Source organism: Onychomys torridus, chromosome 6 (genome assembly GCF_903995425.1).
Source record: "Onychomys torridus chromosome 6, mOncTor1.1, whole genome shotgun sequence".
Taxonomy (NCBI): Eukaryota; Metazoa; Chordata; class Mammalia; order Rodentia; family Cricetidae; genus Onychomys; species Onychomys torridus.
Genome location: NC_050448.1, coordinates 2972325 through 3116503, shown reverse-complemented (window position 1 = coordinate 3116503; position 144179 = coordinate 2972325).

Below are 144179 nucleotides of genomic sequence, written 5' to 3'. Positions count from 1 at the left end.
TGGAGTTCGGACATTTTATACAGATGCCAACAAACAAGGAAAGGCAGGTTACAAATGAGAAAATTTAAAGTGTTTCAAAGTCCTTATAATTCAGTTCAAAAATCGGAATTGTATGCTATTCTGTTGGTATTAATGGATTTTTCAGAACCTCTCTACATAGTTACTGACTCTCAGTATGCTGAAAGAGTGATATTACATATTGAGACTGCAGAATTTATCCCTGATGCTTCAGAATTAACTTCACTATTTATTCAATTACAAGATACAATCAGGGAAAGGAGTCATCCTTTATATATAACTCACATCGATCCCATACTTGTCTGCCAGGCCTTCTAGCACAAGGTAATGATGAGATTGATAAATTATTGATAGAAAATGTGCTGGAGGCCTCAGAATTTCATAAGAAACATCATGTCAATAGTAAGGTTTAAAAAAGGATTTTTCCATAACCTGGCAACAAGCCAAGGAAATTGTAAAGAAATGTCCTACTTGTTCCTTCTACTATCAGACACTATTCCCAGCAGGATGTAACCCAAAGGGTACTCAGAGGAATGAAATCTGGCAGATGGATGTGTTTCACTTTGCGGAATTTGGAAAATTCAAATATGTACACCATACTATCTATACTTATTCAGGATTTCAATGGGCGACTGCTTTGAGTTCTGAAAAAGCTGATTCTGTAATTACTCATTTGCTAGAAGTTATGGCCATCATGGGTATACCTGCACAAATTAAAAGTAACAATGCTCCAGCATATGTCTCTATTTAAATGAAACAGTTTTTTGCTTATTATAATATAAAGCATATACAGGTATAACACATAATCCTACAGGCCAAGCAGTTATAGAAAGATCCAACAGAACTCTAAAGGACATGATAAATAAACAGAAAGGGGTAACAAAAATCCCCCAGAAATAGACTGCACAATGCTCTATTAACTTTGAATTTTCTCAATGCTAATGAGAAAGGAACAACAGCTGCAGAGAGACATTGGTTAATAGAAAAAAACTGCACAATTAAATCAGCCTATATACTTCAAGGATGTGCTGACCTCAGAATGGAAACCAGGGTATGTGTTACGTTGGGGATGAGGTTTTGCTTTTGTTTCTGCAGGAGAAGATAAGCTGTGGGTACCATCAAAATTGATAAAGGTTTGATTTGAACAAGGGAGACCTCTTAATTAGAGGAGGTGATAGTTCATCAATCAACATGACCATCCAGTTTAAACTCACTTATACCATTAATACATGCCTTTTCATTTAATCAGATGTAACTTGCCAAAAGGGAACCTCCCCCAAAATTAGTCTTGGGGAAGGGTTTTTGTTTTTGTCTTTTAGGAGAATGAAGGCTAATGAATCTGAAGAACACTGGACAAATGAGACAACTGAAGAGAAAGGACAAATAATCTGTCCCAGGAAAAAGAGTAAAATGGCCTATTGGTATATCATCTACAATATTTCACAAATCTCCCTAAATGTTTCTGCTCTTCTCTAAAAAATTAATACTATTGGTCTTCTTATAGTCCCAGTTCAATTAAAATTTAAAGCTGACTTTGGAGTTGGAGAATGGCTCTCTTCTCCTTTAAACTCAAGCATGTTGTTAAAAGGAAAATGAAAACTCCCTGTATCATACCAGAAGAAAGAGCCATCTTCTGACATGGGACAAGAGAAAAACCAAATTTATTAAGGGACCATTCTATTACTGATCTCAATTCTTTGATTCTATTCTGATTCTTTAAACTTTTCTTAAATTATGAATTTTATATCAAAATTTACAAGATATATATATATATATATGGTCATATAGAGTACTAATTAATTCTAGAGAAAAGGCTTCAATTTGCTGCCTATACATGTCTTTGTGTTCGAGTCTCTTTTCAGTTTTCTGCAGGAAATCACGGCCAGGCCTAACATCAACTGAAATCTCCAGGAAGAAGATGGGGCCCCACAATGACAATTCCACCTGGAAAATAATATCACTAAGCTGACAAACATCATCTACAGATCAGCTTTGGACTACAAAGTGCTTAGAGCAATTCTGAGATGGCTAGCTGAGATGATCCAGTTTCAAAGACTACTTGAATAATGACTTGAGATAAACCCTGAACTTTGGCATTATGGATAACAAAGAAAATAGTTACCTTTTCTAGAATTTGACAATTAGCTCCAAATTTTTCTTTTCAGAATAAAGATAACTTTGCCCATACCCAGTGGGAAGCAATTTTAAGAATACGATGCCCACATTCCCAATGGGGTGTTGTGGGGTGGGTGGTTTTTTGGTCTTTTTATGGGTTTTGGGTCTGGGATAGTTTTCATTGTTCAGGATGGTTGGTTACAAGTTGTTGTTAAGGGTTAGGAAAAGGGCTAGGCAAAAGGTGCTTGTTTAAAAAAAAAGAAAAGAAAAAGAAAAAGAAAATTACTAGTTTTAAATACCTTACATTGGATGGATTGTTTTATATTGTATACAAATTATTATTATTGAGATTGAGAGTTAGAATATGCCATACACATATTTCTAATCTTGCTCAAGATATTGTGCTTATACCATTCATTTAACAATGTAATGCAATTTGCTAATCCTTGAATGTTAGTATTACCAACTATTAGGATATATAGAAATGAAAGTTAGTGGTTATACATTACAATTGAACTTGTAGTCATATTAGGTGTGTTTTCAAGATCGAACAGATATATTTTAGATAGACAGGTCATCTTCAAACCCTTCAGAGATCTACACAATATGCCATTTAAAATATTTTAATAACTTTTTTGCTATGACTATGAGACATGTCAGCTCCTGGCAGTACCAATCTACTTCAGAGAAAATATGGACATTGAAGAAACTGCATATGGAGTTAACTTTCATTGTGACAAAAGTTAGCCACTGGACAACAAAGTATCCTCAAATCAACTGCTGACAAACAGGACAGACAGGACATGAAACAAAGGACTACCGATTCTTGCCAAAACAAGTGTGATTGTGGCTTTAACAAAAGGCATCTTCTGAAGCCAGGACAATATGGCACCATCCCTGAAGTGAGTGGCCTTTGCAATCTGTAAAAGGTACCGTGCCCTTTTCTTTGAAGGCATGTGAACAGGCAGTGGGCTGATGGCTTTTGATGTGCAGTGGAACAGCAGATGAAACAGTTATTCTTGAAGAATAACTAAGCTCACCTCTCTCAGTAGTAGGCTGGCATTTAATAGAGGGATGTGGAGAAGAACAGGATGCCAAGAGAAGCCACATATACACAGCCAAGAAAAATGGACAGCTGAATTGAAAAAACCACCAATAATTCCCAGAATTTAAAAACCTGAATCCTGACATGACACTAATGGAATTCAGGTGTTTCTGGTATATCGACTGCTCTCACCAAATGTGAAGTCAAACTGTTGACCTTGTATACATCCTAGTTCACAAAAGAGTCTGTCAGATATGCTAAGCCTATAGGCTGAAGATGATGTCCCAACACTGTGGAGAAAGTGATTGTCCAGGCAGCTGGCTGTTTCTGTCAACTCACACTTTTTTTTGGAAGCTGCTTGCATGCACTTCCTGTTTTTATTTTTTATTAGGTAGTATTATTTCCTTTTTGGGTCTCTGAGGGAGTTGAAGATCAGTTAGTTATAGTTATAATTATCTTTGTTAAGGATTTCAGAAAAACTCACTAAGAGCTGTAAGTGTATAAATTTGAAAGACGTTATGACAGTTATGTTAGCAATGTAAGTTAGGATAGAAAGTGAATAAGGTACATTTTGTACTTACCAAAATAGGATAGATAATGGAATTATTTTCTCTGAATTTGTCAAATGCAAATGGACTAGACATTGTTTAAGTATTTATTGTTTTTATATATGGTATATATAGTTATTGTTCTTTTGTATATAGTTTTTCTTATTAGTTATAACTTTTTTCCTTTTATTCTTTTTATTAAAATAGAAAAGGGGAAATATACTGATATTGTATTTTTTTAATGTGGTTTTATTTGTATGTTAATAAAGTTGCCTTGAGGTCAGAGCAAGCCAGAACAGAAGCTGGGTGGTAGTGGTGCACGCCTTTAATCCCAGCACTTGGGAGGCAGAGCTAGGTAGATCTCTGTGTGTTCAAGGACACAGTCAGCAGGGCAGACACACACCTTTAATCTCAATACCAACCATAGAAGACCTTGAGGTCTGTACAAACAGGCAGTGAGGAGGAGGTCATGTGGCTGGGTTTACAACCAATGAGAAAACAGAACAGAAAGTCTCTAAAAAAGACAGGACACACAGAAGTAGCTCTCTTGTGGAGAGGAAGGACAGCAGAAGCAGTGAAGGGGAAGGTTGTCTGCTCTTGCTCTGACCTTGTGGTTTTTAACTCTGCAACTGGCTCTGTGTTTCTTATTTAACAAGACTGTTACATCTACATGGGAGTCTATGTCTCAGGAAGCAGCTGAAGTCACAGAGGCCTGGGTAAATTTGGGGTAGGTAGAGAATCTTGTTGATTGCAGGGTCCAAAGCGGGGTGTTGGTGGGTAGGCCTGTTCACAGGAGTCTTCCTTGCCGGCCTGCTACTGGGGAAGTGATGGGTGGTCATGGAAGGCCACAGATTGTTCCCCAGCTCCTATGTCCTAGAGGCAAGACTTTCTGAGTGGGAGAAGAGTCACTCACCTCTTGGTCCAATCAGAGTTGGTACATTCTATGTCTCAGGGAGCTGCCCTGATAATTATTCTTATTGTATATAGTTTTAGTATTTTAGAGTTAAAACCATTCATTTTTATTTAGACAAAAAGGGATAAAGTTGTGGGATGTTTGTACACTGTGTGAAGATGTATTTGCTGTGATTGGTGTAATAAAAAGCTGAATAAATAGCCAATAGCAGGATGTATAGGAGGGGTTTCCAGAGAAAGAAGGGAAGATGGGGAATCTAGGTATACAGAAAACATTAGAAGACATGGAGAGGAAACAGGAGGTATAAGATAGAAGAGAGGTAATGCCACATGATAGAACAAATTTTAATATAAATGGGTTAATTTAAGTTATAAGAGCTAGTTAGGAACAAGCTTCAACTATAGGCTGAGCTTTCATAATTAATAAGAAGTTTCCATGTCCTTATTTGAGAACTGGTTGGTGGAACAGATAAAATCTTGTCACATATCCCCAAAAGACTAGATGGCAATAAATAATCAAATTTGGGGCTGAAATTAATAAAATTTAAACCAACAAGAGAATCAATAAAATGAAGAGTTGATTCTTTGATGAATTAACTGTATTAAAAACTAAAAAAAAAGAGAAACATCATCCAAAGCAATAAAATTAGATATGAAAAGGGGAACATTACAACAGACCTTAAGGAAATTCATACAATTTTAAGGATATACATTAAAAATCTTTAAGACATGAATGGAAAACCCAAAAGAAATGAATGAATTTTATATATATATATTACTCTCCCAAGTTAAATCAAGATTAAGTAATCCATTTAAACAGTCCCATAACACCTTTTGAAATAGAAGCAGTAAGTAAAAGTCTCCCAACCCCCTTCTACAAAAAGGCCTATTGACAGATGGATTCAGAACAGAATTCCAACATACCTTCAAAGAAGGATTAACATCAGTACTATTCAAATTATTCTACCAAATAGAAACTGAAGGGACAGTTTCCAATTATTTTATGAAGCAACTATTATCCTAATAGCAAAACCACACTAAGACCTAGTAGAAAAATTATGGAGCAATATCCCTTATGAACATGCATGAGCCATTTTCAATAAAATGAACTTGCAAATTGAATCTAAGAACATAAAAAGATTACATTTTTTTCATTTTTCTTTATTAAGAAATTTTCTACTCACTCCACATAATATCTACAGATTTCCCCTCCTTCCTCCTTCAACCCCTATCCCTCCTTCTCAATCCACCCCACATCCCTGCATCCCCCAAATCAAAGTCTCCCATGGGAAGTCAGCAGAGCCTGGCACACTGAGCCTAGGCAGGTCCAAGCCCCTTCCCACTGCACCAAGGTGGTGCAAGGCATTATACCACAGTCACCAGATTCCAGAAGCTTGCAACAATTGAGAAGCCAAAGTGGAAGGGGGAATCCTAAAGAGAACTCAACCCTCCACAAAAAAATATAGGCAACAAAGGAACATTGAGAGTCGGAAAAATAGTCTTCTTGAGGTGGAGTATACCACTCAGTTACCCAGTACCAATGGTCAGCTCTGAAAGCATGAATACAAATAACAATGTAAATAGTAAAGAGGTGATATTTAGGAATATATATATATATATATATATATATATATATATATATATATATATATATATATATATATATATATACGTATATGTATATAATGATAGTCAATCAAAAAAAGCCCATTAATTTGAAAGAGGAGGTTATGGAAGTGCTCAGAGGGAGGGAAGGAAAGGGTGTGATATTGTAATTATATTATAATCTCAAAAATAAATTAGGAAAAATAAAAGATTATTCACCATGACCAACATGGCTTCATTCCAGTGGTGTATAAATATTTAAATTTATATGTAAATCAATAAATATAATCTATTTTGCAAGGCTATTTTTAAAGGTATTGTTTCTTTGAATTCTTTCTCAGTCTGTTTATAATTTGGATAAATGTGGAGGTGGTAAAAGTTGGGAGGAGATGGGAGAAGGGAAACTGTGATCAGCATCTCAGAACATTAGCATTTTTTTCAATGAAAATAGAAAAGAAAAAATACTGTGCTAAATAAAATAAGCTAGACAGAAAAGACAAATATATGATACAATTTCCATTAGACTTAAAACAGTCAAATTCATGGAAACAAAACAGAATTAGTATCAAGGGGCTGTGAAGAAGAGGGAATGGCAAGTCATTTGATAGAGGCAGAGCTTCCTTTTTGGGGGTGTGTCGGGGGGGTGTCAAACAGTGTTTCTCTGTGTAGCTCTGGCTGTCCTGAAACTACTCTGTAGACTAGGCTGGTCTCAAATACATAGAGATCCACCTGCCTCTGTCTCCCTGGGGTCTGCGATTAAAAACATGCATCACCACCACAAAGCAAGGCAGTGTTTCTATGCAGCTTGTTTGATACACAGAGTTCTGGAGATGGATAGTGATGATAGTTACATAATGCCTGTGTACACTGTATATAATGGTAAATTTTGTTTTATGCATCTTATAATAAAAATGATTTTAAAAAGAAATAGCAGACTAAAAGAGAACAACTATACCATTGTCTCATTTGATGTAGAAAAGGCCTTTGAAAAATTTAATACCCCTTCATGATAAAAGGCCTGGAGAGCCTAATGATACAAAGGACATACTTCAGCATAATTAAAGCAATTACAGCAAGCCCACAGTCAACATTAGCCTAAACAGAAAGAAACACAAACCATTTCCACTAATAGCTGGATGGATGCCCTCCCACAAGGATGCCCACTTTCTGCATACCTAGGCAAAATAGTGCTTCAGGTTTTAAGGAGGGCAATAATACAACCACAAGAGATCAAGGGGATATAAATAGAAAAAAAGAAGTCAAAGTATATTTTCAGATGATAGGATTTTTTACATAAAAGAATCAAAGATAACACCAAAAATTTCTACAGCTAGTAAACACTTTCAGCAAAGTAGCAGCATACAAAATTAACACATACTCACAAAAGTAGCCTTCCCATATATATAAATCACAAACATACTGAGAAAAAAGCAGGGAAACAGTTTATTTACAGAGCTATAATAATAAAAACAGCATTGAATTGGCATAAAAGCAGGCATGTCAATCAATTAAATTGAACTGAAGATTCATCCAGTGGTAAGTCCACACACCTATGGACTCCTGATTTTTCAGAAGCCAAAAACACACATTCAAGAAAAGATAGCATCTTCATAAAATGATGCTGGTCAAATTGGATGGCTGTATGTAGAAGACTATAAATAGATCTGTATTTATTACTCTGTACAAATTTAACTCCAAAGTGATCAAGAATTCAGTATAAGACTATATACCCTAATCTGATAGCAGAAAAAGAGAATTGTCTTAAACTCATTGACACAAGAAAAATTTTCTGAAAAGGACATTGAGAGCACAGAAACTAATATCATCAGGCAAAGCAGCAACATACATAATGGGAAAGCATCCTCACCAATTATCATATGATGAGGGTTATTATCTAAAAAACAAAAACCCCAAACATTAAGACAAAAATAAGCCAACTTAGAAATGTAGTACAGAAATAAGCAGAGCACTCTCAAAAGGTGAAATACAAATCACTGCAAAACACCCAAAGAAATATTTAAGATCCTTAGCCATTGGGGAAATGCAAATTTAAATTGCTTTTATATTTCACCTTACCTTGGTCAGAACAACCACAATTATTAAAACAAATGGCAGGTCATGTTGGTGAGGATCCAGCGAGAGGGGAACACTCATTTATTTTGGTGGGAGTGCAAACTAATCCAGTCACTATGCACATCAGTGTGGCAGTTATTCAGGAAGCTGGGAACCAATCTATTTGAATACCAGCTATACCCACTGTTGGGCACACACCTAATGGATTCTATGTCCTACCACAGAGGAACTCATTTGTGTTCATTGCTGCTCTACTCCTGACAGCCAGAAATTGGAAACAGCTAGATGTCCATCAATTGATGAATGGTTAATGGAAATATGGAACATTTTCTGAATGGAATATTATTCAGCTCTTAAAAAATGCAAACTATGAAATTCACATGTAAATGGATAGAACCAGGAAAAAATCATTCTGAGAGGTAACTTAGATCCACAAGGACAAATATTTTATATTTTCTATTATATGTGGATATTAGCATTCACACTTCTGATATGAGTGCTAAAATCCAAATAAACACAGAGGTTAGTTACCTAGTAAGGGACTGAGGGTGAAGGCAGAGGTTTCTGGGAAAGGGGAAGTAGAATACAGTATTATGGAGAGACAAAGGGAAAAATTAGAATAAGAAGTGATATTGGAGAGAAAAGTACAGAAGGACAACTAACACTAAAAGGGATTTGCAAAACCATGTGGAAACCTGCAACAATAGAAGCTTCCTAAAACATATTCATATGAGAAAGGATTCTAAATGGAGTCAACAAATATTAGATGAGACAATTCCCACAATAGATATTTAAGTCACCAAGGAAAACCTACAGTACCAGGAATGGGTTACATCATAGGCTATTTCAAGGCTACTTGTTATTCTCCCCATCCTGGCTGTGGGGCCCTGTTGCTGAAGTTGACAGGTAATGTCTTCCAACATGGAGACACTGAATTGGTGCCTAACTCAAAGCTCCACTCTTACTGATTAGTGTACTCTGAACACTACTGGAAGAGAAAGATGATAGTCAATATTAAATTATCCTGCTACTAACCTATAACAGTGCACTACATATAAGATATACTGGTATAATACTGGCACAAGTGTTATGGAAGTAACCAGACGTTTTATTGGCTTATAGGCTCACTCCATGGGATGAAACCCATACCTGACATTGTCAAAGTGGCTAAGAACCTGAGACTAAAATAAGTCATGGACTCTAGAGGTAAATATATTATAATCCCTCTGTTAAAGTACCATAGTAATAAAATGACATATTGCTAGACCCATAGATCAGAGAATTGCACAGTTCTCATGAGAGAAGTTTCTTTTTGCAGTAGATGAGAATTAACACAGACACCTACAACTGGACCATGTGAAGACAGTGTGAGACTCTGGTACATTCACCCATAAATGGGATGTCTTCACCAAATACCTCCAATTAGGGATCAAAGGATTATGTAGAGATGGGATAAAAAGTCTTTAAAAACCAGAGGAAATGAATGACTCCAAAGAGACAGTTTTTTTTTTTTCCAGATACAACAGAACTGATGCACTATGATCTCACACAGACTGTGGTAGTACTCATGAGACCTGGATAGGGTCAAATCAGATGGGGTCCCAGCACTGACAGGTGAACATAAGCATGGGAACCCATCCCTCACCAAGAAGATATTTGCAGTTGACACCTGATGCCAAAGTGAAAATTATTTTTTTCCAGTGGAGTGTCATTAGGCATATCAACCACACTTCAGAGCAGGCTCCATGCTCTCAAGTAGTCAGCCAATACAAAATTCTCGATGTCTTTGTTTGTTTGTTTTTGTTAGAATTTTTGTTTTGTTTTTGCATTTTTTGTCTTATTGACATTTTGTTTGTTTTTATTTCTTGTATTTTTCTTGGGGTCTTTGTTTTTCTTTTTGGTTTCTTATTTTTGTTTGTTTCTGAGACAGAAAAAAAATGAGTGAATAGAGAGGTATTAATAACTACTACTAAATGCATTTCAAGTCAATTCCACTTATTCACACCATTAATCACACATGTGGCATGTGTATACATTTACAAAAATTTTCATCTGCTTATCCAAAGAACTATTTACAAGAATGTTTTTGTAGCATTAGTAAGACTATTTTAGAACCAATTTGAAATTTCTGCAACCAAAGAAAAGGTCCATAAATTGTGCTCTTCTCATACTGGGTTCCTGCACAGCTAGTGAAATGACTGACCTAGAAGTTTAACAGTTACAGTGTGAGTCTTTTCCACAGATTTTGAAAGTAAGAAACATATATATTGTATTTATAAATATAGTGTTGAAACATGATCCAAGAATGGATTCCTATGAGGAGAACTCAAAATGTTTACTAGAAATCTCTTTGAAAACAAGACCAGAGTCTTGTGACCTCAGTTTATTCAGAAGCACAGAATTGTTATCATAATGTACTTTTGTGATCCTCCCAGATGTAGTGGATAGGAGTGAGTTTACTTCAGATTATTCATTACAACTGGCTAATGTTATTTGTTTATATGCCTCTATGGAAAAAGTACGTTTTTGCTATTTGCTGGTTTTCCTTGCAATAATATAGCTTGAAATCTTGAGAACTTTAGTCATGCACTTTTTGATCCCTGAGGATATAAATTGTCTGATTCTCTGAGTAAAACTGGCTATTGCATGAAACTTCACTCTGCCTCATTCATAGGCTTTTCTCTCTGGTTCTACTGTCAATTACAGCAGTAAATACATACTTATCTGTACATAGGTGTTTATAATTCCTATAAATATATACATACCTGGGGATAAGTACTTGTGTGCATGTTTGCTTATATTTTAAATTCTTCAGTGGAAAAAATGTAGGAAATAACTATTTCTATAGATGGATCAGGAGAAATGTGCTTAGAAATGAATGTGCAAAAAATTTAAACTATGTATGTTATTGTAACAGTATTGAGTTATAACTAAAATAAATTGCCAAAATGATATAATAAAATATTATGATAGGTTCTGGCATTTTTACTAAGTCATTTCTTTTCTTTTAATATAGATGAAATGATTCATAGTTGTAGAATACAATCCATTACATATTTTCTAAATTAAAAATTTGGAGAACATTTTCAAAAGATAGCTACAAATACAATGAAACAATCCCAATCACCAGAGCCATTTCCCCATATTACTCATGGATTTATTCCAGGAAGAAATATCATACGTACTTTAGATTGTGTATTTTATTCATATATTTTCTTGATACTTTAAGCCACTATCAACAATAGTGGCTTACTTTTAAGCTGTACTAGTGACGAAATATTTTGACAAATGGATGATATTCTAAGATAAGGGAAAATAAACTTTCCATTTTTTACAGAGACAAAAAAAAGCAGGACTTCTATGCATAGTTTCTCTCAGAACTATGTAGACAGTTCCAGGAAAGCCAGAAAATTAAATATCTAGTGAGAAGGCAAAGTCTTGTCACACTCCTAACCATAGTAACCACAGCCAGCACTGAATAACTAGGCTTATTATGGGGTCATTTCAATTTACAACCAGAAGGAAATTAAACTCAACCCAAAGAGACATCTGCCTGCTCTAAAGAAGCTTGAAGATCAACTAAGATTTCCCAAAGGAATGGTCGTAATGCTCATAATTTCTTTAATACTACTTCTTTGGGGAAATTTTGGTACTAACATTTCAATTAAACTTTAATATCCCTGCATTAAACTGTATTGAAATGATCTTGAACATTTTATCTCCTTCCTTGGTATAAAATTGGCTTATTTACATTTTTCTACTCATACCTAATATTTAGCTGTAATCCACAAAGGAGGAGATATAAATGTTTCCATAATAACATATTTCTCAAATACAAGATTTTAACTCCTTTCAAGTACTCTATTTAATTCCTAAGATTATTTTTCTCAAGAACAAAACTATTTTAAAGCCCTAAATATTTCACTATCATGACTCATGGGATAGCCTGCCCCCTAAGCTAAATATATGGAGAAGTTTATGATGTTATATAAAGGAATAAAATTGATCCAGAAATGAGACCAGCAGGATGCAGACTCCTAGAGGTAAGCTCTAACTTGTATGTGGGCTGGTGGAGAGAAACAGTCTTCATTTAGATGATAAGCTTGGCCTGTGCTTCAGTCTCATCCACTTTTTGTCTTCCTGGGTTGTAATGCTTTTTTTTTTTTTTTAGGGTCAGATGAAGCTGAATTCAGTTCCATGAGGAGACCTCTCCTGATCAATTTTTGTCTTTGACATAAAGTAGTTTGATTCAAGGAGAGAAAATGACACTGTACACAAGATCAAGCTAGATTTTAAGCTCCACTGCTGTTTCACACAGAGCTAAATACATTGCTAAGTGTGAGGCAAAAATAAAAATTTGGCTCTTTTTGGGTTGGTTATGCTTTATACCTATGCAAACTTCCCTGGGAGGTGTGAGTGAACTGAACCAGCATTGGGTGTTTCTGTTAAAAACAGCCTCCATGTCATTCTGATACTGATGTCACTCAATCCATAAAAATGAGTCTGTGCACTTCTCCTAAGGATGATGCTATTATTGCTCTTGTATGAAAAAGAATAAGTGGACCAGCCACCACTGCTTAAATGTTTGTAATTTACCTACATGCAGAGTTTTAAAAGTCTCACTGTCATCTCAAAGCTATAATTCAATATGTCATTTAATTCTCAAACATTACAAAATGTGGTATGCTTTTTTGTATAATGTCTTGTTAATAACTTGGTTGTTACATGGCTTAATCTCTTTTCAAGAATTATATTTACATAATTCTGAAGATTATTATTATTATTATTGTAGCATAAAACTTGGGCCAAACATCCACCTGCTTCTAGGTTCAACGCATTGATTTTTCTGAGACACAGAGACAAAATAAAAAGAGAGAGATGGGGTGGAGGGAATTGGGAGTGGGGAAGAGGGAACGTAAGAAACAGAGCAGAATTATATTAACTATACACCAGGAAAATGTGTGATATTTTACCAGTAAAAAGGATTTCTGGAGATTTCAAAAGATGTTATCCTATCCTCACTCAGGAAAGTTAATAAAGGAGTTAAAATAAACAAAGTATGGTTATTAAGAGAATTTGGGGATTAGACGTACTTTTTATTTAAAACAACTCAAAAAGCTGAGTTAAATCAAAAATTGTAGTAAAATCAAAGTAGAACTATTAAGACACTGGTAATTCAGAAAACTGAAGTTCCAAGTTTTTTAGCAGCAGAAGGAGCAAGCTTCATTAAAAGCAATTAACATCTTTTTGTAATTTCTATTAGCATTTTTGCTAGTTCTTATCTGTGCAGACACAATATGACATAGCAGAACCAAGCAGAGTGAAGCTGCTGGCTAATATAAGAAAACAATGATTTCCACAGTTCCTCAGAAGAAAAAAGACTGCATATCAAAATTCACCAGGGAAATTGATAATTATTTAATTGGATTCTATGACAACTGAAAGGTTCTGCCACATAAGTAAAGAAAATGTCTGAAAAGAAGATGTTTAACCCTGGGGCTAGAAATGTAGACCAGTGGTAAAGTGCTTGCCTGGTATGTTTGAGTATATCTTGGGTTTCAATATCAACACTAAATAAAAAAACCAAAAATAAAAAAAGAAATGGAGTGATGTGAGAGAGAGCAAGAGCAAAAGAGTGAGAGGGATAGAGAGAGAGCACGACAAATCTGGTGGAACACTGACTATTTCAACAGTCTTCCCTCTGTAACTGGTAGAATTAGCAGAAAACACCCATCAGTCTGTGCATCATTTAAGTAGTGAAAACATTATCATGAAAGTAACAAAATTATAATTAAAGAGTATAAAATAAACATCAGAGACACATGTTATTCTCAAGTACTGATAGAAAATTCACTACAAACTGGGAAAAAACAAAATTAGTGAATATTAAAGAAAAAATGGAACAAATGTCAGGCATGGAGGAGCACACCTTTAGTTCTAGCACTTGGGAGGCAGAGGTAGGCAGATCTACATGGTCTAAGTTCCAGTGTAGCCATAGCTAGAGAAACCCTGTCTCAAAGAAATAAACCTAAACCAAAACAAAAAAGGAAAAAAATATGTTTTGTGGTCACAATGGGATTAATTGGGAAATAAATATCAAAATAGAACAATTTAGATAAAAGTAGAATTACTTTAATGTGGTCAAAGAAGGAATTCAAACTGTAAACTAAAAATATTCAGAAATGATTGATTATTCTAACTCATAGAATTCAATGCTTAGTAGAGAGAGAATATAGCTTTATACAAGTTTTAAGAGAAATAAAGACCTAATTGATAAGGTGGAGCGATGGCTCAGCAGTTCAATTCCAAACACCTACCTGGTGGCACACACATATCTATAACTCCAGTTTCCGGGGATCTGACCTCTTCTGGCCTTCATAGGCACCAAGAATGCACATAATACAGAGACATGAATACAAGCAAATGGTTTTAAAAATAATAAAATAAAAAACTATTAAAAAGAAAAAGGATGTCTGGCAAAAGAATAGGTAGGCTGTCCACCAGCAGAATTCTCCCACTCCCTCAGTTCAGTTTCCAAAGACCCAGTCAGCCACCACCCCTTCCCTCCCCACCCACCCATCTCACTGATGTCTTCCCACACCAGCCAGAAGAATAGGTAAGCTGCCTGCATGCAGAAATCTCCCTCTCCATTATTTCAATTCCCAAAGACCCAATCAACCACCACCTCTTCCCTCCTCACCCATGAGACATGCTGCTATGTTCTTGTTGCCAACTCTTGTGGATATATCCTGCTCAGGTGCAGGCCACAGCAGCCAGAAGAACAGGTGGGCAAACTCAGGTTGAGACTCACTGCTGGACCAGATGCTACGCTGCCCACTTATGCACCTCCAGTACTCTCGCGGTGACCACCCCCAACACTGTCCCACATCATTCCCCTCCTACTTATCATCTTATCCCAGCCCCCAACTTGGAAAGAGACCCCCTGCTTAAACAAAGGCCACATCAGCCACCAGAAATCCAGATAGCCTGCTCACTTGTGGACCTCTGCATATCTCTGTGCCTCACACCCCCAGTTCCCAATCTCTTCCTCATTGCCTTGTCAGAGACCCCAACTCAATCAGGAATTCCCTACTGGTCTAGAGGCCATATTGGCCATTAGAACTCCAGGTAGGCCAACAGCCCTCAGGCCTCCACAACTATCTTGATGCTCCTAAATATACACTATTGCCAACACTCCCTCTCCTCATCCTCACCATGTTCCAGCCCCCAACTCAGGTGTAGACCCCTGCTCAACCACAAGCAGCACATGCCAGAGGACCAGAAATTAAGGAATGAAATGACCATCTAACAAAGACAAACTCAGAAATCAGCACATAGACCTGTAATCACCCCAAACCCAAATGCCTAGACACTAGTTTAGGAACATAATCTCCAGGGTAATATATAACCAGCTATCCTACTACAGCAAGCCCTTAATATTTCAACACAAAATGCAGCACAAGAAAATGACCTTAAAACCAACTTTGTGAAGATGATAGAGGCTTTAGAAGAATTAAGTAAATAAACACCTTAAAGAAATAGAGGAAAAGACAAACAAAAAATTGGAGGAAATGAATAAACCCTACAAAGACAGCAAAGAAACCCAAGGGGAAAAAACAGTTGAAAGAAATGAATAAAACTGTTCAAGTCCTGAAAATGGAAATAGAAGCAATAAAGAAAAGAGAAAGGGTATTCTGAAAATGTAAATTCTAGGTAAGCAGACAGAATCTATAGACACAAGTGTCAACAACAGACACAAGAGATGGAAGAGAGAATCTTAGGCTTGGAGATACAATAGAAGAAATAACATATTGGTCAAAGAAAATATTAAATTTAAAAAATTCCTGACACAAAACATTCTGGAAATTTGGGCTATTATGAAAAGACCTAAAAGTAGAAGAAATGGGAAGAGAAGAGTGACAGGTCAAAGGCCCAGAAAATATTTTCACCAAGATCATAGAAGAAAATTTTCTTAACTTGAAAAAGGAGATGCCTAAAAAGGTACAAGAAGCATATAGAACACCAATGGAATGCACCAGAAAAATAAGTCCTCTTGCCACATATAATAATAATAATAATAATAATAATAATAATAATAATAATAATAAACTAAACATACAAAACAAAGAAATAATATTAAAAGCTGCAAGGGAAAAGGAGCAAGTGGCACATAAAGGTAGACCTATTAGAATTATGCCTGACTTCACAATGGAGACTCTTAAAAGCCAGAAGTTTCTGAAGAGATGTATTGCAGACTATGAGTCCACAGATGCCAGCCCAGACTACCATCTTCAACAAAAATTTCAATCACCTCAAATGGAGAAAATAGGATATTCCATGATAAATCAAATTTAAACAATATCTATCTATAAACCCAGCCTTGCAGAAGAAATGAGAAAGAAAACTGCAACACAAGGAGGTTAGTTATACCCATGAAATAAATAACTTCACATAAGCAAAACCAAAACAAAGAAAATACACACACACATACACATAAAAGTAACAACAACAACAAAATAACAGTTATTAACAATTTTTGGTCATTGATGTCTCTCAGTGTCAATGGATTCAATCACCTGCTTAAAAAAAAAAAAAAAAAAAAACAGACTAACAGAATGGATGCATAAACAGAATCCATCTTTTCTGCTGCATTCAAAAAACACACCTCAATGTCAAACAGAGTCACTATCTCAAAGTGAAGGTCTGGCAAAAGATTTTCTAAGCAAATGGACCTAAGAAACAAGTTGGTGTAGCCATTCTAGTATATGACAAAATAAACTTAAAACCAAAATTAATCAAAAGAGACAGGGAGGGACATTTTGTACTCATCAACAGAAAGATCAGCCAAGATAACATTTCAATTCTTTTTTTAAAATTGTTTTTTCTTTTTTTTTTTTAAGATTGATTTATTTATTATGTATAGAGAAGAGGGCGCCAGATCTCATTACAGATGGTTGTGAGCCACCATGTGGGTGCTGGGAATTGAACTCAGGACCTCTGGAAAAGCAATCGGTGCTCTTAACCTCTGAACCATCTCTCCAGCCCAACATTTCAATTCTTAATATCTATGCCCTGAATGCAAGGGCACCCATGCTTGTAAAAGAAACATTACCAAAGCTTAAATCACACATTTATCCTATCACATTGCTAGTATGAGACTTCACTACCCCACTGTCACTAACAAACAAGTCATCTAGACAAAAACTAAGCAGAAAAGAATGGACCTAACATATCTATAGGACATTTCACCCAAACACAAAATATACCTTCTTTTCAGCTCCTCACAGAACTTATTCTCCAAAATTAACCACATTCTTGGTCACAAAGAAAATCTCAACACATGTAAGAAAATTGAAATAACCCCCTTCATCCTATCAGAGTACCATGGAGTAAAGCTGGATTTGAACAATAACAAAAACAAGGGAAGTCTTACAAACTCATAGAAACTGAACAACTGTCTACTGAATTAAAATTGTGTCAAGGCAGAAATAAAGAAAAAATTCAAGCCTACTCAGAATTCAATGAAAATGAATGCACAACACACCCAAATTTATGGGACACAATGAAAGTGGTGCTAAGAAGGAAGCTCATAGCAGTAAATTCATGCCTACATAATGAAATCAAAGATATCTCATATTAACAATTTAGCAGCATACCTGAAAATTCTAAAATAAAAGGAAGCAAGCACACTCAAGAGGAGTAGATGGCAGGAAATAATCAAACTGAAGGTTGAAATCAATAGATTAGAAACAAAGAGAACAATACAAAGAGTCGGTATTAAGAGCACCCTCTGCTCTTCCAAAGGTCCTGAGTTCAATTCCCAGCAACCACATGGTGGCTCACAGCCATCTGTAATGAGATCTGGCGCCCCTTCTGTATACATAATAAATAAATAAATCTTTAACAAAGAGTCAATGAAACAAAAGAATTGGTTCTTTGATAAAATCAACAAGATAGACAAACCCTTTTCTAAATTAACTAAAAGGCAAAGGAAGAAGAACCAAATTAACAAAATCAGAAATGAAAAAAGAGGACATAACAGCAGACACTGAGGATATCCAAAGAATCATTAGTTAATAGTTAAAAAATATGTACTCCACAGAAATATAAAATCTAAAAGAAATAGATAATTTTCTTGATAGCTACCAGTTCCCAAAGTTAAATCAAATCAGATCAATGGTTCAAATAATACTCTAACACCTAAGGAAATAGACACAGTCATTAAAATCTGTCAACCAAAACAAACAAACAAACAAAAACCAAAAAACCAAAACCCCCAAACAAAACAAAACAACAGGATGGGGATTTAGCTCAGTGGTAGATTGCTTGCCTAGTAAGCGCAAGGCCCTGGGTTCAATCCTCAGCTCAAAAACAAACAAACAAACAAAAAACCCAAAACAACAACAACAAAATCCCAGGGCCAGACAGTTGTAGCACAGAATTTTCCCACACTTGGAAAACACAGTTAACACCAATACTTCTCAAATTACTACACAAAATAGAAACAGAAGGAACACTGCCAAATTCATTCTATGAGGCTACAGTCACCCTGATGTCCAAGTCACACAAAAGTTCAACAAAGAAAAAGCATTACACACCACTTCTCCTCATGACCATAGATGCAAAAATATTGGATTAAATACTTGCAAACCAAATCCCACAAAATAAAAAAAGATGATTCACCATTATCAAGTAAACTTCATCCCAGAGATGCAGGGGTGGTGCAACATATGAAAACCAATCAATGTAATCTACATTGAATGTTTTTAGCAAACTGAAAGAAGAAAGAAAACACATCTTATTAGGTGCTGACACAGCTTTTGAAAAAATCCAACATCTCTTCATGATAAAAGTCTTGGAGAGATTAGGGATAAAAAAGGCTTGCCTAAACATAATAAAGATAATTTACAGCAAGCTGATAACCAACATCAAAATAAATGGAAAGAAACTCAATGCCATTCCACTAAAATAAGGAACACAACATGGCTGTGCTCTCTCTTCATATTTATCCAATATAGTCCTTGAAATGCTACCTGGAGCAATAAGACAACTGAAGGACACAAAGGGGAACGATTTGTAAAGCAAGAGGTAAAAGCATTGGCATCATCCCAAAACAAATCTACAGATTCAACACAATCCCCAAGAAAATTCCAACACCATTCTTTACAGAACTTAGAAGGGCAATACTGAACTTAATATGGAAAAAAAAAAAAAAAAAAAAACAGAATAACTAAAATAATCCTTGATTTCAAGCCATACTACAGACCATAGTAATAAAAACCTCATCATATTGGCATAGAAAAAGGCACTTGGATCAGTGGAATCAAACTGAAGACTAAGATACACCACACACTTGTGGACACTTGATTTTTTATGAAGTCAGGAAAACACAACGGAAAATGAAAGCACATTCAAATAATCATGCTGGTCTCACTGGATGTCTGCATGTATAAGAACAGAAATAGATCCACATGTATTACCCTGCATAAAACCCAACTCAGGTGGATCAAAGACCTCAACATAAAACCAGATACAGTGGACTTTATAGAAGATGAACTGGCAACAGCCTTTAACACATTGGTACAGGAGACAATTTCCTGAACAGAACACAAATAGCACACACATTAAGATCGACAATTAATAACTGGGACCTCCTGAAACTGAGAAGCTTCTGTTAGGCAAAGGACACTGATAATAGGATAAAACAGCCACAGCAGCCTATAGAATTGGAAAGATCTTTGTGGGGCATTTGCCCACCAACCCCACAGCTCCCCAGAGTTTTCTTGAGTGTGAGCAGCAGGAAATATTAGATAGAAGGATTTATATTGCAAATATAAACAGATAGAAAATAAAGGAGAGCCTTGAGAGGGCCTGGAACCTTTTCCAGCAGGCCCTGACTGTCTCTGCCCTAGGGTATTTATAGAGATGCCAAGGGGTGGCCTATGGCCCTAATCATCCTCTATGCCGACCTGCTGGGTAAAGCCACAAGGAACCCGAAAACGGGCTCCCACAGGTCCCCCTTTCTTAATATATAAAAAATAACTCATTATTAATAGCTTACAGCAATCTCCATAGCTGTTACACCTCCCAGTATAGGAGTAGAGGATGATATAGATAGCATTTCTTTCTTGAATTAGGTCCAAGGTGACTACAGCAGTCTTTAGCTGCATTAAGCCTTTTCTAAACCCAAAACTTAATGCAATCGCAAACTTAAAGAATCCCTTAACTTCATCATTACCATTAACATAAATATTGCTATACATAGTCACAATTCTCCCAATCTTACAACTCAACACAAACTCTTAATAGAACATTTGACTTAGCATATATGGTGCTATATATAGTTAACAATTTTCTCAGTCTTACAACTTTAACTGTTAATAGAATATTTGAATTTCTTGCTAACAGAACATAGGAAAAATTTTATTAACTTCACAAAACCAGAGCGCATTAATACCAATAGGTTAAACATAATTTCTGCAAACTTAATTCAACTTTAATTCACTCATAATTCCTCCTTTTCTTTATAATTTTTAAACAAAATCTCAAACCTGATTATAAAAAAACAAAACTTATACAATTCCTACAAACCCATATTGAAAAGCAATATTCTCAATCCAACCTTTAACTTTGAAAACTTTTAGCAAAATATCCAAAAGCAGTTTCTTTTTTTTTTTCTTTCTTTCTTTTTTTTTTTTGGTTTTTAGAGACAGGATTTCTCTGTAGCTTTGGGGCCTGTCCTGGACTAGCTCTGTAGACCAGGCTGGTCTCAAACTCACAGAGATACACCTGCCTCTGCCTCCCGAGTGCTGGGATTATAGGCGTGCACCATCACTGCCCAGCCAAAAGCAGTTTCTTAATAAAATTTTTTACACTTCAAAAGTAGTCTCTTACTATACCCCATATGCATTTCTTACTAAGAAAACACAACATTAGTCCACTCAAACAACAAGAAAATATTTTTTAAATTAAATAGACTAAGGAGTATTAATTCTTCCTTTTCTTTATAACCTTTTAAGCAAAAATCTCAAGACTAGTTAGAAAACTCAAACTTTTCCATTTAAACAGTTCCATTTGTAACACAAAACCAGTTCTATAAAGTAATTCAATTTTACATAAACAGTTCCATAAAACAATTCATGAATCACCGTTAATGAAGCACATATACAGACACAAAATTGCATCTTTAGTCTGGATAGAAACAATAAATTTCTTCATTTAAACAGTTCCATTTTCAACACAAATTCCAGAAAACAGTTCCCAGGTTATTACTGTAAGTAAATTTAAAATTATCCCATTGCAATGAAATCACTATTGTTCATTTCATTTTTAAGTCCACAAATTCAAATGATAAACTCTGGTACTTGCCTTCCAAATATGAAGAAATCCATAACCAAAATCTTTTTGTAGTTTTATCTCATTATTTTAAGTTCAAAAAGTTAATAAAAAAAAAAAAAGAGTAAATTCTGGTATCACGCTTTCACTTCCAAATATGAAGAGATATTTTACAACCAAAACTTTTTGCAGTTAACAATTTTAGTTCAAACAAGCATCTCTGCAACTTTTGCTCTCACAGAGATCTTTTTTAGTGACAGTAGTACTCTAAACCGCACTGTTTTTGAAGTTAGCTCAGGTTTTTCTGTGTTGTGTTGATTTTCCATGGATCTCAGCTGCAAATGCCTTGTTGTGCTGGTTCTGGCGTCCACCATTCTTAGCTTCTTAGCAGCTTCTGGAGCTTTTGAAACCATTCAGACTGCCTGCTTTGCAGTCTACTAGGACACTACCCTCGGTGTCTCAGGTTCTTTTACCATATACATTAAGCATAGATTCACAATCAACATTTACACCTTTCACAAACTCACATATAACATGTGCTTAAGCATAAACTCACACTCAACATTTATACATTTTTACAAACTCACATATAACATATTAACATCTACTTATACTCTTTAAGGAAACTATAGAACTACTTTAGCAAATTTATTTCTTATTACTTCTTACATACTTCTTATATTCATTCCATCTTATTTCTTATTTAAACTTACATTTACAACTAGCATCTTTACTTCTTACAAGCTTATTACTACATGTCTTAAGACTACCTTAGATACTTCTTGCAAGCTTATATTCTTAAAGGAACTCTATAGGTATATTTTACCAACTTATATAGGGCTACCAATAGCATATATTTAACTTAGCAAACACCTAAAGATTTCTAAACACAGATCTAACAACAGAAGAATTTCTACAAACTCACATATCTTATTTATCTTTTTCTACTTACTCTTAATTATCACGATCTCTATCTATCTAACTAGACAGGAAGTACATACATCATTCTAAAGTTTAGAGTTTATAGTCAGCTTTGCTATACAACACTGGGATTTAGTGAGTGTTGTCATTATAGAATTATGATACTAGTTGCTAGGGAACTGTAACATTCTCAGAATGAAGCCACACCTCAAAGTTGCCAGTTCTCTCAGCTGTTTCAAACCGGCAGAGAAGCACTGTCAGCGGTAAACAGTTTTTAACTAGAGACTGTCCCTTCACCCACATTCATAATAGCTCCCCTAAGTGCTTCAATTCAGACAAACATTTCTACTACAGCAGTACTTTTGGTTTGTTCTACTGAAAAACTTCACTTCACCCTGAGGGTGAAATTACCATATTTAGCTGCTGTAAAGCTCTTCGCAAAATACTCCACAGCATAGATGATATAAAGTATTTTTCTAAAGGAGCTAGTAAAGCCAAAAGCGGCACAGCTCTGAACTCTATTTCCTCACTGTTTGCATCAACCAGTGACAATGCCTCAGAAACACATATGAGCCACTTTCATTCTGGGTCCTTTATAAGAACGTCATTGGAGCTGACCTTCCTTAGTTCCATGCTTCTTACCAGATGCTCCGCTAACCACCGAGCTTCAGTCTCCTCTTGTGAAAAAAACACAAACATGTCCTCAACCCCATATTAACACAGAATCGGGACCCTTCCATAGTCCCAAGCAGGGATCTTTCCATTTCACTTGAGCAAAAGTTGTTTGGATGCGACTGTGCCAAAATCTAACTGCGGCAGACTGCTCATGAACATACATATTCAAAAAGTTCAGAACAAAAAGAGCATGATTTATTTTTTGAAGTTGTATTTTAAGACTGCTATGAACCCTTTCTATAATGTAATACCTTGTCCCTGAAAATTATAAAGAATACCTGTTTTATGTATGATTTCCCATTGGGTACAAAATTGTTGAAATGCCTTACTACTATATCCAGAACGATTATCAGTTTTAATAACTTTTGGTATCCCCATATATGAAAAACACTTCAAGCAGTGCACAATTACATGTTTTGTAGCTTCCCCAGGTTGCGCACTAGCCATTAAAAATCCAGAATAAGTGTCAATGGTCACATGTACATATTTTAACTTGCCAAATTCTGCAATATGAGTAACATCCATCTGCCATAGATAATTAGGAAGAAGACCAATAGGGTTTACCCCTAAGTGAGGGACAGGAAAATATTTTGGACATATCCCACATCATTTAACTATTTGACAAGCTGCTTCATTGGTAAGATTGAATTGCTTTCTTAAGCTTTTACTATTTTGATGATGAAGAGCATGTGACTGTTGAGTCATTTTTATTGGGATAATTCTGCTATCTTTGTTAACTTATCAGCCATTGCATTACCCTCATATAAAGGACCAGGAAGATTGGAGTGAGCTCTAATACGGCCCAGAAAGCATGGCAGCTTTCTTTTGAGGAATAGCACCTTGAATTTGTTGCAACATTTTGACTTGATTGTTGTTAGTTCCAATATTTTCACCAAAACTGTTACTATTCAAAGGAGTCAGAACATAGATGTTCTTTCATGAAACATATCCTTCATTAGCTTGCTTTGAGAAAAAGCATTTTCATGATTTAGTATTTTCACTTCATTAGCTTTAACTCTTCATATTATTATTAGCAGCTGTGATATTTGGCATTGATTTCTTATAAGGAACTTTCAGGTTAAGCAACTCTTTTGTAAGACAGATAGATTTTCTGGTTTGTTTCCCATCTATAAAGTAGTCATTTCTTTTTGAATGCCTGTTTCCTTGTCTCCTTATTAGATTTCCAAAGTAATCATTCCTTGCTGGCTGTTTGTTCAAAAGACAAAGAACTTTATTTTCCTATAAGCTTCTTCATATCTAAAACAATGTTTAGTGTATAAACTGCTGTCCCTTGTTTTAAGGATTTTAAAGTGGCTTGTTTGCTCTTAAAGTTTAGTTCTGATCTGAGTTCTCAAGAGGCAAGATTAAGCTTTCTAGCATTGCTTTGAGAAGAAACTTCATTCTGAGCTGAAAAGTTTTTGGACAGTATCTTCATCTTTAGCTGAAATACTACATTTCCCAGAATGAATTTCTCATATCAGTCCTTTGTTGCAAGCTAGCTTTCAAAGGACTTCATTTCCATACTTCTTTTTGGGTCTGGGAGTCAATTTACAGTTTTCTTTTACCAGACTTGCTTACAAATTCTTGCCCAGGAGGTTTGAACAAAGTTTTTGCTTTTGCAATAGGAGATTTGAACAAGCATTTTACATTTTCAGCCATGGCACATTTCTATTCTCTTCCTCAGCTAACTTTAACAGTATCTCTCCTTCATTTGACACTGGCCCCTGAATTAGAACTGCACATGCCTCATTAGCACTCATTGAAGTTGGCATTCCTAATAGCAACTTTCCTGGGGCCTTGTGTTTGCCTTAGCCAGTCAGTGAAAAACGTTTACAACAGAGCTTTTCCATAGTTCCTTCAGAGATATTTTCTCCCACTGATTTTATGATTTTATTCTCATTTTGCTTGTTCCTTCCCCCCTAGATGCAGAGCTTCAGATATCTCAGGCTACTCTCTGCTGCCTTTGGAGGTAGGGCCTTTTTTTTTCTCGCCCCTCCCCTTGCCCCATCTGCCTCACACTCTTAGCAGCTTTCACAGGTCATGCATTTTCTGGGGAGGATTATGTCCCTTCTCTGTTTCTTCAGAGTCTTTCTCCCAGACAGTTCCTAGTTTGGTCTCAATTTATCCCTTCTACCCCAGAAACAGTTTCTGACACTACAGTGGCTGCTTTCCCTGCTACTGAAGATGGGGGCTTTTTGTCCATTTGTTTTTGGGGTTCTGTGTGGTTTGTGTGCAGACTGAAAATCTAACAACGGAGATTTTTGACATTTCTAAATTCCCATTAGGACAGGTGTTTTGCCTCACCAGGCCTTCACCTGGCCCATTCCCCCAGTGGGTTGCATTTGCTTGTCTGGGTGCTCAAGGACAGAGCTTATGCCAGAGGCAACCACCCCTCAGGGCTTCACTCCCTCATCTCATCTGAGTTAGTGGAAACAAAGCTTTTCTCAAAGAGATGCTTTCTCTGACTGAAAAGAAAGCTTTACTCCTGGATAGTTCTGTTCTGCCCTGGCTGGGCTCTTTCCCCAGACAGTGTTCTAACTCAGCAGCACAACTGCTTCAGACACAGTTCAGCTTCACTGCTTTCCCAGAAAGGTCTTTTCTCTGGTAGGAAAGCTTTTCTCATATCTTTTTGCAGCTGTGGACCTATCAACCTGGGACTTGTAGGAAAGCAGACAATTGTGCCATTCCCACAGGCTTTAGCTTTGTTTGTTCATTAGCAATCTTCCCGTGGGTCCTGCACCTTCCTGACTCAGCTGTGCACTCTAGGAAGTGTGCAACTGCAGGAACCCTAGTACCCTGAAAAGCACTCCAACTCAGAGATGCCAGCCAATCACATCTGGGTTTTTGCTCAGAAGTGAGGATACAATGCTAACAGAGTTTGTATCACTTCAGGGGATCTTTCCATTAGGAAGATTAGGAGCACCATTTCCTTCTGAAATGCTCACTCAGAAACAAAACCCTTGATGCCTCAGCTCGGCTGTAACTGAAAAGCTTGGCTTTTTTGCTTTTCTCAGGTAAAGTTTTCTGCCCTTTGGGCTCTGTATCTTTTCACCCAGCGTTTCCCTCAGCGACTTTGACTAGCTTGAAGAGACAGAGCTTAGTAGAGGTTTTTTAGGAACTTGTCCCTGCCTCCTGCATTGCAGGGAGGATTTTTAAAGCTTGAAAGAGAACTTAGAGAGGTTTTTCTAACTTAAGTTTGTTGTTTTCCCTTAGTAATAATCAGAGGTGGTCCCCATACTAATATCTTCAGGTGATTCTAATTTGTCCTTTTGAGAAAGTTAAAGGCTTTGTTTTTAAGTTTTTTAAGAGAGAAAGATTAAGGCTAAAAAGAGATTTTTTCCCAAAAAATTTTCCAAGAGAAGCTTTATAGTTTGAGAAAGATCCCCCCCCACCCCCCCGCAAGAAAGAGAAAGACAAACTTTTCCCAAAACTTCAGAACTTTAAACTTTTTGGCTTCTTACACACCCATTTTTGCCTCAGGGAGAAATCACTTTCTCCTGCCGCTTGCACTTAGCATTTCAGCTGTCCACAGGTCAAAAGCTTTCATAGGAAACTTTTTCTTCTCCATAAGCTCAAAGAAGAGCTTTTTTTACTACCTGTGAAGCCCAAAGAAAGATTTTTCCCCCAGTTTGCGTTCATAGCCCCCAAAGTTAGAAAGTTGAGGAGTTTTTCAGTCTAGTTGCCTTATACTTATTTTTCACAAATAGAAACTGAGAAAGGGACAAAAGATAGAAAATTTTGACAAAAGAGAATGTTGCACTACAGCATCAGACATCCTTCCAGTCTGTTTTCCTTTTCTGTCGAGGATAAAACCCCTGCCTCATACACACACACACACACACTCACACACACACACACACACACACACACATATGTGTGTGTGTACATATTATATATATAATACATAACACTGGCATGCCATTTTCCACTGGCACGGCTGACTCACACTTTTGCCAAAAACTCTGTAAGAAAACTATTATTTTCCTTTTTCTTTAGTCCCTATTACTTTGTCTTTAGTCCCTGTTCATTTGTCTTTAGTCCCTTTTTTTCTTTAGTCCCTTTTTTTTTCTTTAGTTCCCCTTTTATTTGTCTTTAGTCCCTGTTCATGGTGCCGTTCTGTGGGGCATTCACCCACTAACCCCACAGTTCCCCAGAGTTTTCTTGAGTGTGAGCAGCAGGAAATATTAGATAGAAGGGTTTAGATTGTGGAGATAAAAAGATAGAAAATACAGGATAGCCTTGAGAAGGCCTGGAAACTTTTCCAACAGACCCTGACTGTCTCTGCCCCAGGGTATTTATAGAGACACCAAGAGGGTGGAGCAAAAGACCTCCTCCACCAGCACAGCCAAGTGCAGACCATCTCACACACCTGTACTCAGGCCCATGGCCCTAATCATCCTCTAGGCGGACCTGCTGGATAAAGCCACAAGGAACCCAAAAACAGGCTCCTACAGATCTTCACCAACCCCACATCTGACAGAGGGATAATTTCCAAAATATTTAAAGAACTCAGGAAACTTGACATAAACAAACTAATTAATCCAATTAAAAATGAGATACAGATCTAAACAAATAATTGTCAATAGAGGGATTTTAAATGACTGAGAAACACTTAAATATTCAATGCCCTTAGCCATCAGGGAATGGCAAATCGAAACAACTTTGAGATTCCATCTTACACCTGTCAGAATGGCTAATATCAAAAACACAAGTGACAACTCATGCTGGTGAGGATGTGGAGCAAGGGGAACAATCTTTCAGTGCTAGACAGAGTGCAAAATTGTACAGCCAATATGGAAATCGATATGGCTATTCCTCAGAAAATTGAGAACTGATCCACCTTAAGACTCAGTTGTACTGCTCCTGGGCAAACACACATGTTGGGAATCTGGTTGATCTGTCTCTTGCAGTAAAAGGAAACTGTAAGGAACAAATACAAGAGTGACTAAAGGTTTATATACAATTTCTGAGAAATCTCAAGTAATCTTGAAAAAATATTATACTAATTTTGTAAAACGTATTCTAGGTATAAAACTGAGAATAATTTTATGAGGGTACTAATATATGAAGATATTTAGAATATTAAGGAATGCCTTGGGTCACAAACACACATACAGATGTAAATGTACTTAACAGAATATAGCAAAATAAGCTCTACTATGCATGTAAGAAATAAACCAATTAAGTTTATCCAGGGAAAGCAAACTTGGCTTACAATTTGAAGATCAATTTCTGCTTTTCCATTAAACATAATAGAATATAAGATGATCTCAATTAATATGAAAAGCATAGGTAAATAGGACATTTTTTTCAAGGTTAAGACTTTAACCAGGCCACTTATATAAAAATGATTGCATTTTCCATTACAAAACATTCACAGACACCTGTCACAAGTACTGAACCTCTTTGAGACATTTAAAATTATCTTGCTGATCTGAAATTCTCACAGAATCCCTCTGATGTTATTTCAGTATTGTACTGAAGGAAGTACCCAGTTACCTAAGATAGCACCTGTGTTGTAAAGCATAAACACAGTGATAACAGCAATAATATATCATTCACAGGCAAAAATACCATACAAGTAAAATCTCTCTCATACACACACACACACACACACACACACACACACACACACACAATCTTGGTCACTAGATTTAAGCACAACTTTTAAGAACAGTTTTATTTCTATAGATAATAAAAATTAGGAAATAATTCAACACTCATTCATGATTTTCATAGACACCAAATGGCATAGAATAAACTGGCTTGTTTTCTAGTCCAAAACATCTCTGAGGAAAATTAGAATCTGAATAGAAGTTTCTGCCATGTCAATAGTTGAGAAGCTCAATAGTATAAAGATATATCAAATCTCTGAACCATCTTGAAGCTAAACCCTTTCCTCACACTTAAAATTCAATGGACATTAATTGAGAGAAAAAAGTGGTTTTTTTCTTTAGAAAATTGATATGTAAATGCAAAAAATAAGAATTTTAGGATTAGTAGAATTAGAAAGTTTTCCTAAAAGATAGCAACATGTTATATCATAAAGCAACTCTATTAGCACAAGAAGAGACAAAAACTATGAGAGATCAGATAGAGGCTTAGTGAAGATATTGAGTTATAACAAAGTTATCACATAATTCAGTTAAAGAAAAGGTTCTTTAGAATAAATATGTCAAGCAATTAAGTAACAAGAAAAGAGCAAAGTTCTCTTCATTCCTGCTTTCCACATGTAGACAGAAGTCAATTCCTGAGTGACCTATTTCTAACTTAAAACACAAAGTGATAAACCTGGTAGGTGAGACAACCTTAGCTATTCTCTTAAAAGGAAAACAAGTTTTCAATACATCTATTATTAATTCTTTGATGATTTAAAACAATGTATTTTCATCACATACATCATGCCCGAATTCCTCAAAGATCCACCCAGTTTTGTGTCCTCATTGTTTTTTAAGACCATCCAGTCCAATTAGTCTTGTCTGTATAGTTGTGGTATGTAGCAATTCACTGAAGTATGTTCTAGCTACCAGGAACCACACCCTTAACTAAAACTAACTCTTTCTGGGTCTTGTTTATTTCCTTTAGCAGGGAAAATTTCAGTTCCATTATTTTCCTGAAAATTTCATGATTTTCCTTTTTAATAGTGAAATGAAATTCTATTGACTATTAGGTGCAGAAAATTTATTATCTCATCATCTGTTGATGGACATCTAGGTTTGTTCCACTGTCATGTCTTTGTGAATATGCATTAGTAAACATGGATGTGCAAATATATCTGTAGCAGGAATTAGTCTTTCATGTATTCATCCAAGGGTAATAAATATAAGTAATATATACATATATGTATAAATATATTGGATTTAAATATAGAAACATTACAGAATTATCTGAGTCCCAAACTAAAATATGTATTTGTCTATTGACTATATTATGTGTGTATATGTTTCCTGGGAATGCCATAGCAAAGTATCTCAAATAGAGTGGCTAAACCCATTATAGCTATTGTCTTATAGTTATGGAGGCTTGTAACATGAATCTTAAAAAGTCTTATTAATAAAAACAAACCCAGAGCCAAGTATTGGGGTGAATGCTGAATGATCAGAGAAACAGAACAAGCTATAGTCAATCCCATCTTGCCAATTCTTCAGCTGATCTTGTTTCCTGAGACTGAAAGCCTCTGAATTCTCATCTGAATGGATCTCAGCTGAACTGCTGCTAAAAGCTAAAAGCTTAAAAAGACTCTAGTTCCTGGTCCTCACACCTTATATACCTTTTTGCTTCCTGACGTCATTTCCTGGAATTAAAGGCATGTGTCACCAAGCCTGACTGTTTCCAGTGTCGCTATGAAGTCACAGAGATCCAGATGCATCTTTGCCTCCAAGAATGCTAGGATTAAAGGTGTGTGTGCCACCATTTTCTGGCCTCCATGTCTATCTATTGGCTGTTCTCTGACCCTAGATAAGTTTATTAGGGTGCACAATATATTGGTGGACACAATTATAGTGATATTTTATTTGTACTGAAATGTGATTTTATTTGTACGTTAATAAATAAATTGCCTGGGGATCAGAGCTAATAGCAAGCAGAAGCTGGGCGGTGGTGGCATACACCTTTAATCCAGATCACATGACAGGCAGATCTCTGTGCATTCAAGGATACAGCCAGAATGAACACACACACCTTTAATGTCAATACCAACCATAGAAGACCTAGAGGACTGTAACAGACAGGCAGTGATGAGGAGGTCATGTGATTGGGTTTACAACCAATGAGAAGGCAGAACAGAAAGTCTATAAAAAAGACAAAAACAGGAAGTAGCTCTCTTGCTGAGTGAAGGGTAAGGATTTTAGCTCTTAGCTATTACTCTGACCACTTGGGCTTTCATCTCTGCATTGGCTCTGTGTTTCTTATTTAACCAGAAGGTTACATCTACACACAATATCACCACAGAGGCTGGAAGTCTGAAACCTAGTATCAAAAGACAAGGCTCCCTCAGCATCTGAAAGGTAAGAATCTTCATTGCTTGCTATAGTTTCTGCTAATCATCAGCAATTGCTAATGTGCTTTGTCTTTTAAAATACATCATTTAAGCTATGCCTATTGTCACTGAGCAAGCTCCTCATATGTATATTTTTCTTTGTAAGTTCATTAAGATGTATCTCAAGGACCTTGTCTTAACTATGTCTGTAACATATAACTGTAACCTATCTTTGAAAATGAGGTACCAATCTGAGGTACTGGGAATTAAGGTCTAGGAATATCTTTTTGAGGAAACAGCTTAACTTTTATACATGGATAAATAAGATTTCTGTGAAACATTATACACTAACCGAATATAAATTTAGAGGCCAGTCAGTGGTGGCACTCATCTTTAATCCCAGAACTCAGGAGATAGAAGCAGGGCAAGCACTGTGAGTTTGAGGCCAGCCAGGGCTACACATAAAAACCCTGTCTCAAAAAAAACTGACAGAAAACGAAAAGAAAGCTGGTGCGTAGTTAAATTTCACCAATATAAAGTACAAAGAAACCAGATTCTTATTACACTTGAACCATATTTTATAGTTACATTTATATAAATATATTAGGTACTTTTTCTTTGTGATAAAATACCTAACAAAAGCAGCTTATGAAAGAAGAATCTGTCTTTGGTCGCAGTCTGAAGTTAAATCCATTGCTGAGATAAGGATGGGCATTAAGAACTGTATGATCTCTGGTGGCCTGTGTGAGAGTCAGCGGGGCAGTACATCCATATTCAGGAAGCAGAGAGAAATGAGCACTGATTTTTAGCTCACCTTCTCCTCCTCTTTTTATTCAGTCCAACAGAAACTTCCGTCTCTGGTTATAACACTCTGAAAGATAACCTCAGACATCACTTTAGGGTATCTCCTAATAATTATAAATCCAGGCAAGTTAACAATGAAGATTAAGATCTTGATAAGATTCTGAAAATATAAACTTAGTCTATTCAATCTAGTCTTACTAGTGGTATCCGAGAAGTAACAACAGAAGAAAACCAAGAATGAACGGTGTGTTGGTACTAATCTGCATGTATGTAAGGGTTAATGTACAGGTGTACTCACTTTTTAGAAATCAATTGAACTGTATAATTTACATTAACAGTGCACAGATACCTGCTCAGCCACGTACATTGCTGCTTTATTCATAATAGCTAGGAAATGGAAACATCCTAAATTTCCTACAATTGATGAATGGTTAATGAAAATGTGGTATATATACATTATGAAATACTATTCAGTGGTAAAAAAATGAAATCATAAACTTTCAGGTACATGGATAGAAGTATAAAAAATTATCTTGAGTGAAGTAACATAGACCCAGAAAAACAAATGTCATGTGTTCTCTCTTATTGCATTTCCTAAAAACAAGGGAAAGAAAATAGGGCCATTTCCAGGATGGGGGGCAATAGAAAGGGGAATAACAGAGTACAAGTAATCTGATCAACAAAATGGAGAAAGGGGGTGCTTCTAAGGGAACAGGAAAGGAGGTAAATATAGGAGAAGGGAGGTGGGTAAAAGAATATGGATGGCAGAAAAGGTACCAGAAACCATATTATGAATTATTCACCAAAAATACTATAATGTATGTAACTCAGTGTATACACACACACACACACACACACACACACACACACACACATATATATATATATATATATATATATATATATATATATGTATATAGTTATATGTAGAACATAAAACATATATAATTATGAATATAACACACACATGAACTTTTCACATCTCAGCAGACAAAGCTTCCTACAAGAGCCAAAGAACAACAAATTAAAACATCAATAGCAGACATAAAAAGCCTGCTTTTTGACTTGGCCAAACTGTGTAAAGGCTCTCAAACATACAGCCTATTAGTTGTGTCCTTGATTATGCCCCCAGAGGTAGAGAGTAAGACTTTATTGATGAAGGCACCATATACTTCAGTAACAGGGCCAAGAGACCCTTAAGATGGAACTGACCTGAAAGTCCCCTCCCCGAGGACTAGCTTTCATGGTACCAGGAGGTGCCATGCAAGTTTCCAAAGGAGGGAGGCAACCAACAGTCCTATCCAGCTGTGATGCTATGAACCACACCAAAGACCAATGTTGTTGGAGGAGACTCTCCAAACACTAATTTACTAAAGCAGCATAGTAGCAAAAACTAGATAACAATATATAAACATGCATCCTTCTACTCACAGATAAGTACAGTTTTCACCCTTCACCAAACAATCTTCTCTTTGGAACAGACAGAAACCACCACAGAAAACTGCAACCAATCAAAATGCAGAGTTGTGGAGCCCTGTTTCAATGGATACACCTGCAAAATACTCCCTCACCTAAGGCTCAAGCAACATTGTGAAATAGGAGGCAGAAAGATTATAAGAGACAGAGAATCATGGACTTTGTTGTGAGATTGTGTCTCATAGTAACATCAGAAGCTACACTCATGAATTCCCACCTACATGACCACAGAAAGGAGCTGAAGAAGAATGGAATCAGTGAACATGCCAAGAGGCCCCATCCCTACACACAGAACTGCAGGTAACTGAGGGAAGCCAGGAGTGGGAGAGGAGATCCTTCCCAGGGAACAGTAATTGGTTGTCCATTATCAAATGGTCAGACCTGTAAACATATGTACAAGTAACATTATATAGGTGCACAGATGATATTTAGGAATATGTATGTATATATAAGTACATATGCATAAAATAATGACTGATGAAAAGTTGATAATAGAGGGCATAGATTTAAAGGAGAGTGAGGAGGGAAATATGGAACAGTTTAGAAAGAGGAAGGGAAGGGAGAAACATTGAAATTAAATTACTATCTCAAAAATAAAAGGTACTTTATATAATAAATTTCAAAGAAAAACTAATGTAAACATTATGAAATAAGCATAAATATAGTTTGTTTTAAATATATTGGATATTAAATTGCAAATTAGATGTTGTTGATAATTAAATGGTGTTTCATTTTTATGTTACAGCTTACCCAAAGTATTAAAAATGTCCTCTGTTACTAAATTATGATGTTCACTGTGTTAGGCATGTTAAATTTATTTTTGTCTTAACAGTGTTTCAATTATATAACTTTCAAGGCATTGTAAGTCAAAAAGCATCAGTAGTAAGTATATACTAATACACACATATTTAAAATGTACAATCTGATGCATTTTGACATGGACACATATCCCAAAGCCATTCTATGACTAAAATAGTCACCATCTTGCAAAAGCTTTCAAATATTTTTTATGACACTTTAAAACTATTTCCTATTTCTGCCCAAATATCTCTGTTTTCTTCTAAGCCTGAATTTGCATTTCCAGGGATTTATGCAAATTAAAACACAGCATATGATTTGGGTATTTGGACTTAATTATTTTTGAAATTTCTAAATATCATTACATATACATCAGTTTGTTTCTCTTTCTGCCTGAGTGGTGTTCCATTTCATATATAGCATGGCATGTTTAAAGTGTCCACATGCTGATCTTTAATTTGATTATTTCTAGTCTGAGATAATATAAGAATGCATATATGAGGCTTTAAGTAAGCATATGTCTCTATTTATCTTGGCTAAATGCATAGGAATTAAAGAACTGAATTTTAAGTTTAACCTTGAAGGAATTGTTGAAATCTGAGGAGGCTACAAGGGATTAACAGATTACCTGTAACTGGTTATAGACAGTTGTTAGCTACCATTCGGTGTGGGGACCTCTACTAAAGAAAAAATTACTCTTGGTGCTCTGAATATTTTAATTCCAGTTCTAAGAAATTGCTTTTCTTCTTTGGGCCTCTTCAGGCACTGCACATACATGGTACACAGAAATGGATGTAGAAAAAATTAGTACATGCAATATAAAATTAAATAAATCTTTTAAAATTAGGTTTAAACATTCTAGTAAATCTATAGTATTATTTTACAGTGGTTTTAATCTGTAGTTTCTTAACAATTAATGACTCACATATGTGCTTCTTGTCTACAACCCATATTTTTTAACTTCTGATAACAGAAAATGTTGTAGAGATTTTTACTTTTTTTCTCTTATTTTTGTGTTTTTACAATTCTTCATATATTCCACATAAAAGCCCCTCAGCAAATATGTGATTTGTTGTTATTTTCTCCTAGACTATGATTTTTTTGTTTATTTACTTACCAGTTGTTTTGGAAAATCAAATGCTATTAAATTTTTGAAGTCCAACTTGTAATATTTTCCTTTACAGACAATCTTTTGTTTTTACAGTTAGGAAGTATTTACTTAATATCCCATCATTATTTTATTCATTTATTATGTATAAGGTAATTGCAATTTACAATTAAGTATATAGAGCAGAAGGATTTTATTGACCAGTGGACATGTGGACAATCACAGTCTCAGCTCTATATTCTGAAAAGGGAATTCTGCTACTGAATGGAATTTACATCTGTGTCCATGCCATGTCCATAGGCCTGTGAGGAAGTACTTCTGAACTGTATCCTGAAGTGTTTATCTTGACAACTGTATAAATAGTGTTGGATGAATATCTTTTTAATGATATTAAAGTAAGAAAATATAGGACATTCAACTTGTTTTTCTTTCATATGTTGGTGTTGTTGCTTATTGGCTTTACTAAGGATATGTGTCTCCTATGAATGTAATATAAATTCTGCAATCAACTTTTCAATATCCAGCAAAACCTACTGGAATTTAGACTGTGATTACTATAAATCTTTAAACAGTGTCCAACAATTTGACATCACAATATGATGTCATATGAGTTCACACCTAAGATTTATATCATCAAAATTCTCTATTTTTTTAATTTTGTAGGAAAAAACCATAATGTTTTAAGTAAGTTTATAACTTTATTGTTGGCCATATTCATGACTATTCTGGGTTCTTTGTAGTTGATAAGCTACAGCTTGGACACCTTCACAAGCAGTTTGGATTTCAAAAACAATGAATGAACACATATTACTCAACTATGTTAGGTCTTCTTTAAGTTCTCTTAGACACAGTTCACTATGTTTTCTTACACTAATTTTGCACACTATCTTAGATACATCTGTAAGTAGTTCACACTTGTGCATTAAATTTCTGTATAGGACTTTCCTATCTTAGAATTTTGCTTTAATCATTTGTTAGTTCAAATAGTTCTTTTTAATTTTTAAAATGTGTCTACTTGTATGTGTAAAAGTTATGGTTCATTTGTAGGAATCAGTTGTCTCCTCCCACCATGTGGATTCTTGGGATTTATGAGATTATAAAGCCTTGGAACAAATATTCTTAAATACTGAACCACACTACTGTCCTTGAGTAGTTTTTAGATACTTCAATGAATTGCCTATGAAAATATTTATTTCATCTCTCAATAAGAAGAAATTTTCTTCTTCATTGCTTTTTCTTATCTATTGCAAGACTCCACAGTACAATGGTAGTTGAGAAGTAAGACACTGTGATCACATCCTTGATCATGGAGAATAGATATTTATTCGGTTCATTGTAGTGTCCTTTAGTGGCTAAAGCTATGTTACATAAATTCATGGAAAGATTACATGAACAAATGATCAGACTTTTTTCTAGACTGTTAATATTATATGATCTATTTACTGACTTGTGGATTATGGTTGAAATGACATCCATTTTTGTATACTATATGGTAATCTTATGTGTGGTTGGATTCTACTATCCCACATTTTTCTCAGGACTTTTGCATCTAAGTACTTGCAGACAGTTGCCATTGAGTCCTCTACATACACTCAGAATTTCTCTTTGAAGCTTTGTCCTCCCATCAATCTCATCCTGAGACCATGTACTTTGAATCTATTCTTAGCTCATTCTTCCAGTGGGGTGTTAGAAGATGTGGCCTTGTTGAAAGAGGTACGTTACAGGATGGGAATATTGAGAGTTTAAAGATTCCAGGTCATTTACAGTTTGCTCTTTCTGTTTGATGCTTGAGGCTTAAGATATGGTCTCTAAGCTTCCTCCTCCTGGTACCATATTTGCTGCTTGTTGCCACTCCTCTAACATGGATTCTTATCACTCTGGAACTGTAAACCAAAATAAGCTCTCTCTTCCTTAATTGCCTTTGGTTATGGTGTTTTATCACATTAATAGAAAAGGAACTGAGACACTTAGGAACATAAAGACTAAAATTTATGGGCTGGAGGGATGACCCAGTGGTCAAGAACAATGCTTCTCTTTCAGAAAATCAGAGATAGATTCCCAGCACAGGCTCTTTAGGAGCTTTTGTACCTCCATTTCTATAGGATCTGACTCTGTCTTCTACCAACATTCACACTCATATGCACAGATACACACAAAAACACAAATAAAATAAAATAAAAATCTTAAAATTCTGTCAGGAAAGATCATTTAAGTGATAATACAAGATTAAGTGCTTTGTACCTGGACAAATATTCCCACAAAAACTCATCTGAGAATAGAGTGGTCACCTAAACAACTGAAATGAGTAAAGTGCTCTTTACTACTAATTGAGGAAGACTGGTAGAGAACCCAATATACACTTTGATTCAATAATCAGAAAAACAGCCTAAGTTGAAGCTAGAAATAACTTACCAGGGCCATTTAGACTTCAAGCTTAATATACAAATACCTAAATGCACATGCAGAGGAAACCAGGCTGTAGACACATTTGAAAACTACATGTGAGTTCATATGAAAGAATAATCACATTCTACAATATGGAATTTTGTAGTAGGAAAAGATATTTAACATAGTAGAGCAGATATTTAACATCATAGTGATCCCAATTAAATAAAAAATTAAATGTTTAAAAGCAGTTCTTAAATGTTTTGTGGTCTCTACAAAGAAAGTCATATACATTTATTGGAATACATACTGTTTTAGTTTGACTGATATAATTAGGTAAGAAATTAGGTTTAACTACCCAAGAAAGCCAGGACTTTACCTGGTCCCTCATTATTAACTATATTTCTACCTAATAGAATAGGTTAAGAAAATGTGAAAAGGTATGCTGATGTATATATTTTTGTAAAATTTATATAAAGTAACTTTAATGTCTTCATATTTTATGTCAGTGTTATAAGTCAAATTGTGTAATATCTTCACATTTTCTGTCAATATTGTAACAGTCAAATTGTGTGTGTGTGTGTGTGTGTGTGTGTGTGTGTGTGTGTGGTGTGTGTGTGTGTGGTATGTGTGTGGTGTGTGGTGTGTGTGTGTGTGGTGTGTGGTGTGAGGTGTGTGTGTGTGTGTGTGTGTGTGTGTGGTGTGGTGTGTGTGGTGTGTGTGGTGTGTGGTGTGCAGTGTGTGTGTGTGTGTGTGTGTGTGGTGTGTGTGTGTGTGTGTGTGTGGTGTGGTGTGAGGTGTGTGTGTGTGTGTGTGTGTGTGTGTATGGTGTGGTGTGTGTGGTGTGCGGTGTGTGTGTGTGTGTGTGTGTGTGTGTGTGTGGTGTGCGGTGTGTGTGTGTGTGGTGTGTGTATGGTGTGGTGTGTGTGGTGTGTGGTGTGTGTGTGTGTGGTGTGTGGTGTGTGGTGTGTGTGTGTGTGTGTGTGTGTGTGTGTGTGTGATATGTGTGGTGTGTCTGGTGTGTCTGGTGTGTGGTGTGCGGTGTGTGTGTGTGTGGTATATGTGTAGGAGATTTGTGTGTGTGTGTGTGTGTGTGTGTGTGTGTGTGTGTGTGTGTGTGAGATATGTGTGGTGTGTCTGGTGTGTGGGGTGTGTGGTGTGAATGTATGTGTGTGGAGAGGGTGTGTAAGGATGACTGGATCTGGGGTCTTCATGGAGTTGATTATGTAGCAGACATAGGAACTCTTCCTTTTGTCACAATACAATTGTTTTCTATTTCCTCGTCTATCAGATATAACAAAATCACACAATTTGACTGTCATGATGACTGAGTTAAATCATGTAATGTGTTAGGTACAGTTAGTTTTTCCTGTGTGCCTGGCCTTGATAGCCACATTCCTTCTCATATTCCCCAGTTACACTTCCATCCTGTGTTAATAGAAAGGTCTTGAGAGCTTATCCTCTCACACGTGTGTGGCTTGGCAAACTTGCCAAGCAAAGCCTAGTGGACTCTGAGTTGGCATGCACCTTGCTCAGAGCCCTGTTGTGAACCTGGCTGGCTAGTGAGCATGTCATCTGTTTCCTTCCAAGAGTCTTAGGAGAGCAGAAGGTGAAGTCAGCCCTGGGGCAGAAACATGGAGAACATTATAGAAGTCAGACTTGACTCTAAGGTGAAAGAAGTATCAGGATTAGTGGAGGAGGCTTCCCTGGCAGCACCAGACCTCCAGTGGCTCTATCCAGAATATGTGAGCTTAGAGCATCTGTGCTAAGGCTTCTATTTTGCTCCTCATCTTAAGGGGATTTCAGTCTTCCACCGGAATGATGGTAAATAAGCAATTCTGAAGGACAAACCAATACTATATCCAGCTAGTCTGTAGAATTCATGTCTCCTGTTGAACTTTACCCACTTAATGAATCCCAATTCTTTCACACCTAGCTATGATCTTGATCTTTGGGATTAGGTTTTTCTTACATGGATTTTAAAGTATCGGTTTATCATGTGTGGTGTCGGCAAAGCTGCTCTAAAGAGTTTTTAAAGTATGACTCAAACTCAACTAATAAATAAAAAGAAATTGCATTTATTATAATAACCACCAGTAAACTGAAGCACACAGATTCCTGGTATCAGGACTTAACGTGGAGAGGCCTGCAGCAAATGGCTTCAGAGCAGTTGGAGGAGTGGAAGTTAAAACTGTGAGCTGGAATACCTGACTACAGTAAAAAGAGTAGGGAGCCCCTGGGAGCTGAGTTTGGAGGCAGGAGTGCGAGTCCAAAGTATAGCAGTATTTTTGTAAGTCTCATAAGACTGAATAATTCAAATATCAGGATTCTACAATAAAAAAATGAAGTGTCTAGCTGACTGCATATTGAATGTGGATTTAACATCAGCCTTTGTGTTTGTTTCCTTTAGTCTTGCATTGTGAGTCTTTTCTATCGAAGACTTCATTCTGGTGTAATGAACATCTTCTAGAATTAGATGATGGTAGCAGGATGGCTAGTGACAGTCACATGTTTTTCCAGCATGAGAGAAGCCAAGAAAGAGGATCATTTGAGCTAAGGACTTTGAGCTAAGCCTGGAAAACATAGTAAGAACCAGTCTCAAAGAAGGAAAGTGTTTGTGTATTGGAGAGAAATAACAGAGTACTTCTCTCCCCTGTGCAAGAACAGAGTTAAGTCCCCAGCACCACAGATCAACAACAAAGAGCTATGTGGTAATGATGACACTCAGTTCTATAAATAGAGTAAATACTACTCGCTTGTGTATATTCAGTAAGTGGAGTTCTGACATGTAAACTGTATCACAACAATGCTGTGAACATACAGAATGGAGAGAGGAGAGAATAACTTGTTTATTGAGATTTCTGGGAAGCAACATAAAATTGTGGAAGACAAAGAAACACCAGAGAAACTAGGGGATGCATTCTTGATGGCCAGTTACAGTTGAGTGAGTCTTTGGAGCTATTTTTTTTTTTTGAAAATTCTGAAATCATTTTCCACATCACACCTGCTTTTCATGATTATGTTAATAGAGAGTGAGAAGTGGAATGTAGTCCAGCCAATAGTAGCCACTGCTGTAATCTTGTGGCAGGGTCCTTGCTATTGTTCCCTTTGGAGGAGGAGGCAAAATAGGCTCAGAGTCTACCACACAAACTCTGAGACAACAAGCTCAGTTTACTCAGGAAGAGGCAAGCCTTATATACCCTCCATCCCACCCTGGGGGGAGATCTGATGAAAATGCATCTGCTGGTGTAACATAGCTGTCTCTCATTGGTTCATGTCATCTTCAGATCATGTTTCAGCTGCTGTTGCTAAGGCCCTTAGGCAGACCCAGGCTGGCTCTCAGAAAGTATCATTTTTACTTGTTTGGGCCCAGTGGCCTTCAAGCCTGATAGGGATGAGTCATCCCACACAATCTTATTATCATTTGTAAACATTCAGCACTGTGGGGCAGGGAGGCTAAAGCAAAGTCACAGGACCATTTTTTTTTGACCTGGTGCTATAATGTCAGCCCCAAATCAAGTCAGTGTTTGGTCCCACAGAGCTGCAGACTGGCCCGTGGGTTGTTCTCTGTGTCTTGCCAGTTAGCTTCCATCATTCCTCCTTAGAACTATACATAGTGATGTACAGGAACCCCTTTCTGAATATTTTATCCAATAAACATGACACTATACACAATCTTAAGAATTTTTACTTCTCTCTAATGTAAACTTGATATTTTTTAGTAGAAGACTATCTTTCCACACTAAGCACACACACTACTGCTTCATATTATGTACTTAAGGAGGAAGAAGCAGACAAAAAAGAACTAAAAAGATGAAGTTCACAAAAAAGAAGAAAGGCTGGACACTAAATTAGAGCTTTCAAGCTAAATATAACACAACAATCACTGACGAGACAAAGCAGCTTTCTATGGTCTATGAAAAACAAGGGTGGAATTATGATCTTTACTAATTATTTTTTACTCTATAAGTGCATCCTTTTTTACTTTGATGTGTATATATATGTATATATATATACATATATATCACATATGTGTGTGTGTGTGTGTGTGCATATTCATGTGAATATGGTTTATGGCTACTTGCAAACACACAGATCTATATGCAGGTACACACGCCCAAAAGCCAGATACCTTGTTTAAACATTTTCTACCTACAGACAGAATCTCTCACTGAACTTGGTCTTAGGCTTGCAGTCAGCAAGTCCCAGTGATGATCCTCCTGTCCCCATCCTTCATAGTGCTGGGCTTACAGATGGACATGACCAGGTATAGCTTTTTCCCCTTTAATATATGTATTCTTAATTTTTTAAAAATTCTATCATATATTACATCCCAACTGAAGTTTCCCTCCTTCCCAAGTATCTTCCCCTCCCAAGTACTAACTGGAAGCCATATAACAAAGGGAGGGAAACACAAGGGGTTGTCATGAACATAACAAATACATAGAAAAGAAAAACAATGATGTTTCTTTGTATTGATTATACATCAACAAAGAGTTATAATAACATAAATTAATTCTTGATTTAATTAACAATACAGACTTATTTGGAAAACAGTATGGATTAGATTAACTCAAATGAATAAAATACAAAGGCATTATTTATCTTCCTAAACATCAATGGATTCATTAAAAAATTTTGTATGTTGGCTAAAATATGTCTACTGTTATCTTAGAATTATGATATAAGTTCACACAAAAATATAAAATGTACTTGTGAAGTTTCTAAAACTATAAAATTAAATCTAGAGCTAAAATATTCCCAAGGAAATATGGCAAGGGTGAAAAGGATAAGCCGGAACCCCCAGAAGCCCACAGCAGGCAGTGGGAAGGAGGGAGGTTGCTTCCTGTGTCTTTGCTGTCTTTGACAAATCACTGGTATCCCTGCAGTGGCAGATTGTTGATGGATACAGGGAAGACAGAGAAAGAAAAACATTTCCTCTGGATGTTTAACAGTGTCCCCTCCCTGATCACAGAGCCATCAGTGACCAAGGCCAAGGGTGTGGGATAAATAAAAAGTTAGAGAAACAGCATTGCTTGACAATTGCTTTAATGGTTAGTTACATGTGTTAACTTTGCTGGACTACAGGAGATACAGATATGTAGTCAAACATCATTATCTGGATGTGTCTTTGAGGAGGAAGAATCAGAATGAAAGTTATATTTGTATCATTAGACTGCATGGAGTTCTGTCCTGGCATGGGCTGTGATTAATAGACTTACTGCCTTTAAAATTCAGAGCCGCAGCATCAGTTCTTCCCAGACCTAGAGCCACCTTCAGACCACACACAACTCAATCCATGGTTATTCAGACTAGTGTGCTATTATTTCTGTGGGTTTCCTGGATGTAGATATTGGGCCTATGTACTTGTATAAGCCAATTACAATAAATCTCTTTTACCTAGATAAACTTGCTGGTTCTGTTTCTCTGTAGAACAGGCTAACAGTCAGAACTGGTTGACAGTCAATAATTGCTTCCTGATGTTTCTAATGTTTAGGTTAGCTAATATAGTTACAGGGAGAACCTATGTCCTCTAGCTTAGACAAATGCTTCTCAGGCATGAGTACTCCCACACGTTCCTGGTGAACTTGTTGTAGTGCAGTTATGAGTGGAAAAGCATAAAGCAGCCCCCTATATTAATATACCCTCGAAATAGCCTTTCTTTATTCTCAGCTAAACCTTTATAACACAAGCTGAGCATAAACAAAACATTTCTGTACATCTTTTAATCTTTTACCTATGTGCCCCATGACTGAGAAAAATCACAATTAAAAGTATCCTACTATCATTTCTTTTCAAAATTATGAACTTAATTGATACCTGCTCAGAACTGTACCTCTAAATTGAGCATGCACAGGAATGGGCAGATGACTACATAAATATAGGCAACCTGAATAAAGTCGCTATGCCTCCTTTGTTCCAGAGAGAGTGTTACTTTGGAAATGAACCCTGTGCTGTCTTTGCCTGTACAGGTTATAAAACTTTCATTTCCTTTTACTATACTTGCTGTTGGCTTTGCACTTAACCAGATATGATCCTGTCATATTTGGTTACATGGGTTCTGAATCAGCAGGTTAGCTTGATGGAGTGACTAGAAGTCACCATTTCTGAAAAGACTCTAGGTAGTACCCAGATCAGGCAGCTATACATCAGGGTAGAGAGCTGCGTGTAGCCGCACCTTAAAGATGGCGCTGGCTTCCACCCTCTGCCTTCCCAAAGGCAAGTACTCTTTGTGGTAAACAGCTCCTTATTTGGCTATGGCTGGATTTGTGTGCCGCTTGCATATGGATAGTGCCCACATGGCTGTCTGGGGTTGGTAGCCCAGACCTACTTAAGGGCTGGGAGAGGCTTGCCTGGGGGGAGACATCACTACTAACAAGGTCCTGAATAAACTGCTTAAAGAAGTGCTCCGGTGTTGCGTCATCCTTGCTGGTGGAGGCGGTTACAACAAGTGGTGGCCTTTACGGGGAACTACCACGTCTCTCCATGGGGCTCAGAACTTTCTGCAGTCAGGGGGTACACCGGTAAGTCCTCAGGTAAATTGGGGATCCGCGACAAAAGCGGGTTTTTTGCTCTCACCTGTAGATAAAAGGGGAACAGGACAGTAGAGCCATGACCACAGCGGACGGGTAATCAGAAAAACAAAATAAGCAAGTGAAACTGGAAGGCTGGGGCTGTTTGGTAAAGGCTCCGAGAAACCTCTCAAATTGAGGAAGAAAGGATATGCCAAGATGGGCACTTCCTCCTCACACCCAATTTTTCTGGCTCTTAATGAGCTGCTTCTCTCTAAGAAATTGAAGACAAGGAAAAGCACCCTAGAAAGATTTCTGGAAGAGTGTGATGTTGTTGCTCCTTGGTTTGCAATTTCAGGAAGTCTTACAGTGTCTTCCTGGGAGAAATTGGGAAGAGACCTAGACTTCGCCGCAGAGCAAGGCACACTTAAGCATGGGGTTAGACCAGTCTGAAATTTAATAAGAGAGTGTTTAGAAGATCAGAGATGCAGTGAGGCAGTTGAGAATGGCCAAACTGTTCTGGAAATACTGCGGGAAGAAAGATCAGAAAGGGCAACCTCAGAGAAAGCAGTACCTGAAAAGGCAGGGCAAATAAAAAATAAAGAGGCAAAAGGTGAGAAAAAATATACAAGTTTATATCCTAGCCTTTCTGAGTTGGAAGACTCGGGTGCTTCCGATCTCTCCGACTCTGTCTTGGATGATAAGGATTTTGAATCTGTTTGTGAGTCATTGCAACAAGTGAGGGTTAGAAAGAAAAGAAAAGAGAGAAGAGGATCCAAACAGTTAGAAAAGGGCCATGAGAGTGTGGTCCATTCTGCTCCCCCTCCATATTCTGGAGCAATGGGGGCAGAGGGCAGAGTGTCTTTTAATGCTAGAGTATGGACAGAAGTTAGAACAGAAATGCAAGTTGCATTCCCAGTATTTCAGAATCCTCAGAATCAGAGATATCATGAACCTCTCGATTTCAAGATTATTAAATCATTAGCAGAATCAGTCCAGACATATGGTATTACAGCTTCATTTACAATAGCTCAGTTGGAAGCTCTGCATAGACATGCTATGACTCTGTCAGACTGGATGAACCTTACACAAGCCTGTTTAAGTTCTGGTCAGTATTTAGATTGGAAAGCCTTTCTGATAGAGTTCGCTAGTGAACAGGCTGCAGCTAACAGGGCTGCTGGTGGAGGCCAAGCTGCTTGGGATATGGATATGTTGCTTGGGCACGGTAGATTTGCAAATTAGCAAAATGGTTATCCTATCCAGGTTTATGAGCAAATTAACAACATTGCTACAAGAGCTTGGAAGGCATTACCCAATAGAGGAGAAGTTAGTGGTAATCTCACTAAAATTGTTCAAGGACCCATAGAACCCTTCTCAGACTTCGTAGCTCGCCTAGTGGATGCAGCTGGAAAGATATTTGGTGATCCTGACACAGCCATGCCATTAATTAAGCAGTTGGTTAATGAGCAGTGCACTAAGGAATGTAGAGCTGCCATTACACCTTACAAAACTAAAGGATTGGAGGTTTGGATGAAAGTGTGCAGGGAATTAGGGGGACCACTAACTAATGCTGGGCTGGCTGCTGCAGTTTTATAAATTAGTCAGAAGAGGGCAGGCGGCACTGGGACCTGCTTCAGATGTGGTAAAATGGGGCATATGAGACGTAGCTGCCCCCAAAGAGGAAGTAATCAAGGGGGAAGTAACCAGAGACCAGGGAGTGACCAACGCCCTGCCAGGACTGTGTCCTAAGTGTAAGAAAGGAAAACATTGGGCGAATGAATGCAGGTCAATCAAGGACATTAATGGACAGATTCTGAGGAATAATACTCCTCCAAAAAATGGACAGCGGGGCCCCCGGCCTCAGGGCCTGCAAATATATGGGGCAATGGAGGATCAGAGACAGGAAGGGAATCAAGAGCAGTGGCTGACCCTCAGACATCCCAAACACCTTAGCTAGCCACTGCAGGTTCAGCAGGATTGGACCTCCGTGCCACCACCAGACTCATATCAACCCCACAAATGGAGGTGCAAGTAGTGGAGTCTGATTTTCAAGGCCCCCTTGACCCTGGGACCGTGGGATTGTTAATAGGGAGATCATCTACTACATTAAGGGGATTGTGAATCCATCCTGGGATAATTGACTCAGATTATACAGGTATAATTCAAATCATGTTTGAATCACCAAAAGGAATCACTGCCATTTCCCCGGGAGACAGAATTGCACAACTTATCCTCTTACCCAGCTTACATGATTCTCACCCAGCCTATGACAAAGAAAGAGGAAGTAATGGATTTGGCTCCTCAGGCACAGATTTAACATTTTTATCTTTAGACTTAGATCAGAGACCCACATTACAGTTAACCATTAATGGCACCAAGATAATGGGACTTTTGGATACTGGGGCAGATTGCAGTATCATAGCTAGCAAAGATTGGCCTCGAGGTTAGCCTATAGAGGATATTGTAAACATTGCAGGGATTGGGTTATGCCAGTGCTCCTAATATTAGTGCAAATTTGTTGAATTGGCAAGATTCAGAAGGTCACTCTGGCATTATGTAACCCTATGTTTTTGAACTTCCAGTGTCCCTTTGGGGGAGGGATCTTATGAAATCCATGGGCTTTCAATTGAGTAACGAATATTCCAAAGAATTTAAAAATATCATGAGAAATATGGGGTGTCATCCTAATTTTGGCTTGGGAAAATTTTTACAAGGCAGAAAGGAGCCGATACAAGCAGTACCTAGGAAACACAAACAAGGATTGGGTTTTTCCTAGGGGCCGCTGAGGAGGGTATTCCCATATCCTGGATAATGGAGGAGCCAGTGTGGGTTCCTCAGTGGCCACTCTCCTCTGAGAAATTACATGCTGCATATCAATTAGTGAAAGAGCAATTGGAGGAAGGGCACATTAAACCCTCCCTTTCTCCCTGGAATACACCCATATTTGTCATCAAGAAGAAATCAGGAAAATAGAGATTGTTACATGATCTTAGAGCTATAAATGAGCAAATGAGAATTATGGGACCCGTACAAAGTGGTCTTCCATTGCTGTCAGCCTTGCCTGAAAATTGGCCTATTATTGTGGTAGATATTAAGGACTGCTTCTTTTCCATTCCGCTGAATAGCAAAGAGAGTGAGAGATTCGCTTTCACTTTACCATCCATTAATCATGAGGAACCTGATAAAAGATATGAATGGGTTGTATTGCCACAAGGCATGGCCAATAGTCCTACTATGTATCAACTGTTTGTAGCAACTGCTTTAGAACCCTTGAGAGCACGTTTTCCTGGCCTGAGATGCCTCCATTAAATGGATGACATAATGTTAGCAGCTAAGGAGGAGAGTATTCTTCAAGCAGCATATAGCTCACTTGTGGGACTGCTAAAGCAAAAGGGACTCTGTATCGCCACTGAGAAGGTGCAACAGAGAAAAGTTGTCAATTATATTGGCTCTAAAATACCTAATTATCATATCATGCCACAAAAGGTAGAGTTAAGGAAGGATCATCTTTGCACATTGAATGATTTTCAGAAATTATTAGGGGATATAAATTGGATAAGAGGAAGTTTAGGAATGGCCAATTATGAATTAAAACCATTATATGATATTCTAATTGGAGATGCAGCTTTGGATTCACTGAGGCAACTAACCAATGAAGCCTGAGAATCCTTAACAAAATTAGAGGATAGGTTACAAAGGGCTTTTCTTCGAAGAGTGCAAAATAATGATGATATTACCCTGTGCATTCTGCCTACCCAGTTACAACCTACGGGGATTTTATGGCAAAAGGACCCTTATTATGGATTTATGCTAAAATCTCACCTGCAAAATCAATTGAGTATTATCCTACTGCTGTAGCATTACTTGCACAGCAAGGTATTCAGCAGTGTTTACAATATCCAGGACACATAGATTGCCATTATCCTAAACATCCACTATTAACTTTCTTTAAAGAACATCCTGTAGTTTTCCCTAAGGTAACTGCTTCCCAGCCCATTCCAGGAGCCAGTGTTATATTTACAGATGGGTCTAAGACAGGCTGTGGTGCTTATATGGTGGATTCTACTGAACCCGTAAAGCATCAATTCTTGCCAGGTGCACCACAATAGGTGGAGCTTTTAATCGTTCTTGAAGTTTTTAAGGCTTGTCTGTTTACATTTAATTTAGTGTCAGATTCTAGTTATGTTGTTAATGCCTTGAAAAACCTTGAATGTGCAGGGCCCATCAAATCTTCTAGCCCTGTCAGCTCATTGTTTGGCCAATTACAGAAACTGATCTGGCAACATAAGAATCCCTTTTTTGTGCAACACATCCGCGCACATACCAGTCTGCCAGGTCCATTGGCTAAAGGCAATGATAGAGTGGACCAGTGTACTAGACAAGAATGGATGTTTGTGGCTTCTGCCATACAACAAGCACATGCTGTCCACAAAGAATTTCATGTTAATGCAAGGACATTACAACAAAAGTTTTCTATCTCACGTGCTGATGCACAAAAGGTGGTACTAGATTGTCCCCAGTGTGTCACTTTTCATCATCCTTCTAGATTAGGAGTTAACCCTCGTGGTCTGCTCCCCCTAAAAATATGGCAAATGAATGTTACACACATCTCTGAATTTGAACGTGTCAAATACGTACATGTATCTGTTGATACCTGCTCTGGAATCATTCACGCCACCCCAATGGCAGAAGAGAAAGCCTCTCATGTTATTGTTCATTGCTTAGAAGCTTGTGCAGCATGGGGTAAGCCTCAACAGTTAAAAACAGACAATAGTCCTGCATATACCGGACAGAAGTTCGCTTCCTTCTGTCAACAGATGAATGTGCAACTTGTACATGGCCTACCATATAATCCACAAGGTCAAGGCATTGTGGAGCGTGCTCATCGCTCCTTGAAGGAATTGCTTCAAAAACAAAAAGGGGGAATAGGCTATGGCCGTACCCTTAAGGACAGACTCTCTCTTGCATTATTTACCCTGATTTTTTTGAATTTGGATGCTTCCAATTGTTCTGCTGTGGACAGGCATCATTGTCAGCACAGTCCTTATAAAGGAATGGTGAAATGGAAAGATGCCTAGACAGGTGTTTGGCATGGACCCGATCCCATGCTTAAATGGGCATGAGGTTCTGTTTGTGTTTTCCCATAGGATCAGCAAGACCCGGTGTGGGTTCCAGTGTGCCTTGTGAGAAGAGTCCATTGCCAAGAAGAACATGTCTGTGCAGACGGTGATCTCCCTGTTTGTGCTAATGATGATTCAGCTGGGAATGAGGGACCTAAGATGGGGGATACTGTCAGTGTTCCCGAGACCAATGCCAGTCCATCATGATGCAATATTATTCCCATGGCTATTCAGTAGTAATAAAAGTATGGATGTTCCATACCTCCCTATGGACCCAGAGGAAGCTCCTATAGGAGAAAATAGGTCTTTTGATTTAAACAGAACTCTTTGTTTCCAAATTGTCAGAAACAGATCAAATGTTTCCCCATGTGTCTTGATATATAACCAGACAGCTGGATGGTTTGATTTGCCTGGACCAGGCCCTTGTTTTTCAGCCAATGCCTCTTGGGTGTCTGGATGGTGGCCTGCTAAAGTGTTGGGAAATGATACACCTAGTCAACCAAAATGGGCCCCCTTTTGTTGGGGTCAAGATGGAGGGAACGTCTGGCCCTGGACAGGTTGTCAGTCTCGTACTGTGATCTGGGCCAATCAAGGGAAGAGTTTCACCTTTTCTCCTGGAATAAGCACAGACTTTAATCAGACTTTTGCAGGTAGTAATTATAGTGAGCAAAATCCCTCTCAGTTGTATATTTCTAATCCTTTTGATAATTGGCTATTGTGTGGCATTAATGGAAGTTGCATGAATTTAGAGCACCTAGTTATGATTGCTGGGGGAGTGCATGGGATTAGTCAGTTTTCATGGAGTAGCTCCAAGCCTTGGGGCTCCTGGGATTCTGTGCCTGGCCCGTTATCCACAGACATCACTGCCAGAACTGATGCAGGCTGTGCGTATGATGGAGTTGAGCCACTGGCTAATATTACTTATAATCCTACTCCAGTTTGTGTGTATCCTCCATTCTTGTTTATAGTGAGCAAAGGGAGGCCTGTATCTTGCCATAATAATACCTGTTTTTATACTCAATGCTGGAATGCTTCTAAATATGTTTATGCCATAATTACCCGTATGCCTTGCTGGGTGCCTATGCCAGTTGATGCTCCTAATGCTATGACCCTATTTAGACAAAAAAAGAGATTTTGGCATTAGTGCCGCCATTGTTGCAACTATTTCCTTGGTGGCTCTTGGAGCCGCTACAGCCGCCATTGCCATGAGTCATACTGTACAGATAGCACAGACCTTGAATAATCTTTCTGCCAATGTGGCACATGCTCTGGATGTGCAAAAGGGCATCAATGCTCAAATACGAGGAGGATTGATGGTGGTCAACCAGAGAATTGACCTGGTTCAAGAGCAAATTGATACTCTCTGGCAGATTGCCCAACTCAGCTGCCAATGGAAGTATGAAGGGTTGTGTGACTAGTGTCCAATATAATAATTTTACGCATGCTGCAGATTTATCAAAAAGGTTGTCTAGTTACTTTTAGGCAATTGGACCAGAGAGTTTGATAACCTGATGGATCAGCTGAGGGTAGCTATTGTCACGGTGAATTCAACCCGAATGGATACTGGACTGGCGGAGGGATTATCTTCCTGGATTGCTACAGCCATGGATCACCTGAAGGAGTGGGCAGGAATAGGAGCCCTAGTAGGCTTACTGGTGCTCACCTCCCTAGTATGCTTGTGGTGCATTTGTCGCATTAGGATCTCACAGCGTCGCCATGTGGCCATGATTATCCAAGCCTTTATGGCCATTGAAGCAGGACAGTCCCCCCAAGCCTGGTTGGCTACTTTAAAAGATATTTAGGCACAGGATGCAAGGCCTGCGCACTCTACTTGAGGCTAAGATATGCTGACCTCAAGAAGAGCAAGTCTGATTGCATGTGGGTTGGTACCCTAACTCCCACCTCTGTGAAAAGGGTATCGGACGGGTCTAGTGTTCTCTGGGTGGACGACGCCTGGACAAACATTAGTACATGTTCCATTTTAGCAGAGATCAGACCTCTACTCTTGCCTGTTGCTCTGCAAAACAAAAAGGGGGAACTGTAGAGAGCTACGTGTAGCCGCACCTTAAAGATGGCGCTGGCTTCCATCCTGTGCCTTCCCGACGGCAAGTACTCTTTGTGGTAAACAGCTCCTTATTTGGCTATGGCTGGATTTGTGTGCCACTTGCATATGCATGGACCTATGGATAGTGCCCACGTGGCTGTCTGGGCTTGGTAGCCCAGACCTACTTAAGGGCTGGGAGAGGCTTTCCCAGGGAGAGACATCACTACTAACAAGGTCCTGAATAAACTGCTTAAAGAAGTGCTCAGGTGTTGTGTCATCCTTGCTGGTCGAGGCAGTTGCAACACATCAGGAAGCCAAGATTGAGACACTCCATTTTAATTAGAAATAAAGTGACTGGAGATGTCCTGGGCTTAGCCATGTACATTGCATCATATTCAGTCTGGGTCTTTCCATCCATCAAGACAACACTTTAGTTCCTGTATAAATCAGGAGGCCCATCCATGAAGAAAGTATGTCACTCATGGTAGTTGGTCTCTGTTTCTGCTATCAGCCAGCCTCAAATTGGTGCCTGTCTGTGCATAAAGAAGAAAAATGGAAATTGATAAAAACAAAAGCAGCTCCCTTTGGGTGGAGGCAGTCCACTCTTACAAGTATCATTTTTCTGTCTATGTAACTGTGGCAGGCAGAATTCAGCCCACTAAGTGGAACTAAGTCCTTGCAGCAAACATTTGCTTCCTCACACAGCCCCATATCAATGCATCCCCCTGACAGTCCCTGAGCTGGCTTGCCTATCTCACTGGAACAGAGCAGTGTGTGCTGCTATGTTTCTTTCCTGGGTTCAAGTCTATCAATAGGACAAATTATGCCATATATTAAAATGACAGTTAGCCAATTTTGGAATGAAAAGCCTGCATTTGTGACAATCCAAATTGTCTCTTCAATATTCTTATCATAGATTACAGAAATAGAAATGCCAACATTCATTTTCCATTTAGTTTTAGGTTAAAACTTTGAAATAACTAGTCTGCCAGACAAAAACACCTGTTTTAAAGCAGCCAGTGCCACCACACCTTTATCCAGCAGACACCAGGCTAACAAAACATGAAAATGACTCTCCATTAGTGAGAAGAAGCAGCTGTAGTTGTTACAAAGGAAACAAACTGTTCTGTTTCACCCTGACTTCTAAATACTTAGCCATGTGACATGAAGCCCAATCGTAGGCTTAAAGACCCAGCATTTCCTGAGACTTATCATCCATTCTTTGGACTGCACAGGATTTTAAAGAATTCTGGATCAGAAAACATCAAGCATGTGTGAAACAGGAGTTGAAGGGTACATTCACTCACTACATTGTAAATTCCATCAAGAGAAACCTATAGCTTCTTGACTCTTATTCCCACAGCTGGTGTGTTTTGACACTAGGTACTTTTTAAAGAAACCAACAAAAATGTAGTTTTTTTCTATACTCATGTCTCTGTTTTCTAGTACTGTGAGATAAAGAACTATTCCAGAAAATTAGATGTTCTAGTTAGAGAATTATCACATATGTGATCCTGATCTACCTAAGTAGATGTATCACTAAATCTAGACTGCATGCAATGCAACATATCCTTGACAATCTAAAGGCTCTTCATATCACATGGAAGGTGTATAGAAATACTGACTTAGTTATATTCCAGTGTTTTTTACTGAGTGCTAAGGCAGTAATACCATGCAGCTGCTATAATAAAGCCTGGTACTAGCTCACATAGGTTTTGTTGTTGTTGTTGTTGTTGTTATTGTTGTTGTTTTTCCAACATCTGGAAAATGAGCTAGACTTGCTTGACACCTCATATATGGGTTCATGCAATTCAGTAAATTACCTTGAGGATATAAAGATGGTTTTCAACATATTAGCTTCGAGTGTCTTAGTGGAACTAAACAATGGTTTTCACCAATCATATTGAAGAATTCTGAAGCTGGGAGATGAGTAGTTTAGACATTTTAGACCACAGGTACCTTCTCTCTTGATACTGCATTCTCACTCCTGTGTCACACTCACTCATCCCCTCCTGTTCCCTGCTAGCCTTTTATGCTCTGCAATAAGGCATTTCTACAACAGTGTAATTGATTTTAAAATCAGGTTTTTGTAGCTCTTTAATGAAAATAGCATTTTATAGCAGTTTTCATTAATAAAAATTTATGAAGTCATAAAATGGAAGTGAACTAACATTTGCTGAATGGCCACCATGTGTGCACTTTAGGAAGCACTTTATATGCATGATCTCACTTAATTGCTAACCAAAATCTTCAGGGTGGCTGTTAATTTCACTTTGCAGAAAAGAAAGCAGAGCCTTGGAGAGGGCAAACTCCCTGATTCCACAATCAATCATCAATGGATTCAAATGTGAATTCATAGAGTATTGTTCTGAGAGATTCTGATTACAAAACACTCTAGTATACTATGATAAAAAAAAATGGGGAATGTATAGGTATAATATATTAAGGTAGATTATTGTATCTGCTAGTAAACTAATTTAACAAACTATCAGCCTTAGATAATTTTCACATATATGGATTCTTGTATATTGATACAAATATAAACTATTTTTATATTCCTATTTAAGATAATTTGTATATTGATATAAATTCAATACTATAATTGTCATATTGTATACATGTTCCTACTCCTAATTGAAATATTTTGTATATTGATAGAAATGTAAATTTATATTTGTCATACTGTATGTATGTTCTACCTCTGTTTAGGATATTTTGTTTATTGATACAAAATATAATAGATATTGTTATCATATTGTACTGTACGTTTCTACCTGCATTTAAGATATTTTGTATACTGTAACAATTTTGACATTATTGTCCTCTTACTGTACATCTGTTTACAGATTGCTTACTGTGTTTGTGTGAAGTCTTAGTCCTTAGGTTATTTAGGTAGATAAAACTTACAGATCAATAGTCACCCATGAGTGTCATATCTATAGTTATGTTAGTTAAGTTTTCCAGATTTACAGAAACCTATGTCAGATGGACAGGTAATCTTCAAACACTTCATAGACCTAGAGAATATGGCATTGAAATGTTTTGATAACAGAATTCTGTTGAAATGAGACACGATTGCTCCTGGCAGCACTGACCTACTCCTGAAGGAATGTTGGGCTGCTAAGACACTCTCTATGGAAGTTTGTCTTCTCAGAGCAAAATGGCCGCTAGGCCAAGAACTGCCCGTGCCTTAGCTGCCGACAGTTTGAAAACTGTCCTTCCTGGTTGAGCAGGACACAAGGAAAAGCAACTAGAACCTTGCCAAGACAGGGTAAGATGGTCTTTCAAAATTCCTGCTTGGAATAGTGGTCTGTCAGATTTTATAGGCCTATAGACAAAAATGGATGCCCCAATGGTGCTGAGAAACAGTAAGTGACTGTTCAGGTTGCCAGCTGTCTCTGTACATTTTTTGCAATTTTTCAGAGGTTGCTTGCTTGCACTTCTTGTTTACTCAGGTAATATTATTTTTGTTCTCAAGTCTTTGATAGCATTGAAGACTAGATAGTCACAATTATAATCCTTTCATATCTTAGCTAAGAACATTTTAGATACTAAAGTTAGACTCCTCAGGCTAGGACAGCTGTTGGAGTAATCTTAGTAATTTGCCATTTACCTATGATCTAGACATTTAGCATGTATTTCTTGTTTGATGTTGTTCTTGTTGGTTGTAGTTCCATTTTTGTTTATATTTTTATCCTTGTTTTTCCTGGACAATACTTGATAATCATTGTTATTTATATAGTTTGCATTAGGTTTAGAACCTTCTTATTTAGACAAAAAGGGAAAATATAGTGGTATTTTCTCCACCCATGACCTTGGGCTATATAGCCCAAAGGAGGCAGTGCTTCTTGCTGTTGTACAAGACCTCTTAAAAGGAAAGAGAGAGGGGTCACAAGGTCCCTTCTCCCCGCTTACTGATACCTGATATGATGGAACTGCCAGGTGAATTTTCTCCTCTTCAGAACAGAGGACAACTTCAGCTGTCTACTCAGTTCTGTATTCCTGAGTGTATTTCCACAATTTATATCCTAATAAATTCCCTAATACTCCTTAAGCAGATTCCTGTGGATTTCTCACATTAGCATGAGGCTTTAAGACTCTATAGATACATAGTAACCAATGAGGATTTCTCCTGTAAATGAAACATCTTGTGAGTGCAGATTCTCCTTGCAAACATCTCCCTTTATATCCTACAGATATCAGCATGTTTCTCAAGGTTGAAGCAAACAGTGGTCCTTTTCATCTCAATGCAGATAAGTTCGTCAAAAAAAAAAACCAAAATTTCAAGAAAAAAATTTGAGTTCTTATTTATAGGAATTTCCACACCATTACTCCAAAGTGACTTTGAGAAAGACTCCGAGGTCTCCATGGCTCCACATATTGTCTTTTTCTTATCATTTTTTTCTTCAATGCTTGATTCACCCACCATCTTTCTAGAAGTTCTCAATTCTCTTGTTTTTGCTATAGAGATAACCTTTCTTTTCTTTTTAACACAAGAAATAATTTATTAGTGAATGCCCAAAAGAATCAATGCAAAAAATAAATGTGTTTTATATGCTGATGGAAAATCTGGGTGTAGGGAAAATGTAAAACAGGACCAAACCATAACTGAGGTTGGGCTAAGACACCAGGACCATTGTTAACTGGCTCATGAACAAAGCTGGATATGTGATTCAGTGGCAGCGCTATTGCCTAGAATGTGTGAAGTCATGGGTTCCATTCTCAGTACCATACTAATAAAAATAAAACAGCTGTACTTTATTGAGTTGTCTCATGCTATGCTGTTTGCTCTGCCTATTTATTTTGCTTAGAGCATTTTATGTAGACTATCCTATTTAATACTTTTTTTTGTTTTTTGAGATAGGGTCCCACTTTCACTATTCTTTCATCAAATCAGATGCTCATAAAATTGTACATAGCACATTTCTTTTAAGCTATTTTCCAAATAAAAGTGAATAATGTATATACATCAACCTTTATACACAAACACTCTATTACACAAGAGGCCCTTTGAAAATTTTCAACTATTGGAAAACATCACCTGTGGCTATTGCTAAAATGTTGGATGTATCTACTGACAAGGATAGGGTAATTCTGGAATTATTCATTAGGAAAGCTTGGCCATGTCATGAATGAATTGGTGTAGTAGGAAGCAGATTTAGGGAAAACTCAGTGGGGTCTTGAAGTAATTGATTTGGCATGCCCTTGCATCCCCATGTCTTCTTTGTTTCTGTGGAAATCTGTGATAATGTGAATTTTTATTCATACATCCATGTTGTTTCTCTTACCTGGATAACTGGATAACTATTAAGGTTCTCTAGTTAGTAATGAGCATATAAATATGAATGACACAAACTTATTCCTCTCAAAAACATAAAAATACATTGGCTAAAAATGAGAATGTCCTGAACGTAGGAAGATAATTCATCTATGGGAATTTTTCCTTTTTTTCTATATTAATTTTAGAACTAGCCCAACTCATAAGATTAACCATTATTGTCAAGATTCATGCATATAGCAATGCTAATGTGTCACATTGGTGATCTTATATTTGTATAGACACTTATGTCTCCTCTCTACACATTATGCCCATTTGATCACACAGCAGATGTATAACAGCAGGCAAAGCACCAGGCAAAGAAATGAAGCAACTTATTCAAAGTCACACATTAGCCTGTAGAAGTTGAGCCTCAAATAAAGTGCTTAGTCAAAGTTTCTATAACATTGTTTCATTTTAAATGAAATAGATTGAACTCTTTGAGATTTTGGGAAAATATTCAATATCAGTATTCTATAGTATTCCCATAAAACTCAATTTTATACAATAAAGAATTAGATTTTTGCAGAAAATAGCCATATGGAGACCTGACTGTTTCATTTATCCCATGGTTTTTATTTATTTATTTATTTGTTTGTTTGTTTATTTATTTATTTATTATATTTGTGTCTTTTTAAAGTTATGTTTGTGTTTTAATTTTACACATCAGCCATGGGTTCCCCTGTCCTCCCCCCTCCCGCCCCCAACCCCACCTTTCTCCCATCCCCTCCCCTCCATTCCCATCTCCTGCAGGGCCAAGACTCCCCTGGGGATTCATTTAAACCTGTTGGATTCAGTACAGGCAGGTCCAGTCCCCTCCTTCCAGGCTGAGCAAAGTGTCCCTGTGTAAGCCCAAGGTTCCAAACAGCCAGCTCATGCACTAAGGACAGGTCCCAGTCCCACAGCCTGGATGCCTCCCAAACAGTTCAAGCTATTCACTTGTCTCACTTATAAGGATCCCATGGTTTTCTATTCAGTTTTCAGAGTCTTTCTGAGTACAGAAAAAAAAATCAGGCCATAGTAGAAGGATAGAAAATTATAAATTAAGAGGTAAGTTTTATTTATTAAATTACAGTGGGGAATATTTCACTTTTTATAGAAAGCCTTTCTTTGTAGAAGAGGTTAATGATTTGCATATATTTACCTGGAGGAGGTTAAAATTATACTGAAATGATCCTGGCTGATAAAAGCAGCTGATTATGGAACTTCGCAAAAATGAGGTAAACAGAACAGCAGGCCAACACAGATCCTCCAGACTTTCAGAAATCACTGTCATTTGTCATGGATTGGTGAAGCCAATAAATAGTCCCCAGATAATTCATCCCACCTTTATTGTTACAAATGATGGCCATCATTCCAGCCAAAACTATCAGGGATGTTTTTTAAAGTAGTCAAGCATTAGAGAAATTCCCAAGACACTAATATGTAACATTGTTTCTATGTCTATGTAAAAGTGTAACCTTGTGTGTGTGTGTGTGTGTGTGTGTGTGCCTGTGTGTGTGTATGGGTGCAAGTGAGATACACTCCCATGACTAGATACAATAATTCACAGCTAATCTTCTGATTAAAATTTTAAAGTCTTCATCATTATGTTAAGTACTTGACTGTATTACTATAATACTTGCACTTGAAGTCTTTCATAACTGACATGATTCTGATAATTCTCCCATGAAAAAATATGATGTAAAATTTGTGAAAAAAAGGGCTGATGTCCCCAACCTTGTAAGTACAAGAGTTTGTTTTTATAATTATACATTTATTGAATTCTGTATACACCTTTATTGAACTCCATATAGACCACAATGGAATTCCTCATTAGTTCCATCCATTACTGTAAGTACAACTCAATGTCTGTGGCTGCTTAGATCCCTTCCTATCTTTTCTGAGTTACTGTCTATGACTAAAAGTTTGGACAGGTTGATAAGTTTGCCATAATTTGGAAATGGTTCTGGTGGCAGCTAGCTGAAGGTATTTCCTTGGATCTCTAACTTCTGCACACAGAAGGTAAAGATGCCTGTGAGGGGATAGCTGACATGGAAGTCCCAGGAGTGGTGTCAATACTGTGGCATACTTAAGTACTCACTGCCTCCCTGTATCTTCTCTGATTTTATCTCTTGGGCCATGCCACATTTAAGTGATCTACAGATCTTTCAAGGAATTGACTTTCCCTTTTCTGTGTGTGAACAGCAATGGAAACTTTCACATGAAAGAGTCAAAGTAACAAAGCAGAACTGGGATTGTTCTTCTGCCCACTGCCCTGTTTTCTGGAGCACAAGGGAACATTTCTGTCCTTGTTTAGTATCATATATGTCCTGTAAACTGAAGCCATCCATTCCACAAACTTCTAAGAATTAGACCTAGGGAACTTTAAACCAAGAAACCATTTCACCAAATGCCACTCAGAGAATTTGACATCTGGCCCAACCCTAAAAGCTCAGAATGTGATCTGTTTCAGATGGCTGTGGCCTTCTGAGGAATGCTACCCAGCTCAGTGTATTCTGAAATGTGATACAGGAAGCTATTTGATGGTCATTTTAAAAGTTAAAAGTATAAAAATATGAAAATTATTTATGTTGTACTGTATAGAATAACTTCTACTACTTTATATAGTTCTTTGTCTTATATTTTTTGTATAATCATATCATCAAATTCTTTTTATAACTTGAGTGTTTGATGTATGTGAAAATATTATGCATGTTCATGTGTTCAACTTTCACCTTATTTGAGATAGGGTCTCTGTTGTTCACTATTAGCCTAATTTGCTTCCCAGCTTCCTGGAATTTTCCATTCTCAGTCTCTCGTCTCATTGTAGGATCCCTGAAATTACAGATGCGTGCTGCCATGTCTGGTTTATTTAGGTTCTTGAAATAAAAACTGAGATGTTCTAGTTTGAATTGTAAGTGGTCATGTCCATCTAACCATGTTCCTGTCCAATAGCATCATATTCTATATACTTCTTGGGAGATCTGTTCCTCATTGTATATTTTCTTCTTTGTTTAACAAAATATTAAAAATCACACCTATTATAAAATACTTTAGTAAACTATTGTGCAAATATTTCCCAGTTATAAATTTAATACATTAGAAAATAATGTGTTTGTGTGGCAATATGCATATGTAAAGTTTATATATTCCTTTTTTATGGAACTATGACTATGCTAAAGATGGATAAAAATTCTTAAGATCCTCAGCAGTTTGATACACTGACTTATAGAAAATTGGTCCTCTTGATAAGATAGGTTGAGTGCCTCTGTCTCACTAATTCCCTCCAGCAGAAGACATACATTAAAGGGGAAAACATGAGAAATGTCTAAGCACTGAGATCTGTGTGTTTTGCTTGTGAGATTTAATTGCTTCCTCTTCCTTTCTCTAAAGGGGAAGAATCTAAACCTGTGCCATGAGTGTTCTAGGCTTTGTCTAGGTTTCCTCTTCCAACCTCCACTCACTGCCTAGAATCAGTCCTTTTTAGAAGGCAAGGGGACATCAGTACACAATGATAGCTCCTATCTGGTCATATGAAAAATGCCTACAGAAGAAAGATGTCCTTTGTTGTTAGCACTATTTTATGGTTACCCATTTTTGCATTAATTCTATTATTCATGACTACACAGTAGTTTCACATGTTTATAGGCTACAAGGTGATATTTCAACACTTCCATATGTAGTGTGCTGGTCAAATCAAGCTGTTAGCATTTCCATGCTCTTTATTCTGTTTCCAGCTTTCAAATCCCTTTTCTTTGGTTCTTCATTAGTGGTGTGACAAGTTACTGTAAACAAACCAACCACTGTTCCACATAGCACTAGAGATTATCCCTTCTGTTTAGCCATGCTTCTTGCATACTCCCTCCTTCCCCTTCCCAAACTTTAGGTATTACTATATCATATTTAGATCAATTTGTTTTTAATCATCTACATGTGAACAAGAATATAAAATATATGTCTGTATGTATCTGATTCATCACATGACTTGCACACATTTTTTCCACACATGACATCATATTATTCTTTCAAAAGATTGAACAATATTTCATGTGTATTCATACCATATTTTCTTTATTCATTCTCCACTGACAAGCATGTGAAACAACACCATGTCTTAGCAAACATCAGGTGCAGCTGTCTCTTCAACAGAACAATGTTCTTTCCATTGGATATAGACAATGGGGTGGCATTGCTGAGTCATACAACAGTTTACTTCTAGTACTTTAGGAACCCCCACACTGTAGTTATATACTATTTTTCACTGTAGCTATACTAATTTACATTCTCATAAGAAATATGAGTTTGCTTTTCTCCATTCATTCACTAGGAATCCCTCTTGTTTGGGATGGGTTTTTTTCCCATAATAACCTAATTCTTCTTAAATATAAAAATTTCCATATTCTCCTTTGTGCTTTTATCATATTTAGTTCCACCATTCATCCTTCATATCTATGTTTTTGTTTTGAGTGATCAGTCCTTTCTCAATCTTGTTACGTATACCTGTCTGTCCTGATACCTCTTAGCATACAATTCTCCTGAAAGTCCTTCATTTTCAGGAATCCCCTCTTTTACAAACATCTACTGCAAGCCATTTCTCCTCATGTTGTAGTTGATCACCAACATATTAGCTTATAACTGCTTATGAAGTATTTTCTTATCTTAAATATTTCATGAGATTAATTAAAAATAGTAGTCTTCTTGGATCCAAGAGAATAAAATGTTTAACCATAGTAAGAAAAGACAGTTAGAATTAAATCCTTGGATTTCAAAGTCAATGTTACTGCTCTCTTACCTACAGTTGATGACTTTTAGAAGACCAATATTTTGCCGTAAAATATAAATCTTAATCCTAAACAGATCTCTGTTTTTCTTGCATCCTCAACTCCATGTTTATTTTATGTGTTTTTTTTTTTCACTAGAATTTCAAGTCTTGCATTGTAAGACAGATGGTGCTGCCTGCTTGTCTTCCTAAATGTTTTCCAGTTATGGATGCACTAACTATGTTAGTGTCATTGCTGTGAGGAAACACTATGACCATGGCAATTGTTATAAAAGGAAAGGGCTGTGTTTATTGTTTCAGAGTTTTGGTCTATTATCATCACAGCATGGAGGAAGGGAGCATTAGTAGCAGGGAGCATGGCTGCAGGCAGGCATGGTGCTGGCAAAGCAACGAACAGCTACATCATGATATATAAGAAAGGAGGGTGAGGAGAGGGGAGAGCAAAAAAGAGTAGGGAAGAGAGAGAGAGAGAGAGAGAGAGAGAGAGAGAGAGAGAGAGAGAAATTGATTTGGGGCCTTATGTGTGCTTTTGAAACCTCAAAACACACCGCCATACTTCCTCCTACAAGACCCTATCTCCTCCAATAGGCCACACCTCCTAACCCTTTCAAATAGTTCCACTCCCTGGTGATGAAACATTCAAACAAATGTGCCTATAGGGGCCATTCTTATTCAAACCACCACACTGACCAAAGAAGAGAACCTACTTTCACAAACATAATCCCAAATTCAAACTCACAGCCCTTCAGAACAAAGGGAAATGGGACACTTGGTTCTAGATGATAAACCTCAGGCAGCCTCATGAGAAGGGAAGCCATATTCTGAGATGAGGATGGACTTATGGCACTCCATGTTTCTGAAATGAGGCTGGTCTCCCAGCACTCCATGTTTTTCTATTATAGTTGTTCCATTTGCATTTAGATTCATTCTAAAATATATCAAATCAATTTTATTTCACTTGTTATCTTAGACTCACATTAAACTCAGCATTTGCAGCCAATCGAATATTTAAAAACAAACAAATTCCAGTTTCCTTTAAAAAAATTCACTTCTAGTTAAGTTGCAAGATACAGGTGCAACCTGCAATGATTCAGAAAGGTAGTGGCTCCTGCCACAATCTTGCTTCTCACAGTCACATTTTCTCTCAATCATATGGTTTGCACCTGCTTGTAAGAGATGTGATTCCAGGACTTCATGCATTCCTTTGTCTGAATGCACATTCTAGTCAAGGTAGTGAGCTCTATGTATATGCTAGTCTTTTAAACATCATACCTCAAAGATGTGTGAGAACATGTCTATCTCTAAATATAGCTATAGATGCCAATGAAAGGCAAAAATGAGAAAAGACAGCCAAGATGTTAAAAGTTCAATAGTGGGGTTCTTTAATAAAGAGAAGAATAGAGACATTCAAAACCAAGAACAGCTTTCCTCTTGGGTTAAGTTTTTCTTCCTTCATGCAATGCATAACCTGTCAGTCTTGGCAGGTTTCCCTGGGACTAAAAATGAAACATGATCATTGTCTTTTGTGATAAGTAATTCCTGTCCCATTTGACTACACAAGGTAATGACATCTTAAGCACTGAGAGAGAAAAACTAAGCTGCCTGAAAGACAAGGATAGCATGTGACCAGATGTCTATACCATCTCATAATAAGGGGAGAATAGAACCATCCATAGCTATCTTCATGATAATGACAGGACAAAAAAGCCCAGTTCAAGGGAGATTAAAAATAGGATTACTTCCATTTCTTCAAGCATAAGAAGCAAATTGGTCCTCAATAGTAATGACTATAACCATCAGGATGATGGTGGTCTGACTTCAGCCCATCTTAATACAGAAACCACTGCAATGAATCTTCTGATAACTAGCTGTGTTTGAACATGTGACAGTACATTTTATGTGAAGGATTATCTTGAGTGAATGTAACAAATACATAAGCCAGTATTTCAAATAAGGTTACATCTATCATAGTGTATATTGCTATGTTCCTCACTTAGTTGGTTATTATTATTAAGCAGATTATTCAGAAGGTAAAATTGGAACCTAGAGAAACTAAACCCAGTTTTACTAAGTTATTACATTTTTGTAGCATCAAGGAATAACACCAGGCAATGTATATTACATAAAAGTTCAGGAACTTTAAAAGACAGAGCATTTGCAACTAATTAAGAATCAACTCATTCAAAGAAAGAAGACTCTATTCCAAGCTTCCTTCAGTTAGTTTAGTTCTTCATACCACAAAGATCTCTTAAAGATATAGTCCCAAGATGATTGTTAAATGATTTGCCTGTATTATTTTCTCTCACTCATTTAGCTATCCTTGGAAGCTATTTGCAATTTTTTTAAATGGGAGGGAAAATTTAGGACTTAGGAAGTCTTCATGTATTCTTGAAGTAGCCCATTGATATAGAGTCATTTTAGCTTTCATCTCAAGCAAAAATAACCCATTTTACATCAATTACAATTCCTTTCCCTGTGTTGTCATTGTGCTATTATGTTTACATATCTCTTTTTCTTTACTAAATTTCCCACTGGGTAAGAAATGTGAACACCTTACATTCATAGCTTCTACATTGGTCATCACGGTGTTTCACTGGAGCCTCATTAAGTTTGAATGTATATTTTACATATATTCTTTTCCTCTGGATGTGTTGGCCCATGTGAAAATATGACTTTTTCCATATAACTCCTTTCAAACAAAAACTAATCCAGCATAGTTTTAAAAGCATCTCTCTGAGTTATATTTTCAAAGGCAAGCTGTCACTACCTCTTGGCTATTCAGTTTCAAATGGTTCTCTTCTTCCACATAAAAGTTGGGTTTCCTAGAATATATTTAGATCTCTACCCGCAGTCAAGAATAATGTAATTATTGCCTTAGAATTTAATAAAAGTGTTAATTGTGTTTTGTTTTGTATCTCTTAGAGTCTTATCTCTGTTCATTGGGACCTTTACAATGGAATAACAACACAAATTAATTTAAGCAGATTGAAGCTAATTAAACAATAGAAAACAGCTCCTCATATTTCTCTAGGATAGAATATCCCAGATAAATATATACTGTGTCTGATAAGGACTCTCTTCTTCTTTTAAAGATGTCTAACTTCTATCATATCCTCACATAAGGAGACCAAAGTGAGAGGAAGCAATCTCTCCTCTGGGAAGCCCTGTGGGGTCTGAGAAGTGGATCCTTTGGGTACTATGACTTGTGCAAGCCTGAAGACTTGACTTTGAATCTCTAGAACCTGCACAAAAAAAGGCAAGCATGGCTGCATATACCCATAATTCAGCATTACAAGGCAAGGGCAGGAGGATACAGCTTGTTGGATAAGCACTCTGCCTTATGGGTAAATTAGGGAGAGACCTTATCTCAAGACCACGAGGTAGAAAGCAACAGAGATAGACACCCAGTGTCCTCCTCTTGGTTTCATACAGGATGCATGTGATTTGTGTTCATGTGTCACACACATATATACCACACACAGAAATAGAAAATACAAGAAATTGAATGTTAAAAGGTATTGGACCCATTCTTGAAGACACTACCCTATGTCATTATAGAGTGCATCACTGTATTCTTACTGGAAACTAAATTTCATAGTATTTTAATTAAAATCCTATAAACATAAAACCTCTAGCCACAATCTGAGTTAGAAAATAGAAGAATGCACAGGCTTCCAGGATAACAAATGCTAATTTTTTCTAAGGACAAAATGTTTCATATCATGCCTGTAATTTAATGAAGTACTTCCTCTCCCCCTCCCAGAGAGTGACAGATGAAGGTAACTTGGCTCAGCTGACCCAGTTTACCTCCACAGGTCTTATCATTTGATATATTGTATTGTATTCAACATGTAAATTTGAGTACATGCAAGCATATGTTTGACTTATTGGTACTATAATTTTAACCTTTAAAAATTACCAAAGTTTAAGAAATTATGTGGTATGCAAGAATGTTGGTAGAAGTCCTATGCAGTTTAATAATAGGTGGAGCTGTGTTTTGAGAACTATGTTAGGTGATTTTATCAATGTGCAAGCATCATAGAATATTCTTATAAACTAAGAGGACTAGCCTATCACATACATAACTATGCATGCCAAACTTTTATATAACTGTAGTACCATGCTCTTACTTTAAACACACATGAACATAAAAGTGAGCATTAGCTCTTGCCAGCAATATCATAAGTCATTAGGAATTTTCAGCCTCCTATTAATCATATAAAGTCTACCCTCCAATAGGGTGAGTAATATATCATTATAGTGCACAGCATTGTATTTCTTACTTGAAACTAAAATTCAGAGTGTTTTAATTAAAATCCTATAAACAAAATCTCTAGCAAAGATGTGAGTTTAGAAAATAAAAGATGTATAAGTTAGCTCCCAGGATAACAAATGCTAAATTTTTCTACAGACAAAAAGTTTTAAATTATGCCTGTGATTTAATGAGCCACATCCTCTCCAACTCCCAGAGAGTGACAAATGAAGGTGACTTGGCTCAGGTGGCCAAAATACTCACTGGGCATGATTGCCAGGTAAGATGACCTCTGATATCAAAAATTAGCCACTACAAATTCTTGGATTCTTGACATTATTACTGACTCCGAAACATGAAACATACTCTAATTTTTAATATACACTCATCACTAACAGGAAAAATAAAAAAAATAGGATGGTAAACCAGATGAGTAGTGATGGACATTCATAAGTGATACCTCAGTTTGATACATGCATCTAGAGCTATTTTATGTTCAATGGTCCCTGCAACTCATCCTTTGTTTCATTTCCTAGTCTCAAGCATGATTCTATGTTGAAATGTGAAAAGACATTTTGATAATATTACTTAGTTGGCAAAAAATAATAATAAATGATATAAATATGGCAATCTAAAAATACAAAGCTTTGGGATATTTTAATTTTCAGAGAACAATATTTAGTTCAAACAAAGTAGGAAAATTGTAAATAATAGGTATGCAGCCAGATGACTCCATGAGTGATGTGATTGTGTGAATGCCTGACATATGAGTTTGGTTTTTGCAATATATATAAAAGTGATACCACAAAGTTATCCTCTGACCTCTACATGTATGCTGTGGCACACACATACATCTCCCCTCATCATATTAACATACAATAAAAAGTAGAATTGAAAGGGATTTAATAATAAAGAAAAACTACAAATCATTTTCTGGACAAAATGCTATTACACCACTCACTAAAAGGTAATACCTTGCTTTCCTGGAAAAAAATTAATGTTTTAGTTTAATGGTGTAGATGTATCCTGCTTGTTAAATAAGAAACACAGAGCCAGTTGCAGAGTTAAAAACCACGAGGTCAGAGCCAAAGCAGAAAACCTTACCCTTCACTGCTTCTGCGGTTCCTCCTCTCCGCAAGAGACCTACTTCTGTGTGTCCTGTCTATTTAAAGACTTTCTGTTCTCCTCCCTCATTGGTTGTAACCCAGCCACATGACCTCCTCGTCACTGCCTGTTTGTACAGACCTCCAGGTCTTCTATGGTTGGTATTGAAATTAAAGGCGTGTGTCTGCTATGCTGGCTGTGTCCTTGAACACACAGAGATCCGCCTAGCTCTGCCTCCCAAATGCTGGGATTAAGGGTGTGCCCCACTACTGCTCGGCTTCTGCTCTGGCTTGCTCTGACCTCAAGGCAACTTTATTGACATACAAATAAAATCACATTTCAATACAAATAAAATATCACTATATTTCCCCTTTTCTATTTTAATAAAAAGAAAAAAAAGGAAAAAGTTATAACTAATATAAGAAAAACTATATACAAAAGTACAATAACTATATATACCATATATACAAACAATAAATACCTAAACAATGTCTAGTCCATTTGTAATTGACAAATTCAGAGAAAATAATTCCATTATCTATCCTATTTTGGTAAGTCCAGAATGTACCTGGTTCACTTTTTATCCTAACTTATATAGCTAACGGAACTGTCTTATAACGTCTTTCAAATTTATACACTTACAGCTCTTAGTGAGTTTTTCTGAAATCCTTAACAAAGATAATTATAACTATAACTAACTGATCTTCAACTCCCTCAGAGACCCAAGAAGGAAATAATACTACCTAATAAAAAATAAAAACAAGAAGTACATGCAAGCAGCTTCAAAAAAAAAATGTGAGTTGACAGAAACAGCCAGCTACCTGGACAGTCACCTGAGGTTTCTCCACAGTGTTGGGGCATCATCTTCAGCCTACAGGCTTAGCGTTTCTGACAGACTCTTTTGTGAACTAAGATGTATACAAGGTCAACAGTTTGACCTCACATTTGGTGAGAGCAGTCCATGTACCAGAAACACCTGAATTCCATTAGTGTCATGTCATGATTCAGGATTTTAAATTCTGGAAATTATTGATGTCTTTTCAATTCAGCTGTCCATTTTTCTTGGCTGTGTATATGTGGCTTCATCTTGGCATCCTGTTCTTCTCCACATCTCTCTATTAAACGCCATTCTACTATTGAGAGAGGTGAGCTTAGTTATTCCTCAAGAATAACTGTTTCATCTGCTGTTCCATTGCACATCAGAAGCCATTGGCCCACTCCCTGTTCAGCTGCCTTCAAAGAAAAGGGCACGGTACCTTTTACAGATTGTAAAGGTCACTCACTTCAGGGATGGTGCCATATTGTCCTGGCCTCAGAAGATGCCTTTTGTTAAAGCCACAACCACACTTGTTTTGGCAAGAATTGGTAGTCCTTGGTTTCATGTCCTGTCTGTCCTGTTTGTCAGCAGTTGATTCAAGGATACTTCGTTGTCCAGTGGCTGACTTTTGCAACAATGAAAGTTAGTTCCATATGCAGTTTCTTCAATGCCCATATTTTCTCTGAAGTAGATTGGTACTGCCAGGAGCCGTCATGTCTCATAGTCATAGCAAAAAAGAAAAATTCTTAAGTTATTAAAACATTTTAAATGCCATATTCTGTAGATCTCTGAAGGGTTTGAAGATGACCTGTCTATCTAAAATATATCTGTTTGATCTTGACAACACACCTAATATGACTACAAGTTCAATTGTAATGTCTAACCATTAATTTTCATTTCTATATATCCTAATAGTTGGTAATACTAACATTCAAGGATTAGCAAATTACAATTACATTGTTAAATGAATGGTATAAATACAATATCTCGAACAAGATTAGAAATACGTATATGGTATATTCTAACAATCTCAATCTCAATAATAATAATTTGTATACAATATAAAACAATCCAATTGAATGTAAAATATTTAAAACTAGTAATTGTCTTTTTTTTTTTTTTTTTTTTAACAAGCACCTTTTGCCTAGCCCTTTACCTAACCCTTAACAACAACTTGTAACCAACCCTCCTAAACAATGAAAACTATCCCAGACCCAATACCCATAAAAAGACCAAAAAACCACCCACCCCACACCACCCCTTTGGGAATGTGGGCGTCGAATTCTTAAAATTGCTTCCTGCTGGGTATGGGCGAAGTTATCTTTATTCTGAAAAGAAAAATTTTGGGTTAATTGACAAATTCTAGGAAAGATAACTATATTCTTTGTTATCCATAATGCCAAAGTTCAGGGTTTATCTCAAGTCCTTGTTCAAGCAGTCTTTGAAACTGGATCATCTCAGCTAGCCATCTCAGAATTGCTCTAAGCACTTTGTAGTCCAAAGCTGATCTGTAGATGATGTTTGTCAGCTTAGTGATATTATTTTCCACGTGGAATTGTCGTTGTGGGGCCCCATCTTCTTCCTGGAGATTTCATTTGATGTTAGGCCTGGCCATGATTTCCTGCAGAAAACTGAAAAGAGACTCGAACACAAAGACATGTATAGGCAGCTAATCGAAGCCTTTTCTCTAAATTAATTAGTACTCATATGACCATTATTATCTCAACAAAGTTTAAAATATATATATATATATATATATATATATATATATATATATATCTTGTGAATTCTGATATAAAATTCATACTTTAAGAAAAGTTTAAAGAATCAGAATAGAGTCAAAGAATTGAGATTAGTAATAGAATAGTCCCTTAATTAATTTGGTTTTTCTCCTGTCCCATGTCAGAAGATGGCTCTTTCTTCTGGTATGATACAGGGAGTTTTCATTTTCTTTTTAACAACATGCTTGAGTTTAAAGGAGGAGAGAGCCATTCTCCAACTCCAAAATCAGCTTGGAGCTTTAATTCAACTGGGACTACAAGAAGACTAAGAGTATTAATTTTTTAGAGAAGAGCAGAAACAAACATTTAGAAAGATTTATGAAATTTTGTAGATGATATACCAATAGGCCATTTTACTCTTTTTCCTGGGACAGATGATTTGTCCTTTTTTTCCAGTTGTCTCATTTGTCCAGTGTTCTTCAGATTCCTTAGCCTTCATTCTCCTAAAAGACAAAAACAAAAACCCTTCCCCAAGACTAATTTTGGGGAGGTCCCCTTTTGGCAAGTTACATCTGATTAAATGAAAAGGCATGTATTAATGGTATAAGTGAGTTTAAACTGGATGGTCATGTTGGTTGATGAACTATCACCTCTTCTAATTAAGAGGTCTCTCTTGTTCAAATCGAACCTTTATCAGTTTTGATGGTACCCACAGCTTATCTTCTCCTGCAGAAACAAAAGCAAAACCTCGTCCCCAACGTAACACATGCCCTGGTTTCCATTCTGAGGTCAGCACATCCTTGAAGTATATAGGCTGATTTAATTCTGTTGTTTTTTCTATTAACCAATGTCTCTCTGCAGCTGTTGTTCCTTTCTCATTAGCATTGAGAAAATTCAAAGTTAGTAGAGCATTGTGCAGTCTATTTCTGGGGGTTTTTGTTACCCCTTTTTGTTTATTTATCATGTCCTTTAGAGTTCTGTTGGATCTTTCTATAACTGCTTGGCCTGTAGGATTATGTGGTATACCTGTAATATGCTTTATATTATAATAAGCAAAAAACTGTTTCATTTTAATAGAGACATATGCTGGAGCATTGTCAGTTTTAATTTGTGCAGGTATACCCATGATGGCCATAACTTCTAGCAAATGAGTGATTACAGAATCAGCTTTTTCAGAACTCAAAGCAGTTGCCCATTGAAATCCTGAATAAGTATCAATAGTATGGTGTACATATTTCAATTTTCCAAATTCTGCAAAGTGAAACACATCCATCTGCCAGATTTCATTCCTCTGAGTACCCTTTGGGTTACATCCTGCTGGTAATGGTGTCTGATTGTAGAAGGAACAAGTAGGACATTTCTTTACAATTTCCTTGGCTTGTTGCCAGGTTATGGAAAAATCCTTTTTTAAACCTTTACTATTGACATGATGTTTCTTATGAAATTCTGAGGCCTCCAGCACATTTCCTATCAATAATTTATCAATCTCATCATTACCTTGTGCTAGAGGGCCTGGCAGACCAGTATGGGATCGGATGTGAGTTATATATAAAGGATGACTCCTTTCCCTGATTGTATCTTGTAATTGAATAAATAGTGAAGTTAATTCTGAAGCATCAGGGATAAATTCTGCAGTCTCAATATGTAATACCACTCTTTCAGCATACTGAGAGTCAGTAACTATATTGAGAGGTTCTGAAAAATCCATTAATACCAAGAGAATAGCATACAATTCTGATTTTTGAACTGAATTATAAGGACTTTGAACCACTTTACTTAAATTTTCTGATTTGTAACCTGCCTTTCCTTGCTTGTTGGCATCTGTATAAAATGTCCGAACTCCAGATATGGGTTTTTCACGTACAATTCGAGGCAAGATCCAATCAGCTCTCTTTATAAGATCAATTCTATTGCTTTTAGGATATTTGCTGTTAATTTCTCCCAAAAAATTACTGCAAGCTCTTTGCCAAGGTTCACTTTCTGCCCATAATTTTTCAATGTCCTCTTTAGTTAAAGGTACAACAATTTCTGCTGGGTCTATTCCTGCTAATTGACGAAGTCTCAATTTTCCTTTCAAAATTAAGTCAGAGATTTTTTCCACATAAGTTTTTAATTTTTTATTTGGTTTATTTGGTAAAAATATCCATTCTAATATAATATCTTCTCTCTGCATTAATATTCCTGTAGGAGAATGCCTAGAAGGTAAAATAACCAAAATGCAATCCAGCTTTGGATCAATACGATCTACATGTCCTTCATGTACTTTTTTTTCTACCAAGGCCAATTCTTTCTCAGCTTCAGGTGATAATTCTCTTGGACTATTTAAGTCCTTGTCACCTTCTAAGGTTTTGAACAAATTATTCAGTTCATCATTTTTTACCCCAACAATAGTTCGTAGATGAGAAATGTCCCCAAATAATCTTTGAAAGTCATTAAGAGTCTGTAGGCGATCTCTCCTAATTTGTACCTTTTGAGGTCTAATTTTTTGTAGCTCTATTTTATATCCTAAATAATTAATAGAATCTCCTCTTTGTATCTTTTCAGGAGCAATTTGTAATCCCCAGCCAGGCAATATTTTCTTTACTTCTTCAAACATTCTTTCTAAAGTATCTGCACTTGAGTCAGCTAGTAAAATATCATCCATATAATGATAAATTATAGATTTAGGAAATTTTTTACGTATCACTTCTAAGGGCTGTTGTACAAAATATTGGCACAGGGTTGGACTATTCAACATTCCCTGTGGGAGGACTCTCCATTGAAATCTTCTAACCGGTTGAGAATTATTGTAAGTAGGCACCGTGAAAGCAAATCTTTCTCTGTCTTTTTCTTGTAGGGGTATTGAAAAGAAACAGTCTTTTAAATCAATAACTATGAGAGGCCATCCTTTAGGTAACAGAGTAGGCAAAGGAATTCCAGATTGTAGAGAGCCCATTGGCTGAATTACTTTGTTAATCGCTCTAAGGTCTGTTACCATTCTCCATTTACCAGATTTCTTTTTAATAACAAATACAGGAGAATTCCATGGGCTAGTAGATTCTTCAATATGCTGAGCATTTAACTGTTCTTCTACCAGCTCTTCTAAAGCCTGGAGTTTCTCTGTTGTTAAAGGCCATTGATGAACCCATACAGGCTTGTCTGTTAACCATTTTAAAGGTAGAGCTGTTGGTGCCTTTGGAAGATCATCAGTTTTTCTGCCCTGTTCTTGTATAATATGGATGGCTGGTGACCACTCATTAGAATAATACCTTCTAATATTTCTCTCAGAAACATGTGCTAGTTTATTATTTATTTCTGAGGTTGGAGGGATGTTAATCTGAGTATTCCATTGTTGTAACAGGTCTCGACCCCACAGGTTCATGGCTATGTTAGCCACATATGGTTTTAATCTGCCTCTCTGTCCTTCTGGGCCTATACATTCGAGCCATCTTGCACTCTGTTTAACTTGAGATAATGTTCCAATTCCTAACAGTTGAACATTTACCTCCTGAAGAGGCCAAGATGGATGCCAAAATTCTGGTGCAATTATGGTAACATCAGCACCTGTGTCTACCAGACCAGACAACAAAACACCATTTATTTTTATTGTTAATTGTGGTCTTTGTTCATTTATAGAAGTTTGCCAAAAAATTTTCTTTATGGTCTCTCCTGAATTTTCTGTTCTCTCTGTCTCAGTTGTTCCATTACTCTGAGTAGCCTGGTTTATTCCAATAGGCATTTGGTCATTTAACTGCTCTGAGTAGGGGCCTCCTCTACGATTGCAGGAAAAGTCTGAACTGGATTCACTGTAGGGGCCTGCCTGAGGCCCCTCTGGGAGTTTCCCAAAGACTGAGGCAAAGTATTACCTTGTCTGTCCCTTGTTGATCTACATTCATTGGTCCAATGTCTTCCCTTACCACACCTTCTACATACTCCTGAAGGAAGGGGCATTCTGTTGCCATTGTTCCTTGAAGAAACATTGTTTCTAGAAGTGCCCTGTTTACAGTCCCTTTTCAAATGTCCTTGCTTTCCACATCCAAAACATCTAACATTCCTCAAACCTCTTGAAATTGCTTCTCCTACCCACATATTATCATGATCATGAGCCTCAACATTAACCGTGTCTCTAATCCAATCTTCCAAGGGTGCAGATCTTGCCTTTAACGGCCTGATTATTCTCTTGCATGCTTCATTTGCATTCTCAAAAGCCAAAGATTCAATTATTATCTGGCTAGCTTCTGAATTTGGGACCATTCTCTTTACTGCTGAAGTCAATCTTTGTAAGAAATCTGTGAAAGATTCTTTTGGGCCCTGTATAACCTTTGTAAATGACTCAGTTTTCTTCCCTGGTTCCTCAACTCTGTCCCATGCATTCATGGCTGCCATTCGACATAGAATTAGAGTTTGCATATCATATAAACATTGTGTTTGTACTGCAGCATATTGGCCTTCTCCAACAAGCTGATCCTGGAAGATTTGTATACCTCTATCACTACATTGTTTTGCTATGGTTTTAGCTTCCTGTTTGAACCACATTTGCCACTGGAGCTGCTGTCCGGGTTCTAGAACCGCCTGTGCCAGCTCCCGCCAGTCCTGTGGTATAATTCTATTATAAGTCGACCAGGAGTTTAACATTTGTTTTACATATGGAGAATGCATGCCATAAGATACTATTGCCTCCTTAAACCTTCGTAAGTCTAACATTTCAACTGGAGTCCAAATATTTTGTGTAGTCATTTGACCAGGCTGCTGTTGTATGGTTACCGGATAAATTAAGGGTGATTGTGTGAAAACAGGCTTTCTTTCTGTAACCTTATAATCCAATCCTGAAACAACTTCACTGTTAATTTCTTCTGTCTGAATCTGAATTTCTCTATAATTCATTTTAACAGGTTTAACAAGTTTTTCTAAAATTTTTATCCTGGCACTTAAATTGACTGTCTTTTTAAATTGTAAAATAAGGATAAGAAGAATAATAATGTACATAATTCGATCAACATTAATCTTCTCATATAGTTGTTCCATTACCATACTGCCTAAAATTTCAAACAAAGCCCAATTTTCTTCCAATGTACACATAAAACCCATTTTTTTTAATGTGGAAAAAAATCTCTTTTAAATAGTTTCCTTTAAAATATCTGATATAAATGACTTACCAATTCTGCGCAGAACAGTAGAAATCCGAGGGAATTTCCAAACAGCTACCTAGCGTCGGAGGTGGGAATCCAGAGAGAGAGAGAGAAAGCGTAGCCACGTTCTGGCTAAAATCTTGAATCCAGCCGCTTCAATGTTCCGGTCTGAGTGGAGTCGAGCCTGGGCTCCGGCTTCCTTAAGCTCCGACCAACCACGTGTGCTGGCGTTTCAGCCAAAAGCAGCCTATCTGCAGTTGCGTGTAGCTACTGCAATTAGCGGTAGCTCCCGCAGGCCTGAGTTGTTTGTAGCACCGGCTTTTTAAGCAAGTAACTCCAGCTGCGGCGCCTGAGTCCTAAGCTGAGCTAGGCCTGGGTTAGACCAGGGCTAAGCCGGAGCTAGGGAGGCAGGGCCGCCCAGGCGGGAAGCCGGACCCACTGCCAAGGCAAGCGGTTTTTTAATGAATTCTTGCCACGTTGGGCGCCAATTGTAGATGTATCCTGCTTGTTAAATAAGAAACACAGAGCCAGTTGCAGAGTTAAAAACCACGAGGTCAGAGCCAAAGCAGAAAACCTTACCCTTCACTGCTTCTGCGGTTCCTCCTCTCCGCAAGAGACCTACTTCTGTGTGTCCTGTCTATTTAAAGACTTTCTGTTCTCCTCCCTCATTGGTTGTAACCCAGCCACATGACCTCCTCGTCACTGCCTGTTTGTACAGACCTCCAGGTCTTCTATGGTTGGTATTGAAATTAAAGGCGTGTGTCTGCTATGCTGGCTGTGTCCTTGAACACACAGAGATCCGCCTAGCTCTGCCTCCCAAATGCTGGGATTAAGGGTGTGCCCCACTACTGCTCGGCTTCTGCTCTGGCTTGCTCTGACCTCAAGGCAACTTTATTGACATACAAATAAAATCACATTTCAATACAAGTAAAATATCACTATATAATGGTATTAAAATTATTTGATTTTAGATGTTAAATTGTAGTAACAGCAATATCATTGCTACTGGGTATTGCAATAGGGCACAAATATGGAGTTTAACTCTTAAGTAGCATCACATTTAAGGAAAAGGAAGTGCATAGATGAAGCAGCCTGCTAAGGGAAAACATCAAGAATAAGGGAAGGCTGGAAGAACCAACTTAGCAGAATTCTTGTTGAATTTAATCCCCGGTGATCATACATTATGTAAGAAAACAAGACTAGATATCAAACATGATCAGATATCAGATATATTAGCCAAGTTTGTCTGAAAGTATAGAGCTGATAGAATGAATGTGTCTCTGTTCAGACACACTCACACACACACACACACACACACACACACACACACACACAAAATGCAGCACACATACATATACATGTGGTAACTTGAATGAGCATGGCCTCCATAAGTCTCTCTAGTTGAATACTTGGTCAGCAGTTGGTGAGCCTGTTTAGGGTAAGTGTGGTCTTACCCTAAGAAGGTGTGTCACTGGAGGCTCTATTGTTAGAGAAAGAATATCACAGTGACGGAATTGCTAGTAAGAGTAGGGAAAGCAGGCAAAAGCAAAGTTTCCTTCTTCTATGTCCTTAGATGTGGGCTGTCACTAGAAGACATGGCCCAGATGGAGGGAAAATTTTCTTATTTCAAATAATCTCATTGAGAACATCACTCAGAGGATTGCCCAGCAGCTTGGGTTTGAGCTGAATCCAACTGTAGTCAAATTGCCAATAAAGATTGATCATTGTATCAGGGATGAGAGAGTTCTGGCTGAAATTAATTAGCAGGAACTAATAGAACTCAATTTTACAAGGAAGTATACACTTCAAGAAGGTTCAAAAGCCTGACTAAAAGTTTAGTCAAGGAAAGAGTCTTTGTCAAAAGCAGCATGCTTCCAAGTGAGCACTCCTGACATTCCTGGCTGGTCAATCCTTTGTGGGGGCAGCATGCTCATGGTCAGATGTTTAGTTGAATCCTGTTCTCCACCAACTTGAATGTCATGTTCCCCAGTCTTGCAGCTGTGAGAAACAAGACATCTATAGCCATTGTCATATGTACTCTGAGATATAAAAGTCTCCCTCTATTGAGAACCAAGAATGCTTGTGTGTAGACTTGGGCAAAAGTAAACAAATTTAAAATACTCAAATGTTGAGACAATGAAGATAATAATGTTTAATAGGAAAATATGGGCCATTTTCTATTATTTCAAGTGTGAGTTTATGTAATACAATGCAGAAAATAGTGGCCTGAACTTGTCTATCTCAATAGTAATTGATTTCAGTAAGAATAGTTATTAGGTGCTCTTAGAACATAGTCCTTAAAATCCTTAATAATTGAAATTGGTTTGGACACAGAACTTTCTGACATATTGAAGGTCTATAGTACACAGGAGCAGAACACCCTTAAGGAAGAACAGATTGAATATAAGCTGTGTTACCACAACTGTCAGCAATGGTGATGGTTAATACTCCCAACTTGACAGGATCTAGAATCACCTCAGAGACAAGCCTCTGGATATGTCTGTGAGTGATTACATAGATTAAGTTAATTAACTGAAGACCCATTCTGACTGTGAATGGTGTCACTACATGGACTGGGACCCCAAACTGACTAAGACAGAGAAAGCAACCTAAACACAAGTGTTCAGAGCTATCTGCTCCGAGGCTGTGTATGCAATATTACCAGCTGCTTCCTCTTCTTGACATCAAACCTTCCCTGCCCTGTGATGGGCTATGTCCCCTTGAAACTGAAAGCCAAAATAATTCTTACTTCATTAAGTTGTATTTGTCAGGATGCCTGTAGTCCCAGTACTCAGGAGATAAAGGCAGGAGGATTGTGAGTTTTTGTTCACCCTTGACTATACAGAGTTCAAGGTTATTCTGGGCTAAATGAGACCCTGTTGCAAAAACCAACCAAAAACCCTTAAATAAGAGGTCCATTAAATGAGAAGATGGTACAACACAATGGCATGCATAGGATAATTTTTGTTATGAGGCCCTAAAAATGCTTTTTCACATGAAAGTTTAAAAAAAGAAAGATAGAAAAAATAGAAGCAGCAAGGAATAAAAAACTCCATTAACTTACCTAGATAAATGCCTTAGTAGAAACACTGTGAAACAAGCATTTAACAACACAAAGCTGAGCAGACAAATTGGAAGATAAAACTTACCCAACATGGATGTTTCTGCTAGCCACAAACAGTAAATAGACATCTCAATTTGTAATCTAAGACTGTCTCACAGAGAAGAGGGAAGGAAGATATATGGGGACTAGAAGGAAAAGACAAAGCACTTGAGCAAATCTGTAAGAGTGTCTCAGGCACTTGGCTATTTCCAGTCTGAAGTAGACATCCCTGTTACCCTGCTTTCACACACACAGAGAAAAAAAATTATGCTATCTGCTCACAAAGAGATAGCAGAGGAGAATTTCAACCTAGGAAGTGTGGCAGAGAAAAAAAAGCATGCCTGAACCAAGGGGTATTAAAACAAAAGTCTGTGGATAATCAGTTAAATGTTTTTAATTACTTTTTTTTAATTAGTTAACTTTTTGAACCCAAAATAAAACCTTGAGTTATCACTGCTGTCTCTGAATTATACTTTGGATTCTTCAATTAGGAACATCGCTTTTCTTCCACTGCCCATTTCAAACTTCTCTAGACCATATGATAAGAACTCAGGGGGACACCCAGGCAAGGGGATCAGGATCCATCCCTGGTGAATGGGCAGGCTTTTGGGAACCCTGTGCCTGTGGTTTGACACCTTGCACAGCCTTGGTGCAGTGGGAAGGGGCTTGGACCTGCCTAGGCTCAGTGTGCTGGGCTCTGCTGACTCCCCATGGGAGACCTTGATTTGGGGAATTGGGGTTGTGGGATGGCTTGAGAGGGAGGGCTGGGGGTGTGAGGAGGGAGGAGGTGGGATCTGACGGTGGCATGTACAGTAAGTAGAGAAATTCTTAAGAAAGAAAAGTGAAAAAAAAAAAAAAAAGAACTCAACCCAAGTACTCAATACTTCCTAACTATAAAAGATGAGGTAGAATTCAGAGACTGTAGCTGAAACATTACCTTCCAATAAAATCCAAAGTCTGCAAGCTTTGTCTCTGTGTCAGAACTCCAAATATGACAAGGCGAAAAAAATTAATAGGTGCCCCTCAAAAAAGAGACTCTTGCATAGAAAAACTATTAGGGAAAGGCAGAAATAACAATGTCTCAGAGTTAACATAAAGAAAGCATTTCACACCTACCTTTACTGTTATAGAAAATTTGGTTCATTAAACAGGAAAACATTTCTCAAAATTACTATGGAGCTACAGAAATCAACACTGTGGTAGTGATAGAGCAATAGACCTATAAAAAGAAATGGGAGTTCATAAAGAAATCCTTTTAATCAAGGTAGATTTACCTTTAGCAGGTAATCATGGTATTCTTCACAAATGACTTAAGACTGGATATATTTCTATAAAGGACAATTGCCAGCCCTTATCTCATTCATGAACAAAAATTAACTATGAAACTTTCAGAAGCAAATGCAAGATCAGCCTTTATGATCTTTGCCAATCAAAAAAAAACTTTCATATTTTTTGGCCCAAGAATGTACAAAAGCAGTAAACAAATTGAGAGAAGATATTTTAAAAATATAAATATGTAACAAAGGTCATTCAAGGAGAATATACTGATAACTAAATAATAACAAGAAAATTACTCAATAAAAACAAAGGAAAATATTTAATTAAATGCCTGAAAAATAAATTGCTTAGGTCTTTTCAGCATTATTAATCATTTGGCAAATGCACATTAAAATTATATTAAAATAGAAATTCATACTCATTTTAATGTCTATAAACAGAAAACAGACAATAAAAATAATAAAATTTAGTAAGGATTAGGAGACATATTATGTTATTAATACAAATTAATTACTAAATGTTACTAAATGGAACATGTTATTAAATGTTACTAAAATGGAACATCTAGTTTGGGAAATAATTTGTTAGTTCCTTTAAAGCTTAAGCATAATCTACTAATTGTTTATTAAATTAACTATGCAATAGAAATGAAAGCTATTTATAACAGGGATTAAAAATCACTGATCATAGGGCATCACCCATAACAGCCCAATCTGGAGATGATTCAAGTAATCAACTTGCGAATGGATAACAAAAACTATTTTATACCTATTAAGGTAATAATATTTGGTAGGATAAAAAATACCCTATGGGTATATATGATAACATTAATAAAATAAAAGTAGTAAGTGAAATACTGGAACAAGAAAGGTTTATTTAGGGATGGAGATGAGCATAGGGAAGAATATTGGAGTAAAGTGGAAAGTTCACTCCAAACAAAATGACATTATGAGACATGTGGAAGCCTACTATCTCAAAGCTCAACTTAAAAAGAAATAAATCAGTAGAAGTACAGCAGAACACATGTGAGAGGAAGGGGGTTCTGAGGGTGAGAAATGAAGCAGGGATGGGTGAAAAAAAGAGAAGACAGTAGTGGGCAGGTTAACTAATACTAAAAATCTATGAAAAAGCCTAATGGAAATGAAATACTTAGGAATCTAATTTCAAAATACAGCTTTTAAAAAGAAAGATGTTCAAAAGGAATTACCCGGAGATATGAACAATGTTGGTCCCAGTTTGCATGGATTGTTAATGTCATAGTAAAAGGCACTGGATACTTACTTCTTTATGTGTTATTGGCCAGGGGGACCCCAAAGGTCTCTAAAACAGTACAGACTACTGACATTGTCCTTTGTTACTCATCATATCTACATGTTAAGACTGAAGCTACCGCATACTTTGGCTACAGGACATAGAGAAATTAACCTCAAACTCACTGGGAAATTTTTTCCTGCTGTCTATTTTTTATAGTGATATAAGGTGGTCTGCAGACTGCTGAGAGAGAAAATCTATCAGTGGACTTACCCAGTACTTGACTCTGGCATTTATGGCATATATGGACTAGGTGCTTTCCAGGCCCCATCACTGAAGAACTAGTGATAACAGATTCTTCCAGGAAGGAAGGAGAATCATTCTTTTCTGAGGATATACCACCTGTAGGTTTCCTATACTCCCATGGATTGCCTGGTACCACACATTTATGGGCAGCACTAACTAGACTTGGTGAGAAAAAAGGAAAGATATGAATTTTAGAGGATTTTTTAAAATTAAGAATGTTTTTTTTTTTCATTTTACACACTAGAGATGCCCCTCTTCCCTTCTCCTGCTCCCCTAGCCTCCCCCCCAACCAAACCACATTCTTGCCCATAGGAAGGCAAGGCCTCCCAGGGGGAGGCATATGCAGTAGCAGCAAGTACAAGCCCTTCCTCCTGCCTCAAGGCTAGATGAGGTGTTCCATCATAGGTAGTGGCTCCCAAAAGCCCCCTCATGCACTAGGGATGGATTCTGATTCTACTGCCAGGGGCCCCCCAAGCAAATCAAGCTAAACAATTGTCTCACCATGCAGAGGTCCTAGTCCAGTCCCATGCAAGGCTCCACAGCAACTGATTCATGAGTTCCCACTAGTTTGGTATGGTTGTCTCTGAAGGTTTCTCCATCATGATCGTGATGTCCCTTGCTCATATAATCCATCTTCTCTCTCTTTGACTGGACACCTTGAGCTCTGCCTGGTGTTTGGCTGTGGATCTCTGTATGTGCCTCCATCAGACATTAGAGAAAAGCTCTGTGATAACAGTTAGGGTATTCACTGATCTGATCACTGTGGCAAGCCAGTTCAGTTCAGGCACCCTCTCCACTATTTCTAGTAGTCTAAGCTGGAGTCATCTTTGGGGGATCTTGGCAACTTCTCTTGCACTGGGTTTCTCTTTCTCCCCATGATATCTCCCTCTATCACGGTATCTCTTTCATTGCTTTCCCACTCCATCCCTGTTCCAGTTCCACCATCATAGACCCTTATGTTCTCATCCTCCATGGCCTACCCTCCATTGCTCATGCCTCATCCCCATTTTGCTCATAGAAATCTCATTTATTTCCCCTTCACAGGGTGTTCCATTTGTCCCTATTGGTGAAATTATTAAGGCCACTCCATGTAGATAAAAGGGAGGTTTATTTTGTGGGGTAATTTACAAGTGAAGGGATAGGTAACAGGGTCTGGGAAAGGTGTGGCACAGTCTGGTGGTGTTCTCTGGAGAACTCTGTTCAGTCTACCTACAGCGTCCAGGGTCCAGGAACCAAAAGAGCCTGCACATCCAGATCTTGGGTCTTCAGCTTCCTCTCTCAGCCTTGCCTTGTAGGCATGATCATTACCGAAGCCTCAATGGGGGTTGGGACTTCCAGGTCAAAGCTGGAATGGCTACCCACTACATTTCCCCCTTTTGTCTAAATAAGAAAGTTCTAACCTAATACAAGACTATATACACAGGAATGGTTATCAAATATTGTCCAGAAGTAATGAAAGATAATGACCTAGATAAGAAGGAACTACAATCAATGCTAACAATATCAAGCAAGAAACACATACTAAAATCCAGAGAGTCTGGAGCGTGGGTAAATGGCATGTTAAAAGATCCTATCCTAAAGAACCTAATACTTAATATGTTCTATCTAAAATATAGATACATATTAGTAGATATAAATATATACTAAGTTGTAACTATAACTGCTAGTCTTCAATCTCATCAAAGACCTGAGAAGGAATATGATGGTACCAGAGAAATGGAAGATGGATACAAGCAAATTTCAGGAATCTTGCAAGAGTAGACAGAGACAGCTGGCAGCCTGGACAGTCACCTAATGTTTCTCAACATTGTTGGTGCATTCAAATTGGCTACAGGCCTAGAGTATCTGACAGACCATTTTCAGAAACAGGAATTCTGAAAGACCATCTTACCCTGTCTTGGCAGAATTCAGAAGTCACTTTTCTTTGCATCCCGCTTGTCCAGAAGGACAGCACTCATATTGTCAGCAGTTGAGGCAAGGACAGTTCTTTGCTCAATAGACCATTTTGTGCCAAGAAGACAAACTTCCAATAGAAATGTCTTAGAAGCCCCACATTCTCTCGGGATCAAATTGGTGCTGCCAGGAGCAATTGTGTCTCACGTCAACAGAGTTGTAAGTTATTTAAATGCCATATTCTCTAGGCCTATGAAGTGTTTGAAGATTACCTGTCTGTCTAACCTATGTATCTGTAAATCTGGATAACCTAACTAACATAACTATAGATATGACAAGCATAGATGACTCTAAATCTGTAAGTCTTATCTACCTAAATAACCTAAGGACTAAGGCTTCATGTAAACAAGGTAATCAGTTATAAGGAAATGTACAGTAAAGGATGATGACTTCAAAATTGTGACAACACAAGATATTTATAACAGGTAGGAATGTATAGTGCAATATGCAATATGGCAATAATCTTAAATATATATAAGTATGCAGAATATCTTAAACAGAAGTAGAACATACATACGGTATGACATATAAATTTACATTTGTATCAATATACAAATATTTCAAATAAGAGTAAAAATATGTGTACATTGTAACAAATATAGTTCTGTATTTGTATCAATATACAAATTATCTTAAACGGGATTATAAAAATAGTTTATCAACATATAAGAATTCATTAACAGTGCAGATTACAATGAAAATTATCTAAGGCTGCTATTTTACTAAATTTGTTTACTAATATATACAATAATCTACCATAATAACTTATACCTATCCATTCCATTTCTTCTTTTCCTTCTTTTGAGACATTTTTTTTTTTGTCAGAGGTAAGGACCAAACCCAGGTCCATGAGATTGCTAGGCAAGTGCTCTACCACTGAGCTATATCCCCAGCCCCCATTTTTTTCTTTCTTAAGGATAATACTGAGTTTAATAGTTTCTTCCACCCCAACCCTATAACCATCGTCCATAACACTGAGAAATAAGATACTTTAGGGAGAAGGGGCGTTGTTTTCTTCGAATTCCTTCCTGCTGTTTTGGGGGTGATGGTATCTCTGTTGGGTACTGTAAGAAAGCTCAGATAGTTAAATCTCAGTTAGACTAACTGTAGATTCCACAGCAAGTCTCAGAGTAATGGGTAAGATTGTCTGAAATTCTGGCATGAAGTGTACTATGATGATGATTACCATGGCATCATTCTGGATTGGGTAGAGATGCTGTTGTTGGGGCCCCATCTTCCTTCTGGAGACATTGAAGATTGCTATTGGAAAAAAAATATTTTTTATCAAAATGGATTTAAAGATGACATGACATGTAAGAAAGGATTCTGAGAAATCAAGAATAACCATGGAGAGAATTAGAATCTTGAAGACAATGGTCCCTTTTTATTTGTTTCCTTCTGTCCCACACCAGAGAGCTCTTCTGATATGGGACTGAAGAATCTCTTGACCTTTTCTTTTAGCAATATGTTTGGGTTTAGAGAAGGAGCCAATTCCATCTCAAAGCCAGCTTAGTTTATAATTGAATTGGAACTACAACTTTTCATGTTTGATAGAGATATACATGTTAGAGAGTGAGATTTTACCCTGTGTAGATTGGTACCAAATGCTGTGGATATCACTCTGTACACGGTATAAATAAAGTACTGATTGGCTAGTCGCCAGGCAGGAAGGATAGGGTAGGTGGGACAAGGAAGAGGAGAAGACTGGGAACAGGAAGGTTGAGAGAGGAGCCGCTGCCAGCTGCTGCCATGAGAAGCAACATGTAAAGACACTGGCAGGCCACAAGCCATGTGGCAAAGTAAAGACTAACAGAATTGGGCTAAATATAAGAGTAAGGGCTAGACAATGGTAGGCCTGAGCTAATAGCCAAGCAGTTTAGATAATATAAGTGTCTGTATGATTGTTTTATATATGGGTTGTGGGACTGCGCGGGCGTGGTGGATCCTGGAGAGAAGCTCTCCATCTACAAATGGCACATAGCCATGTTAGTTAAGTCTTCTAGGTATACACAGAGATATTTCACATAGATAGGTAATCTTCAAACACTTCAAAGGTCTACAGAATATGGCATTTAAAATATTTTTAAAATTTAGACTTTCTGGACAGTGAGACATGTCTGCTCCTGACAGCACCGATTTACTTCAGAGAGGAGGATGGGCGTTAAAGACACTTTAAATGGAGTTTATCTTCACCTTGACAAAAATAGCCATTTGGGCAAGAAACTGTTCTTGCCTGGACTGCTTGATCAACTGGACATGCAGGACCCATAGGAAGGTGACCACTGAACTTTGCTTGACAAAATGGTCCTTCAGGTTCCTGCTTCGCAGAGGAAACTGCCAGACATTCTACAGGACACTAAAAAACTTTAGCCCTGTGGGCTAAAGACAAATGCCCCAACTTTACAAAGGAACATTAGGTGACTGTCCAGGCTGCCAGCTGTCTCTGTCTACCCTGCAAGATTCCCAAAAATTGCTTGCATCCTTCTCCTGGTTCTCAGATAATATTATATCCTTCTGAGGACTTTGATGTGGTTAAAGACTAGGTAGTTATAATTTCCTCAGTTATGATACAAGATAAGTTAGATAGAAAACATTAGACTCACAAATATAAGATAGATAGGATATCTTCTTTAATGTTGTTACTATAATTCTTGCTTGATAATTGTTTTGTTATCTGTAATTTTACTATGTAAAAGTTAACCCTTTTTTAACAAAAAAGAAAAGGGGAAGTGCTGTGGATATCACTCTGCATAATTAAAGTGCTGATTGGCTAGTAGCCAGGTAGGAAGGATAGGGTAGGTGGGAAAAGGAAGAGGAGAAGGCTGGGAACAGGAAGGCTGAGAGAAGACACTGCCAGCTGCTGCCATGAGAAGCAACATGTAAAGACACTGGTAAGCCACAAGCCATGTGGCAAAGTATAGACTAACAGAAATGGGCTAAATATAAGAGTAAGAGCTAGACAATGGTAGGCCTGAGCTAATGGCCAAGCAGTTTAGATAATATAAGTGTCTGTATGATTGTTTTATATGTGGGTTGTGGGACCTCGGGGGCTTGGTGGATCCTGGAGAGAAGCTCTCCAACTACAAACAAAAGATTCTTCCTTCCTGCTATAAACATCCAGATATCCAAGGCATTATGATTTCTGGAAGATGGGTATTTCCAATATCCTGGAAAGACAAAAACAGAACCCTACCCCAAATTCTGATTGTTAAATTTATAACTTATAACTTGAAGAGATGTCACATTGCTGGATAAGCTATTACTTCTCCTCATCAAGGGGTTTCTTCTGTTTAAATCAATTTTTTATTAATTTTGTTGGTATCCATAGCTTTTCTTCTATACAGAAACAAAAGCAAAACCCCTTCCCCAATGTAGGACATATCCAGGTTTCCATTCTGAAGTCAACAAATCTTTTAAATAAACCGATTGGTTTAGCTCAGGAATTTTGTCTTTTGTCCAATGTCTCTCCACAGCTGTTGTTCCTTTCTCATCAGCATTAAGGAAATTCAAGGTTAACAAGGAACTATGTAATCTATTTCTAGGATTCATTGTTACCTGTTGCTCTTTATTTAGCTCTCCTTTAAAGTTCGATTGGATCTTTCTATGACTGCTTGTCTTGTGGGATTGTGTAGTATTCCTGTAACATGCTTTTTATTGTAATAAGCAAATAAATGTCTCATTTTATTGGAGACATGTGCTGAGGCATTGTCAGTCTTAATTTGTACAGATATTCCCATGATGTCCACAACTTCTAATAGGTATGTAATCACAGAATCAGCCTTTTCAGAACTCATAGGAGTTGCCCACTGAAATCCTGAATAGGTGTCAATGGTATGGTAAACATACTTTAATCTTCCAAATTCTGCAAAATGAAACACATCCATCTACCAAATTTCATTTCTTTGTATACCTTTTGGATTGTTCCCTGAAGGTAATGGAGTTTGGTTATAGAAGGAACAAGTAGGACATTTTTTCACAATATCCTTACCTTGTTGCCAAGTGATGAAGAAATCCTTCTTCAAACCTTTGCTATTTACATGGTGTTTCTTATGAAATTCTGAGGCTTCTAGCACATTGCCTATTAGTAACTGATCAATCTCATCATTACCTTGTGCTAGAGGTCCTGGCAGACCTGTGTGGGATGTGGTATGTGATATTGTATGAATAATGAAGTTAATTACTATCAGGAATAAATTCAGCAATTTCAATATATAAAACAAGTCTTTCTGCATATTGAGAGTCAGTGACTATATTGAGGTGTTCTGTGAAGTCCATCAGTACCATAAGAACAGCATACAGTTCTGCCTTCTGTACAGAGTTGTATGGACTTTGAATAAATTTACTTAAGTCTCCTGATTTGTATTCAGCTTTCCCTGATTTATTTGCATCAGTATAGAATGTGAGGACTCCAGAAGTTGGTGTTTATCATACCATGTGAGGAAGGACCCATTCAGGCTTCTTTATGAATTCTATTCTCTTGCTTTTGGGATAATGGGATAATCTCTCCCAAAAAAAGTTACTGCAGGCTCTCTGCCAGTATTCATTATCTTTCCATAGTGATGAAATTTCCTCATTAGTTAAAGGTACTACAATTTCTGCTGGGTCCCTTCCTGCCAACTGGTGAAGTCTTAATTTACCTTTTTGAATCAAATCAGAGATCTTTTCTATATAAGTCTTTAATTTCTTATTTGCTTTACATGGTAGGAATATCCATTCCAATATAATATCTTTCCTCTGCATCAAAATACCTGTGGGGGAATGTCTGGAGGGGAATAAGACAAGAATGCATTTAAGTTCTGGATCCACACGATCCACATGTGCTTCTTGAATTGTCTTTTCTACTAGAGCCAATTCCTTCTCAGCTTCAGCTGATAATTCTCTTGGACTATTTAATTCCTTGTGTCCTTCTAGAGTATTAGCCAAATTTTGTAGTCCATCTTTGGGTATTCTCATGATACCCAGTAAGTTGGAAATGCTTCATAACAACTTTTGAAAATCATTAAGAGTCTTCAATCGATCTCTCCTTAGTTGTACCTTTTGGGGTCTAATTTTTTGTAGCTCTATCTTATATCCTAAGTAATTAATAAAATATCTTTGTATTTTTTCAGGTGCAATTTGCAGTACCCAGCAAGGCGGAACTTTTTTTTATTTCTTCAAACATGATTTCTAATGAGTCTAACTTTGGACCAGCTAATAGGATATCATCCATATAGTGATAAATTATGGATTGTGGAAACTTTACACGAGTTATCTCCAATGGTTTTTGCACAAAGTATTGGCACAAGATGGGGCTGTTTAATATTCCTTGTGGGAGGACCTTCCATTGTTATCTCTTGACTGGCCAGGAATTGATATAATTAGATACTATGAAGGCAATTTTTTCTTTATCATTTTCTTGTAAAGGTATGGTAAAGCAATAGTCTTTTAAGTCAGTAACTATTATAGGCCATTCTTTGGGTTTCAGAGAGGGCAGGTGGATCCCATTCTGTAGGGAGCCCATTGGCTGAATTACTTTATTAATAGCCATCAGATCTGTCAGCATTCTCCAATTACCAGACTTTTTTTTAAAATAACAAATACAGGAGAATTCCAAGGGCTGGTAGATTCTTCAGTGTGTTGAGCATTTAACTGCTCTTGAACTAGCTGTTCTAAAGCTTGTAGCTTCTCTTTTGTCAAAGTCCATTGTCCAAACCAAACAGGTTTATTAGTTAGCCATTTTAAAGGTAAGGCAGTTGGTACTTCTGAGAGTTCAACAGAAGTTGTGCTCTGTTTGTGTACAGCCTGAATGGTTGGTGACTGTTTTTTTATAGCATGTTATGATATTATTCCTAGAAACATGCATTGGTCTCTATTACTTTTCTGATAGTGTAGGGATTTTAATCAGGGTATTCCACTGTTGTAACAGATCTCAGCCCCAAAGATTTACTGCTACATTGGCTACATATGGCTTCAGCCTTCCTTTCTGTCCTTCTGGCCCTATGAATTCAACCCATCTTGAACTCTATTTTTTTTCTGAGATAGGGTTCTAATCCCTAGAAGTTGGACATCTACCTCTTGAAGAGGCCAATTCGGATGCCATGATTTTGGTGTAATTATAATAACATCCACACCTGTGTCTACCAGGCCCTCCAGAACCAGGCCATTAATTTGAATTCTAAGCTTTGGTCTTTGTTCACTTATGGAAGTCTACCAAAATATTTGTTTTATTGTGTTCTTTGTAAACTGTGATTCATCTATCAGAGCTGTTTTATCATCCATTGCAGTATTGTTTTTTACATTAGGCACTGGTTTATTTAGTTGTCCTGGAGAGGAATTTCTTCCACAGTGGCTGGGAATGTTCATACCACATTTGATTTGGGGGCCTGCAAAAGGCTCCCTGAGTCATTTTCCACCAGTAAAGGGTTGCCTCGTATATCTGTGTTTGAACTGCACTCACTGGTCCAATGTTGGGCTTTGCCACATCTTCTACATAATCCAGGAGGTGGTTGGGGTCTCCTGTTTAGGCTATTCCTAGAAGGAGTATTACATCTAGGAGTACTCCATGTACAGTTTTTACTTATATGACCTGGCATACCACATTTAAAACATTTGGTACCACAGGGCCTTCTTTCACCTCTGGGATTTGTGTCTCCTATCCAAGCCTCATTACTGTAGTTAAGAGACTCAACACCATTAGTATACTGAATCCATTCTTCCAAAGGAGCTGATCTGATCATTAATGGTGAAAGTATTCTTTTGTATTCTGCATTAGCATTGTCAAATGCCAAGGACTCAGTTAATACTTTTCTTAATTCTTTATCTGACACAGCTTTTTTTTATAGCTGTGTTAAACCTTTGTAAAAATTCAGTGAAGGATCTGTGCAGTCCCTGAAATATCTTTGTATATACCTCAGTTGGTTTTCCAGGTTCTGGAAATTTTTCCCAAGCATTTACAGCTGCTGTATGGCATAGGGATATTGTGTGCTCATCATAAGTGGCTTGTACTTTTCTGTCAGTGTAACTTCCCTCACCAAATATTTGATCTGGGAAGATCACAAAACCACTGAGTTTACCTTGTTGTTCTAAATTTCTTGCCTCTTCTCTCAACCAGCTTTTCCACTGTAACTGCTGGCTATATTCAAGAACAGCTGAAATTTACTGATGCCTGTCATCTGGAATGATTATATGTGAGGTAGACCACAAATTTAGCATCTGTTTTATGTATGTGGAGTGTACACTCCATATGTAACTACTGCTTCCTTTATATTTTTAAAGTCCCTTTGTTGAAATTGGTTGTGGTGTATATGTCATATATGGCTTGGGGTGTGTGTCATCTGCTGGCTTCTCATGGATGATAACAGGATAAGCCATTGTAAAAGAGCCATTTGGAGATGTTACAACCTGTATGGTCTTGCTCTTCTGCTTATTAGGTCGCTTGTCATGTTTATTGAGAGTTTCCTCCCAGGCATGCAAATGAGCACCTAGGGTCTGTTTTAGGGAGTAAACCTCCTCTCTTATACGGTATTCCAGATTTCTCATGGAATCATGAAAGTTTTTATGTTCTTTTGAAACACGTGATTCCATGGACCTTATCTTATCAATTATTGATAATCTTTCTTCCTTATATCGTGTCTGAGTAGCCACAACTTCACTCTGAAGAGTTAATGCTCTATCCTTTAATTATTCACATTTATTATCAATAAAATCAATTTGGGGTACAAGCCTGTTTTGTAAATTCTGGTTAGCAAATCCAGAGAAAGAAGCTTTTTATGTAAATCCTGATTTGCAGATTCCAGAGAAAAAATCTTTTTCTGTAAGCCTTCATTACTATCTTTTAAAGCCTGTAAATCCTGGTTAGCAGATTCCAGAGTAAGAATCTTTTTCTGTAAGCCTTCATTGCTACCTTTTAAAGCCTGTATCAGTCCCAAAATAACTCATATTTGTTCTTATTATTAAAAAAGCATTTGAAAACTCTGTGAATTATGACAATGAATGGCAAAATGGTACAGGCCAGATACACCTTAGGAAGGTCGTATATTTCCAGGAAAACATCATTCATCATACAGGCAAAAAGGTTTTTAATTCTTGTGAGGTAATGTTGTCAGCCATATTTCAAGAATTACTCAGTATTTGTTAGCCAGTTTTAAGGTGTAAAATTATCAAGTACTTTTACTTGAAATAAAATGCTCATTAGCCTATCTTAACTTTCTATGGTTTGGGGTGTGTAGTAGCACTTTTCAGCCAGCAGGAGGCACTGGTATAGCTCCAAAGCAGGTCCTGTTGAATGCCTTGGCTGGTGGCAGAGTGAGCACAGGCAGTAGGAAGTTCTTCTGGTGACTCTCTGGAGCTTCAGGGTGTGGAGATTTTCAGGTTGCTCTAAGCCCCTCTCTGTCTCTACAGACAATAGGTCTGCCAGCAGGCACAGCTCCAAACCCTCTCTGTGCCTCTGTAGGGTGCCACCACCAGGAACAGTGCCATATCTATTTTAACTAGGTGAATCTGGAATCCTGGAGGTAGGGCAGGGAGTGGAAGCTCAGGGAGGAGGGGAAACACCTTACTCACAGTAGTTTCACTAGTCTAGGGGCTAATCTTGCTTCAGAACTGAGACCAGATTAGCTCTTTTCAGGAAAGGAAACCATGTAGGTTTTTCCTGGTTTTATGGAGCTCTGTACGTGGTACCCTGCAGCTTCAAGTGCCCACCAGCTGGGGAGGAAGCTGAGGGTGGGAGCCACCCAGGCCTTTGGAATTTGCCCCATGTGAGCACCAGACATTGGTGAAATTATTAAGGCCACTGTATATAGTTAAAAGGGAGGTTTATTGTGTGGGGTAACTTACAAGTTAAGGGATAAGTAACCGGGATGGGAAAAGTGTGGTTCAGTCCAGCTGTGTTCTCTTGAGAACGCTGCTCTGTCTACCTCCAGCATCCAGGGTCCAGGAACCAAGAGAGCCTGTGCATCCAGATCTTGGGTCTTCAGCATCCTCTATCAGCCTTGCCTTTTAGGCATGATCATTACCGAAGCATCAATGGGGGTTGGAAATTCCAGGTCAAAGCTGGAATGGTTACCCACTCACTACATGTTTCTCTTTGGGTCTTCCTTGTAAGCTAGCTTCTCTGGAGTTGTGGGTTATTATCTGATTATCCTTTGCTTTACTTTTAGTATCCATTTATAAACAGGTATATAACATGTTTGTCCTTCTGAGTCTGGGTTACCTCACCCAGGGTGATATTTTCTAGTTCCATCTATTTGCCTGGGAATTTCATGGTGTCATTGTTTTTCTCTTTTGAGTAGTACTCCATTGTGTATATATACCCCATTTTCTTAATCCATTCTTCAGTTGAGGGGCATCCAGGTTGTTACAAACTTCTAGCTATTACAAATAATGCTGCTATGAACATAGTTGAGCATGTGTCTGTCCCTGTGGTATGATTGAGCATTCCTTGGGTATATGTCCAAGAGTGGTATAGCTGGGTCTTGAGGAATATTGATTCCCAATTTTCTGAGAAACCACATTGATTTCCAAAGTGGCTGTACAAGTTTACACTCCCACCAAGAGCGGAGGAATGTTCCCCTTGCTCCACATTGAGAGAAATTTTTGGTAGTGGGACACAGGAGGAATCAAAGGGGAGAAATGATGAGTATATATGAACATATATCATAATACACATGTATTAAATTGTCAAAAAAAAGAAAATTTTTCATTAAAATTTATGGATTAAGAAAACACAAAAAATAAAAGTAGTTGGATGGGAAAGCAGAAGGAATATAGCCAAAATATATTATATAAAAAGTAAAACTAAATAAATATTCAAAGAAAGCACAAAAACATTATTCTCAACAAAAGAAATCAAACACAAAGTTTACATAGTAAATAATTTCATTTAATTGAAAGTTATAGAGACATATATTCAATAAATGGTTGACTGGCTCTTGCAGAAATTATGTTGTCAAAAGCATTTGTTCCAGGGGAGAGGAATAAAGGAAAGGAAAGGATTTTTTGAAGTTTACAGTTCCAGTTAACATGTAGTATTCTGAAAAAAATGAAAAGGCATGTATACATTTTGTTAAAATACAAAGCATGAAAAAAACCTGATATCTGCTCAAAAGTATGGTGTGGCAACTAAGGCAGATGTTTTTGCAGTGGAGAATTCTGACAAATGCTACCAGAAAAGGGATGGTTAGTATCACAGTGAGGACAGTGCTGACAGAGTCATCTTGGTCTAATCTGATGAGAATAGCACTCTCACCTGCAGTCTTCCTCCTCAAAACTTACAATGCCAACATAACTTTGAGAAACATCAACCATTCCAACAAAGAACATTCTACAAGTTGTCCAATCATTAATCCACAAAAGTGTGATGGTTAAAAAAGCAAAGTCAGAGAACCTGTCACTGACCAGAAAAGGCTGAGGACACATTATGATTAAATGCAATTAAGGCATCTAGTACGAAGTCATGGGACAGAAAATAATATAAGAGGTAAATTATGAAACCAATCTGAACAAAGTGCCAGAGTAAAGTAATTAGTGATACACCAGGAACCCTTAGTTAGACTCAACTAATTAGTGATACACGAGGAACCATTAATTGGACCTTGGTGACAATATTGACTGTCAGCTTTGCAGGGTCTAAAATCACATAGGTGATTACAACCTTTTGGATATGTCTGTGAGGGAGGTTTCTCGATGACCTAGGTTAACTGAGGTAGGAATACCCACCCTGACTATGGGCAAGATCACTCCATGGGCTGGCTTTAACTGTGTAAGAAATCACCCAAACTCAATACTCAAACTTGAGCATCCACCTCTCAGGGTTTTATGAATTGGCACCAATGGATCTGGTTTTTGCTACACTCCAAGCAGTGGGGTAGGATAAGGTATAGCATGCCCTCCATTCATTTTAGACAAGTATCTACCTGTTTATTTTATTCCTAGTCCTGATAACACAAAAATATAGAAGCAACACAAATATATAGAAACCCTTCAAGCCAGGATCCTTCAGGCCACTTTTACTTGGCCAAAATTCTATGACACAACCACACCCAACATGGAAGAGATAGAAAAACACCTACATTTTTCAGAAGTTAGTACTGCAAAGTCACACCACAAAGGTCATGAATCCATATTTAGAATACAGAAAAGCCACCAAAGATCAAATGTAGGCTTAATCTCAGAGCTATAATTTACTGAGAAGAAAACAAAAGTTTCCATACAACAGAGATGGGTGAAACATTCAGCTCTGACACTGGGATGTGAAGCAAAGGAATGTCAGTATTCTATTCTCTTAGAGTTGGACATCCCTTGGGGCTCGACAATATCTTCCTGTGGTAACCTGGATAAACATTCAAATTATCCCATCGTCTTCATCACAAGGCTTGAGAACAGCAGAAATGCTATGGACCCTGAGCCACCATGACACTTCCCAACACCAAGCATCTTTCTGTGTTTCTTTTTGATTTTCCAAAAAATATTTGGCTAGCATTTTCATCTCAAACAAATAGATAAACCCTCTAAAAGCTGATAGACCAATAAAAATCCACCCCCAATCATTTCTGATCATGCTACTATGCGTAAAGCAAAAACAACCTCTGAGCCTCCATTTACTATTCTGTAGAATGGAGCCATTAGTATATATTCTTCTTATCTAAAATAACTGCTTCAGAAACTACATTAATTCACCTACTTGTGTATTAGGATCTCAAAATCACTACTTGTATCACTAAAACATATTCACATTTAATTAAAAATTAATTTGGGACACTATTCATAATGGAAATTATTACAAGAATTTGATGGTCTGCCTGCAGTGTTAAAGGTGGGGTGGTATTCTTTTTCTTCTCATGTGAAATATGTTAAACTGCATAAGTCTATCTCATCTATTTCTTTTGCTTTTTTCTGACAGCTAATGCCATTGGCAGACATTCAAGGGAATAAATTTCCAGGATTTGTCCAAAGGCAGTCAATTACTCAGCTCCTGGTTAGTTTCTGCAGAAATTAATACACAGCTGCACATTGTTAGTTACTTAATTTAATGTGCTATTGCTTCACACCTAATTTTATGACTTTATTTATTAATGGGATTTTTTGCATTTTAAATAAAAATTATCTAATGTCTTTTACTTTCATTATTCATTATCCACTAACTGTTGGTTAAACCAAAGACTAAATATGACAAGAATAAAACTTTCTAAATAATCATGGTGTGAGGAAAACATTACACTAATGTCACTGTAAGGAACCTTCTAGAAATTCAATCTTATAAATATTATATTCTACTTATATAACTACACCATGCATTTCTTTTAGGTATAAAACTTGTGGCTTTATTTAAATGAAGGTGCTACTATCCAGTTTTATTTAAATATTTTCACACCACTATAAAGTAAAAATAAGTTTTTGGACTCATAAAGATTTATAAAAAAGTTCTCTCATCTACAATTTACATATTGGTAAATGTCATATAAATGTATCACTATTCTTCAATGCACAAAAAGCAATGCATATTTATTTGATTGTTTTAAAGGCACTGTAAAACAAAGAAGTAAATAGAAATATTAATGGGAAATATATTTTATATTTGTACAACGTGCATCATGCTAAATCAAACTTACATTATTGACATGCATGATATAGATAAGGACAGAAATTGTTTGAAATTTGCAAGAGGAAAAAATAATAAAAAGACATTTTCCCAAAGTTGTTGAATCCTTGAAAACAGCCTCAGTTGTTAAAACAGAGCAAGAAAAAAAAAATGGTAGAGATGTAAACAAGGACAGAACAGAAGAACTGAATGAGGGAGGACTTGCCCACTGGGACAGCAGAGGGCTCAGTCAGACAGGTTTGTCACGACTCTTACCACTGTTTTCATAGGCAGCTGACATGAAGCCACAACATATAGCAGCTAAGCCATTATTGGAGTCTGCATACCTATTTCCAGTTTTCTTCTAGCTCTTGAAAAAGATATGTCTATCAGGAAAATAGAATAAAACCACAGAGATTAAACTTCACTATAGAAGAGAGCAGTGTGCCTGGTGATGTGATATCTTAGGCCTCTAACCTCTACTCAGAATACATGATAGCTGACAGCATTACTGTGGACTATTGCAAAGACGAAAAGATAGAACACACTACAGCAATTAGGACAGGACCGCAATATGCCAAATACTATAGTTAATACATGACTGATTTAGGCGGCATTATCTCCAGATAATTCAAATGTCAAAGTGTCTCAGGTGCACACACATCAGTGGTCAAAATATATCAAGTGTTTTGGTAATATCTATGGTTCAGGTTCATCGTCAAATAAGGATCTTTACTTTGAGTTGTGAGGACACTTTAAATTTGATATATTCAATGAGTTATTACCATATTTTTGTTTTGATTCAGTACAGAAGCCTTCATCAGCATAATAACTTTGGGCTTACTTTGATCTGTTGCAAGATAGAATATGTTGTGTTCTCCCTTGTACCCATAAATACAAATACCAAAATATTAAACCTTATATAAATAGAAAATATGTATGTTTTGGCTGAATCATTAACATTGACAATCCACATACAGGAGTTCATGCAATTGGAAGGCAATCATGAAATCTAAGAATTCATGTTAGTTTACTAAGAAAGCTGCTACTGTTGGTTTTGTCCTTTTAGATATAGATGATGGACATGATCTCAGCCAATTCAAGGCTTGGAAAATAGACTGTGACCACTAAACACTGAATTATCCTTGAACATTCCTGATGTATTACACATTGATCCACCTCTGTGGACTTTTCTTTTGCAGTCATTGGGATTACTGACTGGATTTCAAAGTTGCAATCAGATTTATGCTATCCAATCCACTTAATCCCTGCTTTGTATGTGTGAATTGTGATTCCCACGTGGGTGTACATAAACCACCAGCCTAGAGTTTGGAGCAGACAAGTAATTTCATTTAACAGCTGTTAAAAAGGGGACTCCACAGGTAGCTTTCACTCAAATGTTAATTGCTCTCAGTGCTTTGCTCATAAACCCACCAAAGTCAGGTATTTTGGGCTGTATTGCAGAGAAATATAAAAGTAAGATAAGTTACAGGCACCCTGGCAAGAGGGAAATGGACTCGGTCCTAGAACTGAATGTTTCTGAGGCCCTGAAGCCAATATCAGTGTGGAAATTAAATAGTGATAGATCCTTGTAGGGCTTTTGCTGTTTTCACAGATAGTAAGAGTCTGAAGAACAACTTCTAAGGACTCAGATGAGAGAGAAAGTAGTTGCAAATTCTAATTGTAAAGAAGCTGGGTAAAGTCAATTGGCAAATTACCAAAGTATAGACAGTGCTGAGCCAGGACAGAGGAATTCTGTTGTCAGTTGCTCTGGAATATTCGGAACAAATAGAGACTAGTTGGAACTAAGCAATGAACATGGTGATTTTACTGAAGCCAGCTGTTTTGAATATTGCATCAACAGCAGTCACTCTGTACATGGAGGTTCAGTCCAGGGCCTGGAAGCCTGGAAGGCATGCTGGATTATCTTCTAAAAAGAAAAGCAACTGTTCTGAGAAAACAAGTAATGGGGGGGGGGTGAAAAATGGCTGGGACAATTTAAGATGAGTTAGTTTATCATTCAGAGCTCAGCATCTTCCTTAGTAAAATGAGATGATTAAGCTACAGGCACTAGGCAAGTTGGGACGGCCTAACTTCACAAAAGAGATGATTATGCAGTAGAAATCATTCTTTAGATTCTGAATTTTGATTTTTGTCATTGTACACAAACACTTAGTACCTTCCACTCTCTCTGTGGGCTACAGCAGGGATCCCAAGATCCCAGCTCACCACATGATGACAGGAGAAAACAGTCACTAATCCACAATGAATTATACTACCAAGCTGTGCTGCTCAGCACATGAGGGGTATTAGGGGCCTACAAGATTTACTCTATTCCCAAACTTGAGGTAGGTTTATGCCCATGTAACCATACCATAAGTCAAGGAGCATTATAAGTGGGTCTCTGAAGCCCTATTGTGGCTTCTCAGTACTTGACTATCTGGCATTGCTGAAGAAGAAGGAATCAGCTATTCTTAGCAGATATAGCAAAAATACCAAGTTCTCACTGCATGGACTGAGAAAGCAAATGCATTGTCCTCAAGGACATCAGGACTGAGAACATAGGCCCACAAGAGATGGAACTGAGAGCTTCCAGAGAATAAACTGCCATCACCCAAATTCTTCATTTTATATTCCTCACTCAGGTCAACTGTCAAATGTACATATTGGTTCCTTCAATTACACTTATGAATCATTAAGTACTTAGATTATAAGTACTTATATACAGATGAGCCAATGATGCAAATGCTCAGAAAAAATTCTGAGTCCAATGACTATAGACTGATTTAGCTTCTACTTTTTCACCTAAATGTATAAAATTTCATTCACACTAATACTTTTATGGTAGAATGTAGGTACTTCTAGAGGGTAAACAGTACACACACTTAATAGTTTTTATACTTACTTGATGATTATTCAATGGTGGTTCAGCTCAGGGCCTGAATTGACCTATATTAGAGAGAAAGGTAAAAGTAAGGTAAGTCCCAGGCATCTAATGATAAAGAATTATTTCCAGGGCCAGTGAGATGGCTCAACAGGTGGACAATTGCAACAAAGCCTGTTTGTTGGGAGGCCCTGTTGGTAATAGGTTGCAGTCTACCATAGCCTGGTAGATCTCTCAGACCTTGGTGCAACATGTGTCTTTCCTAAGGTCCTGTTTTCTAGGTAGCCTCCCTGGAGTTGTGTAGCAGTCTAGTCATCTTTGTTTTACATCTAGTATCCTCCTATGAGTGAGTGCATACCATGTTTGTCTTTTGGAGACTGGGTTACCTCACTCAGGATTGTTTTTTCTAGATCCATCCTTGTGGCTGCAAACCTCATGATGTCATTGTTTCTCTCTGCTGAGTAGTACTTAGTACTCCATTGTGTATATGTACCACATTTTCTTTGTCCATTCTTCAGTTGAAGGGCATCTAGGTTGTTTCCAGGTTCTGGCTATTACAAACAATGCTGATATGAACATAGGTGAGCAAATGCCCTTGTGGTATGATTGAACATTCCTTGGGTATATGCCCAAGAGTGCTACAGCTGGGTCTTGGGGGAGATGGATTCCCAATTTTCAGAGGAAGCGCCATATTGATTTCCAAAGTGGCTGTACAAGCTGGCATTCCTACCAGCAGTGGAGGAGAGTTCCCCTAGCTCCACATCCTCTCCAGCATAAGCTGTCTTCTGTGTTTTTTATCTTAGCCATTCTGACAGGTGTAAGGTGGTATCTCAGAGTCGTTTTGATTTGCATTTCCCAGATAATTAGGGATGTTGAGCAATTCCTTCAATGTCTTTCAGCCATTTGAACTTCCTCTGTTGAGAATTCTCTGTTGAGTTCTATAGCCCATTTCTTAATTGAACTGTTGGGCATTTTGATGTCTAATTTCTTGAGTTCTTTATATATTCTGGATATCAGCCCTCTGTCAGATGTGGGGTTGGTGAAGACCTTTTCCCATTCTGTAGGCTGTCGCTTTGTCTTGTTGACCATGTCCTTTGCTCTACAAAAGCTTCTCAGTTTCAACAAGTCCCAATGATTGATTATTTCTCTCAGTGTCTGTGCTACTGGTGTTATATTTAGAAAGTGATCTCCAGTGACAATGCATTCAAGACTACTTCCTATTTTCTCTTCTATCGGATTCAGAGTAACTGGATTTATGTTGAGGTCTTTGACCCACTTAGACTTAAGTTTTGGGAACTGTGACAGATATGGTAGAATGCTGTGATGAAACCATCTGGTCCTGGCCTTTTTTTTAGTTGGGAGACTTTTAATGACTGAATCTATTTCCTTAGGTCTGCCCTCACTCTCAAATAAAGGTGAGTTGGAACATGGAAGTAGTCTCCTGGAAGGCTATTTTCATCATACCACAGGACAGACAAGGCCCCACTTGTTGCTTCAGCCATCTCTGCCTTTGGTGCCAACATACCACATAAACAAGAAGGAACCAATACATGGTGACCTGAGTTCATCCCCATATCCTGAAGTTGACAGAAAAGTATCAACACCTGAAAATGTCCTCTGACCTCCATATGTGGACCTGTACACACCACACCACACACACACACACACACACACAGAGAGAGAGAGAGAGAGAGAGAGAGAGAGAGAGAGAGAGAGAGAGAGAGAGATCTACACATATAAATAAATAATGAAAGATAATTGTCCCCAGGCATTTTCTTCTCTCTTCAGCATCAGCCATGCATGCTGTGGCCACAGTGGATAGGTGGATAGTTGGGTTTTCAATTAAAAATGTTATTCTTATCTTGGACCTAAAAACAGAAAACATATCCATTAGTTTTAAAGAAAATTTTGTGATAATGACAATTGATTTTGATATATGATGTTGGTTGATAAAAATCTGACCCTTCATAAATATAAATTATACTCAATAAACCCCCACATTCTGTGATTCTTAAGTTATATTATTCATATGAAAATAGCAAACATACTTACAAACAGAAAATATATATTTGTTTCTTTAAAATACATATAAAATCTTCAGAATTTCATACAAAATTCCATGTTTTCATTTCTTCTAACATTTTTTCTCAATTTACTTTCCATTCATTAATTTATCCATCAGCTACTTTTATCCACTTCTCCCTCCTTCTTTTGAGTCTTATTTCCTTACCCTTTTAAAAAAAGTATTCATCTCTAGAAGTACATCTTCTAAGATTCTCACAGTGATTATAGTTGAAGCATCCAACTTTAAAGAAGTCAACATAGGAGCCTGTCATCTGATTCCAAAAAACTCCCCACCCAACACCCATTCCTGCTCACACCTCACAAGTAATTGCTAATTACTCCTCAACTGTATGACAGTGTCACAGCTTGTATTCCATACATAATCACAGAGTTGTCCAAATGACCTTTACATATCTACCCTTCTCTTGGGTGCTAGTACTCTGCTTGGACCTATTGTCCTCATTACTCCAAAAGCACAACTGCCAGTGCTGTTGTTTTCTGCTCCTAGAAGTAGTGTTTTACAGCCCAGGAGATGGCAAAGCAGCCAAAATTTCTATTACAGTGTTTCTCAAAAATAGCCAACCACAAACTCCTTGTTTCCAAAAGTAAGAAAATCCTACCAGTATGTAAAGAAAGCACTCTTCTCCTTTCAACAACAATATTCCTGATACATGTGAGTGCAAATATGTGCGTGCACACATACACACACACACACACACACACACACACACAAAACACACTACATATTGGAATGAACCTCTGCTCCATTGCACAATGAAAACAATGCCTTTCTCTCTAATCCTTAATACTTTACAGGGTTCATGAACATTGATGCCAATGGCCAGTGTACTGGCTAGTATTATTTTTTCAACTTGACACAAGCTAGAGTCACGAGAGTCTCAGTTGAGGAAATGCCTCCATGAGATCAATCTGTAAGGCATTAAGGAAAAACAAGCAGGAACATTGAAAGTTCAAAGCCAGCCTTGACTAACTACTAAAAACATCTCTCAAAACAAACAATAATTTCAGAAGACAGATGTGGCATATGATTAAAACATAGAAAACATCTGAGAAAGAAGCTATTCTTAAGATAAGCTTTGCAGAACATTGGAGATTTATGAAAAGGTAGCAAGGTTAATGCAGGAGTTACATTTAGAGAATTGAAAAACTACCAGATGTTTTCATTTGTGGTGTAATTTGTACCCAGTATATAGTCACTCATTGTCCTTGTTCTAGCCCTTTCTGACTACATAAAATTAATACAGTCCAAGGGTAATGTTAGATCCACTACTTCTTTTCCACCACAACATCTAAGCTATAATGTATAACACTGAAGAATGAAAGAACATTATCTCTTTCTCTTTGGGCAGATTTGAACTTTGAAGGATATGTATGAAAGGGTGAAGATTGATCTAAATAACATGAAAGTTAATTCTATTGCTGCTCTGTCTGTGCATGGTGGATATTATTGTGTTGGGGGGTCTTACTGTTATTTAAAACCCTTCTCTCTAAGTGAGAGAAAACTTACTACCAGTAATGTCCTATTATCTTTCCCTACTAAACTCTAATTGCTTCCTGAGATGCGGTTAGATTGATTTGCATCCCATTAATACACTATCTAAAAGCTTTAGTTTGTAAAAACAAATAATTTGATGAAGAAGAGCAACGAGGACTTGTTTCTTTGAAAGCAATTTTATTCATTTTCACTCAAATCACCGTGGTGTATTTGGTCCCATTTTGAGATTACTGTTTCTCATTACTTTCCATTAGAACTCAATTTCTTGTTGATACTTAAAAATAAACATGAGTCCCAACCCACAAAGAAACTGCTTCTTATTTCTATAGTATTATACCAACTGAAAATGTTGGCAGATGTGGCCACAAAAAATAACTACCTTCATATCCTGCAGTAAAAGATAAGCATTTCCTGAGAGGTAGGTGAGACACTCTAACCTGAACACCAGGGGTATCCTGTTCTAGTCTTCTCTCTTAAGAGAATTCTGTTGTATCTAATATAAGAAAATAATAAATAAAAACAGATTGTTCACAGTGGGTAGAGGTCGGAAAAATGAGTGGAGAAGGTACCTGAGCAGAGATGTTCTTCTGGGGACTCATTAGTCTGCACTGTAGTCATGCTAAGAGGGCATGCATGATGCTTCTCTTTAACAGGGCCCTCATTCTGCACTGCTGAGGCAGACAGGAAAACTTAAACAAGATTCACTACAGATGCAGAGTATTAAAAGGACAGAAAATGTGAAACATGCTGGCTCAAAATAATATGAATTGTAAAAACAGTTACATTGGTTATTTTTCCTGTTGTTCCATCCAAATTCCTGAGAAGACCCAAGCCAAAAAAGGGAGTGTTTATTTGGCTTATAGTTTCAGAGGATGTACTCTATCATAACAAGGAAGACATAGCAGCTTGAGCTTCAGATTGATGATTGATTTGGAATTGGAACTGGCATGTAAAACATCAAGATGTGACCTGTCTTCTCTAGTGAGTTTCCACCTTCTAGATGTCTCCAGACTTCCCAAGAGACACCACCATCTGGGGACATCTCAATTTCCAACCACAGCATCACTATTCTGTGTTCTTAGCCACATGTGTCCCTGAAGGACTTCAAGAGCAGAGGTGTTGATTTAATTCTCGTTCTTCCTAGTAGCGTGAAAAAATATAATAGGACCAAAAATAACATTCTCTGATGATCAGATGCCTTAATTCTAACTGTTGGCATATGTTCTGTGCTTTGAAAAACTCTCTAGCTATGTATTTTATATTTTGTTACAGTAATATGAAATACACTAAGACAATGTGTTTAATTACTTTTTCCTACCTTCTCATACAGTAGTGCTAAAAATCTATAAAATCTGGTATAAAAGTAAGTGAAAATGAATATTAGAATACTTTTTTGCAGAAAGTTTGATTAAGTAGTACTAGTGTGCTAACCAAGAATATGTATTATAATAGATGTCCAAGGAAATCTTAATTCAATTTTCTTAGACAATCTATTATATGTTTTCTATTTTTGTTTTTGTTTTTTATTAAGAAATTTTTTAATTCATTTTACATACCAACCACAGATCCCCCCTCTTCCCTCCTACCCCCACTCCAGCCTCCCACCCCATCTCCCCACTGCTGCCAACCCACCCTCCATTCCCTCCTCTAACAAGGTAAGGCCTCCCAAAGGCAGTCAGCAGAGCCTAGTGCACTCAGTTGAGGCAGCTCTAAGCCCCTCCTTCTGCATCAAGGCTGTGCAAGATATTTTCCCATAGGTAGTGGGCTCCAGAAAGCCAGCTCATGTACCAGGGATGGATCTTGATCCTACTGCCAAGGGTCGCCTTAAACAGATCATGGTACACAACTGTCTCCCTTATGCAGAGTGCCTAGTTGAGTCCCATGCAGGCTCTTCAGCTGTTGGTCTAAAGTTTATGAGTTCCAACTAGCTTGGTTTGGTTGTCTCTATATATTTCCCCATCATGATCTTAATGCACCTTGGTCATAGAATCTGTCTTCTCTTTCTTCGACTTCTGGAGCTCAACCTGAATATATGTTTTCAACTGGAGACTTTGTGGTTGACATTTCCAAACATGTTTTGGTTATTACTTTGTAATGACTTCAACAGAAAGCCAAGTTTTTTCTATGGGATAAGAGTTGGCTTATACTTCAAAAGTCCAGACCAAACAAAAGTATTTCTTCCAACTGTATCTCTACTACATGTATATGACAGGGTCTTCTACAGAGAACCTTTTACCATTTTTTTGCTTATAATCTTGGGAAAGATCCTTGCCTGTACTCTGTAGCTATAAATTTCTTGGGACCTTCCCCTACCCCAGCTCACTCCCACAGTCCAGACAAATCTCTCTCACCCATGATCCCTTAGCCACTCGAACCCAAGTAAACACAGAGAGGCTTATATTATTTACAAACTGTATGGCTTATGGAAGGCTTCTTTCTAGCTAGCTCTTGTATCTTAAATTAACCCATTTCTATTAATCTACATTTTTCCACATGTTCTGTGGCTTAATGGTTTTGCTGCCAGGTTGTTCCTTGGATGGCAGGCTGGTGTGTCTCTCTCTAGACTCTACCTTTCTCTTTCCTGCCTCTCTCCTTGGATTTCCTGCCTGCCTCTAAGCTACCTTGCCATAGGCTAAAGCAGCTTATTTATTAACCAATGGGGACAACATATATTCACAGAAAGACATCCCCCAGCAGCACTCCTTAATTCAGATTAATGGCTTCATAGTATATGAATTTATTCCATCAGTCAACAAACTGTCTCTAATGTGCTCAACACTAAACTGGTATAATTTCCACTGCATTGTAAAAAGCTCCACTACTTGCCTTCTCCACATGGTTGTAAACAGACTTTAAATCCAGTGAGGAAAGCTATTGTCAAAACATTTTTATGGCTTAAGAGACATGTTAGTATAACTGTATTAAGTATCATCACAATGTCTTCTACAATGTTCTGGAAGCTGATGAGTGGTGATGTCAGTATGTCTTAGACTTCTCCTTAATTAAAAAGAGCAGTAAGTGTTCATAGGAAAACTGAGGCTCATGTACCTGATTCTGAGATTTTCAGTTCAAAATCCACTGTGTGGAAATCGGGACACCAGATATTCTCCAGTAGTCTATTCATTCTTAAACCCCAACAAACCAGATTTTAAAATTAGAATTAATAGGAAATATATGGTTAAATTAAAAGAACTTAAAGGGAATGATCTCATTTCCTCATTTCTGCCTTCAAAGTGTTAAAATCAGGCTAATAACATGGTGAAATTCTTAAGAGGCAAACTACTTTAGTTGAAAGAAGAGCCTTTGTGGCTGGTATAAATGCCATCTTGAGATTAGCTTAATTGTTTTCACTTCAGTTTTGGACAACCTGGTGGGTTGTTTAGATTGGCTTGTGCCTATAAACTAGCCCTAATTGCATTACCAAAATCACAATAGATGTTTAAGTGTCTCTCTTTTTTTTCATGACTATTTATGGGAACGAAAGGAGTCAACTGACCTAGTGCCATCTTCCTTAAAATTTGGTTTGTCTCTGTGTAGAGGAAACATTTTTGTATAATAGATAAATACATTATCAGCATGAGAATAAAAATCCTGCACAGTTATTCAATTTAGCCAAAGAGTCCACTAGCTATTTTTGAATATTTTTGTATCAGAACATAAGCAGAACACCTGGATAGAATTGATTAGTGTTAATCCTGTGCATCAGGCATAAGGGTGACTACAGGATGGTGCTCCTCAAAGCAATGAGCACAAGTCACTCAGTATGCAGCTCCAGGTTCTTACCATCATGAGCACGTCATGGATTCAGCTTGACTTTGCCCTGAATGAAGGAAAGAAGAAATCACTAAAAATAAATAATTACTTTTCTTTAAGCCTGTATAAGCAGAAATATGTTCTTCTCTTCTGAGCTCTTCCTTACTGGGTTTTCAGGGTGATAAATAGTAGATACTGATTAGGGAACTAACAGACTCCTAAGAACTCTGTCTCATTACCAGTGAATGTCTCGTTTGCAAAGAATCTTGCACAATGTTTCTCTACACACAAATGTAGGTCTCTTGATTTATTTTTCTCACACTAAACTGAAGGTCTATTTATTTAGTGGCAATTCATTGGGTAGTAATAATTAAAGGTGCAGTGAAGGACAAAAGAACATTCTTGAGCCCTAGGTAGAAGGTCCTAAAATGCAGCAAGAGAGAAAAACAAATACATAGATACCCAACAAAGTGTTAGTAAATGTTACAGAAATGCAGGCAAAGCATTATGAGCAGAAATTAAGTCAGCATGAGTACCCTTAATCGGACTTCCACAAAGATGCAGAGAAATGCCAGAAATTGAAGTATATGAAGCTCTCCTACTTCCCATGTCCTTGTGAGCGAGAGTTCCCACTGACTTTAATATGCAATAATTGATTAACATTTTATTCAGAAATTTATAATGTAATTCTAATATATGAAGTTTTAATTAACAATCTCTGCCCCAAATCCCAGTATCAAACTCAGCTTCTTTCCTTAAAATTATAAAACTTGTCTGTCCACCTACCAAGATCCCAATCACAATGATTTGGGTCTAAGCAATAGTTAGATATCAGACATATGATGTGATTTGCTAATTCCAACCCCATAATTAAGTAGATTTGTCAGGTAGGAAAATTATTTAAAGCAGAGATAGCATATACTAAAATGTCCCTGCTATCTCTTGAGTTGAAAAATTAAAGGAAATAAGTAAACATAAAATATATAAATAATACCACCAGTTAATAAAAAAGCTAGTGTGGTATAAAGTGACTGGTAGCAATTTGTATGTGATAATGAATAAACAGTATGCTATCACATCTGATCTGTATTAGAACTGACAGGATGCTTTACAACATAATAACATGGAATCCAATTACTATACCTGCTATGACTAAACAGAAAGACAAGACATTTGATAATTTGTTTGTAAGAGAGATTGTGACTTGACTACTGTATTTTCATAGTATAATAATCCACAGTCCCATTAAAAACAAAAAGGAAAGAACCTGTAAAATTATTAATTTAAGTGTAAAATGGTTTTCAATATTTGAGATTTCTGTTTAAAAATAAAGTATAATGCAGAGCTGTTTATTTTATGTGGTTACAAGCAGGAATATTCTTGTCCATCTGGAGAAAACATGCCTCAGGCACTAGCTCTTTTTAACACATTTTTAATCAATGTAGGTTTGAAATGTTAAGGGAACCCCTTTTGTGACCAAAATAGAAATAATAGTTTTATCTTCAGTTCAATGAGTGACTAAATCATTCTTCCTGTCATCCACCATCTAAAGTTTTAGGGGGAGATATTAATCCCAAAACTAACAGAATCAAAGAACAAAAGCAAAACAAAAAACAAAAACCAACAACAACAAAATGAGGCAAAATGCAAATAAAAATAAATTATATTTAATTTAAGTAACAGAATTGAAGTTTTTAATATGGTACAATCAGAAAAAAAAACTGAAAAATGTCTGTCACAACTTTCTGGGTGATTTTCAAATGTAATATGTTTACTTTTCATGACCATTAGAAATAAAGTTTATTAGCAAATCTACATGGCATGACTAAATTCTCTGCCTAAGCAGATTTGCAATTTTCTGTTGTCTTGGTAATTGGCTGAGAGGCAAAGACTCATACTGACTGTGTGGTAAGCCAATTTGTTCATGGAGGAGATATTAAATCCTGGTTCTACTGTGCCTCCATATACTCTCTGCAATTTCCTAGCTGTTAGGAATTCATGTCCAATGTGTGGCTGGAGGGGAGGATTTAGTTTTTACACTGCAATTACCATCCTGTATCAGGATGCTTCAGCTGTTTGTAGCAAGACTCTCCAGGATCTGGCAGAAGACAAGATAACAAAGAAGGACAAATATTTGAAAGATAACAAGGCCGGGGACTTGCAGCCAATATTGAGTTGCACAAATAATGATTTCCTTTTATGATCCAGAAGTCATTAGTTAAAATTGTGAAAGATACAAAGGATAAGATATTTCATTCTGAGCTGGGGCTATAGTTCAGCTGGTGGAGTGCTTGTGTAGCACTATGAAGCTACGGGCTAGTATCAAATAAACTAGGCATTGTAGTGCAGACCTGTAATCTCAGCATTGGAGAGGTGGAAACAGGAGGATCAAAAGTTCAAGGCCATCATTAACTATATAGCAAGTTAGAGGTTAACCTGGAATATTTGATGTGTCCTGTGTCAACATATTCAAAATATTTGTTTTATTTTAATTTGTGTACATGTATTTGTGAGCAAGGGAGGAGAGATAGTGACCATGTCACTATACCCATGGGTTACTAGAGTCCTGCTTGTCACTTGACACTATACTTCCTTAGGCAGGTTCTCACTGAACCCTAAAGCAGCTGCATCAAGCCACTGTCATCCTAGCCACAGCCTTCCAAGGCAAGATCCAGCTTATTCTGTAGATTCTATGAATTGGAACTCAGATCTTCACACTTGTACAGCAAGCATTCTTACCCATTAAGTCATTTCCCCATCCTCGTAATACTCTTACCCTTTCAAATGCCCTTCATGGCATCTACTCTGACTGACTTCTCAGTCACTCTTCAGGACTGACTCCCAGCACTAAGTCTGCACAGTAGGATACAGTGTGCTTCATTCTGCCCAGATTTGGTCAATTTCCCTCCACCCTCTTGGAATGAGCATGACGCTCAAAAGGGCACATCAAGTTCTCCCATCCTACCCTGAACGCTGCATCCTGTGTCACTCTGCTTTTTGCTCTGCTTGCCAGTCACACATACAATGCTTGCATTTCTTCATCTTGCTTTATTGTCCTGTACTGTATGCAGCTAGTTAGGTATTTAGATGCAGTGTTCTGAAGATGAGGGACTGCCTGCTACCCACTGCCTCATACTCATCCTACTCATCCTTCAGGTCCCTGCTCAAGAATCATTTCCCCAGTGAAGCCTTCTATGACCTCTATAAGTAAAGTCCTTCCTTACAAGTTCACACAAATCTACACCGACCTGTCCATGTGATTGATATTGTTCATCTCTGGACAGCCCATAAGCTTGACTCTGCTCCATGCCTTTACTGCTTTTCCTCATGACTTAGAAATATACCAGATATGCTGCATTCAAAAGCTCTTTATGAAATTTACAAGCAGATGAGGTAAGAGACTTCAGGAGTCCTTGATTTTATGGTTCACCTTGTGTTGTGCTATGTCACTTTGCTCCATTGAAAAAAAAACAAACATCTAATAATGTAGCATTAGGCGTTCACAGAAAGGCATTAAAGTAAGTCCAAGAAATAACACTGGAATGAATCATATAGAATTGTGAGGGTTTTGTTATTATTTTTAAACCTTAAAAATTGTTCATCTTTGTCCCTGTGCTTTTTGCAATCTTGGATTCAACAATTCACACTCTTGCAGTCCCTCCTCCTTCTTGAAAGTTGGACACCTGGAGCTCCACCTGGGGCCTGGCCAAGATCTCTGTATCCACTTCCATCAGTTATTGGATGAGAGTTCCAAGACGACTGTTAGGGTGTTTGGCCATCTGATCACCAGACTAGGTCAGATCAGGCTTTCTCTCGACCATTGCCAGCAGTCTACAGAGAATGTATCATTGTGGATTTGTGGGGACCTCTCGAGCACTCTGCCTATTCCTGTTCTCATGTGGTCTTCATTTATCATGGTCTGTTATTCCTTGTTCTCCCTTTCTGTTCTTGATCCAGCTGGGATCTCCTGTTCCCCTAAGCTTTCTTTCCCTCAAATCTTGCCCTTCATTACTCCCACTGTCATCTAGGTTGTTCATGTAGATCTCATTCATTTCTCTGTCATTGGGTGATCTCTGGGTCTTTCCTTGGGCTTACACAGAGACACTTTGCTCAGCCTGGAAGGAGGGGACTGGACCTGCCTGTACTGAATCCACCAGGTTTAAATGAGTCCCCAGGGGTGACTTGGACCTGGAGGACAAGGGAATGGAGGGGAGGGGCTGGGGGGGAAGGTGGAGGTGGGGGCAGGAGGGAGGAGGACAGGGGAACCCATGGCTGATGTATAAAATTAAAACACATAATATTAAAAAAAATTGTTCATCTTGATCAGGGTAAATAGGCTAAAAGCAGAGACAAGGAATTTCAGTTCTTCTGCCATGAACAGATAGATCTTCCAGGGAACATGACATATAATGTCTTTACAAAGCCCCTGAGAAACAACAGATATTTCAGGTTTGAACTGATAGGTTATAGGAATAATACAAGAAATTTAACATAGTCCCAGAAGACTGTGTATGAAAAAAACAAAGGAGTGCAGAATTCCATCCATCAGATGCAACCACAGTGTACAGCTTCATTCTAGTCACTTTTGTGACAGAAAACAGATTGAGCACTACAAACTAAAAACTATGTCCTTCCTCAGTCCCATCACTAGTAAGGGTCAGGGTCAGGACCAGGCTTGGAGGGCAGAAAGGGCAGTTATACATCTCTGATCACTATCTGTGAGGAGCAGAAACACAGGAGAAAGGCTCTGCTGTTCTCTTGACTCCCTTAGTAGTTGTGGTTGGGTCCAATTATAGAAAGGAGCCCCAAGATACATTGAACAGAAGAACTTCAATATAAAAATAGCCAAATGTAACAAGGAATTTGATTAATTGGTATTAGTTACCAAAAAGTAAAGGGGACTTTTGATAAAAGAATATTATTTAACTATTTATAGGGTTTGATATGTTTTGAGATAGAGTCTCATTCCATACTCTTATACTTTTAGACTCATGATTCTTTTCAATCTCCTACGTTCTTACTTCAGCCTGGCTTTAAATAACAGATACAGGAAATAGCCTTTATTATAACGCTGTAGTCAGAGATGCAGGGAAGGAAGAATCTGAAAAGTGCCTGTACCTCAGTGCTGCATTCCCTGGGTTGTTCTAGAGGGTCCCACTGTGGTGTGCTGCATATTATGAAAATTAATTAAGGTGCTGAATTAGTGAGACTCACTGTGAAGACAACTTCTGAGGAGCTGAGTTCTGACAACCAGAGAGGTGTTATAGATATAACAATCAGGAGGAAGCCACAGTTTATACAGAAGGTGTGTGAGCCAAAGTTACATTTTAAGTTTTAATTACTACCCCTAAGAGACCCATGAAACAAAAATGCATCTGATCTGCAAGCTATCTGCCCAAGGACAGATAGTTTCTGAAATGCTGGAGGCTATTGTTTGTGGGAGATAACAAGCCACGAGCATTTTGTTCTCCTAATTTTTTTTTTCACCCATATGCACTAATGTGCTTAATCACATATGGGTGGGAGGTTTGCAGGGTGGAGATAAGTCGGGATGTATACTTCCTCCTGATTGGACCTGATGGGAAATGCAATGAATTATGGGTTTTCCTTCTTAAGCCACTACAAACTGATTCTGGGTCATTTTCCAGGAACCTGGGTATAGACATGGCCAGAGCCCATCCACCTGGCCAGTATTGAAAGGTTGTTTCAAATACGGCTTTAAACTGTGATAGTGGTCTTATTCTCAATTGGTAGGATTAACAATGATACCCCAAAACTTATTTAAAAACCACCCAAGGCGAGTGTTACAAAGACTCATTAGCTGGGAGGTGACATGCATCATGACATTCTGTGGAGTCATACAATGGAAAGATGGGGAACTGTCCAAAGGCAGATGTAGCCCCTTGGAATTATCAGGTCTGTGGGGGCGGGGGGAATACAGGAGTAGCTATAGCAGTAATGCCTGCCAAGAAACTCTGAGGAAAGCTGTAAGAAGCTGTCAGCAGACAGATACACGGCATGCTCTGGGGGAGGGTGGTTCTGAGAAAATAGTGGCTTTCCTGTAGTGACTCTCTAGAACATTCCACAAAAACATTTAATACCACACCTAACAGCAAAGAGAAAACTGAACAAATCCAGCTAGGGTTTTATATTTTGTTTTGGTCTTGTTCCTCTGTGTGTATGTATATGTGTGTGCATATTCATGAGTGTGTGGGTATACCGTGCATGTGTGGCATACGGGTATATACATATACAAGTATGTTCTTAAATTTCTCTCTCTCTCTCTCTCTCTCTCTCTCTGTGTGTGTGTGTGTGTGTGTGTGTGTGTGTGTGTGTGTGTGTGTGTGTGTACATATGTGTACATGTGTGTAGGCCAGAAGACAACCTCCATTGTCATTCTTCAGGATTCCATACACCTTTTTTGAGACAATCTCTTACTGTCCTGGAACTTGCCAAATTGGCTGGACTGACTAGACACTTAACCCCAGGAATCCAACTGCTTTTATTTCTCTAGAGTTGGTTTAAAAGCCCATGCCACTGTATCTATGTTGCCACTCTGTTTGAAAGCTTGAACCTTGGAGTGGAGCCTAAACATGAGGTGGAATAAATTCTCATATAATAGCCAATTTAATTCAGGGAACCAGACAATTTATATTCTGAGGACATTCTGTGGATTAAGCAAGGTCATGTGAGCAAAGTTCACTTGAGTTCAAGTTTTATATAGTTACAAGGGTGAGGTCCCATGAGTTTAGGGTGTATACAATCACAAAGAAAACTTATGCTTAGAAACATCATTCTGAATAATAATGGGTAAGATGTTGGGTAATCTGAAGGAAAACCCACTTCTACTACTACACTTGAGAGGGATATAAAACCACATTCTAAGAACAAATCCATGTTATGGAGGAAACAAGCTTGCAAGACTCTTGTCTTCTTTACTTGAAGTTTTCTCACAAGCCCTCAGAAATCTCCACAGCTTCATTCATTGTCTGTGATACAGCATACCTGGATTTTTCACATGGGCTCTGGAGATTGAACTCAGGTCCTTAAGTTCTTTACTTAAGAAAAGCCATCTTCTCCCCAGATCTCCAGCTCATGACTTAGCCACCAGTGCTAGAGGCCCCTGGAGCCCAGAGATTGCTTGATTCCTCACACAGTACTTTCTTTTTCCTTGTCAAGGGATGTAAACTGGGGCAAGGCAAAATCAGTCTTTGGGAGCAATTGTGGAAGAAAATATAGATGAAATGAGAATATTAAGTTTCTTGTTATGATTGTTAACCCCAGCTGGCAAGAATAAGCCTACTACCACAATTTCAAGCCAAATTTGAAGGAAGTTTTAATTAAATACTGACCAGGTGGATGGGCTCTGGCCAGGTACACCTCTGGTTCCCTAGAAAAATGGCCCTGAATCAAGTTTTACAGCAGCTTAAGTGTTTCCCATCAGATAGAATCAGCAGCAAGCATACTGGTATACCTTCAGCCTATATCCAGTTAGGGACAAGCACCCATCCTGATGTACCTCCTGCCTGTGAACCTCCTGCCCACATGTGATCAAGCATGTCTGGTCCAGATGGATCAAACTGTGGCATTCTTCTTTCTCTGCCTCTCAAGTACTCGTATACCAGGTGTACACCTCCATAAGTAGATTTTTATGTGGGTTCTTAGATTTGAATTCAAATCCTATGCTTGCCTGGTAGTCACTTTACCCACTGAGCTATGTATCCAGGCAATCACCCACATAACCAGAAGACTTGGATCAGAATTCTTGCTGAATCTCTCAACTTCTTTCTGTCACAGTCCCAATAACTTTGGGTCAGTGATACGTGCTTCTTAGAGGTGTTGTAAGGATTGAATGCTATGATGAATATACCTGAAAATTTTTGAAATTTATTTTCAAATAAGCACAAATAAGCCATAGCTATGCACATATTGCTATGCCATCTATTATACAAATTTATGGGATGAAATGCTTTTCTACTGTACTTAGCATTTATTCTGGTGCTTGGCATAAAAAAGGCATTTCGTAATAACTAAGTACATAATTAAAACCCAATCACTTTCTGTGAAACTATAGAAGGGTCCATACTCACTGCATTTCTTTTGCCTGGTTTTCTGTCTATTCTAAATACATACAAGTTACTACATTAGACCTTAGTGAAATAAAAAATGAGAAGCAATTTGAACTGAGAACTCTTACCTCTGCTCTATCAAACCCCGTGTTTATGAAATCTCATGAACCATTGGAGCAGGGTAGGTTACAGATAGTGACTGTGGTACTCAAGTGTTGCAATACCCCTGAACAAGAGCACCATAGAGCTGATGCAAACACATAGGGGGTTATTGATTACAAGCTCAGTCTATAATCCAGCATTCCAATGCAGCAGGTGGAGGAGAACTCAAAGTATGGGATTTTTAAGGAAAAAAAACACAAGCAGGGAGGTACAAACCTTGGCATTACAGGATTGGATAAAAGTATATGACCTTTGTGTTATAATTCCCAACCACGCAATAGCTGCATGCCTATGAATGTGCTGTTCATCAGTCAGGCAGAATGCTTAGTCACCCCAAGGCCTTGTGCCGTACATAATTCATATGCTGCATGATCACATAATTTATGTGCATAAGTGGCATAACTATATAAGCCCATATGAGCATGCAAGGGGAGGGGACCTATACAAACAGATTCCACCTGCTCTCTCACTCTCTCATCTGCACTGTTCATTTCTAGTAGGCCTATTGCACAGTCCCTCTTTCCCTCCCCTAATAAAAACTCTTATAGTGGGTACAGACCTTGTGTTTTCTATGGCATGGTAAATAGTGACACAAATAACACTTTGAAATTACTGGTTAGGGCCTAGAGGAATTATTCATTAGTGGTTATCAGGTAACCATAAGGATGCCTGTAGATGTTGTTTATCCAAGTTTGTCATTGGCCAGCTTCCTCAGGTGGAGTTGCCCTGACCAGGGATTGTAACAATATATGGTTTTTCTTTGAACTGTTTGTGATTTTTTTTTGGAAATAATTTCAACTTCTGGCAAAGTGCTGTTTGAAATGGTGTTTTCTTTTAAAATGGGGTTTTCTTGCTGTCTCAACGGCTGAGAAGGGTTTTCACCACATGGAGTCAAGGTACAAGCATTTCTAAGAGTGCCAATTGCAGATCAGGAAGGTAGGATTACACCAGAAGCTACAGAATTCATGTGTGTGTGTGTGTGTGTGTGTGTGTGTGTGTGTGTGTGTGTGCATATGAAGGCCAGAAGTCAATGTGAGTGTCTTCTTCAATCACCCTCCACTTTAGATTTTGAAGCAAGATGCCTCCCTGACCCTGAGTTCCATGATTGGTTAGACTAACTAGATAATGAGCTACAGAGATCTTCCTTTCTCTACCATCCCCTCCTCCACCAGTTCTGGGTTAACAGGTATGTGCCACTATGCTCAATTGTTTACATGCATGCTAGGTATTTGAATGCATGCCCTTATGTATGCACAGTAAGTACTTCATCAACCGAGATATCTCCCCAACCCAAATTTATGAATTTTTATCTTTCAAAATGTTACATAAGCCCTCTTGGGTCCAAACAAACCATTACTGAGGGAACAGTTCTGAATGTTTGATAGAAGGGGCAGCTTGCAACAAGGTGGTTAAAAAGAGAAACTTTAGAGCTAGTTTCATTAGGGAAAAAATGTCAGCTCCATAAATTCACAGAACCTTGTCAACAGTCCTTCTCTAAATACATGTGTTCTTCTATAACAATTAATCAGTTGCACCGAGAATTGAAAACAAGCATCTCAATCACCTAGCATAAGACATGTGATGATTTAGGTGTGAACATTCAATATGAAGGCTCTGTGAAATTACACAATATTTGATAGTGTACCTAAAAGCTTGTTCTAGTCCAGCGTAGAATTCAAACCATCTGTGTGCTATCCTTAACTTATATTCACAGCCCCATACTTCATTAAGGATGTCACCCAAGGTGGTAGATCAAATTAATATTTCACAGAAACCAGGATCTACTGCATGCAAGACAACTCCCAGGATTGCTTTACTTGCCAAGATACTCTTTCTTCTACTTCTTCCATGATCAAATCATTATAAATACTACTTGTCACCCAGAGAACAAGCAGCAATGTATTTGATACTGTCTGGTTGATTCAGTTGTAACTAGTCAGGGTCCCTGCTTGAAGGGACATGATAACCCCTTCATTGTGCTCACTGGGATGTCAAGGTAAAGGCTGTAACTGAATTAGATGAGATTTGACATCGGATCTTAGCCTCTGTAAAATTTTTAAAGGAGTTGGGAAGGTTAAGTGAAATTAGGTTCAGGAAGCATCAGTCACACAGTGGTCAGAGTCAGGGCAACAGCAACACTATAAAACATGGATCATATGCTGAAAGAACCAAGAAACTCTAGATATATCAGCCCACAGACTTCTATAAAGAATTATATGTTACTTTTTAAAGATAATTTTCCAGATGTCAAAATGAAAGAAATGAGAAGTCAACTACTAGGAGCTAAACTACCTATGCCTTTAGTATCAAGGACAGGATGGAAAGCTGAGTTCCATCCATTGCTATCCTGTTGCCTTGTGTGTGGAATCTTGGTTGGATTAATTAATATCACTAAGACAGTTTCCTCCATTAAGAGTCTGCTGCATGAATTTGTCTTGCTCACAGATATGTCCTGAATATGAACCCTATGCTACAGGGATCAAAGTCTATGTATTAAAAGTGGGCACAGAAATAGGAGAATCTTATAGTTGTGATTAAAAACAGAAATAGTTGAAGGGAGTAAGCAAGCAATATACTTGCTTAGAGGCATGGTGTTTTAAATGTATGCCACTGACAGTATGATAAATTTTCTGAAAAAGAGTTCCAATAGTAAGTTGACAATAATTTGATTTTCTCTGTTGCCTGACACTCTAAATTCTTATTTCCTAGGTTACCATGGAACTCTCGAGTGTCACTCAATGAGTTTTGACTGTGTCTGCTTATTATGGTGCCAATTTTGCTAAAAGCAAAATAAAACATCACTGCTGATAGACAAGCCTTTAACTTAGTAACTTACCAGAAATATGGTCTCTCTGTTTCTGCCTGCTGAGAACATGGGATTTTTCTTTCTCATTTTGGAACAATGCATGCCAGTTTCAGGAGGGAACATGAACAGAATGGAAGAAGCTAAAATCTCCAGTCAGAATGGGGAGGGTTTCCTCAAACAAGCCCCTGAAAAGAGAAGTGTAATGCATGAGTAAGGCGTAATCCTTCAGTAAATAGAAAGAGCAGGATACTGAAGTGTGTGTGAGACAACCACACCAAGAACATAGAAACAACAACAACAACAACCCACTCCTTTCTTTCCTCCATCATGAAGACTCTCCAAGATCAGTTCAGGTTCTCCATCTGTTTCAGTGGCTTGTAATGGAGACAGAAAACTCAAACACATCTCCTAGGAGGAGTTCTAGTTTTCTTTCTGTGGCTGTTATAAAACACTGACCAAAAGTAACTTAGAGGACAAGAGAACTTACTCCATCTAACGCTTCCAGGGCACAGTCCACCACTGAGATAATTCAGGGAAAAACTCAAGATACGAACCCGAAGGAAGAACTGTTTGCTTATTTCACACAGCAGTTACCTCTGAATGGAGAGCTCACGCATAGTCAAAGGAGTTCAGCTAGATCCATGGAGTAAGGACTTGTTGACTGACTCTCTGGCTCATTCACAGGTTCAAGCTTAGCTAGCTATTTACACAACCCAGGGCCACATGCTTAGGGATGGTACCACCCCCCAGTGGGATTGCCCTTCCTGTATCAGTTAACAGTCAAGACAATTCCTCACAAGCATGACTATAGCCCAGCATGATGAAGAAAATTGATTAACTGAGGTCCTTTTTTTATTCAGGTGATTCCTGGGTGTCAAGTTAGCAGTTCATGCTAATTAGGACAGAGAGAATTTACCCTGCTTCTCTAGTTTCCATGGGAAGATATTTCTCTTAGGTGCTTCTGTGTCTACTACTGTCATTCATCAAGAGCAAGTGGCCTGTTCAGTGAAGTCCACAGGAAAGCTCTGTGGTATTCAGCATTTCCTGTCTCACAGAGAGCAGACAACAGCTCCCCAGAAAAGGCTCTGGCCTCTGCTTTGGTACCTGGAAGCCAGCTTGTGGACAGATATATTTCTGACTCTGATTAATAACATAGATGATTTGTAAAATTCTTCTTTCACCTTTCATCTTCCCTAATTTCAACTTCCTTTCCATTTTGTCAGAAAGTAGGTAGGGAGGGGAAAGTTGTGGTTACTTTCTCCTAATTCCAGTATTGATATGTGCTCTGGTAGGAAGATCTGCTGAAGCTTCCTCAGGCAGTCTTAATGGGAACCAAATCATTTCTGATGATCCCATACATTGCTATTGCCTCTTATTCATAACATCATCACTTATCTGTAGAACCCAGTAACTAATAAAAACACAATATTCTAGTTCAAAGAATGGTCAGATCTCTGCTTGAATGTGCTGCAGCTATCAGTGTAACCAGAATAACTTCTTGAAATGAGTCTATCTATAGTGAAATAACCCTGAATATCTCTAAACTGCAAATTAAATCAAACTGAATGGAATGGAACTGATATCATCTGTATGTGTCAAAGAACAATGACAGGCATGAGCTAGTGTCATAAAAAACAAGACTTCTCATCTTAATTTTAATATTGTGCTGCTCTATCACCCTGCTTTTGAATCTTGAATTTTTTATATCTCTCTTATTAAGTATGGAAACACTAATGATGACCTTACAAAATATTAGAAAGATTAAATAGTCAATTCATGGGACCAAAATATTTATATTCTACAGGGTTTATATGCAGATATATAGATAGCCAGAGAAGCTAGAAAGTACTGGCTGTTATATATCAAGGCCACGTAGCTATTTTATTAGCTATTTTCTCTGTTTCTGTGATAAAATATCCTAAGAAAAACAATGTAAAGGAGAAAGCGTTTATGTTGTCTTGTTGTTTCAGAAGGATGCAGTCTGTCATGGGGAATACAAGCTATCATGGTAGAAAGATATGAGAGCAGGCAGGAAAGCCTCGGTGGTAGGGGTAGGGGCAGGCTGGTCACATTGGTATAAGACTCAAAATGTAAAGAGCAAAGAAATAGAGCCAGGCTCAAAGACACATCCTCAATTATTCCCTCCAACAAGCCTTCCTAAACAGAGCAGCCAGCTGAATGAAGACAGAGTGTTCAAATACATGAGCCTTTGGGGACATTTCATAGTCAGACACCAACAGCTACTTACTGATTGGCTAAGAGACTTTGCTTTCTCACTTTTTGGATTTTATTAGAAATCCTTAAATAGATCCAGATATGACTTCCAGTAAAAAAACAAAAAACAAAAAACATTCATTAGTCCCACACCAACTCTAACACAGAATTTCTATTAGTAAGACTATGAACACAAACTGTAACAAGAGCACTAAGTTTGTAAACCACTATATCTGATTCAAGAGTTTTTACCACTTACATACTGCCTGCATTGGCACCAATTCTACATGTTCCTTCTACCGTTTGCTTGAAAGAATCTTGAATGAATCAATTCAGTCAAATCATTTCCCTCTATCTTAAGTCCCTGAGTCTAAGTTAAAAAAGCGCATTGCCTCACAATTTAAAAACCAGCATTCAAACTCCTACAGACAAGAATAGTTATTTTCAAACTAATCATTTCAATATTTATTTATTTTTCTTAAAAGTTCATTTGGGATTTCTGATCTTGAGATCATTACAGGTCAATGCTTCAAAAGAATATCACCAGGCCACAGTATGAACAATAATATCCACAACAGGTGAAATCCAATTATTATGGCAAATTCTAATGAAATCAAATCTGGTTGTACTATTTGTAGAGCTAGATTATAATGATACAGTAACAGAAATTAGGTCCAGATGTGAGGCATCTGGAAATCAGCCTTTTAGAGGTGAATAAGGCAGCAAAAGTAGTGCTTTAACTGACCTGTAGACTCAATGGTAAATGGTGGTATAGGTAGGGTGTGCTGTGAAATTTCTAGACATTTCTATGGGGTATTTTTTCTATGCAACTTGGATTTGGAGTGAACTAGAAGCCAATAGAACATGAACAGAAGAGAGCCAAGAAACTGGTTGTGATATTTGGGGAAAAAATATAAGAAAGAGACAGGTTGGAGGGACACCAGTTCTAATGAGAACCAAGGACTTTATGTATGCTGTACAATGATTCTCCCGCTGAGCTACACCTTAGTCAAGATAATATAAATCCTTTTAAAGTCACAAAAGATGTATTGTACTTTATGTAATATATCCTTATAATATATAAAAATATAATACTAATATAATTCATTTGCATATGTTACTTGATTTATAATCTATGTATATATGCCTGCAAGGCAAAAGAGGTCTGAGCCATCTCTTCAGCCCCCACTGAATAGTTTTTTGTTTTTTTTTAATATTCTCTACTTTGTTTCCTAACACTAGGTTCCAATTTGTGGACCAATCAGAACAGATGATTTCCCTTTACTTGGGAGGCATATAAAGCCACCTCTGAAAACTAACTAGCTGTTCAGTGATTGAAGTCAAGATATTAGTTGAGACTATAAATAAATTGTATCACTCTGAGCTGAAGTAGTCTTTTTCCCCACAATTTATTCAGCAATATGCCATCATTCCATCTCCTCCACATATCTTTTCATTACATTGCATTTTAATATCTGATATTACACCCCAAATTAAATGTCAGAATCCCCTGTAGACACTGTATTATGTTTTCTATCCCTTTCTCCAAGAAATTAAGATATAAGTTTATACAATGTTTTTTAGATGAAATTACATAGTAAATTAGTGACTCAGGGATTCACAAATGCATATCAGCCCCCTATTGTGGAAGAATAAACTGTGATTTCAAAAAAGAGAAGAAAATTCCAGGAAAAAAATTATGCAAGTAGGTGTGTTGATTTTGATGTCACAGTTAGGCTTTATGGTTAATGCCCCTCACAAAGGATCTATTGAAACACTTTTAGTTACTATTGTTCTTGGGTGATCAGCTTTGATTACTTGGCATCAATACTGAAGATCCTTCTAGTCTGGGTTCATGTGAGATTTGTATTCTCATTCTGTCTGAGTGGAATAATTTTGCTTTGTGGTTGTCAGTAAATTACAGTATACTTGGTTAGTGCCATTTTCTGTTAATTTCACAGTTCTTGAATTCTCAGCTAATATTGTTTCATAATTATGCTTGTCATAAAAGCACAGTCTAATTATGATACTAATAGTTTTCAAAAAAAGCACAAGAAATTAATTTTTCTACAGATAACCCTTTTCTAGTGTTTTCTGTGACAGAAGCTTCTCTAGTATGAAAAATCATCTGGATAATATCCACCATGGTAGCCAACAGCTAGGTAAAAAACGAAATATCTGTTAAGTGTCCAAGTTGAAAGAAAATTGCTCACAATAAAAGTTCTTATTTCCATCCTCTTTCCCATTATATTTGCTGTTATGAAGTTCCCTTATTTTCCTCTTCCTCTCAGGTGAGTATAAATGACAATTGAATACAATAATTACAATCAAAGTTTTATGATGGATAATAAACACACATGGAATGCCAAGTATTCCCCTAAGCATACAACCAGCATTAGCGTAGTTTATCTTCACTCCAACACTGTGAGGGAAGTACAGACATTATTCAGTTTTACAGGTGGAATAACCTAGACAAGTAGCAACACTAGAAGTGGTAAGGGTGTGAGAGGATACAGAGAATCCACTCACTGTGCTTAACTCTACGCAACATCAGTCCCAGTCTTTCCTGTATCCCTGCCAAGCAAGTGTGTGTCACTCCAATTGAAGAGGCAGAGATTTTGCCATGTGTTAAGAGTAAGATCTACAGAAGATATTGATACTATCAATAACATCAATGTGGCTATTTATCTTCCATTAAGGTGGGGACCTTGGTTGAGGTCAGAATTCTTGAACCTATTAGCTGGGCTTGCTTTGAGGCACAGATGCTTGGAGGCTATGTTACTTAAGGTTTTCCTTGCTCTCAACAAATACCTGAAAGAACTTGAGAGAAAGTTGATTATGACTTATAGTTCAAAGGGATACCATCCATCATGGCAGCAGAAGACTACCAGTCTCATTGTATCTGTAACCAGGACATAGAAAGTGAAAGGAAGCATAGGGCTGGGCTAGAAAAATCAAAGGCCCCATCCTCAGTGACCTACTTCAAATAGCAAGGCCTCACCTCCTAAAGTTTCCACAACTTTTCCAAATATTGCCCCCTGTTGCTGAATCCTAATGGTTCCCTTGGGGAAGGGAGTGAGAAGGTGTGGTGTCAATGGCCCAAACACTGGAAGTCAGTTGAAGGCATTATTTATTTAATAATGAGGAAGGCCTTATATATCCTCCTCCCAGCACCCAGTCTGTGTCAAAATCTGGTGACATTGCATCATCATCCCTCATTGGCTGGACATGATCAGGAAGTCTGACAGCATCCAGGAACTCTGATAGCTCCAGTTGCAAGGCCCTCAGACAGACTTGACAGAATCAGGAACTCTGACAGTGCCTGCTGCTAGGCCATCAGACAGACTCCATATGATCAGGAACTGTGATAGCTCCTGTTGCTAGGCCCTCAGGAAGACTCCAGGTTGACTCATAAGGAGTACATTGTGTGCATGCATTGGCAACTGGTCTGAGCCAATTTCCTCAACCCTATGGGCCTGTCCTACTACATATCCACCCATCTATTTTATTACATGGGTGCTCAAAAGAAGTCAGAGTTCTTTTCTCCAGCCTTGTTGACCCTGCCTCAGTGGAGCTCAGCAACTGGACTGTGTCTGTCTTAGGTTGACTTGCTAAACAAGCTTTTACCCATCACTGACTATCAACCAACAAAGAGTATCCATCCCTGGGGAGTCACGGGGCAGGTGTCATGGGGGGGGCAGGCAGTAGTAAGGCCTTTTGAATTCCAGAAAGCCAGACATGAATAACCTCCTGTGTAGGGCTACAAGTTGGATGTCTAAGAGCCATTAACACTTGTAGAATCACCTTAATAGTGGCCTGTTGTCAGATGTGCTGTAGGAGACACTTAAAAAGGAGAAAAATTAAAATCACTATACCACCAATCAAAACATAAGTGAAAATCCAGGAGGGATGCAACAGCCTCTTTATATCATGCCTTTTCAAAAATAAAGAGTCAAAGGCCATACCTCTGCCCTTGTCTAATGTAACTGGAAAATTTTGTGTGTTAGATGTAATGGATAATATAGAAACTTAGCTTACCATAGGCCTTTAATATACTTAGCTAGCTCCTGGCCTGCTAAACTAATGTTCCTCATCTCTAAGGGTGTCATCCAAAATGAAGAAAAGCAAGGCTTCACAAGTCTTCAGCCTTTAGAGGTACAATTAGAGCAAGAAAGGGGAGTATATACTTTACCCATCCTGGGTGATTTCCTCCTTGGTGGAAACAATCTGATCTATGACCAAGTGCACATCTCTTGTTGGGGCCCATATTGGCATAGTGGCACTCTGAGGCAAAGTACAAGCATACCCCCTCCAATGTGTTAGCGAGGGGCTGGTAGCATCCACTGAAGGGAGATAGGATCTCTCCATCTCACCAGGGGCAGGGGCATGATCCTTTGCAGAGATACCCAGTGCTTGAAGGCTGGACTGAGCCCCTTGTCATCAAAACTGAGAAAACTCATATGGAAAAGAACCTCTGTTAAGGCCACATATGTACCTTTCCTAGCCTCTGGTGAGATAGTCCTTGTCAGCAGCTCCTTAAGAGCTCTGTTGGTCCTTTCAACAATGGCTTGTCCCTGTGGATTGTAGGGGATACCAGTGGTATGGAAAATCTCCCAGGACCCCAGAAAGTCATTGAATTGTTGAGAGGCATAGACAGGGCATTGTCAGTCTTAAGTGCCCGACATACCCCAATAACTACCATGGCTAACTTAAGAACCTTGATAGCATTGACAGCCTTCTTCCCAGAAGGGGTGAAGGCATAAACAAAAGAGAAACATGTATCTATTATCACATGAAAGTATTTAAGATTGCCAAAGGTGTCATGAAGCATGACATCCATCTGCCAGATGGTGTTAGACAACAAGCCCCTGGGATTAATCCCAGCATGTTGAAGTGGTCCTAAGGGGGCAAGAGGAGCACAAGTGGCATGTGCCAAGGACAAATGTTCATATTGTGAAATCAGTAATTCCAGAGGAAATTTATGTAAATTCTGTGGATACAGATGGAACTGCTTGTGAAGAGCCCTAGCTTGCTCTAGGAGATCCACACTGGCTGTTAATGTGATAGTATCTGTAATCTCATTTCTTCAAGCCAATATTCTGGGTAATTTAGAATGGGATCTAATATGGGACAGGTACCGATGCTCAGTCCTCTGATTTAGGATATCTTGTATGAGCAACATGGCGCTGGCAGTAGGGAGTCAGTGAGACTTTGACTCAAGAAAAGGCCAGCACATGAACTGCCTGTACAGCATATTGGTTTTCAGAAAAAATATTAAGAGGCTTGGTCTGGCACTCCACTAGAACTTTGAAGAGGGCCAATAGCTGATCAAATTTAACAGAACCAGGGTTATGGGTAACATATGTAAAATCTTTGGAGCCAGGACACTATATAAGAACACCATAACTGTTTTTATTGGACTCTTAGAAGGCCAGAGTGGCATGAGGGATGGGAGTGGAGGTGGGTACTGCATGGGGCTGTATCTGTATTGGAAGTGTGGGAAGTTCTGCTAAGATCTTGTGTTTTGGCAAATAATTGTCAATAGTTCTTGTGAATCCTGAAACCATTTCCTGGAACAAGATAGAATCTGCCTGGAGGGACTGGATATTCTTTAAAGAAAAGAGGAAGATAAGCTTATCTGGCTCTTGTCCATATTTTCTGCATGTCAGCATCCTTTTCTTAAGGCCAAGGTGGAAGGACTGGTCAAACTTAGAGGTGACCTTGTGCAGGTCAGAATGTGCTTGATGTAGCCATAGAAGGGGCCCAGATTGCCATAATACTCCCAAGAATCCCCTGAGTGTCCAGAGGACCATTGCCAATAAGGGTCACGTGGATCACGGCATTGCAGGCTGGAGGTGGCTAGAATGGCTGAAACCCTTTGTAGTAAGTCTTTAGCTTCTTGGATAAGCCTAACCTTAGTAGAAGGACAAATGAGGCCCTCCAACAAAGAAAAGATGTGTCTTATCTTTTGGTCAGGGACAGGTAAGAAAGGTTTAAGCATGCCACATAATTGTTGTAATTCTCAGAGTGAGTACAATTCCTTCATTTTCAATTTAAAGGAAATGGGTTATACCTGCTTAGCAATGGGAAAGCCTAAAAAGGCAAAGAGGGGTACCACTTGGACCTTATCTGGAGCTACCATTAGATGTAACAAAAGCAAAATCTTCTAATACTCCCTTGGCAGTCTTTGCAGAAAGGCTGCATCTGGGTATGTCTAGGGGAGATAATCCATATAATAGATCAAAAGGACAACCCTGGGGACATTGACCAAGGCTTGAGAAACATATAACTGGCAAATAGCTGGGTCTATTCTTCATTCCTTGGGGTAAAACAGTCCATTGATATCTCTTAGCTGGTTTATGAGTATTAGGTTCCCATACCAAAAAGGCAAAAGGATCTCAAACCTGTGGTGCCAGAGGAATTTGAAACAAAGTAATCCTTAATATCTAAAACTAAAATGTAATAATATGGAGGAATAGTGCTAGGGTCAGGGAGGCCTGGCTCTGTAGACCCCATTTTTTCCATTAGATCATTAACTACATGAAGATCCTTCACAAAGTGTTAGCATCCCAATTTCTTAGGGACAACAAATATGGGGGTACTATGCTTACTTGTAGATTGTTCAATGTGCCCCATCTTTAACTGTTCTGCAACTAATTCCTTTAGGATTGACAGCTTGAGTTCAAGCCACTGTTCCACCCATACTTCTTGATCTGAGAGTGACATCAATGGAATGGGGTTGGGGGCTAGATGACAGTGGTTCTCTAAGTGGCTCTTAGAATTGGGGGTGAAGATCTCATGCAGGTCATGGACCACAAGACCTACTTTATCATGGACCTCAATGTTATCAAAAAAGGCCCTGTCATCTGTAGTTAGGACACCTATATCCTCCAAAATATCTCTGCCCCACAGGTTCCTAGGCACATTGGAAATGATAGGGTAAATGGCTCCCTGATTGCTATTAAGATCCTTCTAAGGTACCCAAACTAACAGCTACATTCTCCTTCACAGATTTCCCCTGGACCAAACTGACAGATTTCAAGGGGCCCAAACTGGCAGTTACTTTCTCCTTGACAGATTTCCTGGGGCCTAAACTGACAGATATCTTAGGGTCCAAACTAACAGCTACATACTCCTTGACAGATTTCACAGGGCCCAAACTGACAGTTACATTCTCCTTGGCAGACTTCATGCAGCCTAACCTCACAGATATCTCAGGATCCAAACTGACAGCTATGTTCTCCTTGACAGATTTTGTAGGGCCCAAACTGTCTGCTTCCTCATCATCAGATATCATAAAGATATCCAACATGGAATTGATGGGGACGATGAAAAGATTAACCACCTTTTAGAGGGAAATGGTAAGCAAATGACAGTCACAGAGATGACATTCAACAGAAGTGGAAATTTGTATCCCTTATGTCTTGTGCTTAGTGGTGGACCTACATAGTTTTTTAGGTCAGGGCTATATGCCCACATGGTGTAGCTGGATAAGGGATGGTACTCACGGAGCCAATCCTTGGTTTCCCCTCTGGGAGGAGGGGGTTAATCCTTATGTGGAGGTGCAAGGTGAACCAAAAAAGAAAAAAAAAAGTGCCTTCCTAATGGGATAGGCAGAAAAACATGGCAGACAACTCAAAAGAAGGAAAGAAATGATAATCTCAATGCTTACCTGCCAAAGGGACCAAAAGAATACCACACTGAGCGACCTCACCAAAACACACCATCTTGGGGGCACTGAAAAGGCTCCATTATTGAAGAGAGGGAGATGATCAGAACCTGCACAGGGAGAAAGTAACAGAAGCCCCATGTTGGGCACCAGATGTTGCTGGATCCTTGAGGGAGGGAGGGAGGGAGAAGTTGTGGCATCAATGGCACAGACACTGGAAGTCAGTTGAAGGCAAATAATGAACTCTTTATTTAATAATGGAGAAGGTCTTATATACCCTCCTCCCAAAGCCCAGTCTGTGTGGTCATCCCTCATTGGCTGGACATGATCGGTAACTCTGTCAGAAACCAGGAATTCTGACAGCACCTGTTGCTAGGCCCTCAGGCAGACTCCAGGTTGGCTCATAAGGAATTACATTATGTGCATGCCTTGGCAACTGGTCTGAGCCAATTTCCTTGACCCTTTGGACCTGTCCTACTACTGCCCCCAGCTAGGGATCATGTGTTCAAAACCATGAGCTTATGGGAGCAAAGGGCGCATTTCAACTTCAAACTATAACACAAGGCTGAGACAAAGCAAAACTGGAGTCTAAATGTTCAAGCACAGCCTCTTCAACCTAGTAAGCCAGGCTAAAAGGAGCTTATGGCTCCTTAGTTTTACTGTATTGCTAAGCAATAAGCACAGCAACAATTTCTAGCAGCAATAACAACAAATAAATATATTTGAAACATAAGACAATTGTACTGACTTGTTTCGTGTGTCAATTTAGTCATCAGAGAGGAAGGAGTTTCAGCTGAGGAAATCCCTTCTTGAGATCCAGTTGTAAGGCATTGTTTTGGTTTGGGTTTTTATTACTGTGAAGAGACACTATGACCACAGCAACTCTTATAAAGAAAACATTTAAATGAGGTGGCTCACTTACAGTTTTAGAAGTTCAGTATATTGTCATGGTGATGGGAAGGATGAAGTATAAACAAACATGGTCATGGAGATGAAAGTGCTACACCTTACAGGCAACAGGTAGTTGACTGACTGTCACACTGAGAGAAGCTTGAGCAAAAGAGACCTCAAAGCCCACTCCCACAGTGACACTTCCTCCAACTAGGCTACACCTCCTAATAGTGTCACTCCCTTTGAAGACCATTTTATTTCAGACCACCACAAGCATTTTTTCATTTAGTGATCACTGAGGAAGGGCCTAGCCAATGGTGGGTGGTGCCATCCTTAGGCTGGTGGTCCTGGGTTCTATAAGAAACGGGCTGAGCAAGCCATGGGAAAAAAGTCAGTAAGCAGCTCTCCCTCCATGGCCTCTGCATGAGCTCCTACCTCCAGGATCCTGTCCTGTTTGAGTGTCTGTCCTGACTTCCTTCAGTGATAAACAGCAATATTGAAGTATAAGACAAATAAACTCCTTGTTCCCCAATTTGCCTTTTGGTCATGGTGTTTTGTCACAGCAATAGAAACCCTAACTAAGTCAACAATTATACAGAAATTTCCATATACCTCCCAAATAAGAAAAAAGAAAAATATTTAGATTACCAAGTCAAAATCAATTTGCACTCAAATTCCACATAAAACATTCTAAATTCATACTGGTGACATTTGTGTTCTGTTCACAGTGGCAGAGAGGCATAGTTTACATCTTCAGATATAGGACCAAAGCATTGCAGGAATAAAAGAATAATTTCATCAATAAATATTAGATGGAAGCCATTAGGAGCTAATTATGTGTTTGGAGATATAGATGCCCTGTAGTACTAGATTCAACTGTACCTGGTTTTAAAAATCTCAGGCTACATACTTAACAAGGTTGTTAAACAAGTGTTAAACAAGGAGTTTGTATTTAGGAATTATACTGACCAGTCTACAAAGGCAGCAAATGCCACCATACCATTTCTCAGATGACTAATCATTTGTATCCATCCCTAAGCCATGCAATGCATACTCTCTTGTTTGACACCTGGAGGTTTGCACAAGTCCCTTGCTGCATGTGTGCCCACCTTTTCCTGCACCTGCTCGCAACACTTCCTCTGATTGACCCAGTTGTATCATCAGTGTCTGCTCCCATCATCCCAGTTTGACCTATGACTGATTCCAGGTTACTAACATCAATCTGCCCAGTGCTTCTGCCCTCTAAACCTCACTTGACCCACTTTGAGGTTCCAGGCTGAGCACCGGGCATGCTTCCTGCTAGGCAGACACCCTTTGTGCCGTTTGACTGCTGTTCTCACATCCACTTCTCCTTCTACCTCCCTGGACTATGGCAGTGCACATAAATCATTATTTACTTGTTGACGCCCATGGACATTCACACACACACACACACACACACACACACACACACACACACTATTCTGTTTCTTATTCTGGGAAATAAATCAAAATTTGCTTAAAGGGGCAATATATCCTTGCCACCTTTCATAGTTGAAATTGAGTGATTTAATAAGCAATAAATTTCCCTATCATTATTGAGATATTAAAGTTTGAAGTTTTAGAAGAACTAATAAATACCATGTTATTCAAATCACCACAGGCAATCCAAAGGACACTGTAAAATGTGGTTTGTAAATCTCTGATCAGTTAATTAGCATACCAGCATGAACAATGAACAGAGCTTAAAGCCTTTCTCAGGCAAATACTATAATAAAAAACAAATTACAGTAAAAATCATGGACTGGATGGTTTACAAAGTACCCCAACTGCCAACCAGCAGAGAAATCCATCCCCAGTCTGTCTGGTCAATTAGCTGGGGACCATCTAGTAACTTAGGCTTCCTGTGAACACTATGTGTGAAGATTCACAGCACACCAGACCTTTGTTCTCAGGAAGCTGTTGAACTTTCAAGGACTGGAGACAGGACCACCATCTAGCCTCAGCCAAAGAAGGCTGTTTGTGCTCCATGTCACAGGAGGCTAGAGATGCTCCAATTTTGGCACCAGAATAGAATCTACAGGTTCTTAGAAGAAAATAAAACTACTATACAAGTTTGCTACAAATAATTATGATTAAACAAACAAAAAAATGTCAGAGGTTTGACACCTATATTAAAGTCTCTGTCAAAAAAATATATCAATTAAAATCCTTGGATTTTTTTTCTTCTAAAGTTTATCTAAATATGATGAAATCAGGTAAAATAAATATATTGTTGTAATATAGGTATTGGCTTTATACATATGTGAAGAAACAAAGTGACTACAATTAAAAATTTTATACTTAGATATTATAGCTGAGACTAAAAGAAGCTGGAACTATTAGGTTTGTAGGACAATATACACAACTGGAGCATATGAGTAAGGTAACAGGCTCAGGAAGACAAATGCCCTGTTATCCCTCATGTGAGAATCCTAGCTTGTAGTGTTGGTTTAAATTGGAGTGGGTGTCCACAGAGGTCAGTCAGCAAAGCAGGAGCCATGGGGTGTGGGAGTATAGCTTGCAGGGAGGGAATGTGAAACACATGTGATACAGAAGTAGAGAGGGATTGGGAGAGCTGGGGAGGTTACATAGAGAACCAGGGCAGGTGTGTGGGAGCTGGAGAAGGTGTTAACCAGAATTTAGGATTATCGGGAAAGACATGTAGAAACCTAGTTTATACAGTAACTAAAGTCTGTAATTATTTTTTTTTCTAAGTTTGAACAGAAGTACCATACATGAATGGATAATCCTGTATTCAGAAGCTGTAGATTATTAAACAAAATTTTCATGTGAGATATTTGCCAGAAAGCGCCAAGAGGATCCCAAAACAATACAGGCTATCGCCAACATGCTTGGTTACCCTCACGAACTAGTGGGAGGGGAAGGAGAGTAAACTGTGGTTGGGACATAATGGATGACAAAAATCAATAAATAAATATTTTAAATTAATTTTAAAAAGAATTAGGCTGGGCAGCGGTGGCGCACACCTTTAATCTTAGTACTCGTGAGTACTAGGTGGATCTCTGTTAGTTTGAGCACAGCCCAGTCTACAGAGAGATCCATGACTGGCACCAACTACACAGAGAAACCCTGTCTCAAACAAACAAACAAATAAACAAAAAACAACAATAACAACAACAAAAGAACTATATTTTTAGATGCAGTTGCTGATGATCACACACTTGGGATACAGCTCATAGAGAAATTATATTGGAGTTAAGCTATTCCATAGCATTCTCAGTGTCCAAATGTTCTATGTAGGCTGTTAGAGGAGAAAAAGCATCTGTAGACTTACCCAGCAGAGGAATATATATATATATACTAAAATACCCATGCACCAGGCAAAATGGCCCTGCAGCTTCTGTTATAGCCAGATTGTTTGTTTTTAATCATCCACTTTCTGATTGGATTTGAGGCATGATCCACAGAAGAAATACATGCCTGGTAGTATAAACAAAAAGACATGGCTGGGATGCCACAGGGTTAGGTGGGGGAACTTACTACTGATATTTAGATAATTGGGTATATACCAAACTGACTTCTAAATTTTTATATTTATATCCATAGATTGGTGTATTGGATAGAATTTAATCAAGGACCTCTAACTTCTCAAACTGCTAAGAAAAGAGTCTGTTGAGTGTTCAGCTCTGAACAGTATGTCTCTATCAATCCCTGTAAGGTTCAAGGAATATTATAAAATGTTCATCACATAACAGATTATGGGGACAGAAAGATTATAAGAGCTAGAAGATGAGGAGGAGTACTATGAAATGCTGTCTTCTGGGTATGATGTGACTGGTGCAATTATGAATATGCAGCAGCTCTAGCCTCCTACATGAGACCTGAACAAAACAAAGCATGAAAGTATGAGGCCAACTAACTGGGAAGAAGAGAATCAACAGCCATATGAAGGAGATAACAGGGTGACCAGAAAGAAGGATATGTTCATATTACATTGTATAGACTCAGAGTCTATCAGCTCTTCCTACCACACTGTAGTCTGAGTGGTTTAATATTTAGGTATCCACTGATTATACTAACTATGGGAAGTTCACTGACTTTATTATTTAGATAATATTTGCAATGTAATTCCAGTCCCAACCTTACCTACAGAGTTTACCTTTTTATCCAGTTTGTCTGAGATTATATTTTTTAAAGGAGTAGTGGTTTGCCAGTAATTGTTTCTCTCTTTGTTCCCATATGAAAAAAAAAAGATGAAATGAAAGAGTGTCTATGATGCTGGGACAGAGGCAATATGAATGGAGAGTAAATAAAAGCCCATCTCTTCCCAGGGAGTCATTTCCAGAGGCACAGCTGATGTGGCTGCAGCCACAATCCATGTTAAAGTGATTATTCAGTCCTAGCTACCAGCACAAACTACAGGGACCATTTTGGATGAATTCTTCATTGTACAACCATGTTTCCTTTATGACTCAATAAATTACTTATGACCAGTAAACAGTAATTTATTGAGAAAATTCACTTTTTCCTCAATAACAAATGCTATTCAGTATTCCAGTTTATAACACTTTCTGGGTAACTTACCAAGTCTAGGAGTTTTTATTCATCAAGATGAAATCAAAGACACACATTAAGTGTGTGTTTAAGCTAAGAAAGATGGAAAATCAAAATGGTTTCATTATGTCCCTGTGGGAAATATTTTGTAATCAGCCCCAGCCTTTCAACGGTGGTCCGTTCAATCATTTGGTTGGTAGAAAAATCATAAGTGACATGCCTTTGAAATCATGAAGGGAAGCCAGGAAGTCAATATTAAGTTCATAGAAAAAATATGATGAATTTGCACTATTGTCTGGTCTCATTATATTCTTTGTCACAAAAATGAGTTATCACAGGATTATAATGTCTAGTGTGTTCTTCTTTATAATACATTCTTATTCACATGACAAGAATTACAACAAGAGGAGAAAATGGACAAAATTAATCTACTCTCATGACAGAAAATACTACATCAAATTAACTTGTGACAGGCAAGTATTTTTGTTATAGCATTTATTGATGGCATCTGTCTGATCAGTCTACCTACATCAGTTCTTTATGTGTTTTTATCAAGGATCCATCATGAACAGAACCCTGGGGAAAACATCCTCTGAAGATAGTTCAGACCGAAAAGAAAGAAACAGGAGTCATTTTGTATGGACTCTCTGGAATAAACCCCTAACTAAAGCATGCACTTGTGGTTCACAGCAATTGTTCTAAATAAATTTCAGCCTGCTCTTAATGAAAAACTCTGCCCCCTAGATCTGGTAGAAATTTATTTGTAGTTTAATTTTCCTATTTTAAATGGGGAATAGAAACATTTCCACCACAAATGAATTTGTGTTCTATATTGCTTTGGCATTCACCTTTGAATCTAAGTTATAGATAATGTGGAGCATCCTTAAAATCATAGATACATGCATACAAGTCAAGCATGTTAAGTTAGATGACTGTGGAAACACAATGCACACTCTTTGTGCAAGAAGGCAAGGATACTACAGTCCCTGACAATGGGTGAATGTTATTTACATCTGCCTACTCCTAAGTCACCCAGAGATGTGTCAGCTAGAGTAAAGAATGTTGAGATTTCAAGGGAAATATGCATAGATATGTGATAGAGCAAAGTCAATTTGTTATCTTCAAAGCATAATTGCCTAAAAAAATGTTTACTCTGGAAACTGACCAGTGACCAGGGTTGAGATGGCAAGTCTGGAAACTCAGATGCTTACTACATAAGAAAGACTGTCTGAGATGTGTGTGTTTGCTAAAAATTACCATCGTTTTCAATAACTGTCAAAAAGGATAACATGTAAATTATTTTAATGAATCCAGAAAACTAAATGGGGAATATGTTCTTCTTGTCAAAAAGAAAAATAATTTATGAGTTTGTATCTGTAGGGGGTCAAGGAAGCATGGCAGTTTCCAGCATGTGCTCCCATTAATTTCATTTGCATATGGATCTCTAAATTGGATGATAAATGAAGAAAGACACTCACAGAGCTAATCAGATCCACCGTGATTTGGCCAACTGCAGGCTCAGCAGAACACAAGCTCAAGGAGCAGGTTCTTATCGACTCTGGCTGAGAGTATCCTCCCTGGTTTTCCTAAGGAAATATAATTTAGCAAAGTGTTATAGTTTCATACCAGATTACACACCCACCTGATTTTTATCAAAGAGGAACACAAGTAGCATTTAGCTCAAGTGCCAATTCTGCAGGAATGTGTGAAACAGGTATGACATATTTATACAAGCACAAAATGTCAGAATTTGAAAATACATGAATTGAAGTTAAAATCTTGGTTTCAACAGTTATTCCAGTGCTGGCAAACACACAGAAAGGCATCCTTTCTCCCAGGAAGATTCAAACCAATGGACATTTACCACTGTAATTACCAGTTTCTCCTGTATTACTACACTAATTACCTGACCTAAATTTAGAAAGAAGCTTGAAGGCTGAAATCATTATTCTGAAGATTCTTGTCTGTGCTTAAATGAAAAACTATAATGAACTAGTCAAACCAAATTGAATTTAAGTGCTCTGGGAATTGCTTAATATTTTTTAACTAGTAAAACAATACATCTTCTAAAGCACCTGGCATCTTCATTGTAAACAATTAAACTTTGGAGATTGACTTATAACAGAGGCATGCACATTGTTAAAACAATTTAAGGCAAACTTTCAAAGGAAAACAAAAAACAACATCTTGTAAATATATGACCCACTTGTCCAAATCATTGTCTTAGAGTGTTATGAGAAATTTAGTAATATTTTTCATCACCAACAATAAAATCTGCCATGGCACTTATTCCAAATACCACAAATGCAGTAGAACCATGTTGAACAATTCTACACTATGGAAAAATTAATTCCAAGTCAAACAAGTAGATGAGTTTAGTTTTTTAGAAATCCCAAATCTCATAAGCCTGCCATAATGAAACACTATATGTCTAAGGGGGAGAAAAAGAAGCAAGAAATGACTTAATTAAATTCTTAAATTTCAAATCTTTTACAAATGCACAAATGTTGACTTTCTCCAGCAAGCCTTTGCCTCTGTAAGTCTGCTTTGCTTAACTAAGGAAATAATGTATCTTAGCTTGATTAATCAGTGTACCTCTACACATTTCTCTTTGAATATTCCTTTAAATACTTGTGAACAGTCAGACTATGATGCCAATGGTAGAGATCTTTTAACAGTGTAAGAAAATCATTTTTGTGTTGCCATTGTCTCTAAATTTACTTCAAGTCCCTTAGTTTGGGTGTAGGAGGGGAGGCTGTGATGTTTTCATCTTAGAATAACACACACCAGTTCTTCCTCTCATTTTTCCACACCCACACAGGATGACACCCTTTTAAATGAGTCTGAACCCAGCTCTGGGTGGATGCCAATGTGTGCTGTTCTGCTTTCTGTGCCAGTCACACCTTCACGTCTTCACATGCTGTGTGTACCTCTGGGAAGCTCCAGGATAGGAGACAAGATCCTTTACAGTTCCTAGAAGCTTCACTTCTGCGCATGTTCAGGATGTGCTGGGTCTGACAAAGACTTTGACAGCTCCTTGTTTATTCACTCTGCTCAAGTCTTTCTTTTGAACAACATGGAAAATCCTCCTTCAGTTCATTACAAACTAAACCTGGGATTCCTTGGGAAGGCGGAGACAAAAGGATCTCTGGAGGTTACTTGCTAATGAATCTTGGGGAATCTGTGAGTGCCAGGTGAAATGAATGACCCTGTCCCAAAAGGTAAGGTAGAGGAATGGAGAGCTGACACAGTGGTTAAACTGTGTGCTGTAAAAGTGTGTTAGGGACCAAGATGTCAGGAACCAAACATGAACCATGGAAAGTACTAGCTAGACCAGAGAACAAGTCATAAGCCCCTTCCCAGAGCAGTAACCAGAGGCCTCCAAAGATAAGAGAACATCCCACAGTCAGGTGCCATGACAACCGAACTTAAAGAGCATTCCATGGTCAGGTAGCCTAGCAACAGAATAAACTGCCCCTGACCAGTGACCTTAGCCAACATCTCACAATTGCACAACCTGCCTCACATGTCTTGCACCCCTTCCATGTTCTACATGCCCCTTTTCCCTTTCCTGCCCCTTCCCCTCTTATGATATATAAGCCATACAGAGAAAAATAAAGATTGGCAGCTTGATCAGAATTCTGTCTTGCTGTCCTTCTCCTGTGTCCCCTGTCTCTCATTCGCTCCCACAGGTGGGTCACCCCCGTTGAAACCCCACTGGCCAGGGCATCTGGCGCCCAATGTGCGGCTCCACCCTTGCCTTGTCGGGAGTTGAACGTCCTTCTCCAGGAAAGTCCATACGTCTGGTGGAGATTTGAAGCCATTGCTCATCGAGACGACCCGACTCAGCACCCTGGTGATCTGGGGGAAAGCAGGAAGGACGAGGTGAGTCTGTGCTATAGACTTCGCCATGAGACAGGGAACTTCTTCACATGATTTGTTCATAAAGGGCATTAAAGAAGCCCTCCAGACACGAACGATAAGGGTTCGAAAAAAGACCTCAACAAATTCTTTAGTCACTTAGAGGACTGTTGCCCTTGGTTCCCCCAAGAAGGAACAATTGATTAAAACCATTGGAAAAAGGTGGGCAACTGCCTTAGGGATCACTACAAAGCCTTTGGCCCAGATAAAGTCCCTCTCATAACCTTTTCCTATTGGAAAATTGTTAATGATATTCTCAGGATCCAAAGGACCTCCCTCTCCCCTGACATTGAGTCAGTTATTTCTCAGGAAGAAAACGTCATGGAAAAACAGTCTCGCCCCCCATCTTGTGCTGATTCACATCCTTCTCACTCCCCGCAACCCCCTTTATGAGTGCCCTCTATACAGGAAATTAAAAATATGGAAGAAGGAGTCCAATCACCCCCACCTCTGTCTATTTACCTCCAGGGTCTTGACCCAGCGCCCCTTAACGCTGGCAATGAGGATGGTCTAAAAAAGGAGGCCACCAACTTGGCCCCCTTAACCTCCCTCTCACAAAAGCCACCCCCAACAAAGATAACATATAATCTTACTCAGCCCCCTCCTTATGATGCCCCCTCACTGCCCCCTTCTGTGCCCCAGTCGTTGAGGCCCCTGCAGGTTCACTGCCAGCGCTCCCAATGCCGACCCCCAATGATCCAGAAATCCCCCCAATCTTGTGACAGAGTTACAGTGCCTGCAGGGCACACTTCGGGCCTGTAGACAACACCTGGCCCTTCTAAAGGAATTATGCTCCCTTGATCAGGAGCTCTCTGACCTTGCCCTGGGTGCCCCAAAGTCTCGGCCACCACCCATCCCCTCGCTCAAAAAACCTCAGCCACAGCCAGTCTTGGCTTTTCCCATTAACTGAAGCCAGGCGAGTGGATCGGATCCACCAAATCTGCTTGAGATGGAGGAGTTGCCTCCCCTTGAAGAGGAGGAGGGAGACCCCTCACGAGGAGGAGCCCCTGGTTACAGGCTCCAGGCTGATCAGGGTCCCCCACTTGGTCTGTCTTACCAAAAACTTAGCTTTCACTTTGTTGAGCGACTTAAATCAGCCTGCGCTCAGTGTGGCCCCACCGCTCCCTTTACTCTTGCTTTGCTTGAAAACCAGAGTGAAGCTTGGCTTACGCCAAATGATTGGTATTTTTTGGCCCATGCTGCCCTTTCTGGGGGAGATTTTGTCTTATGGAAAACTGACTTTTCAAAAAACTGCCATGAGACAGCCCAGAGCAAGGCTAATAACCCTTCCTCAAAACATTGGACCATTAATAAACTTCTTGGCAAAACTCCTTATGACAAAAACGGGGTTCAAGCCACCTTTTTCCACCCGGCTTATTGGCCCATGGCCCAGATTCAGGTCACCGGCCTTCGAGCCTGGAACCAGCTTCCCCAAAAAGGCGCCACAACTACCTCATTGGCCAAGGTGCATCAGGGACCAGATGAGCCCTATAGTGATTTTCTTTCTCATCTCAATGATGCGGCTGAGTGCCTCCTGGGCTTGGGAGAAAGCGAGAGTACATTTGTTAAACACCTTCCCTTTGAAAATGCAAACTCAGCCTATCAGGAGGTTCTCTGCCCCCACAGAGATAGGGCCCCCCTTTCTGAGTGCGTCCAACTTTGTGCAGGAGTTGGCTCCACACACACCCCATCAGTCTGGCTATTGGTACAGCCCTAAAGTCAATGGGCGCCCAAGAATTGAGATCCCAACAAAGTTGTCTTTGCTTCTCCTGTAAACAACCGGGACATTTTGCTTGGGAATTCCCCAAGTGGATCCCTGCCCCCTGTGGGGGGGAGCGGAACGGCCACGGTGCCCCAGCTCAGGGTCACCACTGGGCCACTACCAACCACCCCATGTCCTAGATATGGCCATGGATTTCATTGGGCGAGGGAATGTAAATCTAAAACCGATGCTCATGGTCACCCACTCCCTCCCTGCCTGTTGGTAAACTTTCTTCAGGGCCAGCCCCTGGCCCCTCTGCTCTGGGAAGTGCCCCATGGGGCCTCACAGGCCACTTCCCAACTCTCTGGTCCCTCCAATGGGCAACTCCAGGCAGCGCAGGACTGGACCTCTGTGCCGCCACCAACACAATACAAGATCCATTACAGGGCCCCCAGGTAATCCCTACTGGGATTTGGGCCTCCCTGGCCCCAGACACCCATGCCCTTATCCTTGGCTATGCCTCATCCACCTTAAAAGGTGTCCAGGTCTACCCAGGAATTATTGATAGTGACTATACAAGAGAGATTAAGATTTTTGCCTCGGCACTCCAGGGTCTTGTTGCCGTCTTCCGTGGCACCCACCTTGCCCAGCTGGTTATCCTCCCTGCACTTTCCTCTGATAACCCCATTCAGTCTGCCCAGCCCCGAGGAGCTGCTCAGATTGGCTTATCAGAGGCTTATTGGGTTCAGCCTATATCTCACTCTCGACCCATACTTACCCTTAAACTAGATGGCAAAAAATTCCAGGGGATTTTGGATACTGGTGCTGATGCCATGGTAATCTCCCAAGACCATTAGCCCACCTCTTGGCCTCTTACCCCCTCCCTCACTGACCTCAAGTGCATAGGTCAATCCAGTAACACCCTCCAATCCTCTAAAGTTCTGGCCTGGACAGATACCTAACCAGGGTACTATCACCCACTTTGTGGTCCCTGGGCTCCTTATCAACCTTTGGGGTCGAGATATTCTCTCCCAAATGAAGGTCATCCTCTGTAGCCCAAATGAGGTGGTTACCCAACAAATGTTACACATGGGCTTCATCCCAGGAAAGGGTCTCAGTAAACTTCAACAGGGCTGAACCCAACCCGTTGCTCCCACTAATGAAACAGATAGGCTCAGTCTTGCTTTGAGGGTTTTTAATTGAGGCCACTGCTCCCCCTGTACACCATGCAGATAAAATTACTTGGCTTACCCAAGAACCTGTGTGGGTAGACCAGTGGCCTCTGCCACAAGAAAAACTATAGGTGGCAGAGATGTTGGTACAGGAACAGCTCGCTGCCAATCATATTGAACCATCCAATTCCCCGTGGAATATGCCCATCTATGTCATAAAGAAAAAATCTGGGAAATGGAGACTCCTCCAACACCTGCAAGCCATTAATAAGGTTATGCAGCCTATGGGCACCCTCCAACCAGGCATGCCCTCACCCATCGCCATCCCTGAGGCCTATCATAAAATTGTTATTGATTTAAAAGATTGCTTCTTTACTATTCTCCTACATCCTGATGATCAAGCTTATTTTGCCTTTAGCCTCCCTCGGGTTAATTTTCAGGCCCCATGCTCCATTTCCATTGGAGCTTCTTACCCCAGAGAATGGTAAATATCCCAACTCTCTGCCAAAAGTTCGTGTCCCAGGAAGTAGATCCCATATGCCAAAAATGGCCCTCTACTTATATCTTGCATTACATGGATGACCTTCTTTTGGCCACCCCTAGCTCCTCCATAGTAGAAGCAACTTTCCAAGATCTGTCACAGGCTCTTTGTGCTGCTGGCTCACAGTTTGCCCCTGATAAGATCCAGCACTCCAAGCCCTTTAGTTATTTGGGCCTTGAATTACATACCAATCAAGTCTTGGTCCCGCACATCCAGCTGCGCACAGATAACATTACCACCCTTAATGATTTTCAAAAACTTCTCGGGGACATTCAATGGCTTCAGCCATACCTAAAACTCCCTACTGCTGATCTTCTACCCCTCTATGACATTCTTTGGGGCCCCAGCGAGCCCAACTCTCCCGTCAATTGACCCCAGCTGCTCACAAGGCTCTGTCTTTAATCACCAAGGCCATTTCCTCCCAAGCCTCTTTTCAGATTGATTATTCCCTCCCGCTGGTTTTTGTTGTCTTATCCACTCCCCATGTGCCCACAGGGGGCCTTTGGCAGAGTTCCCCTTCTACCTTAAGGGCCCAGGATAAACTTAAGGGTCATTCCCTTTTATGTATTTATATGCCTGCCAGTCATACTAAGGTCATTCCCACCTATCCCCAACTTATTTCTTCCCTAATCATGCATGGCCGCCAGACCTCGCGTCAGATTTTTGGTAAGGACCCCGATTCCATCTTAAACCCCTACACCCGCGAACAAACTCAATTTTTGTTTCAGACACTGGATTGTTGGGGTGTTGCCTTTTCAGGGTTTCTGGGCCTTCTTGACAATCACCTACCCGACAACCCAGTCCTTCATTTTGCATCTACTCATCCCTTTATTTTCCCAAAAGTCATTTCCCCCAGCCCCTTGCCTGAGGCCCTGACCATTTTTTACAGATGGGTCAGCCAATGGCACTGTGGCTTATGCCTTTCAAGGTCGCTCGTTTCCCTTCCCTTCGCCCCTTCGTTCAGCTCAGCTGGTTGAACTTTTTGCTGTTTTACACGTTTTTCAGAATTTCCATGATTCCCCCCTTAACATTTACATGGATAGTGCATATATTGCTCATTAGATACCCCTTCTTGATACAGCCCCCTTCATTAAGCCCACCTCCAATGCCACTTCCCTTTTCACTCAAATTCAACAAAAACTTAGAGAATGCTCCCATCCTGTTTTCATTGGCCACATTCCTGCTCACGGAGAGCTTCCTGGACCCCTCACAGAGGGAAATGCTTTGGCCCATAAAGCCACTTGTCAGGTTTTTCCAGTTCTGCAGGAGCCCATCCTGTGGGCTTCTCACGCCCACCACCTCCACCATCTTAATGCCAAAACCCTTCGATTAAAGTTCAAAATCACAAAAGAACAAGCTAGAGACATAGTAAAACAATGCCCTTCTTGTGTAGTTTCCCATCCCGTCCCCCATGTTGGAGTTAACCCCCGAGGGCTCTTGCCTAATATGATCTGGCAAATGGATGTTACACATGTTCCCGACTTTGGTAGAAAAAAAAAACTCCATGTTTCTGTTGGTACGTTCAGCGGTTTTATTTTTGCCTCCCCTCATACTGGTGAGGCCATCAAGGATGTTATTTCTCACCTCCTGGTCTGCTTTTCTACTTTGGGTGTCCCAAAACACATAAAAACAGACAATGGCCCAGCCTACACAAGTGGAGGACTTAAACGGTTCCTCCAACAATTTGAGATCTCTCACACTGTTGGTATTCCTTATAACCCTCAAGGTCAGGGCATTGTAGAACGAGCCCACCAGACCTTAAAAACATGGCTCTCTCAATTAAAGATGTCCGAGCTTTCCTTTGTCTCTCCCGAGACCGCCTGAGCCATGCTCTCTTTGTCCTTAACTTCCTCACCCTGGATGGTGAAGGTCGATCAGTGGCTGACCACCATTGGCACCCCTCAGCAGACACCAGTCGCCCTTTGGCCATGTGGTGAGACCCCCTTACAGGCGTTTGGAATGGTCTAGATCCTGTACTTATCTGGGGCCATGGCTCTGCTTGCATCCTTGATCAGGCAAATGACCCCCCCCACGCTGGCTCCCTGAGCACCTGGTCCTATCTGTAAATTTACCTAACATTCCCAAGGGACAGGCTGGCCCACATGAGGACCCTCCTTCTTCTCTTTCAGATGCTAAAGCTACCATCAAAGACTGAGACCTCAAAGAGATGGAGATCAACCACAAAGCTGCCCATTGTGGGTCAGCTAGCTGCCTGGGGTCTCATACTCCTCCTCCCTAGCCACAGCATCTCTAGCCTATCCAAAAACATCAATCACCAACAGCCCCTAAACCATACCTGGCAGGTGCTGAAGGAGCAACAGGATGTCATCTGGCAAACCTCCCTAGTCTCCCCTGGCCCTTGGTGGCCAGGCCTGTTTCCAGACCTCTGTAAGCTCGCATCAGGCTTTATGGTCCCTTGGGGTCCAGAAAATGACTCCCTGCCTCCCCACACACCGCCTAACCGCCCCCTACAGGCCCGAGCCCCGCCTGGATGTAGCAATGCCTTCTGTTGCTCCCGCCTCACTAGGCCCACCCTCTATGTCTGCCCTGGTTACCATTGTCCCCACTCGAGTCATTACACCTGTGGTGGTCCCCCTGAGCACCATTGCAAGGCCTGGGGCTGTGAAACCACCAGTGATACATAATGGGGCCCTTCCTCGTCCTGGGACCTTATAACTGTTAGGGCCAATTACTCCAGCCCTAAGAATCCCTGGACTATTAGACCTGAGTGCATTAATTCACGGTGTCATCCTCTTAGGATCCAATTTACTGATCCCGAAAAGAAGGCTACCAATTGGGAGCAGGGCTATGAATGGGGCCTCTTACTCTACCAAGATGGCCATAATTCAGGTGTCATCTTCTTCATCAAACTTTTAAAACAGCCTATTAATTCCCCTAATGCTGTTTCTATTGGTCCCAACTCTTTTCTTGGCAACAATGATTTTCTTACAACCAATATATCTCAGATATCCATGGGTTTTTCTCCCATGTTCCCACCTCCCCCACCAACTACCAAAGATATGATTACCATCCTTATCGCAAAAACCTACCAGGTACTTAATAACTCCAAGCCTGATTTGGTGGACTTTGCTATCATTCTGCCCCACCATTTTATGAAGGAGTGGCTGTTGATTTAGATTGCTCCCTAACCACTGACCCACACGATTGTCACTGGCAACAGCCACCCACATCTCTCTGTATACTCTCCCAAGTTACGGGCTCAGGCTGCTGCCTTATCACCCGAGGCGCTATCATTCCCCCTGTTTATCAACCACTTTGCAATGTCATAGACAACCTAAGTACTTCCCTTAAGTCTGGATATCTTCTCCCTGCCAATGATACTTGGTGGGCCTGTACTGATGGCCTAACACCATGCATTTGTCTTCATTTAAATAATCCCTCTGCCCCCTTATTTTGCATATTGTTCAGCTTATACCTAGGCTAATCTATTATTCTCCAGATCAATTCTCCAGAAGATGGGAAGAGAAGACTCTGACAGAGACAGCTGCCCTCGCGCCGCCCCCCATTGCTTGTAAAGGGAGCCTTTGACTGCAGTCACTTTAGCTGTCCTCTTGGGGGTGGGGGATGCAGGGGCTGGCATGGGCATAGCCTCCCTGGTCTTATCTAATCAAACATTATTCAGAGCTTAGAATTTCCATAGATGAAGATAGAGCTGAGAGGCATTTCCGCCTTTGAATACTCTCTTACCTCCCTTTCAGAGGTGGTCCTCCAAAACCACCAAGGGCTAGACCTCCTCTGTTTACAGCAAGGAGGCCTCTGTGCCACTTTACTTAAGGAAGAGTGTTGATTCTATACTGATCACACAGGAGTAGCAAGAGATAGCATGGCCAAGGTCCGTGAAGGCTTAGAGAAGCGCAAAAAAGAAAGGGAACAAGAGCTAGGCTGGTTCCAAAATTGGTTCTCTGTATCTCCCTTGCTAACCACCCTCCTGACGTCCCTCCTGGGACTCTTGGTTGGCCTCATTCTTGTCTTGACATTCAGCCCTTGGGCTTTGTCTCGACTAACTCAATTTGTGCGCAGTCAGCTGGCTAAACGTCAGGCAAAACAAATTCAGGTTCATTACCATCACCTTGACCTCCGTGAATGTGGTCTCAATGAACCAGGTACAGATTCCATATCAGCACAGACCCCTCTGCCCAGGGGAGGATGCACCTGTGCCTGGGAGCTGGAGCCCACTGCTTAGGGGATTGAGGGTGCAGCTGGGACTGTAGAAGGCAGGGAGACTAAAGTGCTCCACCATCCTGGGTGCCTTGGATGACATGTTCTATTGCACGGTGGTTATGCAGACCCTATACCCTTCCCTCCAAGATTAAAACCTGCCCCCTGTAAAAAACTGCATCATTCCAGCTTCCTTTGGGACATGTGGGGACGCCTACATGAACTGACCAATTAACAAAGGAACTCAAAACTTAACAGGGATGGAGCCTTTGTCACCCCTCCCCCATCATGGCAAAACATTTGGGCCTCCTTTCTTTGTTTTGCTATATGTATAGAAGGGGGAGATGTTAGGGACCAAGATGTCAGGAACCAAACATGAACCATGGAAAGTACTAGCTAGACCAAAGAACAAGTCATAAGCCCCTTCCCAGAGCAGTAACCAGAGGCCTCCAAAGATAAGAGAACATCCCACAGTCAGGTGCCATGACAACCGAATTAAAGAGCATTCCAGGGTCAGGTAGCCTAGCAACAGAATATACTGCCCCTGACCAGTGACCTTAGCAGACATCTCGCAGTTGCACTATCTGCCTCACACGTCTTGCACCCCTTCCATGTTCTACACACCCCTTTTCCCTTTCCCTCCTTCCTTCCCCTTCCCCTCTTCTGCTATATAAGCCATGCAGAGAAAAATAAAGATTGGCAGCTTGATCAGAATTCTGTCTTGCTGTCGTCTCTTGTGTCACCCTTCCCTTTCATTCACGCCCACAGGTGGGTCGCTCCCATTGAAACCCCACTGGCCGGGGCAAAAGGGAAGGGATTCGAGTTTTGATAGACAGAACTCAAGTAAAAGTGTTCTGAGAGAGGTGACTTACCTGTAATTTCCACTCCACAACTCAAAAACTTGAGGCAAACTGGCTAATAGCGCTAGAATTATTGAGCAGATTTGAATTTAATTAAAAGTATTTGCTTCTAGATCCATCCATTTGCCTGCAAGCCTCATGATGTCATTGTTTTTCTCTGCTGAGTGGTACTCCATTGTGTATATGTACCATATTTTCTTTATCCATTCTTCAGTTGAAGGGCATCTAGGTTGTTCCCAG